Source organism: Brienomyrus brachyistius, chromosome 9, assembly GCF_023856365.1.
Source record: "Brienomyrus brachyistius isolate T26 chromosome 9, BBRACH_0.4, whole genome shotgun sequence".
Lineage (NCBI taxonomy): Eukaryota > Metazoa > Chordata > Actinopteri > Osteoglossiformes > Mormyridae > Brienomyrus > Brienomyrus brachyistius.
In genome coordinates, this window is record NC_064541.1 from 2,912,260 (window position 1) to 3,052,547 (window position 140,288).

Below are 140,288 nucleotides of genomic sequence, written 5' to 3' on the forward strand. Positions count from 1 at the left end.
CCCGGTTCCAGTCCGTGTCACTTTCTCTAATTCGGCTCCAGTTCCTGTCCCTTTTCATAACCCAGCTCCAGTCTCTGTCACCTTTTCTAATTCAGCCCCAGTTTGGTAAAACAGAAGACACTGGGAATGACCAAAAACCAGCCAGGGCAGAAGTGACTTTCAAATGGCAGATATGACCATTTGTGTCAGGCCCCTAGAAGCAGGACTGAATTCCCATGAACTTAGGAAGAAGCTCTTCATTAACGAGAAACATGAACCAGGTTGTAGTTTGCAGAAAAATAGGTATTATTCACAGACAAACCCATAAATTGAGAAATAAAACAAAAAATTGTGCTGTGTGTGGTTGAAAAAACATTGCTAAAGTGCCTGAAAACACTGCTGTTGGCTGCCCTTCACATGGGCAAGACAAATGACTGAGCACCAACTAGGCTAGGAAATAGGTGCCCCTCTAGTGGATAAAATGTGATGTAGTGCTGTATTGGGTGTCCTTCCATTTATACGAATGTGGAGAATTGTTCTAATAGATGCTTAAAGTATGATGCAGTGCCATATAAGGTGCCCTTATAATTGGGTAAACTTGAGGTGCCTAATGGCACATTTTAAATCAATGTAGTTCGCTATGTGTTTTTAATCACAGAAATGTAGTTATACTCTTAGTATAGCTCACGTAATAAAATGACATTTAGCAGGGATGAAGACTATAGTGTACTAGTTGGGGTGTGCGTTTTAAAATTTTTGGCCCTACCCTTCAAACAGCCCCAAGTTCATCCTAGCTAGTAAAAAACTGAGCAGTGCAGAGTATATTTCAGGCCTATGGGCATGTCATGCCTGTAAAAGACCGAAAAACCTTGTGAATGGTTGCATGACAGATATTAATGAAACATTAAAAATCCTGTGAAAGCACAGTTACTTTCTTCTGCTACACACTTGGCCTCTGTGCTGTATTGCAATAAAACAAGTTAAAAGCAGTACTTTTCTAAGTAGCTATAGATGGGTATATCTATACCGCTTATCCTACTGGGTCGCAGGGGGTCCAGAGCCTATCCCGGAAGCAATGGGCATGAGGCAGGGAACAACCCAGGACGGGGGGCCAGCCCATCGCAGGGCGTGCACAATACTATTTACCCAAAAGAAAAAAAATCACTGAGGAGAAATAAATAGTTATTTGCAGAGTAGTGATTTCATTTTTTGCAAAAGTTATGCTGTAAACGTTTTTATTGCAGCTTTGCAGGATCACCTACCCCAACAGAATACATGCATATATCCCCATATATACATGATCTACGTGTATATTTGTACAAATGGCACATAGCCAAAGCTAACAATGTCCTTGCTGCACTCCAGTTTTTGTTAAGAAAGGTCAAGGCAACTGTAAATGAATTTGCTATGCAGTCAAACAAACAGTCCCATGTTGATTTGAATGCGATATTTGATTAACCATCGTTTTAATCTAAAGGACGTCCATTGGCAACATCTTCAATTAAAAAAGACGAAAAAACAAACAAAACGCCCTACAAAGACTGATATTCAACAGATGTTCTTGGACCAATTAATTGTAAACTGTTAAATTTATTTGAGAAAAGAACATTAAATGGTATGAAAACTTTTAAATGTAATCCGGGTAAATTGCATTTTACTGCCACAAGTTGTATCAAAACTTAGATGAACGAGGTTATACGACGCAAAACTGAAAGATTGAGTTCTGTAAGTATTATTTCGGTTTCTCCACAAGGGGGAGCTATTATTCCACCTGCCGTTAGGGTGCTGCATCTCCAGCTTGAAGAAAAATCACATTCATGTCTTAGAGGAAGTGTGTTGCACTGCGGGAAGCAATTTACACAATGCTGCAAGCTTGTTTTTATGGCTTGTTTTTATGTGATTAAAAAATTATAAATAATTTTTATACATCACTAAGTGTATAGCCTGCATACACTTATATTGTATAATTTGTAAGACATAGTTGTTTTATGTAAATGCATTTGCCAAAGCATTTTGTTAAGGAAATGTATCTCCACCATGATCTGACAGGATGAAGGAACAATCCGATAGGTTTCTTCTCTAAATTGCACACTGTTCTTATAACCTTTGACCCCTGAGAGAAATCATAGCAAGAGTCCGGAGTACACACATGATTGTGTTCAAGCATTAAATTGAGCTGTTCGCAGAAAATGCAGCCAGCTGTGGCGAGTAGCAGTACATTTAACATACCTATAAATAAAGCTGATAAATATTTTGTTAGTCCATGTTCATGGAAATATGTCGCCTTTCTGTGTTTGGTAACTGCATGTGCACCTACTGCATTAGCCATTTGCACTGGAGACGATGCATTGCTGTCATCCACGTCCTCCCACAGGGCATGGTGTGCTAAATGCACTTTGCAAGCAACTCCATGCATTACTGAGACAATGTTCACATGAAGCGCGTCCACAGTCTTTGTAGCCTTTTAAGGTACAAGTCACCTGTTGAGGAAATACAGAAGTAAGTATAAATGATACAGTGGTCTAACTGTTCTATTAGATGAACTTACCATATTTTCCAACATACAAATACTGATCCATCTTTCATAACCATTTAGCTGGGACTGGATGGCAGTGATTTCTGAGACTAACCCAGGAAATACAGGTTAAGAGGCAGGGGACCCCCAGAATGGGATGCCAGCCTGTTATGAGCACATGCTCCCAAACACATGATGCATTATTTAAACATTAAATATTAACAACAAAGCAAGTCTATATGGATAACTCTGAAACGTTTTAATATAACAGATTAAAGCTTAGATGTACAGCAACCTGTTGTCTGTGTCACTGTGGCACTCAGACGGCCGATGGAAGCTGCGGCCTAGCTCATCCAGTTTGCGCTCCATAGAGATGATGCGCTGCTCCAGTTCTCTGTATGAATTGTTCCAGTTGGCACTCAGGTCACACATAATCATCTGCATCTGCGCAGGTGAAAATGGGGGAAGGCCGACACTGGATCTTAGTGCCCGTGATTTGGTTCAACTTGGACCAATAAACCAATATAAAGGCACATTGCCGTGGTATAAAGAAACAGTATATTTGAAGAAACTGAAACCAATACATGCAAAAATCTTAGGCTCACAAAGAAAATTATGTTTAAAACAAAGTGTGTTTTAAAACCATTTCAAAACCTCTCTTAAAGTCTCCCCTAGTATTGGCAGTTTAATGAGGAATTCAGAGTCAGCCAGGGAACTCGGAGTCTAATGGGGGATCTGAGTGTAATGGGGGATTCAGAATCTAACAGGGAACTCAGGGGAACGAGGAAGTCTAACAGGGAATTCAGAGTAAAACGGGGAAATCAGAGTCTAACAGGGACTTCAGTCTAATAGTAAATTTTTACCTTGGGAAGGTCCACCATTTCATTAGCATTGTCCCTCAGTTTTCTCTGTTTCAGTCGTAAGTATCGAAATCTGTCAAGGAGGAAGTAAAGGAGGAAGTGGGCAAATATAATTCTTGAAATCTGTGAAGATACCATAAATCTGTGTGATACCACCAAAACAATAAAAGCCAAACTCTGAATCTAACTGTATATTTAACTATGAAGAAATTGCATTGGCATGCTGTAGCAAATCAAACAAACTCAGAGCATAAATAAATAAAACCTATAAACTTACCTTGGGGTCGCTATTTATGCAATAATAATTATTTAAAAACTTATTCCTACAATTATGAAACAATGTTATGTACATTTCAGTCCATTTATGGACAATTGTCCCCATCTGTTACTGGGGGCACTATCCTGGGGCACATTTAGCTATCGTCTCATTCCACCACAGTGTGCAATAGCCACTCCTGGGGCCATCTGCTAAAATACAATCCATTGCTTTCTATTCTAATTGCACATTATTCATTTGCACATACTTTATTTTTCTTTTCTTTAAATATTTATTTCTCGTATTACAATATTCTGTTTTTCAGGATATTTTATTACTGTGTACTTTTTAAATTGGATTGCACTATGCTTCTATCTTCTGCATGATGAGTGCTGTCATCACACCTTCTTGGTTTGGCACTATATGAATGCTCATCTGTGCACTGTCTGCCTGCTGCTGGACACACCAGAATTTTCCCCAGGAATCAATGTAGTCTGTCTTTATCATAATCTTTATCAAACTTGGAAATTTGTAGACAAACCATTCCTAATGGTTATGGCACAGGTAACAGGACGCTGTCCATGGAAAACTGGTTTGTGTAAATGAAGGTTGACTTTTATATCACCTGGCACTGGGCTAGACCCTCCTCCCTCCGAGTTCTCACTTGAGTTCACATCATCTTGAGTATTGTGTATTGTATATCGTGTATATTCACAGACACCGAGCTCCTGTAATGCCCAAGTGCAGGGTCCTGCTTCAATGTGATGCACGAGGTTTAACATGTTTAAACACCCCCCCCCCCCACTTCCTACCCTCATTTCCGCTGGAAAGGTAGAAGCAAGTACTGTAAACAGCAGTGTCATAAATCATCCTGTATCCCATGGGAAATAATCTGTGATTACTAATCTCTGTTACAGATGCTTGCCTGCCTGCCTGGGCTTTTGAGCCAACTTAGAAAAAAAATGCTACCTGCTCATTTTTTAAGGCAGGCAAGTTGTCAAATATTCAGCAGTAACCAAATTTTGCAGATTAAATCATACTTCATAGATTAAATACTTGTGTTTGGCCAGAGAAGCATGTTTATGGCAAAAGCTAAACTGAGAATGACAGTAATACATAAACAAAACAGCATATGATATATTATATAACATACATAATATATAATGCGGAGAGGAAGTTCACCTTTGCCTTAAACACTGCATGAATCAAAAACGTAATAAATACGAAATAAATATACACTGATGCAATATTAGTAAATTCATGTAAAATGTCTGAATTACTAATAAATACAAGGAGTCCCTCTTCTGGTTAGTGTTCATTAGGTATTATAAGAACCAAGGAGTGTTATAAAATGCATTATACCATAGCGTTGGTAAATACTGTTTTCTTATTGGTTCAGAGATGTCACGTGGGTGTTCATTTTTTTCATGTAACCTCACAGGTAGTTCCGGCAGCCTAATAACAGTTTAATATTAATGCGTTTTAATGTTTTATTAAACGTGTTAATATGAAAACCTGTGTGACTTTTTAACTCATAAATCAGTCATTATCAGCATAATTTTCCTTGGTTTCCAAACACACGCACCTGTTGACGGTTTCTATGGTAACTTGCTGCTTCCAGTGAATAGCCTAACAAGACATTCTTTCTTTACAGGGACTATGTTTTTAAGAGCACATTTGAACATTATTAAATGCAAATTGAAATAATTTCCCTTTGAAATATTAACCATAACTAATTTATTCTATTATTATGTTTTGTTTGTTAGCTGTGGTATAAAGAGGATAAACCACTTTGGTGTGTGGCTATATGAAAATAATCAACCCCAACTTGATTAACATAAGTTAGCTTGGATAGTATTACACCAAGTTGTTGTTCATTATTTTCATAACCGCACACCTCATCATGGTTTATCCCTTACGTTTCAGTGATGTCACTGAGCATACCTGTCAACTTGTAAATAACCTTTATTGACAGACTGGTTTAGTTTTAATATGTATTTTAATATGTAGAATATGTACTGGCACTAAGCATTGACCTTAACAACGGGCAGTTTTCAGTTAATCTGTTAACGGGGATCAACTGTAATTCCTGGAATTCTGAGCCTTAGGGGGAAGCTGTAGAAGTTCCCGGAGTCGGACTGCTGCACGGTAAGAACAGCGTCTCTGTGGGACTCACAATCGGATGGCCTCCAGCAGATGGCGCTGTTGCTGGCGGCGCTCGCCGCTAGCCTTCCTGCGGCTGTCAGCACGATGCAGCAGCCAGCACTCCCGCAGCACGTTGGCAGCCGCGTGTCGAATCTGCACAGAGAGCAGATTCAGCATCAGGGCCATCAATCACAATAAAGGTAAATATGAATGGAGTCGGGGATTCCGGCTCGTGTATGGAACGTTATGGGTCGAATTCCGAGGGATGTAGGCTGATCCCTGACTCAGCTCCCTCTGTAAAAATGTGTCCGTTAAAAATATCATTCATACTGGTGTAACAGTAAACCAGAATAATGAAATTATTCAGTTTGGAATGATTGTATATCATTTTCATTACAGGGGGTTGTATGTAATGTGAGATTTGTCTGTAATGTGAGATTTTGCACCATTTTATGCTCCTGCCTCTTTTGTTTTAGTTCTATTAATGTATCAGCCTAAATATCTGCTGCCCTCTGGAATCAAAGTTACTCTTAACGGTGTGAGTATGAGTGTTATGATGTGGCCCAAGGGAACCACCTCCAGATGTGTACTCTAATTCCCGTCAGTGTGAATCAGTGAGAGAGGTAGAGGGGCTGCAGCCCCCTTCCCCCATGAGGATGTGCCCAGTGGCAGGATGTGACCGAGCTCAGGGAGGAAATGCTGCATCATGACTGTCGCCCCCCGCAGGCATCAAAGAGACACGCGGCAGCAATAAAATGTGAGGACATATTTCTAAGATCTGTGCTATTGGTACTGCACCGCTCTGTCACATGGATTTGACTTGGGACGCCCTACAGAGAGCAGTGCATTTGTGGTTTTCGCCGGCACAGTGGGTCTGCTTGGCTGACTGGGCCATGCCCTCTGCTGCCGGGGTTCATCTCCACTCCATGTACACAGATTTTACACATTCACACATCTGAACCTCCCACTTTCCACGCCCCCCCACCCCCAAATCCAGGCCAAATTAAAAAAAAAAACAATGTAAACCATGTTGTCTTGAGTAGATTGAGAGTAGATTGCGAGAATTGGTTGGACTTATCTTTGACTTCTGTAGACTGACGTCGCGCTGCGTCAGCCCCTGAGCCATCACCTGCGCATCACAGGTGTCCTTATCTGCCCTACAATTGCTATTTCAGATCTCCAGTCACACCCTTATGGGATAGATAATACTCTTTTGCACTAGTGGGCTTTTTCCTGTATAACCTGGAACAACCCTCCCCTCATGTCTCTTTTCATAAATGGAAAATATGATGGCATCTTCCACATCGCACGTCTATTTCCATCCGTCTGCTCCTCTTTCCTCAAGATAAGCAAACAGATGGATCCTGTTCGAGAGCGCCCCCACCCCCTCTCCACTGACAACTGCACGGCAGGCCATGCGCACACACCACTGGCTCTGCTTTCCTGAAGCCAGTTCTTTCTGATATTGATGCGTTTCTTTTTTCCTGACATGGACACCATTGTTTCCCCTTTTCTATGCCCAAACCAGAGTTGCCCCCCCCCTTTTCCCACACCAGTCTGCCTTTTCAATGACCCTATTCTAAGAAAAAAAAAAGTATATTATAAAAAGACTCCTCACAGTCACATGAGTGCCATGTAACATTACAGCATACGCTTGCCCTCTTCCTTTCATTCACTAACAAGCGGCCTTTCTGTGGGGAGACACTTTACTTTAATGGCTGCATTCATGACAGCTGTAGTATTTCTGGGCTTTTGTCTGGGCTCATTAGCTGTTATCATTTTTATGACTGGGGCAGTGGTGGCCTAATGGTTAGGGAGGCACACTTGTGATTGAGAGGTTGCTAGTTCAAATCCCCAACCAGCAATGTACTACTGAGGTACCCAGATCAAGGTACTACTCCCAGAGCACTAAATTAGCTGCCCCCTGCTATGTCACATAAAATTAAATGTCACATCAAATGAAGAGGATGTATTTCATTGCTGTAAAATGTTAAAAACATGAGTTTTCCATTTCAAATGTGCTTTAAAAACACCTCTGAAGGATGAGTGAGATGCATCTTACCCGTTTGGAGATCTGAATATCCATCATAAAGTAATGCACATGCTTTTCGCCTTTGTTCAGCGCCAGCTTTTTGGTCATGACAGCCACCAGCATGGCAGTACAGGCCACTCCCTGAAGACAAATACACAGAACAACCCTTCAGTCAGAACAAGCACAGCACATTTTTTATTGGTACAAATTCACCTCTGATCACACTGGGAGGGTAACAACGCTCTAACATCTAATCTCTAAATTTCCAGCTACAATGACATCTCATAATATCCAACCATCCATTTTCTCAAACCACTTGTTCTATTCAAGGTCACAGGGCATCAGGAGTGTATCCCAGAGGCTACAGGTTCAAGGCAGGGAACAACCCAGGATGGGGAGCCAACCCATCACAGGGGACACTCACACACACACACACACACCTACAGGAAATCTTTTTGGACAGTGGGGGGAAACTGGAGTACCCATAGAAAACCCCACGATGACACAGGGTGAACATGGAGACTTGAACCCTGGTCCCAGTTGTGTGAAGAAACAGTGCAGATCACTGCGCCACCAGCCCACCCCTAATATCCCCTCAATCATTATTAAAATAATACAATTGATATGCAAATAGATATTTATACTTAATCCATTTTTGTTCATATTATCTCATATATAAATAATATTCTGATTTACACTTAATTCTTTTAAAATAGTAATGCATTGATTAAAAAGACACTGAAAAAAAGCCTCTGTATCTTTCACTTTCATTACCATTTTGATATGATGTAAAAAAATATTGTTTCTCGGTTGTTTTGTGGCTACCATGCGGGAATGTGCACAAACGGCGCCCACTAGCTGCCCATCAAGTCCACTGACTATTTTATAGTCTGGAATGACTTGCAGTTGTACAATTAATAATGCTGTATGATCAGTTATATTTGCCTTTTAAATGTATATATCATACAGCTGTTTCATGTGCTTACAATATGCTTCTCTTTTTCTCAAGCAGTCTCACCCTGTATAATCTTAGTATTTCCTTCCCAAAAGTAGAACAACAGATGAAATGCTGATACTGAGCAAGAACTCAAACTCTAGTAGTTATGTGAAAAAACACACGTTACAATGCAGCCAGAATTTCATAAACATCAATGACCTCAATGAATCATACATTTTTTCGAACTACAGTGGTACCTCAGTATACGTCCGCTTTGGAATAAGTCCAATTTGGTATACGTCCTGTTTGGACGCGAAAAATTTGTTTGGTATACGACCTTTGTTTGGAGTACGACTCGGGTGCTAGAACTTGTATGGGTCAAAATGAGTCACGACACCGCGCGCCACCCTTGTTTACCTCTCGAGTCAACGCCACGACTGCCCATGAGCGTCAGTATGCCAGTAGCTACCATTCAGTGAACAACCCCTGCTATAACTCTCTTTTCATTTATTTCATCTAATTGCTTTTGTATTTATGTATTTTAGTATTAAGCAGTGTTTCAATTATTTTATACAACCCCATCAATGTCTAATAATCCAATAACAATAAGATTTTTTTTCATGGGATCGGATTAATCATTTTCCTTTTATTTCTTATGGGAAAAATTCTTTGGTATATGTCCTGTTTGGTATAAGTTCAAGGATCTGGAACGGGTTAAGGACATATACCGAGGAACCACTATATATATTTTTTGTGAGACATCCTGAACAGGCCTATTTACGGCCAGTTCCTTATTCAGAAATTGATGAAGTAGTTCATTAAGCTCATATTCTATTTCATATAAAGCAACTTTGGTTTGCTTAAACACAAATGTACTGTCTTCTGCATACATGGGAGAGATTGGTGCAATACCTCTAACACTATGCTGGTTACTTGACTCCCCTCCAATACTTACACTGGGGGCCAAAATTGTGGAAACATATTCAATTTTTAGAGACTGCAAAACTTCATTCAACTGTTGTTCTAGTTACTTTAATAGTCCAATGTATGATATTTGTAACATTCTTTGATTGTTTATAAACATTACCACCAATATTCATACTTTTTAAATGTCAAAAATGCTAGGTGTTTTCACAATTTTGGCGACTAGTGTATGCAGTCGGAACACATAGCAGTTCATATAAATGAACTAAATGATCTAATTCATAGAATATCCATCCATCTATCCATCATCCATCTGTCCATCCATCCATCCATTTTTTATAACTGCTTATCCAGTACAGGGTCATGGAGAGACTGAAACCCATTCCAGGAAGCACATGGCACAAAGCAATGGATATCCCTCCCTCCCTCCCTCCCTACTTCCACCGATCCATCCATCCATCTATCCATCCATCCCCTTCCCTTTAGACTTATCCAATTCACTGTCACAGTAATCCAGGAGGCTAACCAGGGCCCTAAGTGTGTCTTTGTTTTCTGTGTATGGCTCCGCATTGGATTGCCATCTGGCCTAAAACGTAACCTGCTTGATGCTTGTACTTCCTGGATAAGAAAATTATTATTTCATAAATTATGGTGAAACTGAATAAGCAGCACCAACATTTGTTTTCAGGAAACTCAAGCACTGAGCCAATAGTTTATCAGAGATGTTGGATTCCCACTAAACCCACATACAGTATTTTCACATCCATTCTTAATAGTATAAGAAAGATGTGAAAATAGTAATATTATCACGGAGAGAAAATGGTTGAATTTGTTGTGCTGAGACCACAGTCTGCTTCATTCTGAATCCAAGTTTATAACAATATGAGTGGCATGCAGAGGAACTAAACTGGGAGATTACCTGCACTCCTTTTTTGCTTGAATGAGCAAAAGAGAAAAAGAGAAAGAATAAGGTGTGATTAACAACTAGCTAAAATGGCGTCCATTCTCCCCAGCCCCGATCAGACCTGCTCCCTTCTTTTTCTAGTTTTTATTTCCACAATTCAATTAAATTATTTCCATTTCAATGGTTAAATTGTTACTGGAAAAACTCCCTGTATGTCACAGGAAACGGTGAAAGACACATTTGGAATCACAGATGGCATCTCAGCACCAAAACCGGAAGGAAATATTTCACTATTCATAGTCCCCCAGTCACACATGACGAAGGACACAAAATGTTGATCGGACTGTAGTATTATAAATAAAGCTGGCCAAATCATGCAGGAAATCATGCATAATTTGCTGGGGTACAGATGCTATAACAGGAAGTGAGATTTAATTGCTAACTAGAAAACTCAAAAATCTGTGACGGTGAGCAGATTCTGTGGGAAATAGGGGCTTTTCATGGCACAGGTTGGCACATCCTCATTTTGATGCAGTGCCAAGTGCCATAAAGCTCCTAAAAATGGAGATGGTGGAAAGTTTTCTCTTAAAAAAAGCGGGAAAGCTTATAAAAACAAGGAGTGAAAGTGGAGTGTAGGCGTATTTTCCACTGTGTCACTAAGGTATCTCTGCCCAGCTTTCTCCCTTTGTGATATTGTGACTTGCACAGGTTATCAGTTGTAATCAGAAGCTGACAGGCCAGAGGTGATGCTGGGATCTAGCCAACAAAATGCTAATAAGCACCTAAATTTCTCCCCCCCTCACACCCACTCCAAAAACAATCCCTAATATTGCCCCCCACAAGTTGGGGTATATTTATCAGCTGCCTGGAACTTTCCCTTATCTCCACAAGCAGCCTGTAAAGTGATAATGACCTTTCAGAGCCAAACAGCCTAATGTTACATGGCACCTCCCTTCTTTGTGTGCTCTTTATTTTGGAGGTCTTGACAAAGGGCAGGTGGAGTTCAGTGGTTATTAAAATTAAGTACTGCATCCTAAAACACGTCAGGAGCAATTACTCAACATAATTACTTTCTCTGTGCTATTTTCTACTTTCTTTTGGGAAATGTTGGTTAAAATATTTTCTTTTTTATTTAATTAGTTTTTTCCTTATAATAAATGGAATAAATTCCATGAGATAAATCCCGTAAGTTCTGCTTCAGACTCTATGCAGGCATTTGGCTTGACTAAAACACTTTTTGAAAAGGCTTTATCCATTCATATTCGATAACCACTTTTCATACCGATCCGCTGCAGTTGTTAAGACCAGCGTCTAAGTATTTCCCAACCCAGTCCTCGGGGAACCCCAGTCAGTCCATGTTTTTGCTCCCTCCCTGCTCCCAGCCAATCAGGAACACCGAATACTTGGTACAGGTGTGCTGGGAGCTGAAAGGAAGCAAACACAGTGGAGCAAACACAGTCATCCTCATCATCATCACCATTATGATCATCACTGTCATCACCATCAATATCATCATCGTCATCATCACTATTGTCATCATCACATCAACATCATCATCATCATTGCTATCATCACCACCATGTCACAACCCTCTGCTCCCAGACATCATCATTATCTTCATCCTCATCATCATTATCGTCATCATCATCATCAATATCATCAACATCATTATCAACATCGTCGTCATCACCATCATCACCATCACTACTGTCATCTCACCATCATCATCATCGTCATCATCATCATCATCCCAGACATAATGATTATTCATTCTCATCATTATCATCACCCAGTTACACACATCATCATCATTATGACGATCATCGCCACCAAACCAGCCAATTACCATGACTCCGGCGAAAAGGCACACCATTTTCCCACAGGTGGTCTGTGGGGAAACATCTCCGTACCCCACGGTGAGGAACGTGATAGCGATGAGCCAGAGGGCAGTGTCCATGCTGCCAGTGGGCGCCTGGATCTGCCTGGGGGGGGGGGGGGGTGACAGATGGGATTAACTTACTGAGTGACCCCTCCTTGTACCTGCAAGTATTACCCATACTAGTATAATAAGGCTATAGCAGGATCTTGGAGATAAGAACAATGAGTCTTTAAAGTTGTATTAAAAACATAAATAACAGGGGCATGAAGTATAAAGAAACCAGAAGTCGCTGAGTGGGATATTTTTTTGAGTTATGTCTTTGATGGTGCTTATCTTCCATCAGTTATGGATTTACACCTTAATCCCAATTCCCAGCTAGATCTCATCTGACCACAGCCACTCCCCTCCCCCGATTCATCTACCTCTTCATATATATTCATGGGTAATTATGTACTGCTGTTTATCGATAATGTTTCTGAATCAACAGCATTAGTCAACTGCATTCTTCACAACTGAATCACATATTTCCCAAAAACTGCCTAAAATGAACTTTCACAATGCTTTGTGACTTGTGCTATAACAAATTAGATTTGTAAATTCTTACAAGAAACTTAAACCTCTGGCATTTACATATTAAACTTGGTTAAAAATACATGGATATGCCAAACGGACATAGGAAATAACAGACAGTTGACCCACACTGCACAGCTGCTGGTTCATACATGGAATTCAATGAATACAACAGAGAACTGAAATATTTCAATGAGGAGGCCTCATTGGCTTACATTTTTTTAGACAAATAATACTGAACTTGACTTCTGCTTGTACCTCTCGCAAAGTGTGAGCAGCCAGGACGCCGTCAGCCAGAAAAACAGGATGAAAAAGAGCAGCGTTCGCCCTGGGTATTTGTTCATGAGCACCTTGAGTACAAAGCGGAAGGTGAAGTTGATGTTGTTCAGCGAGCCGATGCTCCTGTAGGAGGCGCTTAAGAGCACCTTGCTGTGCAGCAGGATGGCCCTGTGCACCAGGTACAGCCGTAGGAACATCAGGGATGACATCAGCACCTCTGAGTCCAACAGAGCTCCTTTGTGCTGTGCTGAAGAGCAAAGACGAGAGGAGAAGTTGCTGCTTGTCCCTTGATGACTTCCTCCATTCTCATCGATGGCTTTCATGGAGGCATCCACGCTGGACAGCCAGTAGGTGGCAACAGGGTGGATAGCACATACCACCAGCTCCAAGGAGATGCCCAGCACTCGCTGAGTCGTCATGGCGATTCGCCAGTCCACCTGGTTGTGGTCAATCGTAAATAGCTGCAGGAGATCAGGGAAGCAGAGATCAGGGATCAGTCATGCAGCTCTTGGCAGGATGGTGAGGAAAGTTCTCCAGTGTTCGATGCAATTTTTATTTTCACAGCCCACCACAGATACAAATTATATTGAAAACAGACTCGTAAATTTGAAAACAGGCTATTAAAAACATTATTAAACATTAAGAAAATTTAATTATATGAACCTTGACCAGAGAACTTCCTTATTTCATGGTCTTCATAAATCATGAACATTTTCAGTTTCTATATGTGTACATTTCTGAAAAATCACATGATACTACAGTTGAGACTGTTATCAACAGCAAAATTGGACTGGGGTGAAGGGTGCTGCACATATATAGATTCTGAGTAATGGGGTTCATGGGACGAAGTGGGACAGGGTTTCAGCCGGAGAATGTCACACCCCAGGGACAGTGGCGATAAATTTTGTCTGGGGGAGGGGGGACACAATAAGATTTGTTGAACAGTGGGAGGTGGACTGGTATAATTTGTCCAGCCCACAAACAGGACAGCCCACTAAGAATTCCTCAGATTCTACCGAATAGCCATTCTGAAATGATTCATTTTATGAAAAATTGCACTGGGGCATTTCTTATAGGAAGCAAGAAAACTACAGTGTACCATGTTTAAATTTAGGGAATTTAAATTTAAGGAACTGTAGCAGCTTGGATCGAAAACTGGTTAACAGACAGGAAGCAGCGGGTTGTTATTAGAGGCACAATGTCACAGTGGGCCTGCGTTCACAGTGGGGAATCGCAGGGTTCAATTTTAAGACCACTATTGTGTCTAATTTATATTCATTACATTAATACCAATATATACAGTAAACTGGTTGCAGATGACACCAAGATGGGTGGTGTAGCAGATACTGAACTAGCAGTACAGAGGCTACAACGGGATCTTGATTTAATTAGCGACTCGGCTGAAACTTTGAAGATGAAATTTAATGTAGATAAATCTAAAGTAATCCATGCAGGAAGCAGAAATATAAAGTACAGATATTTTACGAGTTCCACTAAAATAAAGGTAGCTGATTATGAGAAAGACCTTGGTGTGTATGCTGATGCTTCTATGTCCTACTCTAGTCAGTGTGGGGAAGCAATAAAAAAGGCCAATAGAATGTTGGGTTACATCTCTAAGTGTGTGGAGTTTAAGTCAAGGGAGGTGATGCTACGATTATATAATTCCTTGGTAAGACACCACCTAGAATTTTGTGTGCAGGTTTGGCCACCATACCTTAAAAAGGACATTATTGCATTTACTGTACACGGCATGTGCTAATGCTGCAACCGCCCTATTTGAAGCATTTGCCCTGGCTAACCAGTCAGAACTGATGTCCTTAATTTTATATTCTAATTCATCTACTTGTATGCTAGACCCTATCCCAACAAAATTATTCAAAGAGATGATCCCGTTAAATCTAGACAAGACTGAGGTTCTTCTTACTGCCACCAGAAGTAAACTATCTGACATCACAGTCAATCTGGATGGACTATCTATTACACCAAGTACTGTTGTTAAAAACCTTGGTGTTATTCTAGATTCTGATCTTTTGTGTGATGTACATGATGAACATTAGCCATACTGGCTGCCAGTTAGATTTCGTGTTGACTACAAAATACTGCTCTTAACCTATAAAGCTTTAAATGGTCTTGCACCGCAGTCTGTGAGTGTCCTCATTTGCAACTGTATTCCTAATTGTATGCTTCAATCGCAAGATGCAGGTCTTCTATCCATACCCAGAATAAAGAACGTTACCTTTGGGGGAAGAGCATTTGTTCATAAAACACCACAGCTATGGAATAAACTTCCTATTAGTGTGTCAGACCTCAGACACAATCTCTGCTTTTAAGTCAAGGCTTAAGACATACCTCTTTAGCCAGTTTTTTGGACAGTGTAATCCCCTTTTCTAAGGTGAATGGGAAATCTGGAAGTTCATGATCATTTGAGATTAAAGGTGAAAGGAGGGATTGGTGCTGTCGTCCTGCCACTCTCGTCGATCACATAAGCTGTTGATGGTAGTTTGGCTTGACGCCAAAACCCCTGAAAACCCTCATGTCTGTGCTTCCTTCCAGGTCTTTCTTTTAGCCAGGCTGTCATAGTTACTTTAGTACTGCCAGAGGTTAGGTGTAGGGCAGTAACTCTTCTCCATCTTCTCTTTTCCAAGCTGATGCCAAGCTGACACTACACCGCTTAACCCCTCACCTGGACTCCTTGTAGATAACCATATGAAACCAACTGGGACTTTTAAAACTATATGGACTAAAATTAATGTCATTGTAAATACAGTTTCATGCTCCCCGGTCGCCCAGAGGAGGATGGGGTCCCCTTGGAGTCTAGGTTCCTCTCAAGGTTTCTTCCTCCTAGAGGGAATTTTTCCTTGACACTGTCGCCTCAAGCTTGCTTGGTGGGGTTCGGGCCAGTTATATGTGAAGTGCTTTGTGACAATGACTGTTATTAAATAAAATTGAATTGAATTGCTGCCTTGGAAAGGGTTCAATGTAGGGCTACAATAATGATTTCTTATCTTAGAGGAATGTCTTATGAGTAGAGGTTAGCTAACCTGAATCTGTTGGGTTTCAAGCAAAGGACACTAAGGGGGGACATGATCCAGTTATATAAGGTTCTAACAGGACTAGATGCTGTTCAGCCAAATGGCTATTTCAGTAATAGTTTAAATACTAGAACTCATGGCCATAGGTGGAAATCAGAGGGAGAACATTTTAAAATGGATCTGAGAAAGCACTTATTTACGCAGCGTGTAATTAGAGTATGGAATAGTCTTCCTGTAAGTGTAGTGCAAGCTAAAACTCTGGGTTCCTTTAAGTCAGAGCTAGATAATATTTGAACAACTCTGAGCTATTAGTTAAGTTCTCCCCAAACGAGCTTGATGGGCCGAATGGCCTGCTCTCGTTTGTAAATTTCTTATGTTCTTATGAATGGCAAATGAAACCATCTCAGGAACTATTAAACGAGAACCGAGAATTTATGCCTCTGAAACCTGAGGAAAGAAAAGTTTTTATCATCACAATATCAGGACCAAGATGGCGGTGCATGCATGTGCGGCAGCTCCTAGCTCTCTGGTTTGGTGTCAGTCCTAGTATTGTTGTGCATTTAGTATAAAATAACAATAAAGCTACTATTTTATTCACCTGCTTTACATATTTGGGTATTTTTTTTAACAATATCACATACCTAGGTCATAATTTCATTATTTTCCTTACAATTTTATCATCTATAATCTTGCATGTCCCCTTGCCCATTTTTTTTTTAGTTGGTTTTAAAACCAAGATAAATCCATCTAGGCTGGTGATCTTGCATGAAGAGCTTCAGAAGCAGGGAGGGGGCCCAGTGTCACAGCAGATGGGACAATGGCAGCCTCTGTTCTGAGGAAGATGAAACTCAAGAGGTATGTGACAACCGTGCCTTACGACACTGGGAGGTTAAGTTTATGGCACTTATCTAAACAGACAGAACACACTGTGAATTCTTCCTTTTGGCTCATCGGATTGTGACTCGGGGAGTGTACTTGCTAACTTAAGAGGAAAAAATGAGGACGTTTCTTCTTCAGAACTCAGGTTGTGTCCAAACATGACAAACCTGCTAGCTCCAGCATGGTACTTAATTCTTTGCAGAACCCTTCTTCGTTCTGCCCCCTTCAACGCTTAACCGATTCTGTGGCCTCCTGAACCTCGCAGCAGCGTCCCACTCACAGCTACAGCCGCAGTCTCCCACGCGGAACAGCGGCGACCATTTCAGCAATTGCGGCAATGGCTGCTACCTACCCAAGAGCCACGTTTCAGGAGTCTCCATTTTTTTTTTAATTTACTATGAAGGTGATTTATAGCTACTTTTATGGTGTGACCCGTAGAATATTACATGCCACAAGGTCCTACTTAGGAGCAAATAATTATACAAGATCCATTTCAGAGCTTAGCCTTCTCTACATTAGAATTAGCGTAGCGATGTCCAAGGCTAAAGGGGATGGGGGGTCAGGTGTCTTCATATTCTCACCGAATATGCAGGCCTAGAACGTGGTAAGATCACACATCACATGTCTTTGTGTGTCCTTGTGCTTCGAGTGCAAACCCACCTCAGATGTGCGAGACTCATGACCAAAGGAATCACCCTTCCTTTTGCTTGAACTGCTATCATGGAATCCCAAGGACAACGGCGAAGCCTTTTAAGGTGGAGTGTCCCCAGACATTTGACCAGCTACAAATAAATCTATGGAGACTCACCCTGATGTCCTTAATGTGGAAGGCCACAATGAGAATCAGCAGGCAGCCGGTGGACAAGCTGATCAAGCCGTTGATGATAAAGGCATAGATTGAGGTCTGTACAGGAAACCAAGAAAACAACAAAACAAAGGGAGAAAAAGTATTAAAATATTCTGACAAGTTTTAATTCGGTTATGATTCTCCCTTGTGTGCGCTGAAATGCCAAACAGGCAAACTGCACTTCATTGACACCTTTAACTAGAATAAATGACCGAATAGGTAAACAGTGACCTGCAGGCTTACGAAGCCGCGGAGTATGAGCATGTGGCCTTGGGTCACCCAAAAAAATGAAAAAGAAAGAGACTCCCGGTACACCAAACTCTTCATAAATCATTTATACAGAATTATATCACAAGAGTATACAGTAGACAGGCATTTATATTAACTAAATAATAGCTAAATATAAGGCATTTTATTTTTCATATGGATTAATGCAGTCATTAATTTTGATAGATAATATGTAGTATATTTACAATTCAATACCATTCAAAAAACTACAAATACAAACTTTAATTTTTTATACGTTTATCTGCACATAGCTATTCTACTAAATTTAGCATAGATCACCATGTTTATCCACATGTATATTTCAAAATTCTTGAATGAAAAGCACGTGGTATATAACTCAAGGAAAGCATTATGCATATGGTTTTTATGAAGATGTGAGTAACAAACAGGAATGCCAGGGGTAATTTGTATTCTTGGTCCATGCAAATGAATACACTGACAAAGCTACAACTCATAGTAAATATTAACTTGGTGGGATGAAGAGGTTATGCATTTTAAATGAAGTGGGGCAAAGGGTAGATGATCACCAATTTAAGCTACATTTTATGAGTAACATTTCTCTGTATGTTAAACATAACAGCTATCTGCAAGTCTATAGGCAGAGGAAGATCTACAGAGGAAGATCCAGAAATACACTGAAAGTAGTGTGGATAGAAAAAAACAACATGGCTCTTTTTTACCCAAATGCCTGGTGTCTGTTTGTGCCACTGATGTTACAGCAGGGCCTGTTCAACAGGGGACAAACTAATGTCTGTTTTTTGCACTTCACTGTTTCAAGAAATAATTGGTAAGCGTCAGACACAACTTTAGGGGGAATTTTAACACAGTGAAGTTCAGCTTTTCTGGTATTATGTGACGTATCTTGGCAACATATAGCATTTTCCACAATTTTACTATTAGTATTTGCATCATGGCTATTTTTATCCAACGGTAATTAACCTTCACATAAGTGTAATGCTAATTTGAAACTACGTTATATCACACTGGCTGTACACCACATTGATTCCTTTTGTATTCCGTGTTGTCCTTCCTTTCCTTTCCGATATACTGTTTGTCTGAAACTGGCCTTAACTTGTTACACCTGTGTGACACCAAATCTGTTTACCCAGGCTTATCAAGTAGGAGCATGACAGTCCTGTCAACTCCTCTGCACTACCCAAAAGCAGAAATGCTCATTCCTTCTCAGTGCCTCCGCTGAAGTGAAAATTTGGTCAAATGTCAGACGGAAGGGCATTTTTTTAGATGTTTTTTTCCATTACTTAGGTGATACGTTAGGCTGGCTAACCTGAATGCCCCTAGACATTACTAATATGCATTTAGTAATAATTAAACTATGCTGGAATCCCTGTGATAATAAATGTAACATCACAGAACAACTACCATATTGTTTTTTTTTTTTCCCGAAAGGCTCAACACGCTGAAGTGTTATCAGAAAACTATAGAAACACATCCTCTTGGCAAGCTGTTACTTCTGACATGCTGCAAGCCAGGAAACTGGTGTAGATTACTCGATAGTGACAAAAATAACCCTGATCTCCATCTATATATATTTCAGCAGATTAAAACTTACATACTATCACAGGACAGTGCCGTCGGGCAAGTAAAACTAGCCTATATCTCTGGAAATGAGCAGAGAACCCCGTTTAACTGATCCGGATACAAATTAACACAGACATCGTTTTTGGGGGTAAGTGAACTCTCACACCACGGAGACACAGCACTTTTACATCATTAGAGGTCAAGACGTTAATGCCTCATTCAAAACAAACAGCACTTATACACCAAATGGTGTGGAAAGATACAATATGACCTTGGGCATTCCACCTAGGAAGAATAATAAAGTGTGGAAAAACAGCCTTAAAGAGCCCATTTCCATCATGACCTGCCATTTAAAGAATGGCTTTTCCAGGAGAATGTTACGCTTAGATACACTGGCATGCTGCTGCCCAGTTCGCAGAGTGATCACCTATTAGCAAGCAAAATAAAGTCAGCGAATTGCTAGGATAATATATAAACACTTCATAAAATGTCATCACTTTTTAAATGAAGCTATGGAGGATATCACTTGTATATTTTACAGCAAGTACATGTGAAACTGCGGCATGCAGAGAATGTGACTTGGTGTTTCCTTTGCTATGAGGAAGTTTTAAATTACACTTGGGTTAAGGGGTCACTTAAGCACAGGAGCGTCACTGGGGATTTATGAAAATGGGGCTTTTACTAAGGGGGTCTGATTTTAATGAAAATGAATGAGAACATGCTATTTAAACTGTTGAGTGTACATTTACTGGGGTGGGGGTCCTGCATAAGCATGTTACAGACACACAAAGATACACAACCTTTACGAAAGATGTATTATTAAGATATCAGCGTTACGTGGGAATATAAAGAATTTACTGAACTGGTGGTACCCCTAGTACTTGTATCATTCATTTCTTAGCATGTCATTGTGTTTTCGCTGTAATTGGTTTGATTTTTATGCATTGTTTTGGATTTTGCTATCCCTCTGTGTACCACAGGACTACACTACATTTTATAAGACATTTTCATTACCATATAATCAATGATACTTTTTGAAACTTTTACATCTAAACGATTTTTATCCAACGGTTTGCAGCCTACGTATTTCTTTTCTAATGAGACTTGCCTATTAGCTTTAAATCTTGAAAGGTTCCAATTTAATGGGGAAAGGGAAAATAACAGGGCCACGCGACTGTTATAAATGGTAGGCCTGTTTACTGGTTTGGGGAATTCTTTGTGCCTGTTATCTGACGAATTGCTGGCTGAGTTGATGTGCATGTCTGACAGATGAAAAATGCTGATCGGTGAGGATGTTGGGAGATTACTTAGCATTACAACGCAGAGATAACGCTGTGCAACTGAGAACAGTGTATGTCCAAGAAGCAATTGCATTTTTAATACAGAATTAGCTTGTTCTCTAAATTTACGGATACATTATCTTAACTCCCATAAGCTGCACTGCCAGAAATCTGTCATAAATGATGTCTGGCTCACATTCTATGCTGTGACTTCAGTCAATGGGCGTTAATATTACCGATCAGGCTGCTAACGCGACATATCAACATACGTTACCACGAAAGTTACTCTATTTTATTATTTGATCAATAATAAAATGAATATTATGAATCTAAAATAATTAACATAGCGCACTATAAGCATGCGCATTTTTGAATTTATAAGGAGCACCGGCTTCTTCTGGTTTAGTTTTCAGTCTAAGAGCTCAAAGACAGTTAAAATACAATTACGTTATGCGAAGTGTAGGATGTCCAGACCTTACACCATGTGCTTCTTGGTACACATAGAGATATGAATCTGTCAGCACATTAAAATTAGTCTTTTTACTCTGATACTATATCTAACATGATACACTATAATTAGGACTGGAAATTAAGCACGCTTACTTAATTTACTATATGTTAAGTAATTGGGACGAAGGTTGAGTAAACCCCTGAATATAATAATATATAATAAAATACTTCATAAAATACTTCACATCATTACTGCTTTGTAAATACTATCAGAAGTATGCCGATAACCAGCGTTTCTTCTCCGTCCAGTCACGCAAACTTGTAAGCAGCAGCAGCAGGTGGAAACCGAGCACAAGTTCTGAGAAGATAAGCTGTTACACTCAGTAAATAGGCCTAATCGTGGAGCTGTAATAAAGCCTTTGCTGAAATGATAGGGCTTTTTGTCTGACCGGTTAGATTGCATTATTTCGATATTTCGAAGCTTCTAAAATTGCAGGCTTACACTTTAGTTGTTTGTGAAGGTCTATCAATTTAAATTGTCTTAATTTGAGTAAGCGTTTAAGATGTTCACCTACCGGTCGGTATATGACAGGGCAAAGCTCGGCGTGCAGTATCATAAGCAGGATTCCCAGGATCGCAGTGCTCAGTGCCCATGCACATAGACGCTTTTTGTCCTCCAGTAAAAACTTTCTGTCCCGTAGTCTGTACAAATTATCTCCTTCAATGGGAGTTATTCTCTTTCCTGGTTGAGACAAGGGCACTCTAATCTCCGTCATATCGCCACCGTTACTATTAAGCAGCCCATCGTAATTTTTGTTGTCCTGTTTATAGTCAGCGTACAGGTTGCGGGCCGTCATCTCCATAGCGCGTCCACATCGGCTTCTCCTTCCACCTTTCGATTCTTCTTTTTCTTCGCCGTCGTCTTCTGCTGCTTCGTCCTCTCCTTGTCCGCCCTCCCCTCCAACCGAACTCTCCCCCCGGTTGAGGGTAGGCATAGCACGATAAGCGACTCTCTACCACACCTTCTTCTCCTCTCCGCAGGTCACCAAAGAGCTGAGTTTGGAGAAAGACCGAGCGCTTGCCTGCAGACCCGGAGTCGGCGTTTTAAGAGCGCGCACATCTGGCACAGCTGTGCGGCTCCACTCATTTGCATAGATGGCACATGGGAGAGAGCGCCTATCTGCCGCCTCTTCTTACTTCTCTTTGCACGGATACTCACAGAAAGATATTGTTCTGCATGAAATGGTAGCAGAGCGTTTTCCTTTTATGTGTTCACCAACTCTTTCTACACCAGTGACAGTAGATGGTTTGAATTGATGTGTTATGTGTAAATGATCCCCCAAACACACACGCACAATTGATATTTTAAATCAAATTAACACTTTTTGTAGTGCATATTAATTTTTATCGCTGTCGGTGTTTGTTAATTTCCCTTTCTATCACTTGGACTATCTACATCGCGATATTTTTAAAACACATAGAAATGCTATTCTCAGTCTCCCTTTAATTTGGTTGAGTCTTATGTGCAAATAGAATAAGGCGACAAATTACTTCTTCCTATGGGTTTAAGAAATTAGGGGACTTGTACCCCCAATATTTCATTATTTAATTTTGGATTAAAATGGCAAATCACACCCCCCCCCCCCCAATAAATAAACCTTCGTATTTAAATTAATAAGTTGGGTCCCTCTCATACGCCGTTGCATTGTGTTTTTTTTTTATTGTCAGAATTATTACAGTTAATTTGAATATCTATCAGTTCTTGGTATCGTCACAAACTACCAGTTTGTCGGTAGTATCAGTAATGTAACGTCCAACTTCTTTCTACACCAGTGACAGTACAGTGAGTGACATCTGGTGGTGAAAAGTGTCACTGCCTTAAGGGAATGAAATAAAACGTGCATTTTCGTAGTTGCAGCCATTTGTGTTTTGCATCAAATAAGAAAAATATGTTATTTTCTGCTGTTCTACTGTAAGATGGTATCCTTCTTAGGCAGGTTGAGGGTGGCACTAACCTTAGGAAGTCTGAAAAACAAATAATGAGGACAAGTCATGTGCTGGAGTCAGGAAAGGAGTACTATGAATCTCACACACGCACATGCCACAGAAGGATCTTGGCCATTTACACACTATTTCCCTTTGTACTGAGATCATGCAGCTCTTACAAGAGAGTGGGCTTACAAGCATAAACTTCAGCAGGGGAGAAATTTTAAACTCGAGCTGGAAGTTGTATACTGATTCCAAACAAAAAAAGACCAAAAGAGTTCTTAAATTTCCTGCAGAGTATTTTTTAGTGCCTGTACTTTTGTTAACTGTGCTGGTATTAAAAATCCAGAATACTTTACCCCTATTCCACCAAGCAGATGCCTGATATGAATGGAAAAAACTGCGAGGTTAATAGAATTACAGAAGAGGGGCATCATACATCCAAACATTACTAATGGATGTTACACAATGAAATCAACATGATCAAATACACTTTTTTACATTTACACTGATGCCATTTAATAATGCAAAAAAATGACAAAATAAGAGTACAAACAGGCATTCTCCAGGTTTGCATGGCTAGCAAACATATTTCATAAAATGCACAAAAATAAAGGATTGATAGCAAAGGTTCAACAAAGGCCACATGATTATGCAGAACATAAAAGTAGGATATCAAATGTAGAACATAATTACAAAACTGCTTACAGGAATCCAGTGTTTCACTGATTACAAGATACAAAGTGCCCTTAAAACATGTTGTACCTGTCAGCATTTTATAAATTGCAGATTCTCATCTTGCATCATTTTCTGCTTGTGAAAGTATGAGAAAAAAATACACAGCACTGCAAAGAGTAATTTTACAATAAAGGCATGGCACAAATGACTGAACCACAGCTATAAAAGATACTCTCTCTTAAAATACAAAAATAAAATACATTTATATGCATAAAAACATTAAATACAGTAAGTGCACATAATAGAACAATCACACAACTGAAACAGAAAAATCAGCAATTTTGTTTTTCATGAAGGCAATTAAATAAGTTACAATAAAAAACTGCAGTGAAACTGCAGTATGAAGCAGTGAAATTTAGAACATCAGTTTGCTTCAAGTTTGTCAAATTTGCACATGAACCAATTTGCATATTACAAGTGAGGTATCATTAAGAATACAAATATATAAATGTGTACAAAGATACAATATATATAGCTACAAGCAAAAGACCAAAAAAATCATTTCTAGTGAGGAAAAGCTCATAGTCAAGGCATAGCCAACAATCTGAATAGAAAAAGAAAAACATAACTATTTTGGTTGAACAATGTCAGTAAAAACAATTAGAAAAATACTGGCCCCCAAAAGTGAATCAAAGAATGAATTATAGATAATTCTACAGCAATGGAATCGGTGCAATTTGAGGCACATTTTGTAGAGGTATCACAATGTATCTTATAAAAGGAGCTGGCTGACAAGGACATGTTTTAGATATGCATTTGGCTGAGCACACAGCTGTTACAAATGACAGAGGGCATGACCCACGTCTCACTAGGCTTTCACTGTGCATTTAGGGAAAAAAAAGTTTGTTTTCCATGAAGGTGCAGAGTAGCAGTGCTGACCAAACGAGGCCAAGGAGAGTCAGGAATTCATTTTTGTCATTTCTCATTACGCATAATTTAATCTAGATACTGTGGCTAATACCTACACGGCAGTAACAGCTAATTTTATATTCAAAATTAATAATGAATGTTGAAGCTTACTGAATAGAAAACTGGTTATAAAAAACCAGGCAACCGTAAAGTGTAAGCCCAGTTAAATGCTTGATTAGTTGCTGTAGTGCTAGCTAACGTGTAGCATTCAAAGAGCACCCCATGAAAAGGACAAAGTGCAAAAGACAAAGGCTGAAGAGAATTAAACATCATGGCATAGTTACGGGTAGTCTGCACTGTGGGCTGTCCTCAGCTTAAAAGCAGTATAAATATAGATAAAACAAATAAAAGATAAAATGGATCACAAACACTACTCTATTCAATGACACACAAAACATTCTTTAAAACTATTGACATCATTTGACTGCACTTAACCAATCACAAAATGAAATGCTGAGAAGCCATTGCTGAAACGGTACCTGAAGTTGTTTGGTTATGATGTTTGTTTGTTTTTTAAATGACATGGTATTTGGAGGGGAAAAAAAGGCAAAACACCGATGTAAAATATCAAGAAATGAGTTCACAGCTTGTCCTGTTATAAAACAGTGGTGAAAAATAGCAAAAGAGATCTATTCCTTTGCGCATGCCATGGGCTGCAGTGTGGCTTGGGGTATGATGAACTGAGGAGCTGGCTTTTGGAGGACGTAATACCTCAGCATCGGCGCCGAGGATGTTGGGACAACTGCTGTGAGGAAGACGGGGCTCTTCTTCTTATACTGTGACCACACGGGTGCTACATGATAGAAGCATGGGAGGCTGGGAGCCTAAGGACAGAGAGAGACAGCGTGGGATGGGTTCAGCATCGGTTGAGTATTGGTGGCACACGTCGAGCAATGATATGCTGAATTGATGATTGTGGCATCAGTTACACAGCTTAAATTTCTGCCCGACAACAAAGAAAATAATTTCCATTGATCCTCTGACACACAAAGAGGTTACTGAGAGTTTTAGCCCAGGACTTAATTTCTCATTGCAGTTCTTGGTGTCTTAAAACCCACAGCCAAATAAAGCCCTGCTTCTCTTCCTACCATCTGCACATCACTGGAATCCATTTCACCACTGAAGTGTGGGTGACAATTTCTTCTGGTGAATTGGGATGGATGAATGGGAAGATGTAGGGAACCAGACTCATGTTATTCATGCAACCCAGAGGGACTGAGGGGCAAAGGGCGGCAAGAAATGATTAGGATGAGCAGGCCTAATCGCTGATGGCTTTTTGGGAAAAATTTTCAGTTAAAAAACAAACCAGCAACAAAAATCGCTACACTGTTTGGTTTACGCCAACCGAAAAAGTTTTAGATTGAAATTTGTTTGAAGTCGCATCAAGAATCAGTGCAGTTCTGATGGTTGGCATTAAGCAGATTTCAAGATTATAGGAAATAAATCTTTATTATTGTAGTGCTGTTTTACAGGTAAAATAAATATGGGTTTAATATTTTATACAAGTTTTATGTGCTTGATGCGTGGCTCCCTTCATTATTTCCACTTTATTTTGAAATTTCAGTCTTTCAGCTGTGTGTGTGTGTGTATATATATATATATATATATATATATATATATATATATATATATATATATATATATATATATATACATACATATACACACACACACACACACACATTTCTGGAATTTTATTTTACTGGATGTGCAAGTAAAGTTTAACAGGAATTTGGTTTGATGAAAAGGGAATAGAAAATGTAGGTTTTGCACCCTTCCCTCCATTTATTAAGGTTATGTTTACGTATTGCACATTTTAAAATGATATATAGTAAAATTAAATATCAGATCAGAAGTTATGGCTTGTTTTGGCCTGAGGGTAATTATGATTTCTTGGAGCCAAATTCAGTGATAATTAATGATCTTATAGTGGATAACAAGACTGACCTGCTATTTTTAACAGAAACCCGCCACAATGTAGTGAGCCTGTGCATTTGTCCAGAAGGTTGTGTGTTCAAATACCACGGCCAGTAATGTAATTATATTACCACTGGGCCCTTGAGGAAGGCCTTTAACAACCCTCCCCCCCCCGGCAACTGATCGCTGGCTTACCCCGCTTTCACTGCTTTGGACAAATGGGAGTGTTAGCAGTGGTTAGCACTGTTGCCCTGCACCTTTGGGATCCAGGTTAGAGTCTCCGCCTGGGTCACATGTTTGCGGAGTTTGCATGTTCTCCCCATGTCGTCATGGGGTTTCCTCCGGGTACTCCGGTTTCCCCCCACAGTCCAAAAACATGCGGAGGCTAATTGGACTTGCTAAATTGCCCGTAGGAGTACATGTGTGAGTGAATGGTGTGTGAGTGTGCCCTGCGATGGGCTGGCCACCATCCTGGGTTGTTCCCTGCTTCGTGCCCATTGCTTCCAGGATAGGCTCCGGACCCCCCACAACCCAGTAGGATAAGCGGTTTGGAAAATGGATGGATGGATGGAGTGCTGCTAGTGAAAAAGGTTAGTCAGGAGTCATGCATTATATACATCGGCTACCCAGGTCCAGCACTGATCACCGCAGCTGTCTGAGCAATTTACCTGTGATATTCTGGCCTTTGGTTCCCGGGGCTCCCTGATTCTAGGCCTCATGGCGATTCCCAAGGGTTTGCCTGTTGTGTTCCTGTCCTTCTTCGGATTCTTCTCATCCATTTCACCTTTCATTTCTCTCTCTTTCCCTTCTTCTTCATTGTCACTGGAAGCAGTGGATCCACAGTCAGAGGAACTTGCAGAATGATAGTCGGAGGTCTCTGGACTACCCTTGTCTATTTTGGCCATTCCTTTGTCTTCTTGCACTTTCTCCTCCTCCCATTCCTTCTGTTCCTCAAAATGGGCTACAGTGAAGGAAGGGGAACCCTCTCCCAAGCTTAAAAAAAAGAAAACATTTATAACATGTAATCTGATGAATGATGAACGATATGAGCAAAAGGTGGTGTCAGCAAAACTTCCCCCCACACTTCCTCTATAAAAATTAACATCAAACTCAGCAATTAAGTCGTTTTCATCATAATTTCAAATACTCCTACACTTGTCCTGTTCCTCACTCCTATCACCAGATCAAACAAACTGCAGAAATGAATCACTTCCTGTGTGACTCAGTTCTTTTGGTGGAGTCGCATTAAAGAGTGACTCACCGGGCACACACCTCCCCAGGATCGATCCAGATGCTGAATTCAAGGGGCAAGCCCAGTTCTGCTGACTTCAGTCCACATTCTTCACAGGCTTGCTGCAATAATTCATCACAGGGACCAAATCTGTTTATCCTGATACATCTAGAAACACAACACATGAATATCAGTTCTACACCAATCAAGGCTAACAATACTGTATTCTTTACTGAATTTAGCTGATAAGTACAGAATGCAACACTGAGGAAAGACTGACAAATAAACATTAATAATGACCATTCCTATTGCAATCATCTGGAAGTGGATGGTATAAAATTTGAAAAACAGTAGTGATGTTGATCTGTATTGTCAGGGTTAAGCGGTCCAAAGAGATTATGGACAGTAAGTGATGGTGTTATGTTATGGTCAGTATAGGACTGCTTCTTTTCCAGAAGGTTGTGTTTCTTGGAAGATACAAGGTAACAAATTCCTTAGTTTCTTGTAAAGCCACCATTAGGTTTAATGGTATTTCTGCATGGCAAGCTCAAGGAAAACAGTAAACTTTAATATTTGGAAAAAGAACGGAATCTACCTATGTTATTGTTTCCCCACAACCAACCCCTCAGCATTTGGAGATGGAAGGAGGTTCCCAGTTTCGTTCAAGATTCCCTGGTTTTATTACCTGAAAGCCTGCCCCCTGCTGGGGTTCTCTGGGTACCAGTGGTCAGAGAACTTGGCGCACAGCAGTTCTTTGAGTCTGGTTGAAAAGTGAGCAAGCCTGTCGTTATCGACGCCACCCCGGTGCTGGGCGAGGCGCTTCAGGAAGTCCACCGCTGAGCTTACTTCCCTCCTCATTGCGCGCTGTGGGGAGAGATTCCACCCATTGGCTGATTGTTTTCCTAATATTGCATTAATAATAATGCAAACTGTATGACTGCATTTTATCTAGCATATGACTGGCGCTAAATGAAAGCCAAAACAATTTCCAATACATTGTCAAAATACAGTATACCTACAAATGATTAATTTCTGAACATTTAGTAGTATCTTTATTAATGCCCAAATGATATACTGGGCAAAGACTTGTGTACTGCACTTGAGTTCAAGAGCTTTCAATATAATTATAAATACACAAATAAATCATCCATCCATCAATTTTCCAAACCGCTTATCCTACTGGGTCGCGGGGGGTATGGAACCTATCCTGGAAGCAATGGGCATGAGGCAGGGAACAACCCAGGATGGGGGGCCAGCCCATTGCAGGGCACACTCACACACCATTCACTCACACATGCACTCCTACGGGCAATTTAGCAGCTCCAATTAACCTCAGCATGTCTTTGGACTGTGGGGGGGAAGTTGGAATACCCAGAGGAAACCCCACAACGACATGGGGAGAGCATGCAAACTCAGCACACATCCCAATCGTTTTTATCCCCCTAAATAAATCATATTGCACAATTATATCTAAATATTTCTACCAAAACTTATATGAGAAAACCCTGTAACTACAAACTCTTAAACTACTGTTTGGGTTGCCGTTCACTGTGTACTGGAGACACCAAGGTCGGAACAAACGGGCAAACACCATAAAATGATATCACTTCAGCTGTTAAATGGAAACAGCTTCACAAGATTATGCATTTTCCACCTCAGAAACCACAGCACAGAGCTCACCCTCTTCCTGTAAATGACTTTTAGACTAGGTTACTTGTTTCAGCTGTTCCAGAAATTAAGGCCATAAAAGTGTGAGCCTATAAAATCGTATGTCAGTCCATACTTATTTGGGATTGATTGAATACGCATTAACAAGCATGTTACCTGTAAAGTAACACGTCCAACAGCTGACCCACACAGAACTGAGAGGGCATCACAAATAACTCTAAACATCAGCCTAGGAACAAAGGAAACATTTGCATCTACTGCAGTTTGTCACCTTTAATGGTATTTTCCATGTTAGGCTGCATACTGGACATATACAGGCTAAATCATGGTTTTAAGACTCTATATGATGCTCTCCATTATTTATCTATTATTTATGTCTATGATTAAGTACGCAGATTTATTCCCCCGCAATGGAGCACCAAGTCCATTTTGTGCTTTTCCCACTAGCATAATGAAATTTGGGGATACCCCACATTGATTAGAATTTGGTGATCAGTGATCATTGTTAACACACCACAGCACACTGTGCACAACAACAAAATGTGTCATCTGCATTTAACCCATATGTGACATAGCAGAGGGCAGCTAATTCAGTTCCCGGGGAGCAGTGCTTGGGGGTGGTACCTTTCCCAGGGTACCTCATTGGTACCTTGCTGGTTGGGGATTCCAACCAGCAATCTTTCAATTTTAAGTGTGCATCCCTAACCATTAGGCCAGCACTGCCCCATACTTACACTGATACTTACACAGATGAAGGCACAGTGCACTGAAGAATGATAAAGTGTTGGCATAAAGATTCAAGACAGGAAGCTTAGCAAAGGAAATTCTCTACTGGGTTTCTCTCTCAATTCGCAGAATCACACGGCTTGCACAATATACAGTACTGTTACCATTGTCTATTAACATATCTATTAAACGAACACGACCAACATGTGCTCTCCATCACTAAAAGTGTTTGCTTTGTTCTCAACACGTCAACCTTAGCAAGGTTAAAAAATGACGTCATAGACGACTTCTGGCAGAAGCTGACAGGGGTGGAATGGGAACAAAATGTAGCCCAGAAATTTGCTGTCAAGGGGCACCAATGCGCTCTTTTGCTGTGGACTAGCTTGGCACCATCTTGGTATACTATTTCTGAACTAGTTCAACCGGTTGCCCACCAATTACATACAACATTAACTATTAATCATCTCCGGTGATCAAACTGAAAAAAACACGGTAAGATCGACCGGAGTGTCTGGAACCCCAAGTATCCATGGTTATGCAAATTCAGTAATTAATAATGATAACACTGTTAATTCAACTACGATGATAATAACGATTAACTTCTGCCTTGAATCATGTAATATACTAAACATATAATGCAATACTGCAAGCTTCCTTAAGTAATAGTTCCTCTTATCTAAAAATGAAAACCTAACATATTTTGGTATTATAGCTTATTCTGCAAAAAGGTACAGACCTGACCCAAGAAGTAAGGCTGCTGCAGAAACCAATACGAGAAATGCATGTATGTCAGGAGTCATGGATACGTGGAAAGAGAACATATGGGGAAGTGAGATGAAGAACTCGACTTGTTTAAACAGGGTAATGAAACCACAAGAATAATCACAAATAAGTCGACCCTTACACAGATGGCAGAAAAGTGCTTCATTACTTAAAAAACGTTATGGTTATAGGAGTTTATTTGAAATAACAGGGGGTACGACGGTGTCGCCATTTTGAAATGGACGTCGGCGTGGATGCGCATGCGCCAAGCGCTGGAACCTGGTCTTTCATTTCGACCGCGTTGTTCAAACAGACCAGTCGCGTGTGGCAGAGCTCCGGGGTCGTTTCATCCTATTTCTTCTAAAAGTTTGCTGCTTAAATGCTTTCTCCAACCTGGTAAATATCACTAAAGTCTTTCTTTTAACGTGGTGGTTAAATGTAATTAGTGCTCTTCTTTTAAAACGACAGGCTGTATGTTTATTGGTTTCGCTTGTGCTTGTTTAAATTTGCTCTTCTGCTTCTTTCGGGCATGTTTGTTTAAATTCACCCTGCTTTTCTTTTAAAATAACAGTAAAGTTTTTCTTCTTTAAAATATTTCGTTTTTCTTCTTTAGAACATTTTGGTGCTTTCTTTTAAAATACGCCGTGGCGCTTACTAACAACACGCGGCTACGGGCCGGACGGACCCCCGCTGGACGAATTCATCCTGCTATATGTTTTATTATTCCTTAAAAACGTAATAATGAAAAGGCACATCAATATTTTTATTCTATTAAAGTTTAATGACAATCTCCCAAACCATATGCCCCCCTATCGGCTGTACGTGGCATAAGCATGTATGGTATATAGAGAGAACCCCCGACCAATCAGAATAAAGGATACGCCCCCCTCCCGCTTATGACATCACAAATGGGGAGAGCATTAAGCTCCGCCCAAGGTACCAGTTAATATTTTTTCGTATTAACCCCACTTTTCTTCTGGGTGTGTGGAGTTTGCATGTGTCCATCGCATGTCTCCTCCCCCCCCAAAAAAAAAAAATGGGGGTTTCCTCTAGGTTATCTGGTTTCCTCCGGCAGTCCATAGACTGACACCTGGAAGATGATGTGGTAGCTCTTCATCCTGCACTGCTTACACTTCTACCTGGGCATTCCTTGGAAGCTCAGCATAGCTGCACTTCTCAACTCCTCTACAGGCGTATGTTTATAATATGCTATTCGCCTGCCCTGCAAGTCAATTTGGTTAAAATTATATGCTAAGTAAAATAAATATAAATCTATAAAATGCCTGTAGTGTATGACTGTGTGCGAGTGCCTGGTGTGGGCTGACATCCCACGTTTGAGGCCTATCCTACCCCTGTGGCCAGACTCCAGACCACCGGTCCAGAAAGTGGTTAGAAGACAATCATGGATATATTGTGGCAGTGCTGAGTCATATTTACAGTAAGCCAAAGTTATCCTCTCAGCATTTAGGTGAAGTGATAAAAAAATATATTATAATAAAAGAACCACTAGATGAGTTAATGGTGGAATGTAAAAAAAATCTAGATTAGTAAGGTTTTAGAAAGTGAGTTTTACTTAGGTTGCGAACTTTCTTAAAAATTCATATATATATATATATATATATATATATATATATATATATATACACACACACACACATACATACACACACACACGAAACTAAGCTGCTAATAAAATTGCAAACGTCTCACCCGAAACTGGCGGAAATTGAGCGGTTTTAAGACAACAAAGCACATGCAGAAAGGAAGTAAGTAATAAAATTCAGCGCGATGATCACACTACTTTAACTCATTTGTGAGAAGCGAGACCGTAACTTTCATCAGAGATGTATTTCAAATATCTCACTTAGAAAATTCATAGTATACATACATGGTACCACATTCTATACATTCTAAGGAAAAACAAGCCAAAAGTTGTCCTTTTCAGTACTACCCTACACCAGTGGGGTTAAATCTATTTAAACTATGTAATAAACAAACAATCAAAAAAGAAGGAAAGGTACAGATAATTAAATGTCCAATATTAATAGTTCTTACCAATATTCAACAGGTATATGAAAAGTAAATGAGTGGCTTGTTTCTGTAGTTGTTCTTTCTGGTTTTTTGCTACAGTCCAGACATATATCACCCCCACCGGCGAACTACCTTTCTGAAGCCCACGCCGTCCTGCAGAATAACAACACTACGCATCCTCTCTGAGACACGTACTAAGTGCAGAACATGTGACTCACTTCCCTACGCAACCGCGTGACTTCGACCGACGGCATATCACGTGTCTCTCGTCACGCATATATGGACCCGACCGGAACCGCGCGAGACGCCTGTTACCATATTACTACAAATATAGGGAGTTTGATGTTTTATTTTAATACGTAGTAACGATAGATATCGATAAAATATTAAATCTTACAGATGTGATGAAAGCACTAAATATCTCCAGCTATTTATGCGTTTTAAAATTATTTATACACATGAATTACGTTTAAACTATGTCGCAGGTTTCTAATATTTACGGGATGTTATGTTTTTGACGCGTAGTACTGCCTCCACGTTTAAGAAATTTCGTTATTGCGTTGTAGTGATGCAATCACAAGTAAGAGGGTGGTACTGCCGTTAATCACTTCAGATGTACTTACTGTTCGGGAAGTAAATTGCGATTAAGATACCTTTAACGTTAAGCCATTCCAACTACTGTTGCATACTGGCATTATTCCAATAACCTATTTTACCTATCTTGTCTGAACACATGGGATCTAATTCTTCTGTGTAACCTTTGTTTTTTGTTTGTTCTATCTTAAACTCTTCATATATTTAAGCTATATGTGTACTATGTAATATATGTTTGTAATCGATGTTTGCTGTTTTATTTTTTGTCTGCTGTTGTAACAAATTTCCCAGCCGGTATCGGCAGTTTAAGTCTCTCTCACTCTGTCTGTCTCTCTGTCTGTCTGTTCATGACCTTCAGAAGTAGACATATCGCTAATCTTGATGAGTATTACAATATGGGGGTGTTTTGATTTTAACAATGCAATAGACAGGCTTGTAAAACTGGTCGCGTAAAACTACTACTACTTATACGAGTGTCATCATCATGATCATCATTTGATGTTTATAATTTTTGTTTACTTACAATCGTTTTTATCCCATTGTTGCCATATCCCATGTTTGCAAGGTTTACAGTTATGAAAATATACTTGATTTCTCGGCTGAAATTTCAGCTGCAGTGTGTTCCTGGCAGAGATTTGTGTTGGTTTGACAGTTCATTAGAAAGGCTTGGGGAATCTTCATATTGAAACGAAACATTAAATGTTATGGAAGAGTTTCCATATCTTCATTTTTACATGAAATACACCTGTAAATAAAATTAATTTGCAAACCTGTAAAGTAGTAACTTGAAGCTGAGAAACTGTTTAAATATCTATTCATCATCAATAATAATTTGTGCCGTGCACCTTGCATCTAACCCAAGAAACATTGCAAATTAAAAACAGCATTTTCTTTAAACATATTTTCTTTTTTTCTAATTGCCATGTTCAACCCACACAGACATCAGGAAAAAGCTCAAAATTACATGTGTACAAAACCTGGTGGGACTCAAACCAACACCCTTGGAGTGAGGGGCTTCAACACTACTCATCTGCAGGAATTTATTGAAAATATTTTCATATATTGTAAATTAATGTTGGGTTATAGTACTGGGCAAAAGTCTTAGGCAGTCAGAAGAAATGTTTAAAGCTATTAGTAGTAGAAAGTGCACATTTGCTTCGAACAAATCACACAATTTAACATTAAGACATATGCAAATTAAGAGTAATACAATAAAAAGTATATAAATTTCTTCTGTTCTCCAAAAATTTACTGATAAATTGCAGGACGGTTAGAAGAACCCTGCTTCAGTTCCCAGACCTCTCTTCAGGGGCACCCCAGCCTTTCCATGCCTTTATTACATTTCAGCACCAGCTCACTTAAATAATTAACTTAGTTAAAAAAGCCAATTAGATATTGATTACTTATATGAATTGTGCCAAGTCAAAAAATACATGAGTGTATTGTATGGTTTCTGGAAATAATGGGGTGATTTTAGCAGAAGGTTTGAAATGGCTAAGCTAACACACTTTGACAGGCATAATGGCATAGTTTTACACCAACACAAAGATAATTTAAACATCATTTTCTTTGGCTGCCTAATACTTTTACACAGTACTGTATGTCCAACGGGGGGCGGCATGGTGGTGCAGTGGTTAGCACTGTCGCCTCACACCTCTGGGACCCGGGTTCGAGTCTCCGCCTGGGTCACATGTGTGCGGAGTTTGCATGTTCTCCCCGTGTCGTCGTGGGGTTTCCTCCGGGTACTCCGGTTTCCCCCCACAGTCCAAAAACATGCTGAGGCTAATTGGAGTTGCTGAATTGCCCATAGGTGTGCATGTGTGAGTGAATGGTGTGTGAGTGCGCCCTGTGATGGGCTGGCCCCCCATCCTGGGTTGTTCCCTGCCTCGTGCCCATTGATTCCGGGATAGGCTCCGGACCCCCCGCGACCCAATAGGATAAGCGGTTTGGAAAATGGATGGATGGATGGATGTATGTCCAACGGACGGCATGGTGTTGCAGTGGTTAGCACACCTCTGGGACCCAGGTTTGAGTCTCTGTCCGAGTCACATTTTTGCAGAGTTTGCATGTTCTCCCCATGTCGTCGTGGGGTTTCCTCCGGGTACTCCGGTTTCCCCCCACAGTCCAAAAACATGCTGAGGCTAATTGGACTTGCTAAATTGCCCGTAGGAGTGCATGTGTGAGTGACTGGTGTGTGAGTGTGCCCTGCAATGGGCTGGCCCCCCATCCTGGGTTGTTCTCTGCCTCATGCCCATTGCTTCTGGGATGGGCTCCGGACCCCCGTGACCCAGTAGGATAAGCAGTTTGGAAAATATATGGATGGATATTTGCTTATTCTCTCACTGCACTTTGCTTTTCTGAGTGTAATACGCTGGCAGCCCAAGAGAGGAAGGTTTTATTTAACAAGAGACAGAAAAGTAAATGAGATAACCACTTGTTTGCTGGCTGCTGTCTTCCTCATTTGGTATTTTTAAAATAAAGAAAACTTCTCTGTGGGATGGATATTGGGTATTATCTGAAGATTATATAAATCTAATCTAAACATAGTCATAAAATAAATATGTGCAGTGAAAGGGAAACATCATCGGGCTATGAAAAATACAACTAATTAGCTCTCTGTAATCGGTTATTTTGTAAAAATTACGATTTCATTTGCACACACTAGTTTCTGATCAGGTTGATTTTGATGGGTTAATACCTCTTCAGAATGATTGCTGTGGTCCTTCATGATACAAAATATTAAATTCAAAATTAAGTTACCGAAAGCTGGAATGTTTTTTTCCTTACTCTAAATAGTACTATTTTTAAATTACCAGCATAATTAATTGGAAGATGTAAGGATGGATGGATGGAAAATTACTTTCAGGTCAATGACAATGACTAGTAATGGCCAGCAGGTGGCACAATATTTGTTTTTATATCCCTCGTACACTATGGCTTGCTTTGCTTCCTTTGTTTCTCCCTGCCTTTGATTTCTGCACCTCAAATCTATGTACCTAATGCAATTTCTCTGTCTCCTTGCTTTTGATTAAAAGATTAACAGCCAAAGGCCAGAAAAGTATTTGCAAATCCCTGAAAATGCATCCACAAATTTTGACTAAGCCTTGTACTGTATAGACTTTTTCAGATGTTTATTAGGAAACACTGCATTGCCATGACAAGGTGACATTAGGTTGTACGTAAGCTGGCATTACAACATATAGGCATCCCTCTCATCTTGCACCCACCCCCTGTGCTACCCAGTCACATCACAGTATCTGTCCCAAATGCCAACTCAAGAGGAAATTACTGTAAAGTTAATGTGTGTGTGAAAGTGAGCAAGAGAGAGCAATTCAGCTGTTAATTGTCACATTGTATAATAATTTTCATAAAATATCAAATACATCTTCAGCAACTACAATAACTGTCTGCTGGGAAAAAAATAAATATGTTGAAAATGTGAAGACTGATTGGTTTTACATTTCCCATGCCTAGTTAATCTCTCTCCTACTTAAAGCTGGCCCTTGTCTTAGCAGGTAAAAATAGGTAATTCAGTATCCTAGGTTGCCCTGGTATTCTAAAAGACTGAAGGAAAGGTTGTCCCAGTTTGCCTCAAAGGCACAAAAGGGGGAAACTACAGCAGGTTCTTTGTGATATCAAATACAGAAATGCTAAATGTAGCGAAAAGGTCTGGATTACAAATAAAAGCATAAAACTCGTCAGTTTGCTTTAGAGGATCAATCAGTACTAAAGACCGGAAACAGGTCTAGCTATCCTTAAGCACATTTAGTCATTTTCAGCTTTCTCATGTAGCAACGCTGCTGTTTTCAGCCAGCCTTGTATCAATACAGCCTGCATGCACACACTCCACACGGCCAGCTTTGCCTTTAAATTACATTGATTTCTCTGTTTCACAGCAAGCCTAATGCAATCAATACCCCTGGCTTCTCAAGATCAGTTGCAGTTGAGTATCTCTTCTCCCCAAACACATATAGCTATTTTTCTCCTCTCTCAAGCACATGTAATGATTGTCCTTGGGCAGAAGATTAGTTTATCTGCGTTAGGAGTGAAATGTTTTTAATGGGATTGTTCACCCTAGTCGTCATATTGTTATGTATGTAGGTGGCTTGACTATTTAACCAAGGTGAAAGAGATCTCTGCACACCTTTTTTCTGACCTTTAATATCCATCAATACACACACACACTGTGTCAATACTGGTTTGTATTAGCACAAAAAAATGGCAAAGGATTACTGTTGCTTTGTGATACAAAGCTGAGAAATTGGCACAGTTTTGGAAGGAGTATCTGGAATCCTTTGGAAGATCCCAGTATACAACTCTGGAAAAAATGAAGAGACCACAGCCATTTTTTTAGTTTCACTCATTTCTTAATGTATGAATATGCTTCTGTGTAAAATATAATTTTTTTTTGTAAACTCCAACCTGGCTCTTCTATGTTTCTCACTGATGAAGGGCTCCTTCCTTACTTTATGAGACTTCAGTCCTGCTTCTAGGAGCCTGTTATGAATTGTCATAGCAGTGCACTTCACATCACTTAAAGTTTCCCATTCCTTTTGAAGGTCACTTGACCTCATCTTCCAATTCATGAGGCATTGTTGGATAAGTTGATGGTCATCTCTGGCATTAGAAAGTCGCTTACCTCCCCTACCTGGCTAGTTTTTGGTCATTCCCAGTGTCTCCTGCTTCACATTGTTCTTGTTTACTGTGATCTTAGAGATTTTGAGCCTGGTTGTAACCTGTCACTCAGTGTAACCTTCTGCCAGCGGAACAAGGATTAAACCAGGATTTAACAATGCTGATATTTAAAAAATATAGAGCGGTCGCAGGGCGGCAGGATGGTGCAGTGGTTAGCACTGTTGCCTCGCACCTCTGGGACCCGGGTTCGAGTCTCTGCCTGGGTCACATGTGTGTGCAGTTTGCATGTTCTCCCCATGTCGTCGTGGGGTTTCCTCCGGGTGCTCCAGTTTCCCCCCACAGTCCAAAAACTTGCTGAGGCTAATTGGAGTTGTTAAATTGCCCGTAGGAATGCGTGTGAGAGTGAATGGTGTGTGAGTGTGCCTTGCAATGGGCTGGCCCCCCCATCCTGGGTTGTTCCCTGCCTCGTGCCCGTTGCTTCCGGGTTCGGCTCCGGACCCCCCTCGACCCAGTATGATAAGCGGTTTGGAGGATGGATGGATGGATAGAGCGCTCTCTTAATTTTTTCCACAGCTGTATCTGGAAAGGGTAGCAGAAAAATAGATTCAATTCCCACCTCTGGTTTTGTGTGTGCTTTTCATAAGAGTTTCATAAGCAGTTAGCCTAATTGATGCCTCTAATTGGCATTTGGTCATGTGTGTGATAGACTCCATGGTTACTGGTAAGTATTTTTGGATAAAGCTTGGATGCATATGCAAACTACAAAGAATATGGCAGGCTTCCTTGTTTCTCCATGGTTCATGTATGTAGATCTTTACTTGTCAATGTGGAAGCTGCACTTAAGTGCTGTGATGCTTAATTCTTTATTTTTGTTGCGTACTTCTTCACACCTCTTGCAGCTGAGAGCTGCGATTGCCGCATGCCAAGCAGGTCAGGCCAGATCTCCCATGCCGAAGGCCACAGACTCATCCTAGTTGGTAGAGGCCTACTCTTCAGCATGTGCTGGGCCTTCCCTGGGGACCCTGCCCAGTTGGACTGTCTCCCATGGGAGTCAAGTGTGCAGTTGGCATCCTTATAACATGACCTTAATTGGCTCCTCTCCATCCAAAGGAGCATCAGTTCTTTTCGAGGTCCTTCAGGACTAAATTCTGACAAATTCTTGACCTGTTGGAAAGAGTGAGTCTGGCACCCCTGTGGAGAAACCTCATTTCAGCCACTTGTACTCACAATTGGGTTCTTTTGGTCATTATCTACAGCTTAGGATCATAAGTGAAGGAAAACAGGGGACACAGACTGATTAATAAACCGTGACCTTCCTCCCGTGATTTAGTCCCTCCTCACCACCATGGCCCATCCCATGAGGACCAGTCCTGGCTATTCTTTTGCCCCCCCCCCCCCCCCAACCCCCTACAGCAACAGAAAACAATTTTTGTCAGTTCATTTACATTGCATGGACAAAAGTATTGGGACACACTTCATATGTTTCATTTAGACTCAATGCCACAGGTGTATAAAATCAAGCACTTAGCCATGCAGTCAGGAAAGAATGGGTCGTTCTGAAGAGCTCAGTAAATTCAAGCGTGATATTGTCATAGGCTGCCATCTTTGCAATCAGTCAGTTGGTGAAATTTCTTCCCTGCTAGATATTCCACAGTTGACTGTAAGTGGTATTATCGCAAAGTGGAAGTGTTCAGGAACAATGTAAAGCAACAAAGTAACAATGGGGTCGCTGAGTACTGAGGTGCATAGTGCATGAAAGCAGCAAACCTCACATCACCGAGCACAATGCAAAACATCTATCAAATCACAAGAAAACAGAACTCTTGGTTAAGAACTTCCAAACTTCGAAGATTGTCACATTGTCTTGTCAAATCCACAATATTGGATGTCATTAAACATCTTGTCTAAAATAAAACCCTTTACTTGACAAGTGATCTTACTAGCCACATAAATATTCGAAAGATTGTTGTTCAGAAATCATAGTGAGATAATGGTACAGATATGATGATTGGGAACCACTTTTTTAAAAAAAAAAAAAAAGTAAACAAAAAAAATTGCTCCCATAAATATGTGGAGATCATTAAATGGCTGATTCAAGTTATTTAAAACAGTTGTTATTTAAAATCTTGCTGGGCCTCATTCCTTTCCCCATCAATTTCTTTTGACAACAGATGCAGTTCCAACATAACCTCCTTCAACATCCACTCCCCCTCCCAACACACACGCACACACCAGCTTAAAGACCCAGCCACTGCTGTTTGTGACCTGACACAACCTCCAGTCTGGGCGCCTGTGCCAATGTGAGGCTATTGCTGTTGGGAGTGCCAGGAAAGGCTACACACAGGTGTGCATGGTGGCTGTGCTTATTACAAGGCAAACCAGGATAGTCACAGGCGTCTCATTTTGGCATTAATTATCACCTATAAAGTAAAGGATTGTTGCAAACACGTGCTCCTCACCAAATGAAGAATTGCATTAGTCAGATTCCCTTTTTTTTAAAAAAAAAAATACCACACATTTCTGATAATAAACTGCATTAGGTCAGAAGTTCAGCAGTAGATCAGAGGTTTACGTATCACGCATTCAGGGAATTATGAGTATTAGAAAAAAGATCTGTGCTATAACAATTTAGAAAAATACAGCAGTCGTAACAGGACATTCCACTCTTACATGTGTGAAATCACTCACAGTGTTTGTATACTAATTTGCTCTTACAGCCACTATATTTAAACATGACATACATTTGTAAATGTATAATAAAACATTTTTGCAGTTGAATCTTGAATCATGTTTTCTCAGTGAAATAATCAAAATATAGTATATTTTAAACATTATTACATATCTAAACACATGGCTATATAGTATGTGCCATGTGCAGAAATGAACAGTTATACAGTAAATAGGTAACAACAGCTGAAGAGGACCCTTATTTTAAGAGAAATAAAAGGAAAATGCAGATAGGACTGTAAGACAGTCAAGAAAATATTTGGCCAGCACTTGGGGGGTATTAAAATGGGAGATTGGTGACAATCTAACTCCCACCTCAACCTTGAACCAACCAAAAGTCTTTCCCTTCCCCCATCCTAGTATCTCTCCCCCCTTTTTGTCCCCCTATTCCCTTCGTCTCCCTCCCTCTTTATGCCTTTTGCTCTCTCTCTCTCTCTCTCTCTCTCTCTCTCTCTCTCTCTCTCTCTCTCTCTCTCTCTCTCTTCCTCTCCCTAGTAGCCTGCTAGCACTGTTTCATGTCTGAGATAGTTCAAGGGGGTGAGAGACTGAAATAGGGAGCGAAAGGGGGTGGGAACGAAGGAACGGGGGAGGGACAGCCAGGAGAGAGCATTTCGAGTTCAAGTGCATGTGTAGGTTATTGTTGGAGCTGAAATGTTCTCACAAACAAAGGGGAGATGCGACACACAGCAGCAGTGGAATTAACTGAAAGACACCATTTTTCGGACAAAGGGGATGAAAAATGGGGGGAAATAATACAACCGGAAGCCAGGAGAAAAGAATCTATCACCCCCCCCCCCCCCCCACATACATACTCCTCCTCTTTCACTCCCTCTAAGATATTCCTTCATGAACCACTCACCCTCCCCCCGTCTCCTCCCTTGCTACCCTGCGCGTACACGCACACACACACACACACACACAGACACACACACACTTGCTGACTCCCTCCCTCGCTACCTTGCTCTCTGCTCTCAGACACCACACCAGACTCAGACTTTTTTGTAATTCCTTTTGCTCTGGAGTGTGTTTGTTAGTGCACAGAGAGACTGCCCTACACTGCTCTACACTGCTCCTGTGCAGGGTTGCCCAGGCACCAAGGCAGGCCTGTGTTAGTCCTCGTTATGCACTGATGCCTGCACATCCAGCCCCAGCAATTTAAAAAAAAATTTTTGCAGTAATTTTCATTTCAGATTTTGTGATTTTTTTTTTTTCCCAAATATTTTCTTCTACCCGGCTAAACCCTTCCCCTTGTCCCCAGATGCCGAAGGGAGGGAAGAGCACAGGGATAGTGTCGGTGGACAAGAGGAGATGTGGGAAGCAGAAAACGGAGGAGGAAGGCAAGAGCGTGATCAGAGTGAGGACTGGCACTGGGCTGCGAGACGAAGAGGGAGCGATGAGAAGAGCGAGAGGGAGGGAGAGAGACGGAGCGGGAGATGGCCAAATGGGAATCAGGCAAAATCGCGGGAAAGGAAACAAGAAAAAAATGTCTAGACTCATCCAACCTACACTGGTATTTTGCCTCTTTCATTTTCTTATTTGACCGTAATTCATTTTCGAATGTTCCTCACCCCGAACACGCATGCTTCTCTTCTAAACATCTGTTTCCTACATTCGTTCACCTCATTCTACTTTCCTCCTGTGTTTAACTTCCTTCTGCTATGTTTCCATAATTTGCGAAAAACAGGATATTCTGCATTTGCCTACTTCGTAATATAAACGTTCTTGTATATTTTCTATATCTTTTCTCCTGTTCTCATTTACACATTGTGTGTTTGTATTCATGTTTCTCCTTCTGGATTCAAATGCTCCACATTGGAGAATTATAAACTTACTGCATATTTTTATGCCTTATTTTATTTCTCCCTACGGAGAATTTTGTCACGTGAGAGAGAGATTGTATCTGTGTGCACTCTAACATGAGCCCCAATCCTGGGGCCCCGAAGTGGGAAGCTTTAAAGGGCGAGAAATAGGGTGGGGGGTAATTTTTCCTCATTTTATTACTGAACTCCACACTCGTTTGTTTGTGCGTGTGCGTCAGTGTGTGTATGTTACGTGTGGGAAGGGAGGCAGGTTCATATATAGTGCTACCGCTGATATGGACTCATTCATGCAGTTTTACTGATGTTTAAAAAAAAAAAAAGAGAGCGACATTGCACACAAAACGTACCCCCGTTTTTGGGGTGTCCCCCCTTCCTTCTGTCTATAAGACGCTCCTCCTCTCATCTGTCCTCTCTTGCTTGCATCGTGTGTCGCTTAACCATCCATCTCCTTATACATTTAATAGATCGCCATTACAAAACAACAAGAACTGATAATCTCCAGTGAAATGTCAGGTATATGTGTATATCTATATGAATATAAATATAAATATAAATATATATATATATTATGCAGCCTCCAGATAAGGTGTTCTCTCTACAGAATCTCTCTGCCTTGTCTTTATCTTGCCTTGCATTAATTGATTTATATGGCCATAGATCCCTGATCATCTTTACCCTCAACCTCCTGTACTAGGGGCACACATGCATCACTGCTGTGGCATTCCTCAGGCCCACGTACGATTCTCGCCTGCATCTGCTCAGAAGCTTTGTGTCATCTGAAGGCACGCTGGCACACAAAGGCCGTGCCGGGTGTCGCGTCACAAGCGCATGCCGCCCGCCAGAGGCAGAGGACCGCGCTGCGGTGATTCCCCCAACAGTGCGAGTCACTGTGCCGTAAAAAATCCCTTTCAGCTCCTACGGAACAGAGATCTCAGAGATTCTATCCCTCCAGATACATATGTGATTAGACTGGGGAAAGTAGAGTAGAGTTGCAGTAGAAGTGAAAAGTAGGTGACTATCTTTCAGTCAGTCCTGTGCCATAGCTGTTAGCAGCATGTAATGGTCGGCCTGCACCATGCTTTGGTGTATAGGTCATATGAATGTGGATACAAGGCATGTTAAACTATGTAAGGTTGCTCTCTGCTCTCTGCCGAGCTCTCACCTGCTACGAAGGGTTTAACACATCTGAAGCTAATACTATATTAAGACGACTTAACTTATTTCAATGCTCATCAACATAGTGTGTGAAGGTAATTAAGTAATTTAGCACATAAGACTTAAAGATAGCTATTTTACTATTTTTTCTAAGTGAATTTGTTGCATCTGAATTGTTTGTATGGCCAGAAGAAAGTGAGAGATCATCTTTGTGTTTTGAATGTCTTCTTCTAGGGAGCACATTTGGTCAATAATCACTCATGTCATGTGCAAAAGAGTAAAATACATTGGCTATTGAAATAAATACCTAAAATGGGTTAGGGAAGAAGATTCTCTCTGTAGGTCATGTGCTTCCTAATCCATCCATCTTCCATTGGCTTACCTTGAGCTGGGTCACAGGATCTAGAGCTTATTCTAGGCAGCAGAGGGCACACAGCGGAAGCACACCCCAGAAGCTCCCTAATGTCAAGTTTAGATCAGAAATAACATGACAATTCACAAGTAACAAAATGTATGGTGAGCCATATGAATCCACTCCGTGTGGAGCAAATTTTCAGAAAAAGAGTCTTTCCAATGTGCCAAAACAAAGTGCCCAGCCATTTTGATTGCAATGGGATCGATATGGCTAATGTGTTTCACTTTATGAAACATTACTCAGCAGGTCTATGAATTATGCAACGCTTCGGGGGTTACTCGCCACAGGCTATGAAGCACAGTGCAGGGGACGCATGTGATCATCTCCCATAGACTCTGGCCCTCATGGTCCATGTTAAGCAAATCCCACTGGAGTCAATGTACCAGACTGTGTCAGTGTCGGGCCACCTGCAGTCCGCTGTCACTAAATAGTCTGGGATCACAGAGTACCCCCTCCCCCCCTCACAAGGGCGCCCTGCAACGCGTCCTTTGCTGTAAGTGTGGTCCAGGTGATGTACACTAGTTGACACTCTTAAAACTTTTTAAAAGTCAAAAAATCTAAAAGTATGGTTCTTACTTACCACTCCTAGTTCACACTGTTCAATATATGATAGGTCATATATTGATATCAGATGATAATATCAGATGGTCATAACTTTTGGTGTTACAAAGTTGCATTGTTATACCCAAGGTCTTTTTCCAGGGACTCTGGGTTCCCTCCTGCATTCAAACACATTTCCTGTCTTGACTGAAGATATTAACCTGCAAATGAAACATACGAGTGTTTCCGCGATGGAGGGAAACTGTAGGTTATTATATATATTATAAGCTAGAATGACTAGCTTCAGACAAATGCAGGGGGAATAACAAATGGAATGCATATGTTGGGTGGTTTACAAGTTTCGAGCCAAAGAAGCAGATGCTTCTATAGGCTGAACAGCCGGGTCTGTTTTGAAACGGGTGCTCCTATAGGCTGAACAACCAGGTCCATCTTGAAACGGGTGCTCCTATAGGCTGAACAGCTGGGTCTATCTTGAAGTGGATGCTCCAGCAGGCCAAATGGCCATGTCTATCTTGAAGTGGATGCTCCTATAGACAGAAGAATCAAGTCTATCTTGAATCAAATGCTCCGATATGCTGAACAGCCAGGTCTATCTTGAAGCAGGTGCTCCTATAGGCTGATCAGCTGGGTCTGTCTTGAAGTAGTTGCTTTTACAGTATATACTGGACATTTGGGTATATCTTGAAGCGGATGCTCCTATTGGCCAAACAACCAGGTCTATATTGAAATGAATGCTTCTATAGGCCAAAAAACTGGGTCTATCTTGAGATTGTTTCCCTTGTTTGTTTTTCAGGAGAAGTTTCTTTCCAATTTGCCCTAAGAAATCATCTCCTACTGGTCAGTGACAGCAGCCAAAGCTCGATTTTAATTTCTTGTACTATAGATTCCTTTTAGGCAAGGATTTACTAATATTACAAAGTGATACCTATTATCAAAGTACAAAGTAACAAAGCATTGTTTAGCCTATATGAAACCATTATTTTGGTTTTATGCCATCAAACAAATAAGCATGCAAATACTTATTGCAAATGTACTCTTTGGTTTGGTTATGGATTTTTGTGAACAGTTCTTAATAATACATTTCGTAAATAAATGCCGCCAGTTGCAAGTTGCAAAATCTCCGGATGTTGCCTCATTTATATTATAATTTTGTTTTTCTATGTAAAGTTTTATATTTTTTCCCTTCTTTGACAACTGGGTTGTCAATATGGTTCCAATGCTATTTATGATTAAGAAAAGTCTTAACAATATAGCTTAGCATTTATTTACCGTCTGTGTTTTATACATATGTCCTTGCTAATCTAGCTCCTCACTTGTCTACATCAGTGTTGTGGCATTCAGTACAAACCTGCGTAGGACAGTTTAGTCTGCATTCAACAATAGGCACCCTGTAATGCTTTGCAGTCCTGAGTCTTGCAGGAGATTATGTTTGCGTGTGTCTAAGTGTCTTATGTTTCAGTCCCATTATACGATGAAGCATGAGATTGTTTGCATAGCATTACAAGGAGAAAGGGTCTTCCATAGTCTGGCACAACATTGTGGCAATGTGTGGGTTAATGTCTGCAGGCCCTAGGAATGTGTTCGGGTCGGCAGTGAGAATTCCTCAGCCCTGCATTAGTAGGTCACAGCACTGACACGATGCTGGCTCTTATTTTAGTGTGCTGTCTTGCTGTCTCTCTATTCCCTCCTTCCTGCTTGTCTGTTCTCTTCCTACCATCACCCTATACGTCTCTTTTCTTCCCCACTTCTTTCTCCGTGCCTGTTCTGTATAGAAGCTCCTTTCCCAACTCTTGGAGCCTGGGGTGCTGGGGGTTGGGTAGGAGAGGGAAAAACAAGAGGGGCCGTGTGTCCTTCTAATGCGGTGCAGTCCATGTCTTGCCAATGCTTTTAGGGATGCTGGTCATGTTTGGATTGTCTCACACATTGCATGGAGTCTGCTTGGTTGCTGTCATTTGGGAAGCTATCCAAGCACTCAGCCACCTATTCAACTCTTTCTGACTTGAGAATCTGGCCACAATAGTTCACACCTGACACCTAATGTTCCAGTTGTACATTAGTGTAAATGATCTAATGCTTTAACCCACAAACATATCAAATAAATAACTGACAGACAAACCAGCTGTCTGACACTGTCAGTAATGTGCTTGCTGGTTGACTCTAAAAGCAAGATAGACTCGCTAACTAAAGGTCTTGCTCATGGCAAATAACAAGACAAGCACTGTGAAGTCTATATGCTTTGTATGTGTTGCCCTTGCTGATTGGCAGCTGCTTGTACTGACGTGTCCAGCTGCCTGCTATTGGGACTGCCTCCCTGTGTGCCAATGCCAGGCAGCCAAACAGAGAGCACTAAGTGGGGGAGGGGGTCAGGCTGTCGATGGCAGGAGCTGCAGAAGATCACGCCAAGCTTCTGAGCTCCCCCGAGGAGCATCAGGAGAGGGAGAAAGGAATGTGAAACTTGAGGGTGGCCAAAAAGAGCTATCACCAAAAATAGAATATATATATATATATATATATATATATATAATTTTAAAAATCATATAGCCTTGCTCATGTTTATACATCTCTAAAGCTTGGGCATGTTTCCCCACTTACCTTTCATAGACATGCCACCTTGCTGCTTGAAGACTTGAAGAAACTTAAGGAACCATAGTGTCTCCCAGCAAAAACCAGTCTGAAACCACTAAGCTACATGTAGCTTAATCAGGCTCTTGTTTGATAATTGAACTCTGCCATGATGTCTACTGAACTGACAAATATGCACTGAATGCTATTAAATAGCACAAACATGCTATTAAAGCAGATCTCTAACACCACTAGTGGCATCCCGTCTGTCCTGACCCAGACATAACTTTCTGCAAGAGGCTACTGTGAACCTCTCGGCAGACTACTTCACTCCAGTCCAGACGTAGTACTAGGGATCAGGAAACATTTGTGAAATGAAAGCAGCTTCAGTGGCTTAAACTTCAAAAGGTAGTTAACAATAAAACAGTGGTGGGTAGGCCTAGCATAAACACTACTCCTGTATTGTTCAAGTCTACAATCAAGCTGAATGCCACCGGTGAATTAATCTCTTAAGCTGTGGGTAATAGTAGCAATGCAGCGACAACGATTTAGAAGAATGCCATCATTATACATGGACCGAATCCCCTTTTCAAATTCTGGAATGTATATCTGACACAATAATTGGACAGTGATAGACCTGCTGTATGAATGAAATTATACCCTTGCAGGTTAAGTGATAATAATTTAAAGGAAATCTTGGATATAATCTGTACCTAATATATAAAATACTTTAGATATAATATATAATCAAAAGTGAAAATGTTCAAACTGCAGTCCTGACTTTAAAATTAAAATAATACAGTTTGAGTAGGATCCATAACATATGAAGTGTAAAAAAGGGTTTCCTTCATCTGGTGCAAACTGTACCAGGGAGGCTTTTTCAGTAAGGGCCAAAATATTTCCATATCTTTGAATTTCGCTGTTGTAGCATGGATGTCTTCAGAGATGGAAAACAGTAAACCATTAAGCATTTGCTGTTTGGTCTTGCTAGAATACGGGTTTTCATTTAGCCAATAAGTTTAATTTATAAACACATGAAGTATCAGAGTGAGAATATTTCTATAGATTTGAGCTTTTCTTACATGTAGTCTTTATTCGGGGCTGGTGTATTGGTTCAAGAAGTGCACTAATGAACTCTTTGTGGCGATCCGAGGGGCTTGAGGCTGAAAAGTTGGTGCATAGTTTGCTTGGCGGGGGATGGGCTGGGCAGGTGAAGGCCGCTTGTCAGGGTGGGGGAGGGGTGGGGGCCTAGCAGTGTGCTCGGGGTCAAAGGTGAATCTGTGCTCAGATGCAGTCTGTCTGGCCTCCCCAGACAACGTGGAAGGTTGCAGCCAAAAGGTCAGAGGTCAAGGGTAGGGAAACACAACACTTCCCGTTCCCCTCCCCCCAGTCCTGTTCGCTTTCATTCTTTCAGTTTGCCTTAAACCTTTACTTTGCATGTACAATACCTAATTTCTAAGTGTTATTATTGTTTATATTTATAGGAATTTATTCATTCAGTGAAAGATGCACCCTGTAAAAATCATGTACAGACATCCAGCTATCAAGCATTAGCTTGTGATATTATCCCATTACCTATGGGGATGCGGCTGTGACTTTTGTCGTAGCTCATTTGCAGATATAAATTTAATAGATAATCAATTACATAACCAAGAATCTCGCCCTTTTATTTTTTTGTGTTAATCCAGCAGTATGGCACTGTAGGGCTCATTCCGTGTTTAAGCAGACAGCTACCCCCTGAGAAGCCACCCTCCCACACACACACTTTCCCCCCTTTCTTGCTCACTCTATCCCATTTGGGCTCAGTATTGATCCAAATACATTTGCGTCCCATTGATCTGCTAAACTCTCGCCCCTCTGCTGCATCAAAAGAACAGAACCAGCACGCAGAAGAGCTGGAATGCAGACGCACGAGTGGTTCGGACCCCGATGCAAATGGCCCTGTGAACTCGCTACAAGGTCGCAGCCTAGCAGGCCACATAACACAGATGGCAAGCATCTGCAAGGATGCTAGATATCTTTGCCTCACCTCATACAGCTGAGAGACAGACAGGCGCTACATGCGCAAACAAACACGGGAAGAACAGCAGAGCTCTGTCACCAAATACAACCACAGAATGCCTGGGCTGGACATATACTCTAACCCACATATGTGTGCATTCTTATCTTTATTATCTTACTCAGTTTCCCATCATATAAAGCAGTGTTTCATAATCCAGTCCTCGGGGAGCCACGGTCACTCCTTGTTTTTGTTCTCTCTGAACTCCCTGCCAGGCAGTTTGCATTTTTACTCCCTCCTGGTTCCCAGTAGAAAAAACGCGGACTATCTGTGGGACCCTGAGGACCGGATTTGGAAACATTGATATAAAGAATAGTTTTGCTTAAAAGGGTATCACCCTACCTGGAAATACCCCTATTTCAGCTGACTGTACATTTTTGGCTACGATCTGCTTATTTTCCATTATAGGACTAAATGAAGACAAAAATAGAGAACAACTTTAAATAACCTTCTTTTAACTGTATCTAAAATCTATCAAAAATCTATTTTGAATGTAACAATGGTTGTTTTATGTCTTATGTCAATTTTTGTGCATTATGTTTTTTATATGTATTGATTTTCATCAAGCAGGATTTCACTGCTAAAGTTACTCTGGTTTTTGGGAATGGTGGCAGTACAGACAGCTGTGTGTTATGTGAGCAAAGACATTTCACCGACTCCAATTCTGGTTCTTGGATGGAGCCGTTCTTGGAACGCTGCGTGAAATTATCATTGCGAATAGTAAAATGACCTGTCAAACAAAATAATCACCTGTGCAATTTTCATATATCAGAAATACACTGAAATAAACTGAAAAGTGCAGTTAAATGACTGGCCATTGTAGTGAAGTGCTGATGTATGTGAAAGGTGACATATTAGATAGATAACAGCTTTAGCAATCTCTTGATCAGATTCGCGTTCATGGACATGCACCTTTTTATGTGTTTACACTATCGGCTTGTGGTAAAAAAAAAAACAATGAAGGGGCATGAAATGGTAAGAATGTCATATAATTCTTATTCTGCCCATGAGACCTCAATCTAGTTTGGGAATGCAGGTGCACATCGACCTTCTCCCAAGTCTTTTGTAACTCTGAAGTGGGACTGAAAAGATTTGATTGACATCTTGCCTGTACCCCGCCCCCTCTTTCCCATTCTCTTTAGTGGTGGCTGTGTTTCCATGACACCAGACTGTTTAGTCTGCCCTTTGACCCCTTTGAGGGGTTCTGTGGTCAATCAGGCATTGCAAGCAAGGGGCTAATGGGGGGGGGGGGTGCTCTCGCTGTATAAAACAAAGCAAAAATGGTACTGCAGGCAAATTTTAAATAAAAAATAGGAGCACTAAATATTTAAACAGAACATGTGCTTAGGAAAACTAATTAGTCAGCTGAAAAAGAAGCGCCACTGCTCATAACCGGGGAACATTTCCATTGAAGCTGTTAACTCACATTATTACCTTATGTTGTAGTAAATAAAATAACATAGCATGTTAGCTGATAACTTTGCATATTCGCAAAGTATTAGGATAAATGCATATTGTCCCATGGGAGTCATGGCAATCTTTGCAATTCCCCTAATTTCTCATTATTTGGTTACTTTTCACGCAAAAATGCAGTGTGTCTGAGGCATCTGTAAAAGGCTTGCACTTTCCAAGCAGTGTGTTTTTTGGAAGATAATCACTTATCATTTGTTATACTAACCTTGCCCCTTCCCTCCTGACAGCATCCCTGCTCCAAGACTCTAACTGCAGCCTCCCCTTCTTTGTGCTCCCGTCTCCCTGCGTTGCTGAAGGACTCCAGCATATTTCCAGTGAAGGGGGCCCTGGCAGCCAGGTAGTGATGCGACATGTTTGCATGTTCATAGCCTCACTCACCCGCAGTGGTGAAGAGGCCTGCTCTGTAGCCATTGTAACACTATGATCCTTAAGTACCTCCTCTTACAAACCTGGCCTTCTCCTATTCGGGAATCTACTGTCTGCAAATTATGGCGTGGGTCTTGCTGCTGGAGATGAAGCCTTTCTGGGAAGTGCTAATTTCAAGCATTGATCATTTTTGATAATACACATTGGCAATAGGTTGTCTGAATGGACTTCATGCTGCTAAATCAAAAAAGGGGTTAATAAGGAATATTATTATGCTACCAAAATTTTTGCACCTGCTTTCCCACTGCTTCTTTGTTATTTTCTTTATTAATATTTATTGTATTACTAGTTACTTTAATTGATATTTTGGATCGATTGGATTTAAGTAAATGTTTATACGTGTGATAAATGCGGTTTGCCATCAACCTGAGTCTACCCGTTAGCTAATAATAATAATAATAATAATAATAATAATAATAATAATAATAAAAACTCTAATGAAACACAAGGGAACTGCACAAGTTTTTTGACATCTATAGTAAATGGAATGTATTTTGTTATTCTTATTTTGAACCTTCTGCCAGCAATAGTGTGCTAAAATCTGAAATGAATCTCTAGTCATGTGTCATTTAATCTCTGAATATTTTTTCACTTAAAGCATATTATACGAAATAGGTGTCATCCAAGGATAAGTCTTTAGTATTCATCTAAAGCTGGAATGAATCTGCCGCACACTGCCATTTATTCATCAGATGATGCATGAAATTATACCTTCTTTTGTAATACATAATGAAAATGTATATGATCCTATGTCTGTACAATATAGCACCATACGGCTGGTTTAGAAAATGCCAGTGGCTGCCATCAGTGTCTTAGTCAGTGTTACTATAGTTTAGTTTTTTTTAGTTTTTATTTTTATATAATTTTCATTTGAAATCCAGTTTAGTCTCGGTTAGTTTTCAGTGTGGTTTTATTACTTTTTATATTAAAAAATATATTTCTTTTTATTTTTTGTATATTAAGTTTTAGTGTACGTTTTAGAATTTTTATTTTTAGGGATATACAGTACTGAATGTTGTAGAGCTATTTTATGTGTCCAGAGAATTCTACATTGATATACAGCGCACATTATGTACTAATGTTCTATGAATGGGAAAAACAAGTTCCAGGTATTATTAATGCTAATTAAAGATAAGTAAATCATTACTTTAGCCAAATTATTTTATTTAAATTAGTGTCAGAAGCGGTATTTGTAGTTTTTGGTTAGCTGATTTGGTTTCTTTTCATATGTTAATTTATTTCAGTTTACTAAAATGTTTTCTTAGAGTTTTAGTTTTCATTAATGAGAATAACTGTGGTCCTAGAAGCATTTATTTGTTTGTTTGTTTGTTTGTTTCTGTGTTTAATCTGGGAGAGTTCTGAGAAATCTGGTTCCTTTAGTGTCATTTTGCCTCTGTAAAGGAGAGTTAGATTGGGGGATAAGGAAAAGGCTTTAGGAGTCACTGGTGTCCTCTTAGGTGATAAGTAAAGCACATATTTTGTAAGAAACTATCCATTTTCAAAGTTGCTTCTATTTAAAGCCGTAGGCAAACACAAAAGTGTACTATTTACAAATATAGTAAAGTGAAATATCACATTTAGTCTACTTTGGTATTCCCAAATAAAGTACAGTATAATAAGCAAGCCAAAACCCAGTTTTATCAAAATAATTGTTTTTTCCCCTCTTTAATCTTATCAAATAATGGGCTAGTCTTGTAGGGTACAAACCCGTCACCTAATGATCAGTAATATGCAGACTGGGGGAAAATAAGTACTCATTTCAGTCTAGCAAACCAGTCACAGAATGAGACTAAAAATTCCATGTAGAACATAAATGCATGTTTATTTCCTTGGTTAAAAGGTCACCATTTAAACTTTGGTTGTAATCCAGGTATTAAACACTTCTACTAAACACAAGCCATATTTATTTCCTACAAGTATTAGATGGATCGTACCATTTGGCAAGTAAATCTAAATAAGTAAATAAACAATAGTGTATCAACAAACAATCCAGTAAATGTTATAATAATATGTTTTAAATAAAAAGGAAGTAATCAATTAGATATTTATACTCCAAAATATAGTGTTATTTTAGATTCTATTGTTCGTATATGTATGTAAGTATGAAATGAACTTTGTTTGCTTTATTTTTATATTGAATCTTGGGTAAATATTTCCTGTTAGAAAATGGTTGTGTGAACTATAATTGTTTGATTAGCTCCAGATGGCCAGTTAGATGCACAATCTGCTAGCTTTAGGCTTAGAGATACCACCAATCTGACAACTAAAACAGAACTCCTAAAACAAAGGTGTTTCCTGTTGATGTTGTGAGCTGTGTCAGGTCCCCACCCTCGCGCAGCAGCAGATTTCACGGCATGGGCATCGACTGACTCCCACATTCATGTTATCACTGAGCTGGAATAAATGGATGTTTCCCAAGATTACCAGCAGACTGATTACCTGGCAAGATAAATCGAAACTCAGAGCACACTCGCTGGCAGCGATGGTTTGTTTCGAGCTGGGAGCACGCACGGGTAGACTGGCAGGGAGACACGCGGGCAGATTGGCAGAGAGACGCGCTGGCATAGACACGATCCTGCTGCATTTCTGCGTGATGGGACTACAATAGGAGCGCGATAAGAGGGAGGGAATCAGAAGAAGGACCGAAACATGTGAAAGGAAGGTGACCGAAAGATAATGGGTAATGGAATAAAGAGACGTTAATGGAAAAAGGAGAGAAAAGCAGGAAAAGACAGTAGTGAAAGTCTGGAAAATGTGAGAAGGCCTGTTATGGAGGGCAGAGAGTAGGGGAGAGGGTACCACCCATGGAAGCGCAGTGATATTAAGTTTGGAAATACTGGAAAGATGCTGTTGGCATCACCATGGTAACCAGCAGCTCCCTTGTTTCTGAGTACCTGGGGTGGTCTGCCACCTAGCATCTTGACACATGGCTTCACATTCAAGGACTCAAGAGTCACAGATTCAGAGATGGAGAAAGTATTTCTGCTCCTTGTTCACTTAATTAGTGCTAAAATGATTTGATTTCATTGGCCAATACCACCTTTCTGAGATCATTTATGTAATGCAGTAATTAACCTGAGGGTGTTATGTGCGGCCTGCATTCCTTTACATCAGGGATGTCAAACTCCAGTCCTGGAGGGCTGGAGCCCTGCGTAGCTTAGTTCTTTCCCTGTTTCACCACAAATAATTCAGCCTAAGAGCTGTGTGGTAATTAGCACAAGAAATTTAATCAATTGTGTTACAGTAAATGAGGGTAAACATATATAATATAATGTAAGCTAATGCTTTGTGAAGGCTTGCCACACCAATCCAGTGTTTTGTGCAGGGACACTGCAGTACAGCGTTATTAAACTGTATTGTGTGTGTGTGTGTGTGTGTGTGTGTGTGTGTGTGCATGAACAAAAATGTTCCCAGTCAACGACCACTGTTCTCAGCGTCAAGCACAACAGTGCCCCCCAATGGTAATAAAACCACCTTTCTGATTGTGCCAGGAGAGTGCTGGAAACTCCACTGCTGATATCACGTAGCTTAGCAAGGTGTCTGGGTGACAAGGAGAATTGCACAGTGAATCATGAAAATTGATTGACCTTGATTATCAGCCCACTTGGGATAATCCCAGTTTTCAAGGTTTGGCAGCGCAGAATTGGACAGATAGGAGACGGGTAGCATGCGGCGGCGACATTTCAGCAGATAGATTAGATCAATATTTCAGGCAGAGTTTTTTTTTCAAATTTAACTAAGAAAATGGGTCAAAATGTACAGAAATGGAAAAGGCAGAGAAAGACTGGTGCTGTGAAAGAAAGGGTGAAGGATAGTGATATAGTGCGAAGGAAAGAGTAAAGGATGGGGACTGGCCAGAGTGTGAAGGAAAGGGAGGATGGGGACAGGCCAGAGTGTCAAGGAAAGAGTGATGTGTGAGGACTGGCCAGAGTGTGAAGGAAAGTGTGAAGGACGGGGACTGGCCAGAGTGTGAAGGAAAGTGTGAAGGATGGGGACTGGCCAGAGTGTCAAGGAAAGAGTGATGTGTGAGGACTGGCCAGAGTGTGAAGGAAAGTGTGAAGGACGGGGACTGGCCAGAGCCAGGACGGTGTCTGGGGAAAAAATGTATGTGTGCTTTGTCCAGTGACCAATAGAGGGCAACAGCAACTAAGAAATTGGAGGTGATTAAAAAATTAGTTTTATTTGGGATTCATTCCCCTTCTTATGCGTCTCCTTCTGCAAATAAGCCCAAATATATAACTGTCATCATGGAACAAACCGTTTGGGGTGTTTAGGTATGAATCTTCTTTCGGTGTAAGAAATAGCCATGTTAATTTGCCCACAGATGTGTTCAGAGCTAGAGCATGCACCCCTGCAAAGACAAGCTGCATTTCACCCAGAGTCTGTTAGTGCGGCATATTATGGTGGGGGGAATGTTCTGCAGAAGAAACGGTGCAGCCTGTCTTTTGTACTTCCGGAACAATGTTAGCCTGTTTAAAAACAATACAGTTTCTTTATGTGCGTTACATAAAAACAACATGTGTTAGCAGCTAGTCAATAGGCAGGCAATAAAATGGTGTAATGGGTAAAGCTCTTGGATGTAGAATATTAGAAATGAGGGTGGGACTGATGGATAGATGGATGGTTGTACAGACATAAGGATGGATAGACAAATACCAACAAAGGCATTGCTGGCCCCCAGAGAGACCTATACCGAGGGGAGGGGATCGGCAGGGGGGAGGGGGCGGAGCAACATGAGTGCACTGCAGCGTGAGGTAGTTGGTTGTATGGTTTCGCATAATAAACTGCTCGGAGATAACTGTACAACCTTCTAGCTTTCCCTGCGGTGTCACCAACACCAGCAGCCTGACAGAGAAAGGCTCCCCAACCCCTCAGCCTAGCAGACGGTAAGTAAGGGGCGGATCCCTCAGCCTAGTGGATGGTATGGGATGGGTCCCCAAGCCTTCAGCTTAGTGGATGGTAAGTAAGGGGCCAGTCCCTCAGCCTTCAGCCTAGCAGATGGTAAGTAAGAAGCAGGTCCCTCAGCCTAGTGGATGGTAAATAATGGAAGGGTCCCCAACCTCTTGTCATCTCATTGCCCTGGCATTTGGATGTGGTTTAAAGGGCACCATATGAGCTATGAGGTCACAAAAGGGACACTTTCACAGCCAGAGTTTCTATGTATTGTCTGGGAGCATCAGGCTATAGGAGTAAACACTGTCTGCCTGTGCTATTCCCACTTCCCCATGATTTATACATGAAACAGATTAAACAGAAAGACACTAACTTGAAGACACCCAATACCGTGTATTCTGTTTATTTAAAATTATTCCTTTAATTGTTTGATGTGTTTTTGATGTGTTTGTGTGTCCTAATATGTAGTATCTAGTCCTCATATGTAGTTGTATGTCCTGACTGTATATTTGTTATTTTATTTTATTCATGTTAATATTATGGGTGCCCATTAAATTAAAAAATGCGCTTTTTAATGCATACAGACACTGCCACATAAAACCTGAGATCTACCTGGCTTCTTGTTTAAATAGCTTGCTGTTGTTCTTATGTTTCGATCTCCGGACTTTTCTGATCAGTGATGAAAAGGGACTGACCCGGGTTGCTTAACCACAATTGCTTACCATCAAGAACCAATATTTTGCGTTATATAGCCTCAGATAATACACTCCCATCCAGCTCCATCGTATCTCGTCTTAAGTATGTGCACTGTACCAGAGTGTCTGTGCTGATTGTGTCTGTCCCCCCTCCCTCCAACCACCTCCCCACAAGTCCCCCAGCGTGTCTGGCTAGTGGCTCAGACAGCTAGTATCCGCATTGCGTTGTACCTCTCCTGTAAGAAAAAAGGGCTCATATCAGCATTCTGCGCTACTTTCCAGTCTACACAGGCAGAAAATCTCTCCGCTCCATGGTGGAACCAGTTCATCCCTTTTCTGATTTTAAGAACCTGTGTCATAATATTTTAGCGTTGGTCTTTTTGTCTCGTTGATCTTAAACATTTGATGTATAGCAGTTTTGGACAATGCCCCAAGCAGGTGTGATGCAAGAACTGGATCACATTTGTGGTGTCAAACCATGTGCAACTGACGTTTTCCTACCCTGACATCATTTTAGTCGGCAATTAGTGTCACCTCACTCATACGATGGGAAGGTTGCCGGGTTTAGCAAGTAAGTGAAACTGCTTAGAAGCAGCAGCATCAGGACCAATGACATCACCGGTTGATTGAGTTGCGCCCCAGACCTGGGTCTCACATGTTGGCGCAGGTGCTGACGGTTCAGTCTGATGGCCAAAGGTTGCAGTCATACTGCTGTATGCTTGAGTGCTTCCCATACAGGTCACAGCAAGCTGCCTCAAGTATACCACCTCATAAACGGGATGGTTCACATGGAGGTTAGGGTGCTATAACCTGCATACAGAAGACCCCATTTTAACTTAGGATACCCCACCAGGAATTGCATAGGTAAATAATGTGACTAATAATAATAATAATTGCTAAAGACAGGTGTAGCCCATTTTGTGGCATTACAGTTACATTTTTATGTACTCATCCCTTTCCTTTTTTTCAATATTTTTGCAATATTGTCAAGTGAGTGTAAAGTTAACTGAAACCAGATGAATTCACCATTGTTTATTGAGATTATACTGAAATTGGAAGCCATCTCAACAAATTTACAAATGACATTTTGTCTACATCATTGCCAGCCAAACACAATGAAAGGTAGTCAGGGAGATTTATCCCTGCAAAATGTCACCCAACCTCAATATAACCAACTTAATCATATTATATTGATTACTGAGGCAGCTGCAAACATTCACCTTTACACCATGCCTCAGTCTATGTCAGCCGACATTCAAATTGGTACGTAGCATTTCTAGACAGGCATTTTAACATAAAACGTATTTCTACTGAATGTAGAGGGACACAACTAGGAACTCGGAAATCTGGAAACCATCATCTGAAAGAATGAAGTTGGTTCCAAAGTAACGACTGGTCAAAGGATTTTTTGATTGCATTTGGGAACTATTGCCAATTTCTTTAGCTAACACTGACTGCAATCTGCTGGCAATCAACTGGACTCCATCCATAGAAACCCTATGTTTAGCATTGTGGGCACTAAACATCTATTTTAATGAAGGGGTAGCGCTAAAGCAAACTCAGGTGGTGGGATTCAATGAGATATTTTTGTCACTTTTGGCCTTGACGTACTTCTTATTCTCACTGAGATAGTTACCTTCCGCCCCCCCGCCCCCCACCTCACTTTCTGTTTCTCTCACACATTTCCTTTTGCAGACACATGCAGGCAGGAAAAAGGGGAGCGAGGGAGACGGAGACGTGATGCCTGAAAAACGTGATCGGAGCGAGAGAGAAAGGAAGGGGGGAGAGCGGGTGGATGAAACAGCGTAAGAGCAGGAAAGGGTGGAAAGAAATAAATGGAGATTGGGAGCGCTGAATACAAAAGATGGAGAGAAGCTGAACATGGAGGGAAGAGATGCTGAAAAGGAAAAGGAATTGTGGCAAGAAATGTGGACAGAGAGTATGTGTGCGAACGAATGTGCTGATGGTTCATTTCTCTGTGTGTGCATGCTTTTATCAGTGACAAAGACTGATACGAGAGGACAGTGAGCGAGCAGATATCCGTAGGGCTGAGGGAGGCAGGCAAGCAGGTATAAGCACCAAATGATGGAATCAATAGCCTCGTCTGCACTGAACCAGCTGTTTAGCTCACTGTCTGGTGAAACTCTAATTGCTTGTAGCCATCCAGCCTGGCGGGGAGAGAGTCTCACAGAGACAGAGGCGGGGAGGCACAGAGGAGCAGGGGAGAGAGCAGGGCACAGTCTGTGTTTTTCTCCCGTATTTACAGCTCAACAAATGAAGATAAGGAAGACTGGTGTAAAATAAAACCTTAGTTCTGTTTTGTTTTTGGACTAATTGGATGATTTTTGCTTTTTTTTTTTTTTTTTTTTTTTTTAGAATGCAGCTAATATCACCGAGACAGCAGCAGCCAGGGGATGGGGAGAGAGAGAGAGAGAGACAGAGAGAGAGACAGATAAAGAGAAAAGGAGGATAAGAGAATCAGTTTCCTTTTTTGTGTGTATATCTGTCTGGGTGTGTGTGTGTTAAAAGAACAATTTCATTTGTGTATCAGCAAATACTGGTGAGTGTGCATGTTACCTGATGGAGAGTAAGCATGTCCTTCTGGGTATTCCTGTGCATAATCTAATGTAATCTAACCCTTTAAATCAGTCTTTTTTTCCATCCTTGAAATTAAATCTTTTTTCTCTATCTAAATGATTTACTTCAGATTTCCTGCTCCTGCCATAGTCCTTATAGCCGACAGAGAACAAGAAGTTGAATGAGCAGGGAAATGTTTCAATGAACGCTGGAAATAATTAAGCAGAGAATTAAATTCTACAAAAAAAATGTACATGTTGCATGCATGTCCTATTGTGCATTATGGTTTGGCATGTGCGCACATGTGCTCATCTGTGTGGCAAGCTATTACATGTGTTGGTCATGGAGGTGGAGGATAGGACTGTACTGAGTCTAAAAAATAAACTGCAACATAAAAAATACAGTATTCCATATATAATTAATGTGGTGCCTAAACAAAAGGGAAAGATAATTGAAATAATTGTTTTATTATATGTAAATGTATTGTAGTTGTACCTATGCTATTTGTATTGAATCTTAAGGACAATACTTCTTGTATGCTAAGAAAGTCAAATATCATCGAAAATTCATTTGTACGCACCATTGCAGGACCACAAGCAGACAGAGTATCAGTCTGAGAGTCGACCGCTAGGTGGCGCTAACCCACTTTGTGACTTCCAGGAAGAACGTTCACATGTGCTGTTTTTCCCGGCTCTGAGGGTTTTCTCTGTTTTTCTGTTCTTTCTGCAGGTGATATTCCTGTGAGGCTGTCAGACATATTGGAAGTGTTTTATTGTGAATCTTCAAAATGGAACCACGAGAAGCTTCTCAAATGTCTACAGAGCGGCCCCCATCTCCCAGTTCCCCCTGCCCCACATAAAACTTATACCTGTGTCCTCATAGCGCACTGTAAGTGGAAGGATAATATGCAAATGTTCATGTCTGAGCTGTGACGTGTCTTTCAGTACTTCAGTGCTCAGACACAGTACATTACATAGCTAGAGTTTAAAACCATGCTAGAATGAATTTTTTTACTCATCAGCAAAGAAGGGAAACACAAAAGCTTTAAGTAGCAAACAGCAGTATAAAAATGATCATTCTTCTGAAAGTTGACTGGCTTTTATTGGTAGAAGAGATGGTATAAAAATAGAAAATACTGGTCTGTCATTATATCTGTGTTCCATATAATACGGCATAAGATTTATTTATTCATTTAGCTTGATTTTAAACAATTCAAGTGAATGGTTACAAATTTGCACTGCTAAATTTAGCTTTGCAACATTATACTACAAACTACAGAACATTTCACACCTGGTGACAGTATGCAAGATTGATGCTGACTGACAAAAGCACCACAATTCTTAGGTTGTGATATGTGACATTAAGTTTGTATTCTGTCCAAACTTTATGAAATTCTTGCCGCCATAGATGTCAGATCTCAGTGAATCCAGCTACAATTATTCCAGGCTGGAATCTGCAAGTTACCCCCAGAACACTAGAGGCGTCAAACGTGCCTGGCTGTCCCTGAGACCCTTAACCTGTGAGGTGGCTTAAGGTCACAGGTGATGGCCTCGGGAACAGGGCTGCATGTGCTCGCTCCGCAGTGGAATGTAAGCACCAACTCCAGGACCAGTTTTGGAACTTACCAAAGAGACTTGTATTATTAAATGGTGGTGACTTTTCATAATGCCTTATTTTCCAGGCTTAAAAATGATTTGACCTTTTGATGCTCGACTTGCTTTTTAATCATATGCCTAAGATTAATAAAGAATACATTTGACTTACTGTTAAATCAGCAGGAACATCACAGATTGATTATTGTGTTGTGATCCATCCATCGATCCGTCCATCCATCCAGGGCCAGCTCTGCCTTTTCAGGAGCTTTACTTGAGAGGCCCTCTTGCCCAGAAGATTGATGATTATTTCACTTCCTTGGGGGCCCAAGGCAACTTCCTGTTCTGCCCATAGCTAAAGCCAGCCTCATGTCCATCCATCCATCTGTCCGTCCATCTGTCTGTCCATTCACCCATCCATCTACCATAACATCATCATCATTAGCTATAAGATTGTATGCATTTTGGAGACTGCTATGAACTGGTCTAGCTATTTCTTCACCTAATATGCAGCAAATATGGATGTTTGTCAGCTTAAAAAAATATGAAAATGAAAACTGAATTTCACTTGGCAGTCCTTCCTAGGAAGTCGGTTGCACTGTCACCGACGTGATCGTAGATGAGAGGTTTGTGCTTGCTGAGTGACCTTGCATTCAGCCCAATGAAACAGCGAGGCAGTCACTCTGCCAAGCACACATTACAGAAGCTCCTCTACTTACAAACTTTCAACTTACGAACTTTCAGACATACGAACGAAGAGGACTGTAGGTCCAAATTGTGTTCATTTGGGCTCCCGTTTCTTGTCTGCAAAATCAAATTTTTTTCTGCGTGCCAATTCCGCCTAGTACGACTTCTGGCCGCTACTCCTGCCACGCAGCAGCGTAGCATGCATACTCCCAGCATCCGAATTCTTTGGACTTGCGTATACCCTTAAAATGATGTTGAATAACGACTTATGAACATTTCAAGTTATGAATGGGCATTTGGAACGTATCTCATTCGTAAGTAGGGGAGTGTCTGTACTTTGCTTCAAAGTAAATAAATGAAATTATCATTTACAACTCAATCTTGTTTTCTGATGACTAATGGCTGCCTATTGGAAGCAATAAAACCATAAACATATATTGAATCTGTACTGAATTTAAAAAGGTATCTGAAGGTAACAAACATTAGTGAGGGATATGACTGCCAGTAGACTGTAAAACATTCACTCTGTACATATGTAGTATGATTACTAAACACACAGCACAGTACATAATTACCTATTGTTCAATAATGGGTAGTTATCCGTAGACACCTTTGTTTCTATATCTAAATCACAAAAAAGTCATTGTTTCTAAGCTATTTTAAAATTTTGTGACCTATAACCTTTGTTGTCTATTTGACAAGTATGTGAGGGTCACACCTGGGCATTACATACAGGTCACGTGACACAAACATGAACACATTACTCACGGACAGCACAGACACGGACAAGCAAGGGATAGCTGTAATTGTTCAGTGCTTATGTACACTTACAGGATGGTATTATAGTAGCAAAAGATACCAAAATATATACATGGATGAAGAGGAAACATTACTGAAGTGTGTGATTTACTGAAGTGCATTTGAAGATAATTCACAAAGGAAAGGATCAAGAGACATTTCTGTTAAAACTGGTTATAATATAGTATGATTGGTGGACTGTCCCAGATATTAGTAGGTAATTATTAAATTACACAGTAATCTATAGATTTCATTGTAATCCTAAATGGTTATTTATCCAGACTTATAAGTAAAGGTCATATAGAACACTATTCACAAACTGTGCCCAGTATTTATTTATTTATTTCTTCAGCATGCAGAGTGACCTCAGTATGTTGTGTTGTGTCCCAACACCTGTCCTCATACATGTGGTGCTGCTGGTACCCAGGAACAGTCTGGAGGCCAGTATTGATTGGCTCGTCTGTGTGGAGACAAACGAATGCATTAGTACCCAACTCACCCTCCCTCGGAAAATATATTAACTCCGTGTATTAGGCACTCTGTCTGGTTACCATGGTGACACACAGAAGGGGGAGGAGCTGCAGAATGGGTTGAGGCAGTAGGTTTGATAGGTAGTCTGTCCCCAACCCCTTACTGTCTCTCACCTTTCTCTTGCTTTCATCCTCTCTTTCTTCATCCTTCCTGTTACTGCGATCTTTTCTTAATTTAAAAGCTTATCTTCTCTTCCATGGCTGCCCCACATTTCCAGATACCTACTTTTTCTTAATTGTTCAGATGTTTCCCTGTCCATTTCACTTCCTCCTCCCCCCAATTTCATTAGAGTGGTTTTCTTTTGTTCGATAACTCTGCCCTACTTTTCTGCCTCTCTCCTCCACTGAAGTCCTCTAGCCTTGTATTTAGTTCTCTGCTAAGCTCTCTCATTTTTATCTCTTCCACAGGCTGCATTCTTTGCCCCCCCCCCCTGCCCCCCCCACGACAATTCTGCATTCTGCAGCAAAAGACTGGTGCATAGTGGGAGAAATGCAGGAGCAAGACAATGAAAGCAAAGGAATGAAATGCGGGGATGGGGGGGAAGGGAAAATAACTTAAAAAATAATATATTCATATATTATAATTTGGAATGCATCTCTCATGTAAAATTCCTCAAAAAAGTACTGCATAGAAATTTGCATTTACTTGCTAAGCTGTTAAGCTTTTACTGTTAATCAGCTTACAGTTTTTCCCCATTTACACTGCAGGCTAAGTAGCTTGCTCTTGACAAGTACATTAGAGGGACACGTGACCCCACCCGGACTGGGGAGACCAGGCCCCAACCCTGGAGCCAGGCCTGGGGAGGGAGCTTGTGGGTGAGTGCATGGTAGCCGGGCAACTACCCATGGGGCCCGGCCAGGCATAGCTAGAAAGTGTTACACCTTCTTGTTGGGCCTACCACCTGCAGGAGAGACCATGGGGTTTGGGTGCAGTGTAGATAGTGTGGCAGTCAAAGTCAGGGATCTTGGTTGACTGAGTAAATTCAGCACTGTGTGGAGGTTGGAGACTATGTTTGGATTGGCGGTCCCAAAAATTGGTGGTCCCAGTTTTTAAGAAGGCGGGCCGGAGGATGTGTTCTAATTTTAGGGGAATCACACTCCTCAGCCTCCCTGGGAAGTTCTTTGCAAAGGTACTGGAGAGGGGGGTCCATCCATTGGTTGAACCTCGGATCCAGGAGGAACAATGCAGATTTCTTCCTAGTCATGGAACGCTGGAACAGCTCTTCAACCTCACTAGGATACTGGAGGGGTCAAGTGAGTTTGCCCAACCAGTCTACTTCTGTTTTGTGGAAAAGGCATACAATCATGTCCCTTTGGGGGTCCTGTGTGAGGTGCTTCGGGAGCATGGGGTACAGGGTCTGCAGTTGCAGACAATCAGGTCCCTATATAAACAGTGTGAGAGTTTGGTTTGCATTGACAGCAGTAAATCAGACTCATTCCTGCTGGACTCTGTCAGGACTGCACTTTGTCACTCATTCTGATCAGACCTTTTATGGAGAGAATTTCCAGTTATTAGTGCTGTAGTTCTCGAGACCGGTCAATTTTTTGTGGTCTCGGTCTTGTCTTGGTCTCGACTCTATTTGATCTCGGTCTTCTCTTGGTCTCGGACATAGCGATCTCGATGGGATGGGGAAAAAAGGAGAAAACAGCGCATCCTCACAGAACAGTATGATTATTTATTACGTGCCTCAATTCAAATGCAACCAGTCAGATGCACCTATTTTAAAAATGTTACATTGTATACATTTTCTCAATGGACACTGCCAGAGCCTCACAGTCCACACACATCATACATATCGCATCATAGTGAAGTCGGCAAAGAAATGTCTGAAAATGTCCGCGAGGTCGGTAATTAACTTTGGCTTTACAGAGCACAAAGAGTATATTTGCAAAACTTTCCAGAAAAAGAAACATTCTGCTGTATGCCAATTTTGTTGAACCACCTTCACGGAGACTGCTGTGTGGGTATATTGTTTACCTATTACAGTGGTGTTATTTGACATAATTAATCATCATTGATTTTATATAGCATCTGTCTATGGGCATTGTGTTGAGCAAGCATTCGTTCTATGCTACAGTATATGGTAAGTAATTTTAGTGATGTTGATATCGAAATGTAAAGATTACAGTGGGACACTTCCAGTTTATCTATTAATGGATACAACATAGTCTATAGCATAGTTATAGTTCAAATAAATTGGGCATTTTACATTCATTAGAAAGTACAGTCTTGGAGGTGCAAGTCAGTCTGGAGGCTCATTCTCTTCAATTCAAAACAAGGGATCATTACATAGCCATATTCATAGATTACCGAGGCCTCTGTCCCTGGTATAAAAGACTTAATGTGAACATATTTCTGGTACATCCCATCTCTTTCCCTTGACAATGTCTGATAAAATGGTTATAAGAGAGGATTGCTGAAAATATTATTTTCCATCAGGCTTCGTAACTATGACAAATCTGTGAGATTTTAAATGAGAGACATATGGACAATATAATCGAAAAGATAACATGAATTTGATTTAATGAGTAAAGACACTTTACAGCAATGCCTTTTTTCTCTAGAGTTTATCTGATTAATGTGATGTCGATTCTAGCTCTAGTCTGTTTTTGGTCTTTGTCTTGGTTTTGGTCTCGACCAGCCTTGGTCTTGATCTTGGTCTTGGTACCCTCAAGTCTCGGCAGTATCCTCGTCTTGATACCCTCCGGTCTCAGCAATGTCTTGACTACAACACTACCAGTTATAGCTAAGGGGTTGAGGGAGTCCAGGTCGCTGGCCTCAGGATCACATCTTTGCTTTTTGCAGATGATGTGGTCCTATTAGCTTCATTGGGCTGTAACTTGCTGCTTGAATTCTGACAGTTTGTAGCTGAGTATGAGGCGGTTGGGATAACGATCAGCAGTCTGAGGTCATGGTTCTTGATTGGAAAAGGGTGGATTGCCCTCTGCTGGTGGGAGATGAGTTACTGCCTCAAGTGGAAGAGTTTACGTATCTTGGTGAAGGAGGGAGCGTGAGATCGACAGGCAGATCGGTGTAGTGTTGATAGTAATGTGAACACTGTACCATTCTGTTGTGATAAAGAGAGAGCTGAACCAGAAAGCAAAGCTTTTGATTTTTAATCCTACCCTCACCTATGGTCACAAGCTTTGGGTAGTGATCAAAAGAATGAGATTGCAGATACAAGCGGCAGAAACGAGTTTCTTTCACAGGGTTTCTGGGTTCAGCCTTAAAGACAGGCAGAGGAGCTCGGACATTCGGGAGGAGTTCAAAGTGGAGCCACTGCTCCTGTGCATTGAAAAGAATCGAGGTGATTCAGGCATCTATGTAGGATGCCTCCTGGATGCCTTCCTAGGGAGGTGTTTCTGGCATGTCCATCTAAGAGGAAACCCTGGGGTAGACCCAGGACATGTTAGAGAGATTATATGTCTTGACTGGCCTGGGAACGCCTTGGTATTCCACCCGTGGTGCTGGAGGAGGTGGCTGCATCAGCGCATACTCCCCTATCTGATCTGACCTGACCTGACTTTACTTGAGGGAACACAAATAATGTAGTTTTAAGCTATTATTTATGCATCAATTAACCACAAATTAAGTGTTAGCTACAAACTGATCTCATGATTGTTTATCATTAATGAATTGTGACATATCTTTCATCTCAAGCTAGTACTGCATTCGTCACTGAATCTGTTAATTATGTAAATATTTATGAATTACTGAAGGAACCACTGAAGGAAGTACTGTAGGATAAAATAATGAATAATATGTAAAATACTGATCTCATGTTTGTTCATCATTAATGAATGAAATTTATCCAAGCAGTCACTATATTTGTTACTATATCTAATTTTGTAAATCTTAGTGAACTACTGAAGTAACTACTGAATGAATAATCCAAGCTTTCATGTTTGTTTCATCTTATGTAGCGACTATATTTGTTCATGATTTGTACTTCAGCAGTAACTGACTTAGTACTAGGCATTTGTGTCCCCTCAAGTAGAGTGTTACCCAATTATGTGTTGAATGGCGAAACAGGAGGCAGGGATTTGTTTTATAAAGTGTTTCACTTGTTTTACGGAAATGAATGGCTCACAACATAACAGATATGAAGATCAACTCAATGGCTCTCATTCCACACATGCATACTCACGTTAAACAAAATATACTGTTCTACATCCCTTTTCGTTAGTTCTGTTGGTTTCTCTAGAAGAAAATAAATGTCAATTATACAGTCTTATTAATAGTTCTATACTACAGGATTGCCGACTCTCGCATCTGGCATGACACTCACGCTTTTTGACTCACACTCATGCAAGAAATCTTCTGGCAATTCTATATTATTCCATTATAAACTTAGAATTAGCTAGCACTGGGGTAGTTTGCAAACCATAAAGACTATATTTACAAGGTAATAAAACTCTTACAATAATGAAACTTACCCTGCAGTAACACTACAAATCTCAACCGCTGCCTTTCTCAGAAGCAATAATTTATGTCAAGTGTAATATTCCTCTTATACTTTTATACTGTGTACAGTTTTATACTGTGTACAGAATGTTACAGTCTTCTTCGTTCATATTTCTGAAAGTTTGTAAGTCGAAAGTTCATAAGTAGAGGAGCGTTTGTATTTGTAATTGCTTTATGCTATTTATTTTTTATTTATTTTCCATCAATTTTCTTGTACAGTTTTTATTGAGTCTTCTGCAAGTGGATCCAAATGTCATCTCGTTGCACTTTTACGGTGACAATGAAGATATCTTGCATCTTGTATCTTACCATGAATTCCACTCTGAGCTATGTCACTTCTCTCTTTCCCTTGTGTTTGTAAGACTTTGTGTATGAGGACAGATTACAGACGGCTGCAGACAATTTTATCATGGAGGCCTCCAGACTGCCTGGAGGTGACAGGCCCTCGTTTTCATTTTTCCTTTGTTTTGCTATACATTATATACAACTCTCATGACTTTTAATATGCTCCACCGGTTGTTTTCCCAGGAGTGGGTTGCAGGAATCACAGTTCACCTGCTTCCGTACGAAATCCTGCAGGATTTCACTTTCAGTGGATGGTCTCTGGCTTTTTATGCCTTGGTCAGCATTGTGCCTACAGATGAGACCATTTTTTTACTGAGAACTTAATTCCCCACTTTGCTGAATGGGATTCATTTGTTACACATCAGCTCCATTTTGCCATGTATTTCTTTTTAAGTAAACAAGTCCTATCCACAACCTGGGTCTTTTTATCATTCATTCTGTCTTTCCCCCATGTGGTGAGTTTAACTTCCTTCTAAAGCCATAATTTCCTTTCTCACAGTGTAACTCGTTCATTATCAGCTCTATTATTGATCCCTCTCTCCTTGTAACAAAAATAAATTGGGGGATCAGTCACTGCACTAGCTATATAGATCAAATTACATTGCGTTTGATAAAGCAGCAGGGACACATACAGAAATCTGAAAGCTTCGCTAAAATTAAAACTAAATAAAAGAAGTGAGAGATTTAAAACTATTTTACTGCTTTTGGTTAATATAATATATATCTGACACCATTTAACCTAACTGCATGTCCTTGGACTATGGGTGAAAATCGGTGCAAATGCACGTTATGTGAGGAGAGCTGGCAAACTACACGCACATACAGAGAGCAGAGGCAGGATACAAGCCCCCCAATGTCAGTGTTTGCCACTGAGACACCGTGCTGCCCCAGACTTGTGTATAATGTTATTTAATATGATGTAGTGATACTGTAAGGTTATGTTAATTATATATCTAAAATCTGAATTACTCTACTAAACAAATTAACATATTTTCATTCCATTTATTTCCTCATTTATTTTGAACTTTTAAGATACAGAGAAGTAATTCTCGTACGAGCTATAATATATCCAGGCTTATTTCAAACATAGACATTTAACAGATCACTACATGCTTTATTCCAATTATAGGTTTCCAAGAATTGGCTGCTGTGTATGACTTCATCATCTGTGAATATGCAAGTCGTATGGACTGTCCAGGTGCGTTTTGAAGGTAATTAAGTCAAACACCTATTTGAATATATCTGCAAGATGACTTTAATGTAAATACATTTCATAACAGAGTGTATTAAAGGTATAATATTCCTTTTACAATGAAAATCCCAAGATGCTCTTTACAACCTTGAAATTTTCTTACTTCCCAAACAAATCTATTCATTTTACATTCATTGTGGGCAAATTAATGCATCATTCTCCAGCTCTCAGAAACCATTATTAAGTGATCTAGTTGCGACAAATGTGGAAAACCTTTGTTATTGATGATGTTTTCCAGAAGAAAACATTGAATCAGGCAGGCTCTATGCGATACCCATGCCGTGAGACTGTGCCATATCAGTGTTGGTGAAAACAACCAGGTTTTAGAGCTATTTAACTAAATGGAAATAAATTTGTGAAATTATTCTGACAGTGCAACCTGCCCTCAGAATAACCTCAGAATTCCTAAAATCCCTTGTTCTGAAGTGTGTTTTTGGGTTGTATTTCAGCTGAGCAAAGGATCTGCGAGGATTAGGAATGCTAATAGAAATTGGGCACGTCTATATAATGTTCTATGGGAAACATTTTCCACTTTTACTGACCCTAAAATATATTAAATGTCTGTCATTCACTGACAATGACCGCCTCAGTTCGCCTTAGATCATGTATAGCTGCAAGGCATATTTGATAAGGCTCTGCTTCCAGGAGGGCAAATCCCACACTGGCCTGCACCCCGCCCCGCCACACTACATACCCGATGTTCCTGTGGCTGGGGGGTTAACTGTGTAATTTAAACATTACCCAGTCACATTTAAACATCCCCGTGCCTTCCTCTCTCTCTCTCTCTCTCTCTCTCTCTCTCTCTCTCTCAAAAACTATATTACGCAAATTTAGCATTTTATATATGAGACATTTCATATACAAATGAGATGCAGACTGACAAACTGCATATTACATCAAATTCATTTAACTTTATGATTTTCTGTTATTGCAGGTTTCTTTGCTGGCAACTGGCTAAGGGAAAAGAGACCAATCTGAACCAAAATGAACCAATATTGCAGTATAATAAAAATATTTTTGGCTAAGTAGTTGCCTTTAAACGCTGCAACAAAATACATTATTTAAAAAAATCTCAATATTCCTTGCCGTAAAGTAGAAGGGCACTAAGCATATGGACAATTGTGAACTATCTAGCAGTAGGGGGAGCCAAGCACCAGAGTTTGGGGCTTTAGGGTATTTCTTAATTACCAAATAAAACAAACACTGCTATTTACCAAAAACTCATTTATACAGAGAAATGTTAGTGCTCCTGTGGCTTAAAATGAAAATGCCTACAATTTATATAAAAAGAGTTTTTCAAATATGAAAATTACATAAAGTTTTTATGCGTCCAGTCATTTTTCATCTGATGTAAACACAGACAAGAAGCAGTAAGAAAGCCATAAAACCTGTTCCAAAAAATTTCCTGCTCTTGTATGTATAATATTAAATGGAAAATAAATGGAAATATTGTCAACTTAATACAAAAAAACTGATGATTCTGAGTATGTGGTCGTTTTTTTTTTGTGCACCTTCACCCTGGAGAAACCTGGAGAAAAAGTGTTTCATTTCTCTCTATACTGTGTATATGGCTAAAATGACAAACAAACATACTTGACTTCACTTGAATGTAGAATTGCGAAACGTGCCTGAATTCAGCAAGAAATTATATCATTCAGCTTCAAGTTACCGAAGATTATAATTGAATTATATACTAAATCACTGTTAGGGAAAGTAGAGCAAGATGAGGCTTGTGATTCTGATAGTGAGATTCTATGTAATACGTAGAGAAAAAAAATAAATAGGGATCAAATATCCAAAACATCAAGTGACTCAGTCTTATATGATTTTTTGAAGATTAATGTGACAGAAAGTGCTTCTTAAGGGAAAAAACATGGAAAAACACTTGGAATATATTATGTTCACTGCATTGGCCTGACAACCCTCAATCCTTTATACTCTACTGCCTCTGACAGGCCCCACACCTCATGACCCTGTAATGCGGTTGGAAAATCAATGGATGGATGGATGGATGGATGGATGGATGGATGGATAGAAGGATGGTTATACAAAATATGTAGTATATAATTTGTCCACAATATGAGGCCTTGAATTATGTGTGGTGGTGCACTCCTTCAGGTATGTAAAGAAATATCTTAAAAGCCCAGATGCCATTGCCATTCAGGCAAGATATTCCAGTTTAATAATATTGTCAAACACATTGCTGTCAAATAACCTTACTTGGAGCCTTACTATTTCTGCCTCATATCCTGAAGCAAGACAGGATTTACTGGAGTTTTAAACCCCTAGTTGTGTTACTAAATATAGCCAGACATGACTCACAAAATAAGTCAGCAATCTGGCCTGTAGTAAAGTATTTATTTTGATTTTAGTGTGTGGTTTGAATTACTCGTCATGGTAACGGGGCAATGCACAGGAGGGTACGGACGACGTAATTCGACTTTCCGTCAGGGTGCTGAGTAAAGAAGGCGATGTCTCCTCTTACAACTAATCACAGTGATTCAGCTTCCAGTGTGAGTAGCTTGTGACATGTAACACTAAGAACAGGACTGACTGTTTCCAATATCAGAGGGGAGTTCAACACAGCCGAATACGTTTAATGCCACGTTTAAGCCTTAAAGTAGTCAGAATCATGACTGCTGATGTATACTTATCAGTTATATTTTGTCTCGCATTTTATTTGAGTGGGTGTGGAGGCCCGTTGCTTACATTTAGTCCTGAATAGATAGTAGCCCTTTTTTATTTACAAGAAATATTTAATTCACTTGGTTAACATCCCAGGAAGCACAGACCTGAAGTCAGTGGAAAATGTTATATTTAGAGTGAATTGTATCCAATTGTCTGGTATATCTATTTAAAAATTTATTATATTATACAGTATATTTAATATAGGATTTTTTATATCTACTTTTACATTAATTATTTAATTTGGGGGGCAAATGCACTATTATCAGAATTCACTTTACTGGCCAGTACATTTGCATGTGTTAGTAATTTATTTTGGCAGTACTGGTGCATATATCCGCAGACAAAATATAAAATATATAAATAAAATGATGCTGGTAACGATGAAAAGAAAAGTTATGTGCCACCGCTGACGTTTTATAGCGTCAGTAGCCTTAGTTGAACTCAAATATAAGATTTTTCAAATTGAAGAGCAAAATAGACATATCATTTTACTAAAATTTTTAGATGTCCAGAACTATAAACACAAGTCCTATAACAGGAAGTGAAATAACTTTTTTCTTCACTATAGTGTGTGTGTGTGTGTGTGTGTGTGAGCGGGTATACCTATCCTTATGGGGACACAATGTCCCCATAACGGGATAAATATCCATTTTTTTCCTTATGGGGACCGGTTTCCTGGTCCCCATAAGGGAAAACTCTATTTTATAAAAATCAGTAACTGCTATGAAAAAACTAAAAATGAAAAAACTTGTGTATTTTGCTTGGTTACTTATGGTTATGGCTAGGGCAGGATGGGGGTTAAGGCTGTCATAATTAGCGTTAGCATTTTTCCCATAGAAGTGAATGAGCGGGACCCATAAGGACATGTAGGTATACCCTACATGTGTGTGTGTTTAAATTCTATAACTTCCTAAAGGTCTATATTCTAGAAACATATTGTTTTTGTTTTAATAACATATAAGAACCCGTAAAAAAGTGAAAGTGTCCCCATACACAGAATTCTACAACTGTGAATCAGATACACCACTAATACCTAACCCCTTCCAATTCCATTCTCAGTCTCAGGCATGTTTTGCCTGTGGCCATGATCAGCATAGGACATGATATGAATATGATGGGGCTGTCACGTTTTTCAGAATATATAATAAAATGGAATTATTTCCATAGTATTGAGTGGTTCATTTAAAAATTTGCTTGAGCAGGGTATCCAGTTATCAGAAGGTGGTCTGGTCCCTGATTTGATTATCGGTCTTCGCACCAACATCCACCCATTTATCTTTCAAATGCCTATTCAGTACAAGGTCATGGTGAGTTTGGAGCTGAGATCATGGAGCTGAGAGCAGGGGTACACTCTAGGCAGGACAGCAGGCTATCTCAGCCTTGTACCAATAGTTTCCACCAAAGACACTAGCTATGTGTTTACAGAGAATACACCTACATTTTGTTATGGTCAGCTTTGAAACTTGTAACCAAAACAGAAGTCTAATAGCTCTTTTACGGAATTGAACTCCCACATTTCAGCCTTTTCTAGCAACCAGTGACTGTATGTTTCAGACAGTGAAATGTGAGGCCCCACCCTTTCTGATTTTGTCATGATTTTGTGGTTAAGAAATTACTCTTTTATTATTTTCTTTTCCTCCGAAGAAAGCTGTTACCATAAACTTGTACAAGCTTTAAACAAGTCTTAACAATATAGTGGGTGGCCATTTTGATATCATGTTTGTTTCTAGCAAATAAAATTAAATGTGTTTGTAATTATTTAAAAAGATTTACTGAGACAAAGAACTAAGACAGTGTCACGCTCCGGTTCGGACGAACAGGCGATCGTGCGGGCGGTTGGCCAAAAATCAGGCAGACGCGGCAGGATCGGGGAGATCGGGGGTTTATTAGGGGAAAGGAACACTGGGAACATGGAAACTACGGGAGACCAACGAACGCACAAGAGTCAAGCAATGACGAACGAGGGTAACAGGCAAGACCAGGATATAAATAGGACATGACTAACTCAAAATAATCAGACACAGCAGGAGACAATTAGGGAATCACACATGGGTAATCAGGGGGCGTGGCACACACGAGGAGCGGACGAGCCGGGCATCACAGAGCCCCCCCCCAAAGGCGCGCTGCACCGGGCGCGCCCCGGAGAAGGCGACGAACGGGACGAGGGAAACGGGACCAGGAACTGAAGAACAAAATCAACGAAGGACGGGAAACAGGACCGAAGAACAAAACACGGCGAGAGACAGGACGTACGACAGGACGTGACAAAGGGCAGGGAACGCAGAGAGACAGACCAGAAAGGGCGGAACAGAGGGAACAGGCGGAACAAAAGGAGTGGGAGTGACGGAAGGGAACGTTGGGAAACGAGGAACGGAGCGGGGTAGAACAAAGGGACCAGGAACAGAGGACGGCGGGACAAAGACAGGAGGGACAAAGGCAGGGGCACAGGGCGAGAAGGAGGGGGTACCAAGGGGAGCCCGAGGGAGCCGAAGCGGGCGACGGGAAGCAGCCGGAGGGGCCGCAGGCGGCCGGGAGGCCGGAGCCGGAGGGGACCCCGGAGGGGCCGAGGAGGAAGCAGGAGGGAGCACCGGGGAAGGGGACGAGGGAGCAGGAGGGGCCCTCGGCGAAGGCCCGGAGGAGGGGGGAGCCGCAGCAGGCGGCGACGTCCGGTGGAGGGCCGGAGGTAGGGGCCCCGCAGGCAACCGAGGAGCCGCCGTCGGGGAGCCCGCAGGCGACCGACCAGGCTCTGGAGAGGGGAGCGAGGCGGGGCGACGAGGCACTGGAGAGGGACCCGCAGGCGACAGCCGACCCGGAGGGCCAGGACCCGCAGGCGCCAGCCGAGCCAGAGCGCAGGCGAGGGAGGGCGAGCCAGGGGGCAGGGCGGGCGGGACCCCAGCCCTGCGTCTGTGTCCCCTTCCCCTGCGGGACACAGACAGGCCGACCCTAGTTCGGGGTCGATGTCGCCGGGGCGAGGGACAAGGGGTTACGAGTTCTGTCCCCGAGGGGTCCCATTCTAGCTCCTCCACTTCCGAAGAGGGAGGAACCAAGATGGAGTTGTCCGGGACCACCTCGGGGACTAGGACAGGGACTGGAGCTGCTGCAGGCGGAGGGGGCGCCTCTGGAGCTGCTGCAGGCGGAGGGGGCGCCTCTGGAGCTGCTGCAGGCGGAGGGGGCGCCTCTGGAGCTGCTGCAGCAGGGCGGTCAGGGACAGGAGCGCAGTCAGGGACAGGAGCGCAGTCAGGGACAGGAGCTGCAGGCGGCTGCAGTGGGGGCGCCTGCCCGGGAGCTGCAGCAGGCGGCTGCAGTGGGGGCGCCTGCCCGGGAGCTGCAGCAGGCGGCTGCAGTGGGGGCGCCTGCCCGGGAGCTGCAGCAGGGTGCTGCAGTGGGGGCGCCTGCCCGGGAGCTGCAGCAGGGTGCTGCAGTGGGGGCGCCTGCCCGGGAGCTGCAGCAGGGTGCTGCAGTGGGGGCGCCTTTGCAGGAACTGGAGCGCGGTCAGGAACTGGAGCGCGGTCAGGAACTGGAGCGCGGTCAGGAACTGGAGCTGGCTGCAGTGGGGGCGCCTGCCCGGGAGCTGCAGCAGGCGGCTGCAGAGGGGGCGCCTGCCCGGGAGCTGCAGCAGGTGGCTGCAGAGGGGGCGCCTGCCCGGGAGCTGCAGCAGGTGGCTGCAGAGGGGGCGCCTGCCCGGGAGCTGCAGCAGGCGGCTGCAGAGGGGGCGCCTGCCCGGGAGCTGCAGTAGGCGGCTGCAGAGGGGGCGCCTGCCCGGGAGCTGCAGCAGGCGGCTGCAGAGGTGGCTGCAGCGCAGATGGCAGGAACACCCCAGACGTGTGCGCGGGAACTGCAGGCAGACAGGAAGACTCAGGCGAGGGCACAGAAGCTGCAGGTGACGGGAACGCCCCAGACGTGGGCGCGGGAACTGCAGGCAGACAGGACGACTCGACAGCGGGAGCCCTAAGCACAGGCGGGTGCTTAACCGCTGGAGTCGGACGGCCCGTCGGTCGCGCAGGCAGCGGAGGTGGCTGTCCCAGCGCATGAACCGCGGGTACTGGCGACAGCCCCAGCACGGTAGCCGCAGGATCTAGCGGCGGCACCTGTGCAGGTGTCGCGGGCTGAGGAAGCTGCGCCGTCTGCACGGGCAGTAGCGAGGACTGCTCCGGCTGCGCAGGTTGCAGGGGGGCGGGCGCCGCGAGCCGCGCAGGCGGCGGTCGCCTGGAATGCAGAGAGCGTGCCAACTGCTCTCTGCATTCTAACAGAGGCGAGGAGAGCTCCTCAGGGGCTTTTGCCTCTACAGGCGGGACTGGTAAGTCCGCTGAAGGAGAGACGATCCCTGCCTCCCTTGGGAAGCGGGGCACACGCGGGACTGAGTCTCTGACCGCTCGAATCCCTCCCCAATGCTGTAGTCTCTCGGGCCGGTAATTATACCGCTCGAGGGGCGGTGGCTGATCCGGGGACAAGGGCTTGAGGTCCGGGAATTGGACTTGCCTCTCCTCCTCGTCGTCGCTGCAGTCCCAGAACCTGGCCAGAGAACAAGCTCCGAAACGGAGCGGTTCGTCCTCGGGGCTCTGGAGTAGCTCCTCCTTCTCGCTCTCGAAAGGGGTCCACGGGTGGGAGAGCGAGCAGGAACCCAGATTGATGAACTCCTCAGGGGTCCTCTTTCTCCCCTGCTTCCTCTTCTTTTTTCGGTTCGTCATTCTGTCACGCTCCGGTTCGGACGAACAGGCGATCGTGCGGGCGGTTGGCCAAAAATCAGGCAGACGCGGCAGGATCGGGGAGATCGGGGGTTTATTAGGGGAAAGGAACACTGGGAACATGGAAACTACGGGAGACCAACGAACGCACAAGAGTCAAGCAATGACGAACGAGGGTAACAGGCAAGACCAGGATATAAATAGGACATGACTAACTCAAAATAATCAGACACAGCAGGAGACAATTAGGGAATCACACATGGGTAATCAGGGGGCGTGGCACACACGAGGAGCGGACGAGCCGGGCATCACAGACAGAACCAGAATAAACATTTTTTTTTTTAAATGAGTGCAGTAGAGTCTCTGTTCGGATATCGTCCCTCCAAGCTGGGTGAGATTTCCCAAAAGTATGAGTATAACGATGAGTGTAACTTTAATGTGGTGTGGTTAAATCTATATTTTTTTGGGATTTCTGACGCACGTGGGAAGTGGGAAGTGGGATATGGGAGCGGGTGGGTGATGTAATTAGAGTCAGAAGCTGCAGAAAGTGATCATCTGTCTGGTTGTAGACATAATTGGTCTGGCATCTGGAGATATTCACTCAAACTTTTTCTCAACATACGCAATGACTTCTCTGTAGCTTCTCTGTAACAGAACGTCTAGTGACAGCGTTCTCATTCAATAGGAATGTTCTAGAAGTTGGCTGTTTCCTGCACTTATATGTAAAGAAATGAATGAAAGTTGCTTTGCATGCTTGGAATGTTTTTTAAAAACTAATAGTAAATGATAGTATGCAACATTTTCTAACTTTTTTGAAACCAACCTAGAGCCAGTCAGTTTCTCCATATTCTTGTCTGTCAGTCCCACTGGTATGAATAAATGAGCCACAACATAAGCCCACCATCAAATGCTCATTACTGAACATGTGCTCTTTAGCAAACAAATAACTTCTTGTCAATGACTTTGTGCTTGACATTGGTGCAGACCTTCATTTTTTAACAGAAGACTGGCTCAAAGGCACAGACACTATTCCTCTTGTTGAAGTCTCCCCTGAAGGCTTTAGTTTGTACAGAAACCAAGTGGCTCTGGGCATGAACGCGACCTGGCAGCTATTTTTAACTGACTGTTAAAAACTAAGCCCAAAATTATATAAGATTTTGCAACATTTGAAGCAATGCTAATTCAAATGGTGTCTGATCCGTCCATCTATATTCTTATTTTATATGGACCACCTGAACCATATACATCATTCCTAACTGAGTTTGGAAGACTTCTCACTGACTTGGTCATTAACTTACAGCAGTGTTTCCCAGCCCAGTCTTTGGGGACCCACAGACAGTCCATCATTATGCTTCCTCCCAGCTCCTAGTAGAAACAAAAACGTGGACTGTTTGCTGGTTGTGGACTGGATTTGGAAATGCTGACTTAGAGAATATTATAATACGTTGTACTTTTATAACAATTTCATATGCAGTCTGTGACGCCCGCTCCGTCCGCTCCTCGTGTGTGCCACGCCCCCTGATTACCCACGTGTGCTTCCCTGATCGTCTCCAGCTTTGTCCATTTACTTTGCTTGGTCCTGTCTTATTTAAGTCCTGGTCTTACCTGTTTGCCTTGTCTGTCATTGATGTTTGTTTGCGTGAGATCCCCGGTCCTGTTATTAAATTCCTGGTTTACCCCGACTTCTGCCTGTCCGCCTGCTTCCTGCCCGTTCGATCGCCGCTCTGCCCGCGATCGCAGCGTATCTCCCGTGACACAGTCAGTCCTGCTACAACACATGATCTCACACCAGAAAAACATTGTAACACAATCGATATATTAGTACCCAAGTCCACTACAATGCCTTTGTATTTGCGCAATTTTCAGTTGGAGGGAAAAGTACTACGCAAACTACAGCACAATATGGTCTTAGCCAGAAACACTACTTGCACACAAGAACAGCTATCCAAGTGATAGTGATGTCCGATTTGTGAATGGTTTTTTGAACCAGTTTTTAGTGATTAAGTAGAACTGGTTTTCAAAGCTAAAAGAACAGAACTTTTCATACATCCACACCTTGCACAGGTGAAAGTCTTTCTAAAAATCTAAACATATTTCACAAATTATGATATAAAAACACACAACAACCTCTTTCAATTCACTTACATTAATTTGTGGAATGACTTGAAGATTGCACTTCACCAACGGTTACCATCCAATTTTGCTTGAACAGTTCTGTAAAGAAGAGTGGGCAAATACTGCACATTCTAAATATGTAAAGTTGGTAGAGAAGTATCTACTACTGTAATCAAAAAAAGGGCGCTTCCACAAAGTACTGACGCAGGGGGGTGATCCTTTAACCATCTCAGTGATTCTCCTTTTTTATTTTTTCGGAACTATTGCTACTATAACTTTGACTTGGCTGTTTTAAGTGGCATTGAGTAAATACAGCTGGAAAAATATTTGTATGTGTGTGTGTCTTCATTACAAACTGTGTACATTTTGTAGGGGGGGGTGATTCTTTTCTATACCCACTTGTAACGGCCCTTGCCAGGGCAAAGTGCTCATGCCAAGGTGTCATGCACTCCTTAAAGAAAATGTTTGGGCCCATAGTAACACTGTAAATTGATGCCATGGTTCTTATTGCAACATTGATTTATTGATTCATAATTATATAGGGAGCACAGTGAAGAGTGGGATGATGGTTGAACAGGCCTCTGAGATTACTGAGGCTTGGTTAAGGTGTATTCTGGATGCTACTCGGAGTTGGATGTTAAAATGTGTAGACACTTTTTTCTCACTTTTTCCTCCCCTTTGTGTGTTTGATGCTGTAAGAGAAAGGTGTTGAATTTTGTTTTTTGTAATAAAAGAAATTATATTTTTGGAATCCCTCCTGGGGGCATGGTGGTGCAGTGGTTAGCACTGTTGTCTCACACCTCTGGGACCCGGGTTCGGGTCTCCGCCTGGGTTACATGTGTGTGGAGTTTGCATGTTCTCCCCATGCTGTCGTGGGGTTTCCTCCGGGTACTCCGGTTTCCCCCCACAGTTCAAAAGCATGCTGAGACTAATCGGAGTTGCTAAATTGCCTGTAGATGTGCATGTGTGAGTGAATGGTGTGTGAGTGTGCCCTGCGATGGGCTGGCCCCCCATCCTGGGTTGTTCCCTGCATCGTGCCCATTGCTTCCGGGATAGGCTCCCCCTAAGGATAAGTGATTTGGAAAAGGGATGAATGGATGGATGGAATCCCTCCTGCTGTCCTCATGTCTTTTGTGGCCCACGCCCTGGTTTTTGATGGTGCCCTTGCTCAGCCCATCACACCGGTATATTACTGCCATAATGAATGCGTCCCTATCTTCAGGAGTGCCTGACCAATTTAAAGTAGCAGTCATCAGTCCACTGAAGAAACCAAGTTTGGATACACAGAAACTCGGCAATTACAAACCAGACTCTAACACACCATTTTTGGAGAATATAGTTGCTGTTCAACTTCAATCATACATTGAGACACACAACATACTGGATTGATTCCAGTGGGGCTTCAGTGAAGGACATGGCACTGAAACAACTTACATAACAATGGTACCTTATGCTGACACAGCAACTATGCTAATGCTTTTGAACCATAGTGCAACCATTCTTCTCTATTGTTTGGACATGAATTTGATGTTGGGTTGTGTGGAAGTGAAGTTGAAGTGGCTTAAATGCTATTTGAGTAATTGCTAATTGAATAAGTTATCAATAATTGCACTCTATTCTCAATGTCACTGATCAATATGGAATAAAACAGGGATCGGTTATTGGTCCTGTGTTGTTCTCTCTCTACATGCTGCCACTAACAACAACAAACATCGTTTATTTGCCTTTTGCAGAAATAAGATGCACTGGAATGCTTGGGGGTCACAGCCAAGGTCAGCTAACATGCAGCACCCCAGGAATAAGGGTGAAGGGCCTTGCTCAAGTGCCCACGGAATGTGGTGGTTGAGGCTCAAACGGTGATCTTCTGATCAATGGCACAGACACTTACCATCCCCCATTAGATAATATTATGAAAAAACATAACGTTAATTATCTCTCCTATGCCAATGACACTTAAATATGCATTTCAGTTATGCCTAATGAAACCGCATCATTGTCATTTTAACTAATTGTTTTAATGAAGCTAAGACCTGGGGTGGCATGGTGGTGCAGTGGTTAGCACTATTATCTCACACCTCTCCGACCTGGGTTTGAGTCTTCGCGTGGGTTGCATGCATGTGAAGTTCGCATGTTCTACCCATTTCGTTACTCTGGTTTACCCCCACAGACAAAAGACATGCTGAAGCTAATTGGAGTTACTAAATTGCCAATAGGTGTGAGTGAATGGTGTGTGAGTGTGAGTGTGGGCTGGCCCCCTGTCCTGGGTTGTTCCCTGCCTCATTCCCATAGCTTCTGGGATAGGCTCCAGACCCCCACACGACCCAGAACGATAAACAGTTTGGAGAATGGAAGGAAGCTAAGACCTGGATGAGTGAAAACTTTTGGTCACGAAATGCACAGAAACCTGAGGTTCTGACCTTTCAAGGTAAACCCCTGGATATGAATACTGTAATCTTCGACACTCTGTGCCGAAAGGCTGAACTTTTCCCTTAGGAGCTCAATCCATACCTCACCTCAGATACAAGCCTCTCATTCAAATTGCATGTGGATGCAGTATTGAAGATGTTTCTCCTACAGCTTTGTAACATTGCCAAACTACAACATTTCCTTAATATTCAAGACACTGAGAAAAGACCAATCCCATGATTCAGCCACAAGGTAAGTTAACAAGACCAGTCTAGCCCAATACCACAAGTATGATCGTTGCACTCCTGGTATTCAGATCCCCTGTCTGTCCCACTTTCACAGGAGTGCAAGTACACATGCACAGCAGCTTTAGGACTGTGAGTAAAGACTACTTTCTTTAAACCATTTTTTGCTCACTTTAACTGAAAAAAAAATTACTTGATCAGTTGTTTTGCATAATTAATTTTGCCATTTAGGCATGCTGACAAGGCAGATACCACTTGAATTTGGTGTAATGCTAATAAACTTTGTATATGCTTATATATTTCTATATACTACTGCATTATATAATTATTAGTTATATGAATCATACATATCTGTTCTGGATTGTAAAATTTGTTTGTAAATGTATGATACGGATTAGAAATTTTGGTTTGTTCGATGTTAGGCTTTCTGAAAACTGCAGTATTGTATGTGGCCATGTAGAGGTGCGGAACTTAATACAGCCCTCCAGAGCACGTACTGAAAAATACACTTACACACACTTCTAGAATGTGGTAGAATGTACTTAAGGATCATTTACATGTGATATGCCCGTATTTTACTGTTTCTCCGCCCAAAAGCACTTATATCACCAGTGCAATTAAACCCCATGCTTAAGTCAATGGGAGAATATGCTTTTTTTAAATAGTGCATGGGAGAATCAACTCTTAAATGCATAAATGTAATGCAATGTAAAGCAAATATCTATTGCTGTAAATGTTACAGTGATGGAAAGTGAATGATACAATTTATATTAATTTAGAATACAGCAAAAACAACTTTGTTGCCACTGCCAGCAATTTATTGGTTTGTTTCACGTACATTACGTATTAATTCTTTATTGTTTTCTTTTATTAACAAACCCTTGATTACTTCCCATCAATATATCATTGTACAGAAAAAATTATTTCCCAACATCAAAATAACAAAATTGAAATTTTAAAGTATCTTTCTAACGCATGTTTTATCAATTTTCTTGAAACATTTGACTTCCACAAACATCTTTCCAAAGACAAAGGGGATTCAAGGTGGATTTTTGCAACATCAATTCATAATTATACACAAGTAAATAAATACCTATACCATTTTTAACTTTCAATTTACTGTCAGTTTTATTTTCAAACGTTACCCAGATCCAAATGCTTTTAGATAGAAAATTATAAGTCAGTTTAGTATTTATGATGGTGAAATCACCTCAGACCACAATAGTTGCTACTAATAAATTAAGGTACTACGAGACTTTTTTATGCTCAATACTAATGGAAGTCATCTTCTAAAGTAAGTAAAATTACATGGTTGGACTGGATTTTGCTAAATAATACAATATACAACAATAGTGTCTCAGTAGTATGTTCTCTCATCAATGTCCTGGTTGTTCCTGCATAGTACAGCAATATTGCAGCATTATAATACATAACTGCATAATACAGCTTAAACAGTAGCTGAAGTTCTTCCTAAATTTCCTTTACTTTCACTTATTTCACATATCATCCAATTATTCACTTATTTCAATTATTGTGGTAGCTCAGGAAATCTGCTCTTCATTTATCTGTAAACTTGACTGTATAGACTAAACCAGTGAAGAATCTAGTTATAAATATGTTTGATTTTAACACATGCATTAACAATAACTGCACAATAAATAACAGAACATAACTAAAACAATACAAAAAAATCTAAACACATTTGAAACACCATCATAACTGTTATACAGTATATTGTCAAAAGTATTGGGACACCCATCCAAATCATTGACATCAGGTGTTCCAATCACTTCCATATACTCAGGTGTACAAAATCAAGCACTGCTCCTACAAACATTTGTGAAAGAATGAGCCGCTCTTAGGAGCTCAGTGAATTCAAGCGTGGTGCCATGAAAGGATGCCACCTATGCAATAAGTCTGTTTGTGAAATTTCCTCTCTACTAAATATTCCACGGTCACCTGTTAGTGGTATTATGACAAAGTGGAAGCAATTGGGAAGAACAGCAACTCAGCCACGAAGTGGTAGGTCATGTAAAATCAGTGGGGGACAACACATGCTGAGGCACATGGTGTGCAGAAGTTACCAACTGTCTGCAGGGTCAATAGCTACACATGTCCAAACTTTGTGTGGCCTTCAGATTAGCTCAGGAACAGTGCGTAGGGAACTTCACGGAATGGGTTTCCATGGCCGAGCAGCTGCATCCAAGCCTTACATCACTAAGTGCAATGCAAAGTGTCAGATGCAGTGGTGTAAAGCACGCCGCCACTGGATTCTAGAACAGTGGAAATGTATTTGCTGGAGTGAAGAATCACGCTTCTATGCCTGGCAATCTGATAAACGAGTATGGGTTTGGAGGTTGCCAGGAGAACGGTATTTGCTTAACTGCAAGGTGCTAAGTGTAAAGTTTGGTGGAGGGGGAATTATGGTGTGGGGTGTTTTTCAGGGCCCTTTAGTTCTGGTTAAGGGAACTTTTAATGTTGCTGCATTTGAAGCCATTTTGAACAATTTCATGCTCCCAACTTCTTGGGAACAGTTTGGGGATGACCCCTTCCTGTTCCAACATGACTACGCACAAATGCACAAAGCAAGAGGGGAGAGCGCAAGCCAGACCTTCTCATCCAGCATCAGTGCCTGACCTCATAAATGCTCTCCTGGAAGAATGGTCAAAAATTCCTATAAACACACTCCTAAACTTTGTGTACAGGCTTCCTAGAAGAGTTGAAGCTGTTATAGCTGCAAAGGGTGGGTCAGCTCTGTATTAAAGCCTATGTATTAAGAATGTCATTAACGTTCATGTGTGTGAAAAGGCAGGTGTCCCAATTTTTGCCTTTTGGAAATACAGTGTATATGTCTTATATGACATATTCATAGTGTATATTGGAGCATTTCAGTGCTGACTTGTACCATTTTACATTTGAAAATATTGTTACTGTTTTCACCCATTTTAATCTCTGAAACTGTAAACAGTTCTTATTCAGTACATAAATGAAAAGCAATAAATTATTTAAAAACCCTGAGTAATTCTACATAGGTAGGTGGATGGAAAAAAAGAGCTGCACAGAATCTCTAACAATTAACAGAATCGGATCTTTGATTACTTAATATGATTGTATACTGCATATTATATTAATAAATAACAAACTATAAATAAATAAAACACATCATAAATTAATATTACATTTCTGGTAAACACTTTCCTAAACACTTACATTGTAAGTTTGGGACCGTTTTCGAAATAATCTCCGGAACCACACCCAATACAGGAATATCATGAAGATCCAGTAACAGATATAGGCAACAGATCCATAAATCAAGAACTTGATCTCCATTTGCTTCTCCTGTGATTTCCAGTTCCGGGTGGTCTCGTGGTATATGCTGTACCCGAGCCCGCTCAACAAAATGACCGCCCACAATGAAAGAGGAATAAGTGGGACATAATTGCCCACTATCTTACGTCTGCCAGAGGTGCCCCAGGTGCTCTTGTTCATAGTGAAGATGGCAAAATACTTAGCAGGGAGAAGGCTGGTCATGTACAGCACAGAATACAATGACATGAAGATCATAACTACACTCCTCCGGAGGAAACAGGCATAGACAGCTTTGACTAGGCCTATCATCTGAATGCAGCAGAGGACCCAGATGATGTTCCAAATGGTCCCAGTCCAGAACAACTTAATAACAGTCCCAGTGACAAAGAAAGGAAAGACTCCAGCCACAATAGATTCATAGGTCATCCATAGGTTGTGTTTATGCCACCACATTGCATTAAACAGCCACTCACGGAAGTAAGACTTAGTCCATCTGGTCTGCTGGTTCAGCCATCGCAAAAATTGGGCTGGAGTCTCTGTGTAACACTTGGATCGAGCCGTGTACCTAAAAGAGTGAGGCCAATTAAAAAGATAACGTGAGGCAGAAGCAGATACAGTATGTCTCTTTTGAGTGCCAGATGTCTTTCTCAATCTTAATTCTCCTCATGAGTCCTCAGACTTTTCTTAAGGTAATTAATAGTGGGTCCGTGCACGTTGAAAAGAACTCACTTTGTGGCGTAGCCCAGGCTCAGCATACGATTTGTGAGGTGTCGATCATCCCCAAAGGTGCAGTGTGTGCCCAGGAACTTCTGGTTGTACCAGGACTCCAGAAACTCCTGAAGGAGGTCGTTTCGATAGAGACCTAACCTCAGGTAATGAAAGGGAAAAGATAAAAAAAAAAAAAACAGAATAAAGCACATTTAGAATGATATTGTACAAAAGCATTGACATCCACTTCAGCTGTGAACCATTAGGGTGAATCACTCACCTAGCGGACCGCTGATGCAGGACACACAGTTGAAGAAAGACTGGCAGGATCTCTCAACATTAAAGGCCATCCAGTATCTGAGACTGCTCATGAAACTAATGTAGGAGTCTTTCAAATTGAGGATCATCACATCACCCCCAACTGCTCCATATTTTTCATTGCTCTCCAACACCTTGCAAAGTTCCACTGTAGCTAAAGGGTCTAATTTGGTGTCTGAATCACACACCTGTGGTGAATAAAACAGAAGGTATTAGTCAACAACATGGTTAGTGATGATTAGCAGTTATACTAGGATGTTAATATAGTAGTCATTTAGAAACAAGCTGTGATTGAGTGATTAATGCTCCTCCACTTACCTGGACGTAATCCACTGATGTCCCCAATGCTTTGAAGGCCGTGTACATCACTTCCCTCTTGCCGCCCCACTTTTGCATTATGCACACACACCTTTTGCTATTGATCAAATCTTCCACCACGTTTCTCTGAGGATCTTCCCCTCTAATTTCCATGCCAGCATCCTCTGCTGGCAAACTGTTGGTCTGCTTGTCGGGGTCCCATGCGTGATAATTGTTGTCCCACACATAGCAGGCAGGATTCTCATCAGCAAACACCTCCCTGAACATCTCCATCATGTAGCGGTCATCTTCTGTGTTGCCATCCACGACCATGATTATCTTCAGGAGCTCAGGTGGATACTTAAGACCACGTATAGAATTAAGACACTCTCTCAGATAGGCAGGGTCTTCCTGGTAGGCGGAGATAGTGAGGCCAATTGATTTCCTGTAACTGCAGGGTTCATGCCGTGCATTCATACGTCGGTGCTCCACAAAGGCAAAAACACTCTGGAGGAGGACATGGAAGGCGAGAAAGAGACCATAGAAGCCAAAGGAGACAATGTTGAACAAAGAACTGGACAGCTTGAAGCCCTTGACATAAGCCCACACCATCACTGCCAGAACCAGCATGGCAAAAAGGTGGGTGATCACAATCCGGACCACAGTACCGGTTTTCTGTAGCACGGGTTTAAGCTGCATCTCCCTGTTAAAGAATTCAGAACAATTTCAGAGTTTATGAAGTGTTAAAGGACTTTGTAAATGGTTAGATGTCCAGACAAACTGTAAAATCCAAAAAAATGGGTAGCAGGGTAGAACAAATGAATTAAATGAGCATAATAGGATTTTGCAGAGCTGCTAGGTTTGTCTAAGTGAATGAGTATTTTCTACGAAACGTTGTATTTTCTACCAATGAACTAGCAAAACTGTACTTATAAATAAATGTCAATGCAATAATATAACAATTACTATTTAATTTGATGATGATCCATCCATCCATTTTCCAAACCGCTTATCCTATTGGGTCGCGGGGGGTCCGGAGCCTATCCTGGAAGCAATGGGCACGAGGCTGGGAACAACCCAGGATGGGGGGCCAGCCCATCGCAGGGCACACTCACACACCATTCACTCTCACATGCATTCCTACGGGCAATATAGCAAGTCCAATTAGCCTCAGCATGTTTTTGGACTGTGGGGGGAAACCGGAGTACCCGGAGGAAACCCCATGACCCCATGATGGGGAGAACATGCAAACTCCACACACATGTGACCCAGGCGGAGATTCGAACCCAGGTCCCAGAGGTGTGAGGCAACAGTGCTAACCACTGCACCACCATGCCGCCCCCTATGATGGTGATGATGATTATTATTATTATTATTATACACCTTTTTCATCCTGTTTCTGTCAATTTACACATTAATAATTTACAGTAGATGTAAGGGGGTGGTGTCTGTGATCAGAAGATCACCGGATAGAGCCTCTGAAGAACAATCACATGTCCGCGGGCCCTTAAGCAAGGCCCTAAACCCCCAATTCCAGGGGTGCCGCACATTAGCTGACGCTGCGCTGTGACACCCATGCTATAGCGAGCAAGCCACTTTTCCATTGGAGAGTTATATACTAGAAGTGCAAGGCCTGTCGAATAAAATTCATATTTTGTTTTGAAAGCAGTAATCAATAACTGATGTGTGTGACGTCAGAGTGCACTCATCAGTTACACAGCATGCTAACAGCCCTGGGTGTCATTAGGTCCGATCACTTGGGGCTACAGCGACGGGAATTTTACCCCCTGATCTTCCTCCAAAAAAAAAAAAAAAAAACAATTAAGACTTAGGTAAACAATATTTAGAAAGGCCCCTGATAATGGCATTACTTTAAAAATACTTTCATTACAGTTTTGGGTTCCGTAAATGAAATGGTTTAGTTTAAAAGAATGCATTTCTGGTACATGCACCAAATGCACTTGAATTAAATACCATAAAATTTTCAGTTGCATGTGGCAGAGAAAATAACTCCAATTACAGTATAGTACAGTTCAAAATAATGACAAATAACTTCATTATTATTTATTGTACTCAATTTTTTAAGAAACTACTCTAATAGATAAGCAGACACTTATTCCTAAAGTGTATTGTTAAACCATCCTTATAAAACCTGAAATAGCTCAAAGTGTCATGCCTGAAAAGTATTGTGTGGTCGCCCTTGATAAATGTAGTACCAACGTGGTTAAATGGGTGAAATAGAGCTATTTTTGTTACTGGCTTAATGTTGTGTGCTTAACTGCTATTGAGAAATATTCTGAATTTTTACTGAAAGTTAGATTCTGATTTACTTAATTCCTGACGATCCTGACGAAGTCAGAACATGAATCCAAAAGAGAAATATGAACAATAAGTTATTTGTGATCCATTCATTGATTATGTGGTTCCTTGCCTGTGGATCACTTTCTGCCTACACATTGGCTATACAATAGGTCTCACTTATATACTGTAGGTCTCACTTGTAGCCTAGTCACATTATGTCTTTGAACGTTCATAGTGAAATAAACGCACGAAAAAAAGAAAAACTGCCGGTAACACATAAACATTGAATAGATGTCATTGCAGTTGTTATAATAAAATAAGCTTTCCAATTTGACAAATTTTGCTTTTTGCGTACATAAATGCGATTATATTATTATATTGCGATTATATTTATGAAATTGTGAAGCAGAATTAATTAAGCAGAAGAATTAAGCAGAAGACTTCCCTTATTACCATTGTCGTTGGTACTTAAATATATGAAATGATCATGTGTTAGTATTTCGATATATATATATATATATATATATATATATATATATATATATATATGATATTAAGAGATATTTAAAACATATTTTAACTAAGTCATTAGACTGTAACTATATCTACATCCCACCAATACTACACCAGAAGTAAAATGCGTCTTTTTTTACCTTGTGTTTGTAAGATCAGATCCCAGATCTCCGTTCACCCCGTCTTCTTTTTATTGTATTAGTACTGACACCCCCCGCATTCTTGGTCGGTTCACTTATAACTCTAGATACGCCTACCTAAGATGATGTGGACATGTAGTTCCACAAACTTTCACGTACGTGCTGCTAGATAAAGTTCAAGTGTTCATTACTTTCATATTTTACTAAATCTTCATTTTATTTGACGTACCTTTAGTTGTTGTTCCCCTAGATTTTTATTGTGTTTAATTTAGTTATACAGTGATACTATTCTCTGTTTTGGCATCATTTATGTATGGTTCTGGATTAAGCTCATCAGTAACCCAAATGATATTTATTTTGAATTGGTTTGAACTTCTCGTCTGAGGCTTCATTCAAAACCCATTTATACAGTTGATTTGTATCGTTAGATTGCGGTTAAATAATGTTACGTTAAATGGCATTATGAATCGTGGATTTATTTTATGTGCACAAACCCATGCACTTCCCGCTGTAATTCTTAATTCAGACAAATTTCATTTAGTTCGGTTCCATTTAATACTACATGAAAATATTGTAAACTGATGCTATTCTTTATTGCAATCTTCATTTCTTGTGATATTAACTTTTCACTGCATTAAATGATCACAAAACGATCATACACTGCACTGGATACGGGCTTAAGGAAGATAAACATGGTTAAACATTATTATATTAATTAAACAGAATAAACCGGAGTACTAAATAGTGTGCATTTTTTCGTTTCGCCACCAACAAAACACATTTCCCCTGTATTTTTGCATTTCTGATATTATTGCACTCCAAACCCTAACCAGAACAAACGGTTTTAATGTGGGTGGATGGATGGAGGATGGATGGATGGATCTCTTTACCCCCCCCTGACGGTACAACAGTGTTCCTAATATACATTTTAATAGAAGAAAGGCACAAAAATACAAAATATTTCTGACAGCAGCAATGTCATGTCCGCAGAAAAGACCATAAGATATAGTAACCACGCTGAGAGAGTTTCGCACGTTTCCTTGGTTTACCTCAGTTTCTTCCATTGCATAATGACCTGTGAGAAACTGGTGTCACATCCAGGGTGTAACTTGCCTTTGTATCCCAGGATAACCTTACCAGTGTAACCCTGTTTAGGTAAGCGGATATTGAGGATAGATGGAGTTCCATTTGCTTGTGGTGCCATGGATACATGTTGTTTAGACATTATTACACATTCTATAGATAGTTATAACTGCTTTAATGCAACGGATCATTGTTGCAGGGCAGTGGATTATGGCTAAAGATTTCACTTGGGGTGGGGGGGGGTGAAAATGGGAGTGGTTCCTGGGGCATCTAGATGTCAATTTCTCTGCCCCGGAGAGGCAGGTACACCTGACCCTCCTTTGTGAGATGATCAAACTGCCCCCTCTCTTTTCTCAACAAAGAACAGGTGCCAAATTTTGAAATTATGGAACAGCCAATGGTTACTTGGTAGAGTCTACCAGTGACTGAAAGCGTACAATTACTTCACACCAAGAGTCATTTCTGTCATTGAATCAAGGTCAGCAGAAGGTTGGTAATCAAAAAGACGTTATTATTATTATTATTATTATTATTATTATTATTTATTATCAGGACACAATATACTTCAGTCGTTTTCTGCACAGACTGTCCTATATCACAGTACAAAGTCATACTCTAACGCCTCCTTGGCACAGATTTTCTAGAAATCTTTTAAATTCATACGTGCAGATTTTTCGATTAAGTGGAAAGGGCATTATAGGATGTCGGAAATGTTTTTACTGTTTTATCAGTGACTGTCATAAAATTGTTTTATTTTTTTGTAGAGGAAACGTCCTTTTCATTAATATGCCTTGCTGTGAAGAACTGTTGTGTTACAGGTAACAGTGAATGAATGTAAATGACTAAAGTACGGTGCAGTAAAATATGTGTGAATGGTGACCTCTAGTGTCCCCCTAGATCTCAGCATGATATAATTCTCTGCACGTATCGGGTACAAAGCGGAATTCTTCGTTACCTATTTTAAGGAACGCTTTTTCATTCCACGTGTGAGTAGCCTTAGATGAATCCAGGAAAATGAAAGAAATCTATAGCATTGGACCATATTAATTATTCTTGACCCAAATGTGACACAAAGATGTAGTACCTTAAAATTGGCTGTCTCCTTCCATAGAGCCACCGCAATTACCATTGTGCAATGCAAAGGGGAAACTAGCAGCGCAGGATGTGGTAGGTGTGAATTGGGAGACAGGCATGTTCTGACAATGGAGAAACTAGGGTAGTTTTAAAAGATGAATGTGGAAGAGGAACAGTACAAACTATTGCAAAGATGAGGGGTTTAAAGGCTATGGTGAATCAGTGAAAGCAGATACTAATTATTATATCAAAATTGCATTTAATGGTTTGATAGAGGGATTAATCTAATATTAAACTACAAACATTAACACTAAAAAGCAGGTATCACTTTCTGAATGCAGAGGAAGGGTTACACAAATGCACTGCTGCAGAAATAAATGCCGTGCTGAGTATCGCTGTTTCCTTGGGACATTAATAACAAGGAATTTAAATTGCCAAAACACTTTTAAATAATACGCATAGCAGAGCTGTGATGCCCGACTCGTCCGCTCCTCGTGTGTGCCACGCCCTCCTGATTACCCACGTGTGCCTCCCTGATCGTCTCCAGCTGTGTCCGGTTACTTTAATCAGTCTTGTCTTATTTAAATCCAAGTCTTGCATGTATCCCTTGTCCGTCATTGATATTGCTCTGCCCTGCCCTCCGAATAAACCCCTCGTTTGCCCTGATTTTCGGCTTCCATCCTGTTTCTTTCTTGCTTGCTTGCTTGCTTGCTTGCCTGCCTGCCCGCACGACCGCCGTTCTGCTCGCCCCGATCGTGACAAGAGCTTTTTCCTGAAAGACGCCCCAGGAGAAAGATTTTTCAAATCTTTTTTAAAGTTTTCTTTAAACTGCCATGCTTACATTCTTTTCAGCAAATTAATGCTATGATTTGCACAGCTTTCTAACGTATGTCAAAATATACATTTTTAATAACGAATACGTGAATCCATCCATTATACCTTCAATAACAACTTATACAGGACAGGGTCATGGAGAGAAGCAATGTAGCCAAAAATACAATTTAGTTTTGGTCTGGCATTTGCTTCTAATATTCATTAAATAATCTTATAGGACTAATACTCAGTTTGCTATGTTCTAGAGTCTAGCCCGGGAAGGTTGGGTATTATGGCAGGCTACACTCACGCCATCACGGGGGATTTCACGCATATTTGTTTATTCGGAGTTTTCTAAGAAATTCTAATATAGACTGATTTGCAAAAGTGTCCAGTATTCAAACGTTGCTGTTTTACAAATGATAGGCACACCTTTGTCTTGTTAGGCCACTTAAAAAAAATTGGTTCTCGTCCCCTCCCGACCCGCCGAAATGCCTCCGACCCAAATTTTTTTATTTTTTTTATTTCGTTAAAATCGCATGGAAAATGCCCAAGAATGACGAAAATTGAATTTCCCGCGCATTCCACATCGACGATTGATCCACATTGTGTAATCCTAGTCTTGGAATGGTTTCATGAACCTAAATTTGTCTCTACCTGAGATGGGCTGGTGCAAAGATTTAAATCTGGGGAAGTGATGTGGTACATGTTCTTAAGTACTTGTTTGTAGAGTTGCATTTCCTTGTTCAACCATTCAGGTTCCTGTATTTTGTAAATTCCTCGTGTTTTAACATGTTTTAATACACTTTCTTTCTAGATATATATTTTAAAATCTTAGTTGTTCATTTAGAATGGGAATGACAAACAGAATATTGGTTTCAAATAGTATCATTTTTATATTCACGAATGAAACATCAGCATAAAGTATCCAAATCCATAGTTGGGAAGGCATTTATGAGATACACATGGATCAAGGAATTTACATTCTTGTATTTTCTTACATTTAATATATTTGAAACGCAACAAACTGGAAGAACTGAGGAGGCGTACTAAGTAGCTCTGTTCTCTTCGGTATGTATTTTCAAATATGTATTTTCTTACATATCTGAAAGTCCAAACAGTCAATCAAAATTTGTAAAAAAAATAAAAAATAAAATAAAAAAAAATCCTGCCCGCCCTACCCACCCCCTCCAAAAAACAAGGACGAGAACCAATTTTTTTTTTTAAGTGGCCTTTTCTTAATTTTTTTTATGTTGTCAAATAGAAAATATTTAAAGCCATATGTCTGCATACATGAAAAGCAAAGTGTCATACCTCGGACAAGCAGCAGGCAGCGGTAATGAGACATAGGTCTTGGGGAGTCCCTTCCGAATCTCCAGGCAGTGATGTCATTGCCTTCCAAGCAATGATTTATGAATTTAGGAAATCACCTGTAACTCTTGGAGATGACTACTTAAGCCCAACTGTAATATTCTACATATATAGGTATTTAGACCGTGTGCTCTGTAGTACAGAAGGGCAATAAATTACCCTGAAAATTATGCTTATTTTGAATGTCCTTTGCACGTGTGCAAATGATGAAACTCCCCCATTTACTAGAGGAAGGCAAAGCATAGACCAGGCATAGACCAGCTGACCTTGGACCACATGAGATTTTTTAGTTCAGTTCAATTCAATTTTATTTGTATGGCACATTTTTGAATCACATTGTCTAAAAGAGCTTTACATTATTCATGCTCAAAGCCCCCAGTTGGCAAGCCAGAGACTGTAGCAGGAAAAACTCTCTAGTGGGAAGAAACCTTGGGAGGGACCAGACTCAAAGTCAGAGCCCATCCTCCCTGGGTCACAGATGAAGTCAAATTAACAAGATGGCAAAATCCTTATTTACACTCTCCAAATATTAACATACACATGTTCACCTGCTGCAGGAGTAGCCTCTCACGAGCTTTATGTTTGCAATTGTAATTTTGTTGTGTTTTAGACTATATGTCTCTTTCATCTTTTCCAGGTTCTCCAGATCTGCACATCATAGATTGAGCTGAGATGGAATGATAGGAACAAACATTCTTATTTTTCTCCCCATGAGGAGCTCAGTATGGCCATACCCATTTGCCGATGGGGCAGCAATGTAGGCCATAAGGCCTACAGAATGGACCATGTCCAGTATCTCATGGCATGCAAACATGGACTTGAAGTGCCCAATAACAGCTTCTGCCTTCATTGATATTAGCTTTGGCAACCTCAAAGTATCTCTAAAAATCATTGACAATGACCAGGTACTGTGTTCTGTTGTTCTGAAACAGATCTCCTCCTACTGCCAACCATGGTCATGTTGGAAACTCAGTTAGCAGCAGTGACTCTCTACAGTTTGTTCTTCCGCAGGCACACATGTCACAGTTCTCTATCTTTTTCTGTGGGCTGGTCACCACACTGATTGTCTAGCCCTCTCCCTGAATACTGTTATTCCCAGGTGTCCCTTTCAGAATTTGCTCAGTGCGTCTTCCTGAAGTGATGCTAGGATAACTAGTCTGTTTCGAATCAGTTACAGACCATCCTACACTGTGAACTCACCCAAAAAATGGTAAGTAGGGTTAAAACACTTGTTCAATAGAGAATTTATCTGGCCAGCCTTCCATGCAGTACTGCTTCAGATGTCTGAGCGGCTGATTATGGCGTCTTTTCTGTGGCTGGCAGGCTTGCCATAACAGAGTCAACACAGAGGTCTACTTCCTCCTCCTGGTTCCCATCCGCTGTGCTGAGCAGTGGTGCTCTGGACAGCACGTCTTTTGTTGCAACATTTTTGACAGCGAAATGCGATATGGTGTGGGAGAATCTCATCAGGGACATATTAAGATGCAGAATGCATGGTGGGAATTCCAAGCTTCTGGAGCCCAGCAGAGGAACTAAAGGTTTGTGATCCATCCCCATGAAAAGTTTTTCCAGTAATGAATTCTGCCAACCACTGACAGACCCATGTGGAGGTCAATGTCTCCTTCTCTGTCTGGGCATATCTCTGCTCAGTGCTGCTACGAGCTCGGGTTTCCATTCCCAGTCTGCTTGTCTCTGAAGGAGAACAATGCCACTGAAACTACGGTGTCAGTGTTTGGATCAAACAGTGCTAGGCCAGTGTTGTCAGTTCCTTTTTAATGCCATTTAATGCTTTTTAATGCTATTAGTGACATTACTATGCTTGGTTTATTTCTGATACTTCAGAATTTGTATTGCAGCTTTGCATAAAACTCTAGAATGCCTCCACCCTCTTCATTTTCCATTTCTCATTACAGCAATTAGTAATATCACTAGAACAGCTTAAATATTTAAGCAATATAAGTTTAATTGTATATTGTATATATAGGGGTATTGTATGAGATCAGCTAAAATCTACTGAGGTCTGTCACCAATGAAGTGATAAAATTAGCCTATCAGTTTGCAGTGGCATAGGAGCTGCAGTTTCCAACGACATGGTTTAAAGATGGAATGGCCAGAAGCGACCGGTTCACAGGCTTCTTAAAGCAGCACCCCACCCCTCAAAAAGCCAGAAGTGGCCAGCTTTGCCAGAGCAAATGGTTTTAATCACAAAAACGTCATTTCTTTCTTGGGCCCTTGTTGAAGTAAAAAATATCAAACTCCATCCATCCATTTTCCAAATTGCTTATCTTGCTGGGTCGCGGGGGGTCCGGAGCGTATTCCGGAAGCAATGGACACGAGGCAGGGAACAACCCAGGATGAGGGGCCAGCCCATCGCAGGGCACACACACGGAAATGAATGAGAAGTCCCCACAATATATATAATAAGCTGTATGTGTATGTCTGTTTAAATGCCTATGTAAATGTTATGTCTTGTGAAAAAAAGAAGATGGAAATGGGAAGTATTTGACAAGGGGAAGTGTATGGTACATCCATCCAACTTTTACGCTGTGGTGAGTCGAGAACCTATCCCATAAAGCACAGGGCAGGGAACACCCTGGACCAGGTGCCAGTCCATGACAGGGTGCAAATCAGGGGACACTGTGGACTGGATGGCTGTCCATCACAGAGCACAAGGCAGCGGACACCATGGACCAGATGACAGTCCATCACAGGGCATGGGACACCCTGGACAGGATTTCAGTCCATCAGAGGACATGGGACACCCTGGACAGGATTCCAGTCCCGGAAGCAATGGACACGAGGCAGGGAACAACCCAGGATGAGGGTCCAGCCCATCACAGAGCACACTCACACACCATTCACTCACAAACGCATTCCTACGGGCAATTTAGCAAGTTCAATTATCCTCAGCATGTTTTTGGACTGTGGGGGGAAACCGGAGTACCCGGAGGAAACCCCACGACGACATGGGGAGAACATGCAAACTCCACACACATGTAACCCAGGCGGACACTTGAACCCGGGTCCCAGAGGTGTGAAGCAACAGTGCTAACCACTGCACCACCATGCCGCCCCAATATCAAACTCGAATTGGTTATATTTTCTCTCTTAGGTGAGTTTCTAAATAGTGCTGCGGCTATGGTTCAGGGTTCAGTTCTGCTTCCGGTTGTCTTTTGGTCTGCCTCCCTTCTGTTTGCCATCTGGGTTCCAATGGACAACTGCTCTTGTGATGGATTCTTGGGTAACACTAAAAGCCATGTTTTTAGTAATTTATAAACACCTTCATAATGCATTATACTGCATTCATAAAGCTTTATAAACATGGCTATAGATATTTCTAAAAAGGCATAGCACATTGTAGCTATGTTTATTAAGCATTATAAATGCTTTGTTATGCTCTCATATATAATGCACTATAGATAACCACATAATGTAGTGTAAAGCATTCACCATTACAATGCATTATGAAGATATCTTCTTAACTTATCTTCTGTTGGTGTCCAACATTTCCTGCTTGTAGGTGATGTCTTATTATCACATTACATCAGTGACTTCCTTTGTGAATGTTTTTCTGTTTAAACATACAGGTTCTTTGAAATGCATTTTGCAAAAAAGGGAACTAGATATTTATGTTTCAAAAGAAAGAGGTATATGTTGATATAAGTGATTAAAATAATATGATTTTGTTGTTCAATTTTATTAGTTTAGCACGGAAATGAATGAGAAGTCCCCACAATATATATAATAAGCTGTATGTGTATGTCTGTTTAAATGCCTATGTAAATGTTATGTCTTGTGAAAAAAAAGAAGATGGAAATGGGAAGTATTTGACAAGGGGAAGTGTATGGTACATCCATCCAACTTTTACGCTGTGGTGAGTCGAGAACCTATCCCATAAAGCACAGGGCAGGGAACACCCTGGACCAGGTGCCAGTCCATGACAGGGTGCAAATCAGGGGACACTGTGGACTGGATGGCTGTCCATCACAGAGCACAAGGCAGCAGACACCATGGACCAGATGACAGTCCATCACAGGGCATGGGACACCCTGGACAGGATTTCAGTCCATCAGAGGACATGGGACACCCTGGACAGGATTCCAGTCCCGGAAGCAATGGACACGAGGCAGGGAACAACCCAGGATGAGGGTCCAGCCCATCACAGAGCACACTCACACACCATTCACTCACAAACGCATTCCTACGGGCAATTTAGCAAGTTCAATTATCCTCAGCATGTTTTTGGACTGTGGGGGGAAACCGGAGTACCCGGAGGAAACCCCACGACGACATGGGGAGAACATGCAAACTCCACACACATGTAACCCAGGCGGACACTTGAACCCGGGTCCCAGAGGTGTGAAGCAACAGTGCTAACCACTGCACCACCATGCCGCCCCAATATCAAACTCGAATTGGTTATATTTTCTCTCTTAGGTGAGTTTCTAAATAGTGCTGCGGCTATGGTTCAGGGTTCAGTTCTGCTTCCGGTTGTCTTTTGGTCTGCCTCCCTTCTGTTTGCCATCTGGGTTCCAATGGACAACTGCTCTTGTGATGGATTCTTGGGTAACACTAAAAGCCATGTTTTTAGTAATTTATAAACACCTTCATAATGCATTATACTGCATTCATAAAGCTTTATAAACATGGCTATAGATATTTCTAAAAAGGCATAGCACATTGTAGCTATGTTTATTAAGCATTATAAATGCTTTGTTATGCTCTCATATATAATGCACTATAGATAACCACATAATGTAGTGTAAAGCATTCACCATTACAATGCATTATGAAGATATCTTCTTAACTTATCTTCTGTTGGTGTCCAACATTTCCTGCTTGTAGGTGATGTCTTATTATCACATTACATCAGTGACTTCCTTTGTGAATGTTTTTCTGTTTAAACATACAGGTTCTTTGAAATGCATTTTGCAAAAAAGGGAACTAGATATTTATGTTTCAAAAGAAAGAGGTATATGTTGATATAAGTGATTAAAATAATATGATTTTGTTGTTCTATTTTATTAGTTTAGCACGGAAATGAATGAGAAGTCCCCACAATATATATAATAAGCTGTATGTGTATGTCTGTTTAAATGCCTATGTAAATGTTATGTCTTGTGAAAAAAAAGAAGATGGAAATGGGAAGTATTTGACAAGGGGAAGTGTATGGTACATCCATCCAACTTTTATGCTGTGGTGAGTCGAGAACCTATCCCATAAAGCACAGGGCAGGGAACACCCTGGACCAGGTGCCAGTCCATGACAGGGTGCAAATCAGGGGACACTGTGGACTGGATGGCTGTCCATCACAGAGCACAAGGCAGCGGACACCATGGACCAGATGACAGTCCATCAGAGGGCATGGGACACCCTGGACAGGATTCCAGTCCCGGAAGCAATGGACACGAGGCAGGGAACAACCCAGGATGAGGGTCCAGCCCATCGCAGGGCACACTCACACACCATTCACTCACAAACGCATTCCTACGGGCAATTTAGCAAGTTCAATTATCCTCAGCATGTTTTTGGACTGTGGAGGGAAACCGGAGTACCCGGAGGAAACCCCACGACGACATGGGGAGAACATGCAAACTCCACACACATGTAACCCAGGCGGACACTTGAACCCGGGTCCCAGAGGTGTGAAGCAACAGTGCTAACCACTGCACCACCATGCCGCCCCAATATCAAACTCGAATTGGTTATATTTTCTCTCTTAGGTGAGTTTCTAAATAGTGCTGCGGCTATGGTTCAGGGTTCAGTTCTGCTTCCGATTGTCTTTTGGTCTGCCTCCCTTCTGTTTGCCATCTGGGTTCCAATGGACAACTGCTCTTGTGATGGATTCTTGGGTAACACTAAAAGCCATGTTTTTAGTAATTTATAAACACCTTCATAATGCATTATACTGCATTCATAAAGCTTTATAAACATGGCTATAGATATTTCTAAAAAGGCATAGCACATTGTAGCTATGTTTATTACGCATTATAAATGCTTTGTTGTGCTCTCATATATAATGCACTATAGATAATCACATAATGTAGTGTAAAGCATTCACCATTACAATGCATTATGAAGATATCTTCTTAACTTATCTTCTGTTGGTGTCCAACATTTCCTGCTTGTAGGTGATGTCTTATTATCACATTACATCAGTGACTTCCTTTGTGAATGTTTTTCTGTTTAAACATACAGGTTCTTTGAAATGCATTTTGCAAAAAAGGGAACTAGATATTTATGTTTCAAAAGAAAGAGGTATATGTTGATATAAGTGATTAAAATAATATGATTTTGTTGTTCTATTTTATTGGTTTAGCACGGAAATGAATGAGAAGTCCCCACAATATATATAATAAGCTGTATGTGTATGTCTGTTTAAATGCCTATGTAAATGTTATGTCTTGTGAAAAAAAGAAGATGGAAATGGGAAGTATTTGACAAGGGGAAGTGTATGGTACATCCATCCAACTTTTACGCTGTGGTGAGTCGAGAACCTATCCCATAAAGCACAGGGCAGGGAACACCCTGGACCAGATGCCAGTCCATGACAGGGTGCAAATCAGGGGACACTGTGGACTGGATGGCTGTCCATCACAGAGCACAAGGCAGCGGACACCATGGACCAGATGACAGTCCATCACAGGGCATGGGACACCCTGGACAGGATTTCAGTCCATCAGAGGGCACAATGCAGGAAACACCCTGGACCCTACAGTGAATTCACCTGACTGTTTTTGGATGTCTGGATGAAATTGGGGTACCTGGAGGAAATCCTTATGCGAACATGAGAAGAACAGATGTGTCATGATGTGAGGCTATAGTAAGTCTACATTGTTGACCACCTGTAAATGATAGGAAAATAAGAAGTAAGAAAAAATCACCATCTGCTCCTTCTAAATGGCCAGAAAAAGAGAAGCATTATATCCTACATAATACAGGAGTTATAGAAATTAATTATCTTCACTATTCTATATGCACGGAAATGCAATCATGGCATTATATTGTATATAATTTTGTGTGAAAAGTGAAAAATGGAGCAAATACACATGAATTAAGAGCCATTTAGAACCAAAAGGTTAAGGCTAACAATAGCGAGCCATCCAGTGATTTCAAGGCTTTCATGCAAGAGACATGCAATTTCTAGTGTGAAAGAAGAAACTATACAAAGCAAGTAAGTTCTCATGCCAAGCAGGTTGTAGATACTGTGTTTTCTGTCTTGTAACTGCAGCCCACTGCTTTCACTTTTGTGTATGCAGTATTTTGCCTACATTACAGTTTTTCCTGATTGCTCACTGTGGCTGGGCCTATTAAATGAACATCCAAAACCCTGACGACATCTACTAATGGACAGACATTTCACAACACTTCACTGTTCATCTGATTTCACACATGATTTGGTTAAATTTTTGTGGAAAAACTCCTGGGATCACCGTCCAGGGTAACTGATGGGTTGGTCAAGTGGACCACATGATGACCTCAGCCAATAGAAAGCTGGAGTATGCAGTTTCTGTCTGGCACAGCGCCCTGACTATAGATCAGGCAAAAAGGCTGGAAAGCGTGTAGAAACAGGCCTGTAAAATCATTCTTGGTCATAGGAATTCAAGATACCCAGAGGCCCTATACACCCAGATCATACAATCTCACAGAAAGATGCATTAAACTCATATTGGCTTTGCCAGAAAGCTGCTGAGGTCCAACTTAAGGGATTGGCTACTTCCTCTTTGTTACACTTCAGCATGGTAAAGGAGGGACAATCCATGTAGTGGCTCTCAACTAACAAAGTTTTATTAACAATGTAGAACAAAACAGGAGAACCAGAAAACAAAGGGACTACAAGGGGTCAAAATAGAACAGGTAAAGCAAAACTACGGCAGAGAGCAAGACAGAAAACTACCAAAAGCAGAAAGGAACACAGGAAGCTACAATAACTAACATGGGATAACTATAAGAACATAAGAACATAAGAACTATACAAACGAGAGGAGGCCATTCGGCCCATCAAGCTCGCTTGGGGAGAACTAAACTAATAGCTCAGAGTCGTTAAAATCTTATCTAGCTCTGATTTAAAGGAACCCAAGGATTCAGCTTGCACTACATTATCAGGAAGGCTATTCCATACTCTGACTACACGCTGCGTAAAGAAGTGCTTCCTTAAATCCAGCTTGAAATGTTCTCCCGCTAATTTCCACCTATGGCCACGAGTTCGTGTATTTAAACTAATGCTGAAGTAACTATTTGGTTGAACAGCATCCAAACCTGTTAGAATCTTATATACCTGGATCATGTCCCCCCTCAATCTCCTTTGCTTGAGACTGAACAGATTTAGCTCAAGTAACCGTTCCTCGTATGACATTCCTCTAAGACCAGGAATCATTTTTGTGGCCCTACGCTGCACCTTTTCTAAGGCCACAATGTCCTTTTTAAGATATGGTGACCAAACCTGCACACAATATTCTAGGTGAGGTCTCACCAAGGAATTGTATAATCTTAGCATTACCTCCCTTGACTTAAACTCCACACACCTGGAGATATACCCCAACATCCTATTGGCCTTTTTTATTGCTTCCCCACACTGGCGAGAATGGGACATGGAAGCATCAACATACACACCAAGGTCTTTCTCATGATCAGCTACCTTTATTTCAGTGACACCCATGAAATACCTGTACTTTATATTTCTGCTCCCTAGATGGAGTACCTTACATTTATCGACGTTAAATTTCATCTGCCAGGTATCGGCCCAGTCACTAATTAAATCAAGATCCCGCTGTAGCTGCTGAGCCACTAATTCAGTATCTGCTACACCACCCACCTTGGTGTCATCTGCAAATTTCACCAGTTTACTGTATATATTGGTATCCATATCATTTATGTAAATTAGGAACAATAGTGGTCCTAAAATCGAACCCTGCGGTACCCCACTATGAACGCAAGCCCACTGTGACATTGTGCCTCTTATAACTACTCGCTGTTTCCTATCTGTTAACCAGTTATCAATCCAGGTCGCTACGGTACCTAAAATACCAGTCGCTTTGAGTTTAAGTAGGAGCCTCTTGTGGGGGACAACATCAAAAGCCTTTTGGAAATCTAAGTAGATGACATCATAGGCCTTCTTATCATCAACTTCCTGAGTAGCTTCCTCAAAAAACTCCAACAGATTTGTTAAACAGGATCTACCTCTTCTAAATCCATGCTGGCTATCCCGCAAAATGTTATTGGAGTCCAGGTAATCTATCATTTTCTCTTTGATTATAGCCTCCATAACTTTACCAGTTATACAAGTTAGACTGATTGGCCTATAGTTAGACAAATTACTTCTATCCCCTTTTTTGAAAATAGGCGTTATGAAGGCCTACTGACTACAGCTAACAATGACACAACTAACACGGGACAATAGCCACAATGACCCACTGAGGAACAGAACAAAAGCAGGCACTTAAATACACTACTAACAAAACAAGTTGAAGGACAAGTCAGAACCATAACCAATCAAGCAATCACTAAGGACTCAGGACAACAAGGAACAGGTGGGGTATATTCTAATTAACTGGCTATGGAGATCTTAAACACTGTGGGCTATCTACTCTAGGAGAGACAAGGAACAGAGGTAATACAGAATATAACTAAACAAGGCATAACAATTAACAAGGACAGAAAAGCAACAATGCAAGACACCAGGGGATAAAATAAGGCCAGCCTTAAGCTTATGATGGAAAAACAGTCACCCAGGGAGCATGGAAAAACACTGGGGCAATACCAATCAGGATGGCCAGTGGGAAAAGGCACACGGAATAGGGCCAGATGGGCACTGACCCTAACAGCCTTACTGAAGAGCTCACAGGTCATCAAGGAACTCAAACTGGCCAGCCCAAGATGTCAGATTGAGAGATATTGAAGATCACCAATGGACTACATGTTCAGACTCCTAAATGACAGCAAATTTTAGTTTTTAGATCTGAGATATCAGAAATTTTTACTTGATATTAGTAATGATGTTTTATTGTAACTGCAAAATAAATTAGAATGGAAATTATCTTTGTGAACGTGTAATAATACTGAAAAGTCAATAAACTTAAAAAACAAAATACCCATAATCCCTTTGTATGTCACTGGCTGCATCATGTGTTTGTTCACGAAGCCCTGGCATTCAATAGCATTAACTCAAGTCAGCACAGCTTAAACCCAAGTTGCACAAAAACGCTAAGAGGCAAAATTATTCAAACACTAATCAGATGGATATAAGGACCATGGGTTAGTGCACTTATTTTGGAACTATAGATCCACAAAGATCTGAAGGTAGAGGAATAGGATATAGGAAAGTAAGAGCAATGAGACAAATAGTTTAGAATGTGATTTGTGCAATTGTAGTTGACCTTGTCCTTGTGCCTGGGACCTCAATGAGGAAAGCTGGGCAAAGAGTGCTGTATCTGTTTGTGCTATTGCACTGCATGCTGTCAGAAATGCATTGTATTACTGTACCATCTCATGCACAGTAGTTTGGAGTTACTGTATGGTCCTATTTTTTAAAAAGCAAGGTTTACAGTAATCTCATGGGCTTCTTTAGACATCACGGTCAAGGCTTGCCAGGGGTGGATAAGGCATGCGAGGGGGTTTCCCCCGGCTCCATGGCCAAGGCTCATATTTCCTGTGATACTGATGAGAATCTCTGGCCTGACCCAGAACAGAGACGGAATGCTGAGGCAGAATACATGTGTTTTCTTTTGCCATGTACACTATAACCCTTGTTTTCCTCATCGGTTCACATTGGTAAACACATGGAAATTGTTTCACTGTCTTCTATGTTCTTTATCAGGTGCATATTTTTACAGTATATTTACAATTATACTCAGTTTTTTTTATCATTTCATAACGTAAAGACATTGTCCCAGGGGAAAGTCATAAGCTCCATTGCTCATTGCAGTAAGTTTTTATGGTAGTATTTTGAATTTATCTCACCAGTGTATAATGGCTATTTTGTACTGTCTGTGTATTTCATGGCTTTTTTTGTGATGTCTGAAGGAAAGGTTTGGTTTAGATGTACAATTACATGGTTTTCAGTGGATAGTTTGTTTTTGGTATGGAAGTTTGTGAAGATGAGTGTGCATGTACTTGTGTTTAGAGTTTTGGGACAACGGAGCATAATTTCACGAATATGTTTTGGTGGTGGGGTAGCATGGTGATGCAGTGGTTAGCATTGTCACCTCACACCCCTGGGACCTGGTTTTATGTCTCTGCCGGGATTACAGATATGTGGAGTTCGCATGTTCTCCCAATGTCATTGTGAGGTTTCCTCCAGGTACTCTGGTTTATCCCCACAGTCCAAAAACATATTGAGGCTGACTAGAGTTGCTCAACTGTGCGAATGTGTATATGCATGTGCACCCTGCAATGGGTTGGTGCCCCATCCTGGGTTTTTCCCTGCCTTGCACCTATAGGCTCCAAACCCCCTGCAACCCTGAACAGAATAAGCAGTTTCAAAAAATGGATGCATGTTTTGGTGGTCAGGGAAAACTGTAATAGATAAAGTCTTATCTACTGAGTAAGCCAGTATTGGTACAAATGATGGTAAATATCCTGGCTGCTGATACACATTTACCTTTCAGTTACAATTACAACTGGGATCCACTGTCAGAGTTCACAGCCGCTAATAAATCTGTGTGATCACTGATGTTTCTCTGACAGAATCAGACCCAAAGAAATGAACAGAGGCAGTCTTCTCTGCATACGTTTAGCATGTAGTTTCAAATAACAACCACTATAACTTCATACTGAGGAAACACCGTCAGTTACACTCCCACATTTCAACCATGGGCAGATATGGTATTGATGTGAATCTAAAAGGAAAACATCAATTTTGCTCAATGATGTACTTTGGACATAAAATGAAAATTGACAAGAATCATCAGTTTTGTCAACCTCTGTAGATAAAGCTGTTTGTATTTGTTTTACAACTGTTGTTCATGTTATTGTTCCAAAATACACTATATGGACAAAAGTACTGGGACTCCTGGCCATTACACCCACAGGAAGGTTTATAACATCCCATTCTAAATCTACTGGCATCTATATGTAATCGATCCCTCCTTTGTAGCTAAAATAACTGTTCTGGGAAGGCTTTTGTGTGCCTGTGGGAATTTTTGCCTATTTGTCCAGAAGAGCATTTGTGAAGTCAAACACTGATGTTGGGCACAAAGGTTTTGTTTGTAATCTCCATTCTAGTTCATCTCGAAGGTGTTAGATGGAGTTGTGGTCAGGGCTCTGTGTGGGCCAGTCAAGTTCTTTCACACCAGTCTCACCCAACCATGTCTTATTGAACTTGCTTTGTACACTGGGTCACAGTCATGCTATAACAGAAATGGACCTTTGCCAAACTGTTCCCACAAAGCATAGAATTGTCAAAAATGCCTTGGTATGCTGAAGCATTTAGAGTTTCTTTTATTGGAATTAAGGGATGGAGCCCGAAAAAACAACCCCATACCATTATCCCTCCTCCTCCTCCACCAAACTTTACAGATGGCACAATGCAGTCTGACAGATAACATTCTCTTGGCATCCGCCAAACTCAGATTCGTCCACCAGACTTCCAGACCGATAAGCATGATTTGTTTTTTTTGACCTATTCATTTCTGTTACTAAACCCCATTTGTTTGTCCTGAGTCCTGCTTCTACATCCTCAGTTCTACCATGTGCCGTGATACACACCCTGAAGACACCATTCCCTGGATCCACGGACACCTGAAGAAGAATCTGTAGTTCTTGGCCCATTAGAGGGGCCCACATCTCCATTTCCCAGCCCAGCAAAGGGGCCCGCTCCATCCATGTCACCTTTTCTAGGTGTTTGGGTTAGTGACTTGTCCATCCTCCAAGGACTCTCCTTGGACATATTGAGAAACCCGACCAGACGTTGGTCTCCATTTACATTAATCCACCTCAAGGGAGTAGGGAATAAATTGTGCCTGTTTTCCCCGCAAGTAAGACCCCCCAGGAGATGGTTAGAGTATGGACATGCCTCCTGAATCTGCAGGACTTGGCAAGATCATTAGCTTATTCCACCCAGCCCAGAAGAGGCTGCTGTCTTGCCAGATTCATGAGTCCCCGGCCTGGAATAGACTGCTAGCTCACCAGAGTCCTGAATGCCTGACCCAGAATTGGGTGTGTCATCCCCTCCAGGCCCAGAGGAGACCAGTGAGCTTCTCTCACTTCCAGTGAGTGCCATAGAAGTTATTTAATGAAGGGTAAGAAGATTAACACCTTGCCAGAGCCTCCAGTTCCTGCTCCAGAGCCCCGCCCAGAAGCAGTTTCCCAGCCCACTTCCCCAGAGCTTGTCTCAGAGGGGGCTCAATGCCTGGCTACAGAGGGCCACCCCGGCCCAAGTCTCCAGAGTCCATCCACAGGAGGTCACCCAGTCTAAGTCCCCAGAGCCCAGCCCAGAGGGGGCCGTCCAGCCAGAGTCCCCAGGACCCGGCCCAGTGGGGAGTGAGTACAAGCTCTGCTCCAATCCAGCATCCACAGTAATACACCTCTTCCCCATTCTCATCTATCCCAGAGAAATTTCAGGGGCATGGACACCTTTGGGGTCCCCCAGACCCACTGCTAGAAACCATCCCAGCACTGCTCAGACTTCTCATATGCTAGGGGTACCCACAACAGGCATTCCTGTCCTCGCCAGTTCCCTTCGTGCTGCTACTTAGCCCAGTTGATCATCCTTCGATCAAGCCCACGGAGGTCCAGTCTCCCCAGCCTCCTTCATCATATCCCCAGTTTGTCAAACCCTAAGTGTCCCATATACTATAGTCATGGCCTTTGCCCCTTATTATGTCCCCTTTGTTTGCCTGCATCAGTCATGTTCCTCATTTCAGCCCATTGGTCATGTCCTTGTTGGGTGTCCTCCTGGTCACCCTGTCATTGCTCCATGTGTCCCCAGTTGCCAAGTTCAGTTCCCGATGGTGTTCCTGTTAGAGAAATATGTACTTTTTATTGTCATTTTGCTAGATGCCATTACTTAGAAATAGCACCCTGCAGCAGCTTGATCTTGATTTAGCAACAACCCTTCTAAAGAACTGTCGCTTGAATATTTCCACCCCATACATGGTGATAAACAATGTTGAATGTCATTTGCATATCCTGTTTGTGTACCTCAATAAAAGGTACTGCGAGGGGAGTTCCTCCTTTGAAGTTGGCTGTAGTCATTGTCGCAAAGTCATTGCAGCTGTCCGTGTTGTTCTGTGTTCAGAGATTAGTTGGTTTCCAGCGTATCTTTAGAAGAAGGTAACCCTAACAGTTCCCCATTCTGTTTGTCCTGTTCCATCTCATTTTCACCCATCTTTTCTAGTTCCCTTCTGGTTTAATATCCTAATTCAGTCTGTCTTGTCCCTGGGTATCTTTTGTGGTTTCTGTGTCTAGCTCTGTTGTCCATTGTCATTGATCTTGTGTTCCCTGTCTTTGTGGTCCTGGCAGTACCTTGTGTGATCAAAGTTCATGCATAACCAGGGAGTTATTGTCAGAATTGGTCCTTTTTTTGTCCCATTAAGTCAGCCATCTCCTCATTTGGCCAGTAGGTGTTGCTGACCATCCTGTTGCCCATAGTTTCCCATGTCTGTTTTGTCCATAGTGCATTCCCCTGCTCCCTGGGCGGCCATGTGGCTAAATGGGGAAAGCAGACTTCTCAAACCCGAGCTCCCCTACCATCTTCGTTGAAAATTCATTTTATTTCTGTATTGGTCTTTGATTTCCTATCTTTCTGATTAAGTGTGTGTGAGTGTATATATGCCTATTTTCATAATTATTTCACTATGTTCCTTGTACCACCTATGTTGCCCTAGTCCCTACTGTTTGATCGTGATTACCCTCACCTGTTCCTTGTTGCCCCAAATCTCTTGTTTTGTGGTTAATTAGTTATATCCCTCACCAGTCCCTTCTTGAAGTCCTTGTTATGTGTCTTTAAGTGCTTGGCCTTACTCTGTTCCCGAGTGCGTTATTGTGTGTGTTCCTGTGTTACTCTCTGCCTTAGTTCTTGCCTGCCTGATTTGTTTTTGACTCCTTGTGGTCCTTTGTTTCTGGTATCTTGTGGAGTTCAGTTTTTTTTTTCTCAGTAAAACCCCTTTTGCCTGAGATCCACTTTGTGGATCGTCTTTCTGCAATTCCGTAACAGATGGTCAATTGAAAAGGACTACAGTTGGCTATAATGTAAGGATGAAGCAATCATTCAGAAGAAAAAAGTAAAATTTCTCAAGGATGGTCTTAATTTAATGGCCCTGATTGTAATGTGTTGTTTGTGCAATTTTAAAATCTAAAAGCATAAAATTCCTTTTGAAATCAAAAATAGGAACCACTGGTAGAAACCACGGTATGTTCTTCGCAGGCATATATGAAGTTGCATTTAGCAAACAATACCATGATAGTGGTCATGAGAAAATACAAGTAATGTTTATTCATATCAGTTTTCTTCTTTACTCTGTTTGCCTTCCAAAAGACAACAAACCAAACAAAAAAAATATTACTGTCGACCTGCCAAGAAAGGTTTTTTTTCACTTTCTTGACCAGCAGAACTGCTGGGGATCGGGCTTCAACGCAAATCAGCAAATATCATGGTGACTGTTTACAACAAATTCCCAAAGATCCTGAAGTCTTGAGGCTCAGTGTCTGGCTCAGAGGTCTGTTGTCGTGACTGTGGTTTCGAGTAGGCCGTAAAGGAAGTGGTTTTGCTGGTGGGGGTTCCACTTTTTGCATATTTTAAGCGGAATAGGGATGAAAGAAAACTGAAACAGACTTAAAAACAGCATGCTTGACTTCCAATGAAAACAAAATTGTGATTCTAAAAATCATTTGTGGAACTTTGATGCATCATTACAATTCACTTTAAGACATTACCATAATTTAAACTACAACACTCCATTATCTCTAGAAATTAATGAATTTGTTTGTTTCACAAAATTCTTTGAAGCCATTATCAAGGACAAGCTGGAGATCCAAAATGAGTTTTATGTTCATGTGAGCCGTGTATGTAGCCTTTCACTGGCCTTAAATGGAAGACTAATGCTAGAATGTTTATTGGTTTCCTCTTCTCTGGCCACACCCGAACTGAGGGCACAGGAAATTTCTTCAAATTCATATTCAGTAGCATACATACAACCTGAAGTCTGCTTGTTTTCACACAGAGCTAAACTGGTATTTGTGTTGGATACCTAATGATATGTTTCGTTGGCAAAGCACATAATGTGGCAAAGTTTAGTCTGTGACAGGAATGTCTAAACTACTACTTTGCAGAACCATTAATTTCTTCAGGAGACTGTTATTGAGAGGATCTTAAAATGATACTTACATAGTTTTACAGTATAACTGCACGACAAATTGTCTGACTGTTTAAGTAATAAAAAGAAGGAAGGTGGCAGAAGAAATCATTCAGATTTGTTTCGATTCAAGTCATTTACAGTACAAAGTTGTTAAAGCTAAAACAGATGAAACAAAATGCATGTTACACTAGAACTGAATCTCTGTGATGCTATCACATATATTAGCGCTAGCAGGTCATGGAAAACACATTACATCTTCTACATTTAACTTTAGGTAATTACATATTTCTGGGAATGTGTGGTCTCTCCCTAAGGCTAAATAATATGTTTCTTAATACACTAGTATGTTCTGCAAAGACTGAGAGGAGAGACATGAATTATCCTCCTTATTCATTTTAGTGTCATTGGTCTTTGTCATGCTGAAGGATATGTGCTCCAGCTCTCTTCCTCTACAGGGCTTTATTCTGCTCCCTCGTGTTCCCTTCAGCCCCCACACATCTGCTCCTTTGGCACAGCAGTTCCTGAATGATGTGTACACTGGCTCCCATTTGAATATGGGGTGTGTATGCAAGCCCCTGGCCATGTGAGAGTCACTGACTGCTTCAAGGTTTCAGACTGCAACAGTGAAAAATCAAATGGCTGAAGTGCAAGAACACTACACAGTGTACAAACCTAAAAAATGTTCCCTCTGAAAAACGCATTTTTTTCTATTGCAAATTATTCATTATAACTAGTATGTTATTTTTCTCCTAATTCATACTTGAATGGATCATAATTGTCACTTTGATGATTTCTAGACTTCAAAGGGTAACATTATTTACAGCCTTAAGCTGAGGGTTTGATTAAATTAACCTTTGACTCACCCATCAATTAGAATGTTCGACTAAAAGTTTAGTCCTTTTAATACCTATAAAATTATCACTCCGAACACAACTAATTTAAACAAATATTAAACAGATACTCAAAATGAGTATCACTGGCCTTCTGTTTGTATGATTATGTGTAATGTCCGTGTGTCTGTAGCTATTGTTTTACCTTCTAACCAAAGCTGAAAAAGTCTCTGAAACATCTGCAACAAATTACAACCCCCACAGATTCTTTGGGTTGTGTTTATGTGAAGGATGGGTAGGGTTAGTAGTGGGTGTTAAAAAGAGATCTGGGAGAATTTTCTCCAGGGGCTATCAATCCGTTAAGGTAGTGGGCTGAATTATGAGAAGAACTGTTTTAAGGGTGGTGGGGAAGAGGGTGATGAGAAATAAGGGCTGGGGGACTAAGAACAGGGCAGAACTGCAAGCTTACTACCTTCCCAAGTATAAACCTTTACACTGACTGTTATATGCACAATAATGTACATCTCTGTCTTGAGTTTAATTCATACACATTATCACATTTTGTTGCATTTAGTTTCAGGCTGCACATAAAACTATGACCACTCATTGGAAATTTGAGCAGTTTTTCCCAAGTATTCACAGTTAAAGTCACAATATTATTATATAAATCCATCCATCACCCATTATCCTGATTATGGTGATAGGGGACCTGGCGCCTGTCCCTGGCAAGGAAAAACCAAAGGTAAACACAAGGTAAAACCAAAACCATAATTAGTGTATGATCATAAATAATAGCTATGTATTAATATAAACTTTCCAAGCCATATTTATCAAACAAACATACCTTTACAGTATATTGTTAAATATGTACATAATTGCCTTCTTGGATATTTTTACGTTCACGCCATTATTCCATTCACCCTGTATTACAAAGTGATCTCCGGAAGTAAAGTAATTGAAAGGAAAAAGAAATTGTTACCATAAAACAAATATTTTTCTCAAACGTATCACAATTATTGGCACCCCTTTGTTTAGTACTTTAATGCAGCCCCCTTTACCAAGCTAACAGCTCTGAGCAGTGCTTGGAGACCACATGAGTAGGGATCTGAAGCCGTTCCTCCATACAGATCCTCTCTTGATGCTTCAACACAAATTAGGTTGGGGGACCAGTGTGACCCAGGCAAAGGCTTTTACTCTGTGGTTGATGAACCATTTTTGTGTTAATTTTGAGGTGCATTGTCCTGCTGGTAGCTCTATCCATGGGCCAGTGTAAGTCAGCTTTTGCTTTATTTTCTGCTGATATATGAAACCATGTCCATGATCATGTAACCTAACAAGATGTCCTGGGACTTCGGAAAAAAAACAGCCCCACAGCATTAGAGATCTGCCACCACACTTAGCAGCGAGGAAGAGTTGCTTTTCTCTTTCTGCCCTCACCAAACCCATCTTTGTTTTTTGTTGCTAAAAAGCTGTATTTGGTGTCATCTGACGATACAACCTTGTCCCATTGAAAGGTTCATTGACAGCAGAGGCCTTTATTCTGGTATCCTTCTCAAACACTCCTGATGATGTAGGTGGCATCTGATCATAGTTTTGGAGGCTTTCTGACCCCAAAACTATCATTTGCAATTCTCTAGCTGTGATCCTTACTGTGCATAGGGTCAGTATAGATATACGTCCGTTTTATTGCTGATTCTAAACACCTCTAGTTGCTTCGAATCTATTAATTGTCGCCTTGATAGTGGTAATGGGATTTTCCAGTGGTTTAGCTACTTTCTTATAGCCATTTTCTGATTTGTACAGCTCACCAAGCTTTCGTTGCATATCATTTCTGTGTTCTTAGTTCTTACTCATTGTAAGGAATGACTAAGGGAATCTGGCCTGTGTGCCATCTCATATTTACACTGCAGTGAAACATGAAACATGAATGGCTGACCACTTAAGATTTCCAATTCACTCTGAAAGTTTAAAAACTTTAAATAATAATGCGATTACACTTCAGTTTGATTTTATTCATATGAATTTCTATAACCAAGGCACACATACACTATATTGCCAAAAGTATTGGGACACCCCTCCAAATCATTAACTTCAAGTGTTCCAATCACTTCCATAGACACAGGTGTATAAAATCATGCACCTAGGCATGCAGACTGTTTCTATAAACATTTGCGAAAGAATGGGTTGCTTTCAGGAGCCCAGTGAATTTGAGCGTCTTACCATGATAGAATACCACTTGTGCAATAAATCCATTCGTGAGCTAAATATTTAGTAGAAATAATATTATTATTAAATATAATATTCCACAAAGTGGAGCGGCATGGTGCTGCAGTGGTTAGCACTGTTGCCTCACACCTCTGGGGACCCGGGTTCAAGTCTCCACCTGGGTTACATGTGTGTGGAGTTTGCATGTTCTCCATGGGTTTCCATGGCTGGACACCTGCATCCAACCCTTACATCACCAAGTGCAATGCAAAGCATCGGATGCAGTGGTGTAAAGCACGCCACCACTGGACTCTAGAGCAGTGGAAATGTATTTGCTGGAGAGACGAATAACGCTTCTCTGCCTGGCAATCCGATGAACGAGTATGGGTTTGGAGGTTGCCAGGAGAATGGTATTTGCTTAACTGCAAGGTGCTAAGTGTAAAGTTTGGTAGAGGGGGGATTATGGTATATGTTGTTTTTCAGGGGTTGGGCTTGGCCCCTTAGTTCTAGTGAATGGAACTCATATGCTGCAGCATTGAAAGCCATTTTGGACAATTTCATGCTCCCAACTTTGTGGGAACAGTTTGGGGATGACCCTATCCTATTCCAACATGACTGTGCACCAGTGCACAAAGTAAGGTCTGTAAGGACATGGATGAGCGAGTCTGGTGTGGAGGAACTTGACTGGTCTGCACAGAGCCCTGACCTCAACCTAACAGAACACCTTTGAGATGAATTGGAGTGAACTGGATTGTGAGCCAGGCCTTCTCGATCAATATCAGTGCCTGACCTCACAAATGCTCTCCTGGAAGAATGGTCAAAAATTCCCATAAACACACTACTAAGTCCAGTCCATTTCATTTTTATTCACCAAGGATGCCAATAATTCTAGAGAACAATGTTATGGGACGACTGAAAATGGGAACAAAGTACTATGAAAAAAACATGGTTGCATTTTAGCACATGACCAGTCACATTACATTATCAGGTGACTTAGTGTGTGATATTGCTTTATGTGGGACAAAGTACAATGAAGAACTTATTCCTAATATTATGCTATATACAACTAGCCATAATGGCACCATATCCAATTGATAAGTGCCTACAATTTCAACATAACATTGATTCACTTGCTAACTTGATCTAATTAGATATACTCAATATTTTTTAAATAATTAAATTACTAGTATGATATTCAATCCAATACAGGCATAAAATACAAGCCTTTTGTGCTTATTATTTTTAAATTGTGTTGTTCCCCCAAAACATGAGCTTCCTTTTAACATATATTTGTGCTAATATTGTGTACTAAGACAAAAAGAAAAATCAAAATCATATCATAGCTGTTTGGAAGTATGATCAAAAAAAGCATGCAAAGCATTAATTAATTAACTCATGTTGTTCAATCTAAGGAATACATACAGTACAGGGCGGGCCATCTGGCCTGTGGGTAGGTGGGCCACCAGAACACCCACCCCCCATTTGGCAACATTTGGGGCCATGGGAGATGCCAAAATCCAGAGCTGGATTTTAATACCAGTTCAGCGCTGTTTACAGCAGCCATGTTGTTATGGGTATTATCAAAAGCTGGCAGATGTTACAAGCTGCCCTAAGGCAAAATAATATGTTTCAAGCCTGATGTCTGGATGTTTAATATAATCTACATTATGTCAGCATTTGTCTTCGTGTTACTAACTTTAAAGATTTTAAGAAATATCCCCACAAAGACATCCTGGGGTGTCTAAAATATCCAGCATTATAGGAAAATAACTGGCGACAAATGAAACGCAGACACGTGTAATTTAACATCAAGTTTTAAATAAGATTCATGTTTATGCCATTGCATATTTTCAGATGGTTTTATTTCCCGCAAGGGAAACTGAGTAAGCTTTACTGGCCGCTGGGTCCAACCGCAATGCTTGCCACGCCAGTCTCTCCCAATTCATGGGGAAATCGGAAATTCCTCGGTTTTGAATAACCGATATTAAAGCCGGAGTGCATATGCTCTGCAGGTGGACTTATTTCACCTCACGTAGACTTATTAAGAATTAGATCAACACAACCAAACTGAAATAAATATACGCTTAAGACCTTTAATATTGCAATTCTTGCAAAAACGAGGCGTGCTTGCTATTCCTACTGCATGCTATAAGGTTGCATCTTCGGTACTCAAAGCGTTCTCAAATGTTAGAAACTAAATTGCTTAGTTTGTGCGCTGCTAAGTTTACTAACTGGAACAAGAGGATGAGCGAATTTCGACTGATAATAAATTGTGTTTTATAATGGTCGAAATTACCCCGTCAGTGATACAGTGTTGCAGTTTATAACCCGACGACACTTTAAGAAACCAATGGTAGTTAACCAATGCATAAAATCCTTAGAAAGAAAATGTCGGCGTCTTATTTTAAAATGCCTGCCCATCCTTTATACGTTTAAAGTAAAGGTAAGTTCGATTTTCAAATCAAATATTTTGATATGACTGAATACACAGTTTGTTTTGAAGATATAAATTTATATTTTTCTTTCAATTTATGTTTAAGGTACCGCCTCCAGACTTTGACGTCACTGTCAGAGAAACTACAATTTCAGGACTTATTTTGCGCACCAGCAGTACAGTTTGATGGCTTGACTGGTTAGCATAACTCAGTGTACCGTAATTGAGATATTCGGCACTAACTTCAGAATTAAAGACAGCCCTGGACATAAGGTAAATACTTAGTCGTGGAGAAATTAGTTAATGATCATTTTAATAATTGGAATAAAACAAGCTATCGGAATGTTTTTTGTTTGTTTATTGTGATTTTTTAAATTAATTTGTCCTCTCTAAATGAAAATGTATTGCTAGGGATACGACAATAGTGATAATCACATCATGCTTATGTTTCTAACTATTGAGAAACTAGTGTTTAAAACATCATAATTGAACAGTATACATTCTTCCTTATAATCTTATGTTAAGAGATTTATGGAAAATGCATAACGTGTTTAATTTAATACGCAAGTCAAATTTATAATGTGAAGGGAAATTTGTCAAGTGCATTTTCTTTATCACGATAAGATAATATTAAAGTGAAGGAAGTGTTTTTCTGTCATAACTGCAAATATATGTTTAAAAATACCTTGTTGTATTCTGGTAACAATTGTAAACCAAATAAACTGTTTCTTTCATATTCTTCATGTCAGTATCTGAATAACAAATGTATCTCTTTTTCCCTCTGCTTCCCCTAGAGGGAGCCACTATATGTCAAAATGTGTATATGACTCTCCCATTCTCTCAACGCGTTCTGAAATGTTAGACACTAAATTGCTTAGTTTGTGCTAAGTTTACTAACTGGATTTACAGGATGAGCGAATTTAAGTTCTACTGATAATTTTTTTTGTAATGGTCGAAGTTACCCCGTCAGTGATACCCAGTGACACTTCAAGAATGGTGGTGCAGTGGTTAGCACTGTTGCCTCACACGTCTGAGTCCCAAGTTCGAGTCTCTGCCTGGGTCACATGTCTCAGTTTGCATGTTCTCCCTATGCCGTCGTGGGGTTTTCTCCAGGTACTCTCGCTTCCCCCCCACAGTCCAAAAACATCCCATCCATCCATTTTCCAAACCGCTTATCCTACTGGGTCGCGGAGGGTCCGGAACCTATCCCGGAAGCAATGGGCACGAGGCAGGGAACAACTCAAGATGGGTGGCACACTCACACACCATTCACTCACGCATGCACTAAATAAGAGTGGCTAAATTGTCTGTAGGTGCGCTTGCCCATCTGTGAGTGTGCCCTGCGATGGGCTGGACCCCCATCCTGGGTTGTTCCCTGCCTCGTGCCCATTGCTTCCGGGATAGGCTTCGGACCCCCCGCGACCCAGTAGGATAAGCGGTTTGGAAAATGGATGGATGGATGATTACACAGTTTGTTACACAGAATGGGAGATAAACACATTTTGACATATAGAGGCTCCCTCTAGTGGAAGTAGAGGGAAAAACAGATGCAGCTGTTATTTAATTAAATACTGACATGAGTGATGTGAAGAATTTGAAACACTTTAAGAAACCAATGGTAGTTAGTTGAAAAGACTTAGCTTACATATCTAAGTAATAGCATTAAATTAATAGTATTTCATGCATTGTATATTTTTGATTTCAGAACGTCTGATGCATTGCTTTGGATGAGTATTAATTTTGCAACTTCATTCTTTTTCCTCTTCACAGTTTCATTATCTGATTGTACACAATGATGGAATCATTCCAAACCACCCCTTCTTTTTACTTGGGTAATGGGACAAGCATGTTTCCTAACTACATGCCACCCAATACCACAGCAGCTGACTATTATGACGATTATGAAGATGAGAATATAGAGATTAGGAAGGTACTTAACATAATGTCTCTCATTGTGTACTCTGTGGCATTTGTACTGGGAGTGCTGGGAAATGGTTTGGTGATCTGGGTTACAGGTTTCAAGATGAAGAAAACTGTTAACACTATATGGTTCCTGAATTTGGCCATTGCTGACTTCCTTTTCACTGCATTCCTGCCCCTGAGCATAATCTACACTGCTAAGGACTTTCATTGGCCTTTCGGCAAAATCATGTGTAAGTTCAACAGTACTCTGGGCTTCCTCAACATGTTTGCCAGCGTCTACATCCTAGTAGTGATCAGTGTGGATCGTTGCATCTCTGTGGTACATCCAGTTTGGGCTCAAAACCACCGTAGCTCCCACAGAGCATCAGTAGTGAGCTTTTTCATCTGGCTCTTTGCCTTGATCCTGAGTGCCCCCTACTTTGCCTTTCGAGACACGGCACCTGCGAACCATGACAAGGATGTCATCAACTGCTTCAACAACTTTGCCCTCTCAGAGGACGATGAGACGTCGGACATTGCATTCCGTCACCAGACGATGATTATCACACGTCTCCTCTTTGGTTTTGTGGTACCCTTCACTGTCATCGTTTCCTGCTACGCCATGATTGTGCATAAACTAAGGAGAAACCGTTCTATGGCCAGACGGACGGGACGGCCTTTCAGAATTATTGCAGCCATCATCATTGCCTTTTTCCTGTGCTGGGCGCCTTACCATATCCTGGTGTTTATTGAGATGGTTAGCCACATGGACTCAGAAGAAAGCAGCAGCAGCCTGGAGCTTGTCGCCGTCATTGGCATTCCTATAGCCTCCAGCCTTGCCTTTCTTAACAGTTGCCTTAACCCCTTGCTTTATGTTTTTATGGGTCAAGACTTTAAAGACAAGGTGCGCAAGTCCATTTTTACAGTGCTGGAGAGTGCCTTCACAGAGGAAGTTTGCCCTTCCAATTCTCACTCAAACTCTGGATTCAATAGCCAAAGCAAGGAAAAGTCCTTTTCTGATGTAGAAGTGTGAGGACTGATTTGAAGCTCACTGCTATGTACGTCTTAGCTTAAAAATAATTTCCAGATGCTTTAGAAAGCAATCATTATGTAATTATTGTGCATGTACGTCTGAGCATCAAGAATGCTAATCTCTTATACAGGATATGTAATGCATATACAAAATAAGGTACTATAACTACATCAAGTACTCAGAAAATTAACTTTATACCTATTCCATCCAATATTTGAAAACGTAAGTGAGACATGGTGGTATGACTACTGATAAAGATGTTATATATACAGTGGCTATCAATAAAATAACAGACGTTTTTCCCATCCAGTTTTTAATTATGATGTTTCATGTAGCTTACTATGCAAGGGATGCCATACGTTATAAATATTTGGAAATGTTAATTCTGTCAGAGTATATACTGTTTTTTTCTGTCAATATACAGCAAGTGCCATTAATATTCTGTGCATCTGTTAATCAAGCTTGTTTCAGACTCTTACAGAATTTTTCTAAACTATTAAATGATTAATAGAAACCTTACCATTGGTTTGTTAATTTGGGGTAAGATACTTAAATGTCGATGGGGTGGTTTTATTTTTTATTTTAAAAGCGGTTTATAGCTTTAAGAACACAAGCACTCGAGGATTGTGACCTAAGCATGGTAGTGGATTTTGTGTGCTTCAGTGATCCACAGAATAATGTGCAGCTGGACTTTTCCTGGTAGACTAAGTTGCACACTAAGTTGCTTTATCTATTGTTTCTGTTCTGCACCAAATGCAGTTCAGAGAACCCAGAAATTTGGTGAGGTCCTGAAATGGACTAGCACTTCAGTACACACATAACAAAACAAAGAGGGATAAAGTGTTCCCCAGTGAGGTACCTGCCACATATTGCAATTTAAAATGTAACCATTAAATATAATACATAATGGGGAAGAAATATTAGTGTCAAGCAATTACAATTACAATTATTATGCAGCAAGTTATTATTCTATACATCATAAGCTTCAGTTTTCTTAGTATTTCTGCCCTTCCTAAGTGTAGATGAGGCATTTTCCATTTCAAATTGACAGCACGTTGTTGGGTTCATCCATCTCCTGTTTTTCATAACCACTAGTTCATAACCACTAGTTTCATAACTTCCAGCGTTGTACTGCATTTGGAATTTGGTATTTTTGTACATATACATTATTGTGCAGAGGTCTTATTCAGTCAAAGAAAATATTTATATTTAGATTTACCTGGGAAGTAAGTGTGTATTCACAAAGAAAAAGACCATGGTTTAACATTAGAATATACTCAAATGAACAGTAACAAAAAAAAAGAATTTCTTCTGTTTTCCGAAGTTAGTGATATCTTGTTGGTTGGCCAAAAGACCACCACTTCGGTTCTCAAATTTAGAAGATATATTACATGCATCTGTTAAATTTCACCTTCAGCTCAATCAATCAAGTAACATAATTTTCTAAATATTTTGCATTGATTAGCTAAACAGGATATGCTAGTGGTCGAGCCAGCAAACACATGGATACATTTGATATTTACTGCAAATGCCAGGGTGACTACTGAAGAAATGGCTAGACTGGCACACTTTGACAGACAGATCAGTTTTACATCAACATGAAGATCATTTAAAATTCATTTTCTTTGACTTTTGTACGGTATGGAATGACAAGCATTCCTGAGTTAATACAATCTTTAGTAAAATCAATGCATTCAACTTCCTGCTTTTCCCGGTCAGGGTTGCTAGACGTATGAAGCCCATTCTAAGCCGCATAGGGCATAAAGCTGGGGGATGCCAGAAGAAATCCCCGCCCCGGAGGGGATGCCAGTCCATCACAGAAAATGGGGCTGGGGTACACCCTGGAGGGGATGCCAGTCCATCACAGAAAATGGGGCTGGGGTACACCCCGGAGGGGATACCAGTCCATCACAGGACACGGGGCTGGGGTACACCCCGGAGGGGATACCAGTCCATCACAGGACACGGGGCTGGGGTACACCCCGGAGGGGATACCAGCCCATCACAGGACACGGGGCTGGGGTACACCCCGGAGGGGATACCAGTCCATCACAGGACACGGGGCTGGGGTACACCCCGGAGGGGATACCAGTCCATCACAGGACACGGGGCTGGGGTACACCCCGGAGGGGATACCAGTCCATCACAGGACACGGGGCTGGGGTACACCCCGGAGGGGATACCAGTCCATCACAGGACACGGGGCTGGGGTACACCCCGGAGGGGATGCCAGTCCATCACAGGACATGGGGCTGGGGTACACCTCACAGAGGTTGCCAGTTCGTCACAGGGCACAGGGCTGGGGAACATCCTGGATGGGATGCCAGTACGACACAGGGCACAGAGTACATGCAGGATGGGATGCTAGTCCAATCCAGGGCACAGACACAGTCTTATACTACAGGTAACCAAGTTTCAATTTTATTTGTCACATCCACAATCATAAACTCTACCACTGTACAGTGAAATGCCTTTCCATCCGTTTCTTGGATTGTGAATATGTAATATAAAGAGAAACGCAAAACAGTTATAATTATAAATATGAATACAGTTAGGATAAAATAGGAATGAAATAACAATAAATTTAAATAAAATGACTGTAAAAGAAACAAAAATAGAGCATATCAACAACTGAAAAAGATCTCCAATGACAAAGGACTGGTAAAAATGTGCAAAGTAAAGTGACTGGTTAGCATGGTAGCCCTCAGTGTCTCGGTTTTGGCCTCCACTGAGACCTTTCTGCTCTCAGCGGGAATAGCTGTGCAGCAACCGCCAACAGGAATGCTGCACGCATCTTAAAGGGGATGGGGAAAAGTGTTCGGGAACCTCATCCCTGGAAGACTCGAAACCGTCGGAGAGCTAACAGGGTCAGGTCTGTTGGGGATCAGAGCTAGTGTGGTGCTGCGCCATCGCCTGCTGCAGGGTGGCACTTGGGTTCCAGTTTGAGGCAGGCTGTCCAGGCTGGCGCATGGAACGTCTTGTCTCTCTGGCAAGATGACCATGTTCCTCTGCTGTCAGGGGAGCTTCGCAAGCTCCATTTCATAAACGCATTTCAGTGGTGGCACTCTCTGAGGTACTCAGACCAAAAAAGTGGCCAGATCTCTGTAAGTGGGTACCTATTTTTGGTCTGGTCACTCTGATGGCTGCCATATTTGGCGAATAGCTGTTGCTGTGGCAGATTGGCTCCTCCCAATGGTGTTTGATATCACTCATTCAACCAGCATATTATGAGACTCAGGCTAAGGCACTCCTTGGGTGTCTTGTCTGTTGTCTCAGTGTATGCTCTGACTACAGTGAGTGATGTCTTGTTGAGGGAAACATTTTACTTGCAACTTCACTCAGTGGTTGATGGGTGCCCACAAAGTGACACTTCCCTGGTCATGGGTGACTTCAGTGCAACCTCTGGCACTGACAGGACTGACCATGAGGATTGTGTTGGTCCCCAGTTTGGTGTCCAGGGTGAAAGTGGCTACATTTTCCTTGACTTTGCAAAAGGTTAGGGGCCGCATGTTGTTGGATCCTGGTTCTAATGTCCTGAGCAGTATTGGTACTCCAATACTGGTGGTGCAGTGAAGGAGATCGATCTCATCCATGTGGGCAGATGCTGGAGGCTCCTGCGGAACTGCAGGGACTATAGAAGTGCCCAATTTGTGAATTATGATCACAGACTTGTTGTTGCTGCTCTAAGATTTAGCTTAGATCCAGCAGGCTATCATTTACTAGGAGAATGAGGCTGGACTTGGCCAGACTCCCAGATCAAGTTGCCTTTTATGAATTTGCACGCAGTTTATGTGAGGAACTTGCAGGTTTGGATGTGACTGCTGAATCTAATGGGATATGGGGGACCTTCTGTGACAAGACCCTGAAGGCTGCTGAGGGTTGTGTTGGTGTTCCAGTGTACCCAGAAGTAGGTGTTTCACCTTACAAGGCATCAAGAGGAGTAGCACTCCAGTCTGTACCAGAAACTGAGGAGGATGGGTGTTAGGGCTCTGAGGTCAGATAAGGAGGTGCTTCTTAGAGGAATCTGTGAGCAGGTGACACACCATCTGTGGTATAGTGACCCACATTCTGCTTCCAGAGGAATCAAAGCATTACGTACATCTGAATCTGTTCCACAGATACTTGCAGTCAGGGTCGGTTATGGAACTGTCCTTACAGGTGACACTGTAGTTGTGACCCGCTGGGCTGGCTACTTTGAGCAGCTGTTTAAAGCTGATCCTCCAGCTAGGACATTGGACATCTGGGTTCACAGTTCTTGAGGCTGATCTACCAATCAGCTGTGAACCACCCAATTTCATTGACATTGCATTGGTGGTCCATTGGCTGGGGGTAGTGAAGGCTGCAGGGATCTATGGTATCCGGGGTGAACTTCTCCAGACTGGTGATAAGGCTGTCCTCCTGGCATTGCTGGCAATCTTTGCTTCCATTTAGGAGATAGGCATCATCAAAACTGACTGAAAAATGGAACTTGTTGTCCCTACCTGGAAAAGGAAGGGTGATTGTCTGGTTTGCAGCAATTACAGGGGGATAATACCACTCCCAGTGTCAGGTAAGGCCCTTGCTAGGGGTCATCCTTAACTGGATCTATGATCACTTCCCTGCCTACCAGCAACCGGAGGAGTCTGGGTTTACGCCTAAGAAGTTTACCATCGACCGCATTCTGACACTCTGGGTTCTCATTGAGTGTAAACACGAATATCCTTTGTCAATTTTGTAAACCGTTTGACTCAGTTGATCGAGCTGCCCTGTGGGACATCCTGAGACTGAGACAGGATCCCCCCAAAGTCGCTGGATGTCAAGTCCAGGTAAGCTAACATCTTTTTTTCAGTGTATTTGAAGTTTAAGACCGATTGTTGTGTGGAAAATACTAGCGTCTGTCTTTAACCGTCGATGCATTTAGCAGTCAGTGATAACGTGACTGACCGGGCCTGTCTAATTAGTGGGTTTCACGCTTCAGACTAAACTCTTCCAGTTAGTTTTTTAGCTAACTTAATATTTTTAAGTGGTGGTTTTTGTTGCATTTTGCCAGAGGTTACAAACTTTAATAATTGGCAGTTTGTTAGTCTGAAAAATATGATAACATGCTGTTTTTGCAGCAAAGCAATAGAGAGTTTGAGGGGTTATGTTTTACATTGTAGAGTTCATAGAAACGAACCTCATTGTTTTTTCAATTGTGTTGGCGCTAACTGCAAGCGGACATTTTCTACTTATGCAGCGTTTAAAGCTCATTTCTATCGCATTCATAACGTACCTATACATCTTGCTACTGCTATAGTCGTTGTTACAGATTTCAAATATGCAGTTTCGTTCTGTACACGCCAGTGTCACACAGTGAAAGAACTTGTATCTCACTTAAAAGAGCACTTAGTTGAAGGGCGACCTGTGACGTGTCGAGTAAAATGTTGTAAAAATACATTCGCTGTGAAATCATCATTTACTGCTCACATGTCCAGGAAACATAAAGCATGTTCAGTAGATAGCATAAGTGAGATGTACAGAGAAACTATTGCCTCTTCAGCTATTAGTGCATGTGAAGATGCTTTGCAAAGCTCAAATGATGTCACAACAAATATAAGCTTTGAAATGACAGAAATTTTCAATGAGACTTTTCTTAGAAATGTATGTTTGTTCTACCTAAAACTGCAAGGGCAGTTTCTTCTTCCAGCTTCAACAATACAGACAATTGTAGAAGAGATGCAAAATGTGCATGAGTTGGGACAGGATTACACTTTATGTAAACTACAGTCACTTTTAAAAAATGACATGTGCCTAACCGATGATGCCATTGCTAAAGTATGTGATTGTGTTAAGGATGCAGATCTGTTCTCTGTTTGTCATCGTGGACCACTGAGAACAACGTATTCAAGAGCTCAGACATTTAAAAAATTAGTACATAAACCCTAAAAAGATAACATTAGGAACTGATGAAAATATCACACAAAAGTTTACTTACTACATACCTTTGTTACAGACATTAAAAGGCTTATTAGAATCAGAATTATGGAAGAATTCAGTGTCACAACAGTCTTGTGAAACACACCCAGATGTTTATAGTGACATAAATGATGGACAAAACTTCAAATCCAACCCGTTCTTCATTGAAAATCCAGGATGTCTAAAGCTAATTCTGTACCAGGATGCTTTTGAAATTGTCAATCTCCTCGGCTCTGCTAAGAAAAAGCACAAAGTTGTTGCAGTTTATCTATCTGGGGCAAATTTACCTGCTAATGTCCGGTCCAGTACTGATCACATGTCCCTTGTCTTACTGTGTGGAGAGAGTGACCTAAAACAATTTGGAGGTGCTAAGGTTTTCTCTGAGATGTTAGTAGATTTAAAACACCTAGAGGAAAATGGAATAATAGTGGCTGGTGAAACAATCAAAGGGGCTGTGTATTGTATTGCTGGTGATAATTTGGGTTCACACAGCATTGGTGGGTTTACTGAAAACTTTAGTCATTTCCAGTACTTCTGCAGGTACTGTGAAATCACACAAAGTGAGTTTCAGAGTGATGATCCAAATGTCTGTGGTCCACAGCGCACACCAGAGAGTTATGATTCTGCTGTTGGTGGTCTACAAGCTGAAGACAATAGAGACATCAAAGGCATAAAGGTAAACTCTGTCTTCAATACTCTGAAATCTTTTCATGTTTGCCAGCCTGGTCTCCCACCTTGTTTAGGTCATGACATATTTGAGGGTGTCTTATCCTATGATTTTGCTCTGTACTTGAAGTACTTCATTAAGGAAAAGAAATGGCTGACATACTCACTTTTGAACTGGCGCATCAAGCAGTTCAAGTATAGAGGATCTGATGCTCTCACAAAACCATGTGCTGTCAACTCTGGAGCATCCAAGCTTTCAGGTCAAGCCATTCAAAACTGGAATTTCTTACGGTTACTGCCTGTATTAGTTGGTGACAAAGTGCAAAATCTAGAAGATGATGTATGGCAGTTAACTCTCCAGCTTAAAGATGTTGTTGATATGATTTGTGCCCAAAAGATTTTGGTGTCACAGGTAGCCTATCTTGACATTGTAATCCAAGAATGTTTGGAATCAAGAAAGGGCTTATTTCCTGAGAGTACATTAAAACCAAAACACCATTTCATGAGGCATTATCCAGCACTCATTTTGAAGTTTGGCCCCTTGATCAGGTTATGGACGATGCGTTTTTAAAGTAAGCATAGCTACTTCAAGAGATGTGCCAGGCATCTGAAAAACTTTAAAAACATCTGCCTAACTTTATCCGAAAGACATTAGCTGTTTCAAGCATATCTTTCAGCTGGGCCAGGATGCAGTCAGCTTCTGCAGGTCAAAGACTGTTGTACTTTTTATCCTAACCTTTACAGTGATAAAATTACACATGCAGTGAGAGAGTTTGGCTTTTCAGAAAGCAATACTACAGTTTCTACAAGCATACAGTATAAAGGCACATCATATGAAAAAGGGCATTTTATTGTGTCCAAAAATGATGAGTATTTGGCGTTTGGAGAACTTCTTGTTATTTTAATTAAAATTGATGCAGCTGTGTATTTTGTGATGGATATACATAAAGCTGAATATCATTCTGAATATCATCTGTATGCAGTGACAAAACAGAGTACCAGCTTGCAATGTCTTAAAATTAATGACTTGGTAGATTTTTATCCGTTACCATCATACATAGTTAATGGACACCAAGTCATTCCTCTGAAACATAGTGTGGTGTCAAAATAAACATGATCTAGGGCACTGTTGTGGAGAAACCACTCAAAAACAAAAATGCTTAGTAAAACTGATAAAATACTGATTACTGGTTTTGTTTAAGGGTAAACAAAAATGAAAAGTGTAAATCCTCATTCTCATTATGCACTGGAAGCAGAGATTTGTCTTAACTGTACATACTGTGTTACTTTTTTTCATGTGTAATCATGAAAACTGGTTTCATTCTTTCTTAATTCCAGAAACGAGTGACTTGGAACCTACATTTCTACGCACCGCAGTCACTGAGGTCTTGCCTGACCTTCCAGAGGTGGCAAAAAATATTCTAGAAGAGACCTTACAGTCCCTTGGTGTGGAGACATATAATGATTTTAAATTCATTGAGGAAGCCGATTTGCTGTCAGCATTAAGACCAATTCAGGCCAGAAAACTCCTTTCTGCATGGAAACTAAGATGTATGTAAAGCATTTCAGTTCATGTTGAAGCTAGTGCCAAAAGCAGGCTGCATAAAAAATGGGAGATATTCACACTGTTTTCTTGATGATGCTTCTTGTGTGTATGTGTGTATATTTTTTCAGGTCAGACACCTGAAAGAAGCAGCTCATCTATTGATGCCTCGCCAGGACCTCCAGCATCCTTGCAGTCTCTGTCACCAAATTCATCCTCAACCTCTTCCAACACCAGCCTAAGTCCTGATATACTGTAGATTGGGTGGATAACTTTATAATACCTTGGGATAAGTTCCTAGAGGAGCTGATTCAGTCATTGGAATGAAGTTGACGTTCTACACACAGCGCAAACAAGTAAATCATGGGAAAAACATAAAACACCTCCAGGAACAGTGGCCATTGTGGTTTAGTGAACTTGGCATGGAAGTCCACTTCAAGGAACTCACTGGAATTGGATTTATAGAAACTTTCACGAGAAATATAGATCTTAAGGGGAAATGGCTCCTGAACTACAAGAACACGGTTTGCATGAACAAGAGCAAAAACTTTATGCAGGCTATAACAAAGTATAAACTGATGAGGGGTGAACTGAGTGGTTGCTCTGAAGACGTCAAAGAGATGGTGCTGCTTCTGCTGTCCTACTTTAATGAGAAGGAAGATGCAATGTTCTGTTATGTGGAGGACACATGCCTGGCAGAGGAAGTGCAGATGGACCAACTTCATTTGACTCCCACCATTCTTGTTTGTGGTAAGCTAACATTTCTTGTTTTGTTTTTCTATTTCACTTAAGTACACACATTGTTTAGCCCAGTGCTTTGTGTTAGCTTATACTCTCAAGGGCTGGCCAGTTGGTATTAAAAAGGCCTTGCATTCCTCTCCCCTTAACCTGCACGTAGACTGATTTCTGCATTGATGGTAAGCAAAAAACATACACTTGCTTCAGAAAGAGATCATACCCCTTTTTCCATATTTTACTATGTTGTAAGTTTAATTTAATATTGTAATTTGTGCTCCTCGGTGTGCATGCAATAACTTTTAATTGCAAAGTGAAAATATATTAATAATTAAATAATAGTAAATACAGTGTTTCCCATATAAAATGGCCAAAGTGTTTAATTTGTGTCATCAGACCAACAACGCTTTGTCCTCATTCTCATAGACTCTAAATGCTGTCTGACAAACCCCAAACAGACTGTAACGTCTATCAAGCTGCTCTGTTGTTTGATGGAAGGTTACTAAGACTGTCATTCTGCTGCTAGGTCCTGCTGTCTCTGCAGAAGTCTTGTGAAGCTCTGTTAGTAACTTGGTGACTAGAGCCTTCAGGTTCACCCCTCTGACCAAGGTGCTCCTTGTCTGGTTACTCAGTTTCCCCAGATAGCCAATGCTAAATAGTCTGGGTGGTTCAAAACTTCTTTCATTTATAGACAATTATAGAGGCTGGTGCACTTCTGGGAACACTAAGTTTTAGAAATGGGTTTAAAAATACAGTATGTTTTTATCCTGTCACTGTAGGTTATTGTGTGTAACTGCAGTATTTAAATCAAATTCATAACACAGTGAAATGTGCAAGAGAGATTATCAGTGATTTGCAAAATGACTCTCAGACCATGATTTTATTTATTTATTGCCACAGTTTGGTTCATACCTCTTTTTCTTATTTATTTTCTTTTTATGTTTATTTGGGGTCGGGGCTTTTGAGACAAATAAAACACACTATACTGTCCCTCAATGCCACATCACAGATGATCTGCCCCTAAACGCAGTACGCGAGATCATCTTCTGACAGAGAGCTCAAGACACCTGGAATCAATTTTACTAAATGTCAAAGTTTTGGAATATTGTATCACATTTACGGGTTCCAGTTAGCTGCTATTAATATGTGTGATACTTCACAGCAAGAGAAGTAGGATGAAATGTGGGGAGGGGGTGTATGATGAGGGGGTGTAACTATGTATGATGATATGTCACAATTTCAATGTTGGTTTCAAATTTGTCCAATGTTCAGATTGTTTAATGAAATATTTAACCTTTTAAAAATGTTTTATTTTGTTGTTGCTTTTTTAGGACGATCCTGTTATTCTTCAAGACGGTTCATGCTGAGTGTGGATCGAAACATCGTACACAACAACATACCCTCCTTCATTTCTGCCTTGTGTATGATGTTTGGGGGGCTATTATTGCTTTAACATCCATTACCCATCAGAGCTTGCATCAACCTTGGAGTTTCTGCAGAGGTGTGTATTTCAATTGGTTTTATCCAACATATTTACTTTATTGAACTGAGACAGATCTAGTAACTGTTATGGGACTTGTCATTTTACTTTGTTTGATTTTACAATAATGGTTAAATAATACCAACATGTAAAGTTTTTGTTGTTAATGAAACAGTTTTATTTATTTAATGCAGTTGTCTGTTTTTATTCTACAACCCCAAATCAGAAAAAGTTGGGACAGGGTGGAAAATGTGAATAAAAAAATAAAGCAGTAATTCACAAATGTCCCTTAACTTTTATTTCATTGCAGACAGTATGAACACAAGATAATTCATGTATTTTTTGGTCAACATCATCTGATTTGTAAATAAACATCCATTCTTGTCATTCAGGCTTGCAACACATTCCAAAAAAAGTTGGGACAGTACAGCATTTACCACTTTGTACAGTTCCCCTGTCTTTTAACAACACTTAAAAGACGTTTAGGCATTGAAGAAATCAAGTGACTAAGTGTTGCAGGTGTTAGTTTGTCCCATTCTTCCTGCAAACAATGTTTTAGGTGCGCAACAGTACGGGGTCTTCTTTGGCGCAATTTTCGTTTCAAAATGCGCCAAACATTCTCTATTGGAGACAAATCAGGGCTGCAGGCCGGCCAGTCAAGCATCCGCACCCTCTTCTTACTCAGCCATGCCTTTGTTATGCGCGCAGTATGTGGTTTGGCATTGTCTTGCTGAAATAAGCATGGGCGTCCCTGGAAAAGACGTCGTCTTGAAGGCAGCATTTGTTCCTCCAAAACTGAGATATACTTCTCAGCATTGATGGTGCCATCGCAGAAGTGCAAGTTACCTTTGCCGAAGGCACTGACACAACCCCATACCATGACAGACTCTGGCTTTTGGACTTGTATCTGGTAACAGTCTGGATGGTCCTTTTCCTCTTTGGTCCGCAGCACACGGCGTCCATTTCTTCCAAAAAAGATGTGAAAAACCGATTCGTCTGACCACAATACACGTTTCCACTGCACAATGGACCATCCCAGATGCCTTCGAACCCAGAGAAGTCGACGGCGCTTCTGGATGCTATTTATGTAGGGCTTCCTTTTGGCACAGTACAGTTTTAGCTGGCATTTCCTAATGTAGCTACGTACTGTAGTGCTTGAGAGTGACTTCCTGAAGTAGTCCTGAGCCCACGCAGTTATATCATTTATTGATGAATGACGGTTTTTAATGCAGTGCCGTCTGAGGGCTCGGAGATCACGGCCATTCAGTTTAGGCTTGCGCCCTTGACCTTTGCGCACGGTGATTTCTCCAGATTCTCTGATTCTTTTCACTATGTTATGCACTGTAGATGGAGGAATGCCCAAATCTCTTCCTATCTTTCTTTGAGAAATGTTTTTCTTCATCATTTCAAAGATTTCTGCCCGCACTTGATGGCAAACTGGCGATCCTCTGCCCATCTTTGCTCCTGAAGGAGTAGGCCTTTCCTCGATGCTGCTATTGTACCGAATCATGATTGCAATCACCTGTTCACATCACCAGTTTCAAATCACATCATTATTTAGTTATTATGCCTCATTACTACCCCTGAATTGCCCCCGTCCCAACTTTTTTTGGAATGTGTTGCAAGCCTGAATGGCAAGAATGGATGTTTATTTACAAATCAGATGATGTTGACCAAAAAATACATGAATTATCTTGTGTTCATACTGTCTGCAACGAAATAAAAGTTAAGGGACATTTGTGAATTACTGCTTTATTTTTTTATTCACATTTTCCACCCTGTCCCAACTTTTTCTGATTTGGGGTTGTATTTCCAAAGGTGTTTTTTCTCCATCAACCCAGAAAAGGGCACTAAAGTGGAGAAGACATGCACATCTCGTCTTCATGTGAACCCTAGAGTCCTGACCTTGATCCAGGAACTTTCAGACCATGAGTGGCGTGACGTATGAATATGGACTAATGACTGTAAGATTTATGGCACGTGATAATGTGCCCCAGTCACAAGTGTTTTTTTTCCAGTACGTTATCTGCTCAGTTCTTCAACCTGAAGATGGAAGTAAAAGTTTCAGACAGAATTATTCGTTTTTGTCAAGTTACTGAGAGTTATATTTCTCTTCTGTTTCCTCATGTTCATGTACCACAATTTAAAAAGATTGATTGTTTAATTAGATAAAAAGCAGACAAGGTCCAACTGTAGCCACTTGATGTGAGCAGGATGCCTGTGTAGCAATGGCCTGTTGTTTGAGCTATGGGTATATCGGAATTCACTAATCCTTTAAGGGTGTTAAAATGTTTACATTTATTAAGAAAAGTTTCATAAAGGTCATCACTAATATGTAATTTACTTCTATTCCCAAACTTATAAAGTACATATTACAGTTATGTATGTGGAGGAGTGATTGGAGAGCTTTGTTCAGTACTTTGAGCTAAATAAATACTTGGAAAAGCTCACTATTACTGGATTTATTTCACCTTTTTTTTATTTATCAATTTGCTTTTAAATGCTTCTTTGTACACTACATTTAGTTTCTCACCTTACTGGGAAATGCCAAACGTTTGTAAGAAGACCGTGTAGTTTGGACAAAATGTTTCTGTGAACAATAATTGTAAGTGATAATAGAGAACTACTGGTAGGCAGTTTGAGTTTATATCTGAGACTATGAGTAATAGAACATAATCTTATACTTTAAATTATATTAATTGCAATTTGACAGAATACAGTTACAGGATGTAGATGGTTTCACAGTATAATTGTTTTTAATACTGCAAAATACATTATAATATAAAGAACCTTTGAGTAAAATTTGTATAAGAATGCAGTTAAAAGACAGTATTATAATGAGGGTTTTAGAGGTAAATAGTGTTGTTTTTATATGATTTGTCTGTGAAATTGAATGAGATTCAATGTCCAATAAGCAACAATTGCATGTAAACCTTACAGAAAAAAAATGTTTGATAGCAGCATTGCTATGCTAATTCAATAGAAAAGGACCGTTAGATTTACCAGTTTAAAATGTATTTTTATGTAAAATGTACAAATTGTTCTGTAAAGTTGTTTACATTTTTCATGTACCACCATTTTTCATGTTCCATCATTGTATTGGCAACCACAGCTGTCAGTATTTTTTCGTAAAAATTACAGTTTTTTTTACAGTGTAGCAAAATCTTGCTTTTCATTTAACATTTGGGTAACCTATCTATTCCTTTGAGAAGAAATCCAATCAGGAAGTTTTTAAATTTTTTTTTGGTTTTCTTCACAATCATTCAGCATTTCAAGGCCCTTTACTTGTGGCATGGCATCTTGACATGCATTCAGGAAAGTCCCACAGCTTCCTTTGGTTGAATCTTTGGCCAATTTTTAAGTTTTGCTCTGAACACTAAGAATAAGATTCAGCTTAGTCCAAGCATCTTGTAAGCTTCATCATCATTCCTATAGAAAGTGCCATCTAGAATTTTGTGGGCTGGGCTTCCAAATATATTTCTTCAGATAAATGAGCTTTTCAGTAGAAGAGATGTTTTTTTATGAATGAGAAAAATGAAAGATTATTTCTATTCAACAAATTGAATGGGATCCCCATTGAACACAAAAGGTTCAGGGACAGGTAGCCTGTTCGCTGTCATACTGTCTTGAAGTGCCTGAATCAAGGTGGACACATCCATTGTGGGACGTGTGCATTATGAAACTGGGGAATTGCATTTGGATAAATGTTGCTTACATCTTCATTGGGTTTTGGATCGCTGTAATCAGAGGATGGGATAAGAACTTCCTGCTTTACTTCATTCATTTGTAGTCTGACTCTTGCACCCTTTACTTCTCTCTCTGCTTTTAGTTGCTCCAGCTCAAGTTGTTGAACTTTCAGTGTTCTCTGCTGTCGCACTAGTAACTCGCTTTTTTTCTTTCCTGTAAAAGCATCTCATATTCTGCTTCCTTTACTGCCAACTCAACAGTGGGCTCTGCCCGTTTGGCTATGTGTAAACTCATGATAGAGTGACCAGAATGTGAGGTGATTTGTGAGGCAGCAGACTCATAAATGGAGTCGATCGAGTAGCTGATGGAGGCAGCATCTTTCTTTTTCTTCATTGAACTCCTCATTTCCTGCTACTTGATTATAAATAATTTTAATGAGGTCTGCTGTACTGCATCACAAGCATTGACTCACTATCTCACCTCAGCTGAAGGTGTACTGTGTGGCCAAACGTCAAGATAAATCTTAATTATGTCTTCTTTACCTTTTTCCAACAAATCAATCAGAGACCCCAGCTGACTCTTTAGCTGATCTCTTGCCTTACAAACTTGGATTTTTCATTGGTCATACATTGAGAGCAGCCTCTTCTCCCTTCTTTTTGCCTTTTCTCCTTGAAATGCACACATCCTTTCTGTTGGTTTGCATCCTTGAGTATAGGCAGCTATTGAGCAACTTTGCGAAGCTTGCATTGAAAATTAGATAGAACCCGTTCCTTGGTATCAGTTTCTTCCTTCAACTGATGTTGATCTCTACTAGGATTCTGCATAACTAGTTCAGAACTGTTATACTATAGAAACACAGCAGAATGACCATGAAATATAACAGCAAAACTTAAATATGTCCATCCATCCATCCATTTTCCAAACCGCTTATCCTACTGGGTCGCGGGGGGTCTGGAGCCTATCCCGGAGACAATGGGCACGAGGCAACTTAAATATGTGATAAATGAAAATATTAGCAAACCACACTCACAGAAATCCATACATTATCATATAGACATGGACAAATTTGTCGGTACTCTTACAGCTCATTGAAACAGTGCTTCATTTCTCCTGAACAGTGCAGTGAAATGTATACCTACATGCCTTTAGCATGTGTTAGAGTGAACCCAAAATGAAATCAAAGCATATCAAAGCCTTGTCAGGTTTCGTGGTTAGGCGATGGGCAGTCAAGCGGGCAGGAAGCAGGCAAGGAGGCGAAATACGGGGAAAGATGGGGATTTATTAAAGGATCGGGATCGGGCAGACAGCGAGGGAACATCGGACATTGACTAACATCAATGACGCCCCAAAACCAAGGCAAGACATGGACTGAAATAGACAAGACTGGGCGAAAATAATCGGACACAGCTCGGCAAGATCATGGAAGCACATATGGATAATCAGGGGGCATGGCACACACGAGGATCGGATGAGCCTGGCATGACAAGCCTCATTTACTTTCTTAAAGCAGTAGCCACTGGACCACACTGATCTCAATCGTTTCTGCCAGTTTATGTCATTGAAATTTGCATTTGTGCTGCTTTAAATTTCTGATATATAAATATTCCGTTACATGGTGACCACTATGTGTTCCCGTCCAGATTTCATCCTCCTATGACATGTCAGTCAGCTGTTTGGCCGATGATGCAGTCGCAAGTTAATACTTAGTGCTGCTGGATATAAACAAACATATCCAGTGTTGGGGAGTTTCTAAGGACAATTAGCGATGCTACAAATGTAACTACTTTTTCTCAGTTGCTTATTAGTAGTGCAGCTATTTTTAAAATGCTGTAGCTTTTCTATTAACTATTCTTTTACAAGTAGCGAAGCAGCGCAGCAAAACACAACATCATTAAAAAACACTACAGGTTGTCATCAACTTATAACCTTTGTGACAGCTGGCAGCATGAGCAACCCTGCCAGACACTCACAATAGGGTATACATTCATATCCATTTGTATAACAATAATGCACAAGAAAATGGTGATAAAAGGTAAAAAACACCAAACAATATGACTAGATGATATAATTTTATTGAAAATAAATCACAGCAAACAATATTTTAGACACGTTCATTAAAATATAGGAGCACTTTTTTCTTGAATAGATTATCAAAATCTATCTCTCATATGTACACTCGATGACTAAAAAATCAGTGACCAATATAGCCACCCTTCTTTTCAATAACAGCAATAAGACTTCTACTCACGGAATCTGATAGTTTCTTGATCTGTTGCCGATCAACTTTTTGTGCGGCAGCAACCACAGCCTCCCAGACACTGTTCAGAGAGGTGTACTGTTTTCCTTCCCTGTAAATCTCTTGTTTAAGAAGGGCCCACAAGTTCTCAATAGGGTTTAGGTCAGGTGAGGAAGGGGGCCATGTCATTATTCTGTAATCTTTAAGGTCTTTACTGGCTAGCCACGCAGTGGAGTACTTTGATGTATGTTAGGTTGAAGAAACAGTTGTTAATAATTTCTGTATGATCAACAATGAGTGTAAATATATATGTATATGTTATTTCTTATCTTCTAGCCACATACTCTTAGCTATTGTACTCTAAGTAGGTGGTTAACAGCTGCCTACTTAGATAAGATTCTCACTTCCCTCTCTTGCGCCTCCCATTGACTATAAATAAAGAAGCCAAGGGGAACCACCCTTTGTAACACATTCTGCTGTAGTTTGCATTGCAGAGAGTGTGGGTACCCTTGCAAGTAAAACTGTAAAGTGTGTGTCTCGTAAATGTGGAGTTGGGGTGGAAACGCCGGGCGCTTTCCCCAACAATGTATGTGATGGAGTATTGTCCTGCATAAAAATCATGGTCCTCTTGAAAGATGTTGACTTTTTCCTGTACCACTGCTTGAAGAAAGTGTCTTCTAGAAACTAGCAGTAGGTTTGGGAATTGAATTTGAGTCCATCCTCAACCCAAAAAAGTCTAACTAGCTCATCTTTAATAAAACCAGCACATACCAGTACCTCACCTCCACCTTGCTGGTATCTGAGTCGAAATGAAGCTCTGTACACGTTACTGATCCAGCCACGGGCCCATCCTTCTGGTCCATCAAGTGACACTCTCATCTCATAAGTCCATAATACCTTTGAAAAAAAATAAAAAAGGTCTTCAAATAATCCTTGGCCCAGTCTTGACGTTTCAGTTTATGTGTCAGGTGGTCGGGTTTCAGCTTTCCTTACCATGGCTATGTCTCTGAGCACTGAACACCTTGTACTTCTAGGCACTGCAGGTAAGTTGCAGGTCTGGAATATTACAGCACTAGAGGATAACGGGTTCCTGGTTGCTTCACGCTTGATTCTTCTCAAATCTTTGGCAGTTAATTCGCATCTTTTTTTCTCAACACGTTGTTGACTCTTTGCAACAAAATGCTTGATGGTTCTATGATCACGCCTCAAAATCTTAGCAATTCGCAGAGTGCTGCATCCCTCTGAAAGATTTTTTACAATTTTTGACTTTTCAGCCTCAGTCAAATCTTTTTTTTGGCCCATTTTGCCTAGGGATACCTCAAACCTTGATATAGGGTGTTGGTCTACTTAGGCTACACCTTCCCTCATTACACAAATACATGTCACCTGATATGCTTAAATCAAATAAACATTCAAGCTTGGAGATGGAGTATACGCATGAAAATTATGATATGGTCAAAATACTCACTTGCCTAATAATTGTGCACACAGTGTACATAAGAAGAACATAAGAAATTTACAAACGAGAGGGGGTCATTCGACCCATCATGCTCGTTTGGGGAGAACTTAACTAATAGGTCAGAGTTGTTACAATATTATCTAGCTCTGACTTAAAGGAACCCAGGGTTTTAACTTGCACGACACTTACAGGAAGACTATTCCGTACTCTAACTACACGCTGCGTAAAGCAGTGCTTTCTCAGATCCATTTTAAAATGTTCTCCCTCTGATTTCCACCTATGGCCATGAGTTCTAGTATTTAAACAAATATTGAAATAGCCATTTCTGAACAGATTCAGCCTAGCTAACCTCATAAGACATTCCTCTAAGACCAGGAATCATACTCGTAGCCCTACGTTGAACCCTTTCCAAGGCAGCAATGTCTTTCTTAAGGTATGGTGACCAAACCCGCACACAATATTCTAGGTGGGCTCTTACCAAGGAATTATATAATTGTAGCATCACCTCCCTTGACTTAAACTCCACATACCTAGAGATGTAACCCAACATTCTATTGGTCTTTTTTATTGCTTCCCCACACTGGCAAGAGTGGGATAAGGAAGCATCGACATACACACAGAGATTTTTCTCTTAATCAGCTGCCTTTATTTTAATGTACCTCATAAAATATCTGTACTTTATATTTCTGCTCCCTGCATAGATTACTTTACATTTATCTATGTTAAATTTCATGTGCCAGGTATCAGCCCAGTCACTAATTAAATCCAGATCCCGTTGTAACCTCTCAGCTGCTAGATAAGTTTCTGCTACACCACCCACCTTGGTGTCGTCTTCAAATTTAACCAGTTTACTGTATGTATTGGTGTCAATATCATTAATGTAAATTAGGAACAATAATAGTCCTAAAATTTAACCTTGCCGTAACCCACTATGAACGCAGTCCCACTGTGACATTGTGCCTGTAATAACTACTTGTTGCTTCCTGTCAGTTAACCAGTTTTCGGTCTGTAATATCAGATCAAACAGATAACAGAGTTGGCAGTAAGGGGCCACTGCTGGTCCCATGTCAGTAGGGTGTGGCATGCCCCTGGGCCTGGATACATGCAGTAAAACAGTGCAGAAGGGAGTTGTACAGCCATTGTGTCCTCTCCTATGGCAAGCCGGCTCACAGCTGTTTTAACTGGCCCCCAAGATCCTGCAGATTGGCAGTGAGTTGGCATCCGAGCTGATCCAACACATGTTCATTTGGGGAAAGTTCGGGGGATCTGGTTGGCCACGGGAAGACCTTAACATGACACAGGCAGTCCATAGACACACATGCCATGTGTAGACGGGCCTTGTCTTATTGAACGACTGAACCAGGGTGCTGTCTCAGGAGGGGTAAGACATGCAAACGCTGGATGTCACTGAAGTAGCGCTGTGCCGTCAGGGTCCCCCAAATCACTACCAGAGGTGACCTAAAGTCATACCCTATGGTTCCCCACACCATAATGTCAGGAGTAATGCTGATGTGTCCCTCCATAACATTGGCAGGACTGGTCCTCCCTCGTCGGCACTACCATACATACGGTCATCAGATGACAAGAGTCATCAGTGGTAATGCAGAACCGAAATTCATTGCTGAACATAGTACGATGCCACTCGTCATCTGTCCATGCCTCCTGGTTATGGCACCACTCCAAACGCAGCCATCTCTGTTCTGGTGTTAATGGCAGCCTATGCATGGGACGGTGAACTCATAGTCCGGCTGATGCCAGTTGTCAAGACACAGAACAGGATGACATGGGGTGTTGTACAGAGGCCAATACCTGTGTCCAGATGGCAGGCACGGATGTCATGGGGATCTGTAATGTTTGACATACAGTATAACGATCCTCCATTGGTGTGGTCTGTCTTGGTCGACTGGAACCTTCACAATGTGTGTAGTAGCCCTCACGTGTCCAATGGTTCCAACATCGGACAACTGTGACATCTGCATGCCCCACATGTCAGGCAATTGCACGATACGACCACTCGGCCTAATGCAAACCTACAATGTGATCCCTATCAAACTCTGTCAAGGGCTGGTAATGCTGTCTAACGCATCTACGAGGCATCCTCTGTGTCAGGTGACTAGATGTGCCAGCTCCTTGTCAATTGAGTCATTTATATACCCATAGCTGGTCAACATATGTGCCAAATTATATAAAAAATGGGACCATTAGTTCTGGGTGCTTAATTTTGTGTCACTGACTAATTAATTTGATTTAAGAGTATCCTATAGCACAAATATTAAATATTACCGGATGAAATAGCTTCAATAGCCAGTTTTTCTCTGTAGCTTTTAGTGTAGCTAACTGTATGTTAAAACAGTGACTTGTACGTTGAAAAGCTACCATTTAAAAATAGCTTGGCCAACATTGCTTATATCTCAGAAACTAAACACAAATGAAAATTTCAATGGCACAAACCAGCACAAATGACTGAGATCAGTTTGGTTTATATTAGACATAAATGGGGGGCCAACTTTACAGTGGCTGCATTACTTTCTTTCTACATGAAATCTGAATCCTGAATCCTTGGGTTCCTTTAAATCAGAGCTAGATAAGATTTTAACGACTCTGAGCTATTAGTTTAGTTCTCCCCAAGCGAGCTTGATGGGCCGAATGGCTTCCTCTCGTTTGTATAGTTCTTATGTTCTTATGTTCTAGTAGGGAGACAGGCCAAGTTATTGTGCCTTCTGCAGTCTAAATAACACAATTACAGCTAGGAAAATCTAAGCTTGAGAAGCCTCTGGCTGCAGCCCACGGGAAGGTGGGGTTGGACATCAGCCTGGCTCACATGCAACCCGGCCTACTGTATGTCACCTCACAGTCCTGTCAATCATGCCATTCATTCTAGAACCATTTTGCTTTGCTTGATTTACACATCATGCTGATGTTCTCAAGAAACACTTTGCCAGTGTCATTGTTGTGTGAACATCATGTTATTTACACGTGCATGACACGGTATGTTGGTTTACAGTAAATGTTTTTCTTTTTAATAAATAAAAAGTACTCTTGAAAATAATATTCAAAAGGAATGTATAGTATATACATAAACTGTTAACATAGTTAATATTATTACTAACATAGATTATTTTTATTATAATTATTGTCAAGTACAGAACTGTTATGAATTATTATTAAAATAATAATTTAAAATCTTAATTCTTCCATTTAGCAAGTTTGCATCGGCTCATACTTCTGCTTCCGCTTCAAGATCTGTTGGCCATGGGCGTGGTTTTTCATGTTACAAAAGGGCCTGGTTGGATGTCCAACCCCCCCCCCCCCCCCACAATTAGAATCATCATAAATTTGTACCTCAAGTTATCATCACTACATGCCTACAGGAGACCAGTGTTTCACAGTGAATATAGCTTGGGTGGAAATGTTAATCTGTTCTACAGAAGTTTCAATGGGTTCCCTCCATATCTATTTATCTTAGATATATTGATGCTTCTCAGTTCCATTAGTTGACTGTGCACCCTGTGATGAAGTGGTATCTATGCTTTGTGCTTCCTGGAATAGCTGTACTATGATATAGGGTAAACATATATGGAGATGGTTTGTCATATCAGCCTATAGTAAACACCTGAAGTCATACTTATGTGACAGAATGTATCCCAGATTAAAAATAAAAATTTACATTTATAAAAAATACATTTATAATATACTGGGAATTCGTATTTTTATATGAAGTTAGATTTAAATGTAAAATGTTAGGAACAAGGAAAATAACTGTATCATCTTCCCTGACCATGTGTTCCACAAAATTGACATTAAATATTTTTCTGTAATTTGTATTTTAAAGTAGCACTTTTTAGATTAAGACAAAATACTGGCAGGAATGATTCTGTTTAGTGGAAAGATTTATTCTGCAAATTAGGTCACTTAAGCTTCTCGGGGTTTTTCGTGAAATCCTACAAATTTTATAGTCT

At 41.0% G+C, this 140,288-nt stretch overlaps 4 protein-coding genes and 1 long non-coding RNA gene across 10 annotated transcripts; 2 read left to right on the plus strand and 3 right to left on the minus strand.

The window, feature by feature from the left end:
• Positions 1-1,197: 1,197 nt before the first annotated feature.
• Positions 1,198-22,724, minus strand: kcnn4 (potassium intermediate/small conductance calcium-activated channel, subfamily N, member 4). Of its 2 annotated transcripts, none has more exons than XM_049026010.1 (9): positions 22,171-22,724; positions 18,000-18,095; positions 13,260-13,741; positions 12,423-12,534; positions 7,818-7,928; positions 5,787-5,908; positions 3,358-3,427; positions 2,790-2,938; positions 1,198-2,459 (listed from the first exon to the last, which is right to left on the minus strand). In XM_049026010.1, exons 1-9 carry the CDS (start codon positions 22,588-22,590, stop codon positions 2,456-2,458), a joined length of 1,566 nt encoding a protein of 521 aa, XP_048881967.1. In that variant the 5' UTR covers positions 22,591-22,724; the 3' UTR covers positions 1,198-2,455. The 2 variants fall into 2 exon arrangements, with proteins under 2 accessions (XP_048881967.1, XP_048881966.1); XM_049026009.1 differs by having other exon boundaries at positions 12,399-12,534.
• A 1,350-nt stretch (positions 22,725-24,074) lies between these two features.
• On the minus strand, positions 24,075-33,767 carry si:dkey-79d12.5 (maternal B9.15 protein). Of its 3 annotated transcripts, none has more exons than XM_049026012.1 (5): positions 33,588-33,767; positions 29,062-29,240; positions 28,407-28,544; positions 27,814-28,138; positions 24,075-26,052 (listed from the first exon to the last, which is right to left on the minus strand). In XM_049026012.1, exons 2-5 carry the CDS (start codon positions 29,232-29,234, stop codon positions 25,858-25,860), a joined length of 831 nt encoding a protein of 276 aa, XP_048881969.1. In that variant the 5' UTR covers positions 29,235-29,240; positions 33,588-33,767; the 3' UTR covers positions 24,075-25,857. The 3 variants fall into 3 exon arrangements, with proteins under 3 accessions (XP_048881969.1, XP_048881970.1, XP_048881968.1); XM_049026013.1 differs by having other exon boundaries at positions 27,814-27,967; positions 33,696-33,756; XM_049026011.1 differs by having other exon boundaries at positions 33,696-33,756.
• Positions 33,768-42,444: 8,677 nt separating this feature from the next.
• On the plus strand, positions 42,445-71,299 carry LOC125749498 (uncharacterized). Of its 2 annotated transcripts, XR_007399931.1 has the most exons (5): positions 42,445-42,627; positions 42,778-43,029; positions 51,792-51,901; positions 69,702-69,783; positions 70,759-71,299. It is a non-coding gene; the product is annotated as an uncharacterized LOC125749498 (long non-coding RNA). The 2 variants fall into 2 exon arrangements; XR_007399930.1 differs by having other exon boundaries at positions 42,445-43,029.
• A 13,853-nt stretch (positions 71,300-85,152) lies between these two features.
• Positions 85,153-89,609, minus strand: has1 (hyaluronan synthase 1). Of its 2 annotated transcripts, XM_049024292.1 has the most exons (5): positions 89,550-89,609; positions 86,617-87,298; positions 86,261-86,486; positions 86,002-86,134; positions 85,153-85,837 (listed from the first exon to the last, which is right to left on the minus strand). In XM_049024292.1, exons 2-5 carry the CDS (start codon positions 87,292-87,294, stop codon positions 85,162-85,164), a joined length of 1,713 nt encoding a protein of 570 aa, XP_048880249.1. In that variant the 5' UTR covers positions 87,295-87,298; positions 89,550-89,609; the 3' UTR covers positions 85,153-85,161. The 2 variants fall into 2 exon arrangements, with proteins under 2 accessions (XP_048880249.1, XP_048880250.1); XM_049024293.1 differs by lacking the exon at positions 85,153-85,837 and having other exon boundaries at positions 85,998-86,134.
• A 26,167-nt stretch (positions 89,610-115,776) lies between these two features.
• Positions 115,777-119,108, plus strand: fpr1 (formyl peptide receptor 1). The gene is made up of 2 exons (XM_049024340.1): positions 115,777-115,927; positions 117,425-119,108. Exon 2 carries the CDS (start codon positions 117,447-117,449, stop codon positions 118,587-118,589), a length of 1,143 nt encoding a protein of 380 aa, XP_048880297.1. The 5' UTR covers positions 115,777-115,927; positions 117,425-117,446; the 3' UTR covers positions 118,590-119,108.
• Positions 119,109-140,288: the final 21,180 nt, after the last annotated feature.

Excerpts from the sequence above, each read along its gene's own strand:
- fpr1 (XM_049024340.1), top strand. The coding sequence starts at position 117,447 with ATGATGGAATCATTCCAAACCACCCCTTCTTTTTACTTGGGTAATGGG.
- kcnn4 (XM_049026009.1), bottom strand. The coding sequence starts at position 22,590 with ATGCCTACCCTCAACCGGGGGGAGAGTTCGGTTGGAGGGGAGGGCGGA. Across the intron at positions 18,096-22,170 it reads GCCCTGTCATATACCGACCG|ACCTCAATCTATGCCTTTAT; the intron begins GTAGGTGAACAT and ends TTTCCTGTACAG. Across the intron at positions 7,929-12,398 it reads GCCTTTTCGCCGGAGTCATG|GGAGTGGCCTGTACTGCCAT; the intron begins GTAATTGGCTGG and ends ATTTGTCTTCAG.
- si:dkey-79d12.5 (XM_049026011.1), bottom strand. The coding sequence starts at position 33,740 with ATGCGTAGTGTTGTTATTCTGCAGGACGGCGTGGGCTTCAGAAAG. Across the intron at positions 28,139-28,406 it reads CCTGGGGAGGTGTGTGCCCG|CTTGGGAGAGGGTTCCCCTT; the intron begins GTGAGTCACTCT and ends CTTTTTTTTAAG. Across the intron at positions 26,053-27,813 it reads CAAAGGCCAGAATATCACAG|GCTCCCAGCCTCCCATGCTT; the intron begins GTAAATTGCTCA and ends CTCTGTCCTTAG.
- has1 (XM_049024292.1), bottom strand. The coding sequence starts at position 87,294 with ATGCAGCTTAAACCCGTGCTACAGAAAACCGGTACTGTGGTCCGGATT. Across the intron at positions 86,487-86,616 it reads CATCAGTGGATTACGTCCAG|GTGTGTGATTCAGACACCAA; the intron begins GTAAGTGGAGGA and ends TATTCACCACAG. Across the intron at positions 85,838-86,001 it reads AGCCTGGGCTACGCCACAAA|GTACACGGCTCGATCCAAGT; the intron begins GTGAGTTCTTTT and ends TCACTCTTTTAG.